The sequence below is a fragment of the Diadema antillarum genome, unplaced genomic scaffold (assembly GCF_040938485.1).
Source record: "Diadema antillarum isolate AM-2024a unplaced genomic scaffold, OU_Dant_1.0 seq00000693_RagTag, whole genome shotgun sequence".
NCBI classification, from domain to species: Eukaryota; Metazoa; Echinodermata; class Echinoidea; order Diadematoida; family Diadematidae; genus Diadema; species Diadema antillarum.
The window spans coordinates 3,023,364-3,167,500 of NW_027271598.1; the positions used below are offsets into that span (position 1 = coordinate 3,023,364).

Below are 144,137 nucleotides of genomic sequence, written 5' to 3' on the forward strand. Positions count from 1 at the left end.
TGCCATTTCTGCTTAAAAAAACAAACAAACAAACAAACAATCAAACAAACCGCTCGACAAAGACCCTCTCCTGTCACCCACCTTTTAGATGCGATGTGTGAAAATCACAAAGATATTTCACAGAAGTGCTGGCCTTTGTTCCCAATAGAACATGTATGGTTTAAGTTGCTTAAATAATGATTTGTCGCTAACACACAACATTAGATGAAAAGTGTCATGTATAATACACTGCGTTCAAATATTTTATTTTTTGACAAGAATATGGTTTCTATATTAAATAACTAAAAAAAGATCTTCGCCACTTTTCTGTACAGCTTTTTTTTTTTTCGAAGTGGCCAAATATGTTCCTAATTGGTAATTTTCCAATCTATCTGCATTAATGTGTTGATGTCGGGCGGGCGTCGGAACTGTTTTCGGGGTCATCCCAACGAGTTCGCAATTGAAAAAAGTCATACAGCCTGCGAGTTATACAGCCCATGAGTTCGACACTAGTTTACAACAGCCCAAGAGTTCGGCATTACAACACGAGGCTTAATGTATCGGTCTCGTGGGCATTGTTGCTCAGTGTCGAACTCATGCATGGACTGTATGACTCGTGAGCCGTATGACTCGTGGGTGTCGGTCTCGTACCGTGCACCCGTGTTTACTTTATACAGCTCTGGATTTGATCCATCATTTGCGGTACAGTTGTTTGAATTTATTGACTACATCGTAGTATAATTAACTGTTGACTGACTGCACCTTGATTTGAGGACTTTTGGTGTCTAAAGTGCAGCAACGCAGTTAAAAACGCACTACCTAGTTTGAGAATAAATGCAAGTAATTTGTCATGATCAAGACATGCAATGTTTCTGCAATTACCACTGAAAATAAAAACGAACATTGTTCCGAATGTGCAGATATTGATGCATATGAAGCTCTTCTTTGTTTGTTTGTTTGTTTATTTAACTTCACTTAATGTTAGAAAAGAGATTATCGGATGAAGCATTCAGGCTCGTAATGAAACTTTTTTTTTTCGTGCTTTTTTTCTCTTTTCAAAAAGATTTTTGAAATTTGAATATTTTGCAAATTTTGCAACACAGAAGAAAAACAATTGAAAGTGCTTACCTAAGCTGAAAGTGTCAAGGTCATCGCATTCGTTCTTTGTATTTTCGCTGAAACCGCATAAGATGTGATTCTACAAGGCATACCAACATTAATTAGATAAAATCAACGTAGACGAAGAGTATGGCAGAGATTTCATTAAAACAGAATTGAAAACGAGAAAGGTATGTCACGGTATGGAATGCTATTTGAGTTGCCCATGTTTTCACACATTAGTGGTAGTATATTACGCACACAACTTGGCAAAGGTGATATTAACATCACCTCGAATATCTCCAATTAATATTTTTGTTTTCTCTTGTTGCTTGTAATCAAAGCATGACATGTGTCCATCACATCGAATCAATGAAGTGGTATAGTTGCTTGTAATCATCATCACCACCACCAACAACAAAAATCAATAATTCATTTTCAATATTTTTGAGCAAAAAAAAGATGATTTTTTTTTCAAATGATGAAATAATCCCCTCCTTTAATTCAGATGCATAGTTGCTATTTATTTAATGATAAATGAAACTGAATGAATTCCATAACCTAACGATCTTATTTTAGATCCGATTTTGATCCGAAAACATTATAATGTACATGACTTGACATTGAAGTACACATCAGTTGAGGATCTCAATCATCAGAAATGCTGGGGCATGTCTTGCTTGAAGTATTTCAATACGCAGGACATTGAATAGAGTTGGCCGGCGCCAATCTCAGCGCGGGAATAATTAAAGGCTACACATTGCAGCCAGATGGGATTATACACACAATTCCAGGGATGCCAACTATAGACGCACCTAGAGGATCATCTCTACGTTCATGTCGACAAGGTGATGTTTTACAGCCCTGACATGAAAGAAAATATTCCTCGTCTGTGCCGATCCTTGTTTGTTTGCGCTGTCAGACTGGTGACATATCATATCATCACTGTTTTAATTAACAGAAGTGCCCATAGAGGCGCCTGGACGTTCCGGTTACTCGAATGCGTGTAACGTGATCTGACTTCTCTATTCCATCCACACAAAGTTAAAATATCAGCGACGGGATCTCAGCTGTTTTCATGTTTTTCACTCCGGATGTCATATGTTTTATTTACGTAGATCAACGCTTTATCTCCAATGCTTCTAGTAGGTTTTGTCACTCGATAGCAAAGAATGATTTTCTTTCTGCTCTCTTGATCAAGAATGTTCTTGCTCTCTCTCTCTCTCTATGTCCCCTTCTATCCTGCAATACATGGAATGTTGGGTAATCTTGGCCATTTCATTTTGTTATTCAGGTTTCCCCCGACTCTTGTTATGTGGCATTAAGGCAGACAATAATAATCCATAGTCACTACCAATTTTGTGTGATTGTATGTATCTTCGATAAGCATTTATTGGTATTATATATATATATATGTGTGTGTGTGTGTGTGTGTGTGTGTGTGTGTTTGTGTGTGTGTTGGGGGGCTTTTATCATAATAATGAAGTCTGTGTACTGTGTTAAAAATGAAAAGAAAATACAAGTTTACATTATATCATTTCTAATAAAAGACCGTAAATCAAAAGGATAAACAAAACAAACAAACAAAAATGATTCAGGAGTACAAAAATGAGTTGCTCACTGGAAGCTGCAGGCCACATTCTAGTTTGTAATATGGTAATCAGGCATTTTAATTCGGAAAAAAGGACAAGTCGGGAGAAAAATGGGATCCTCCACAAAGCGAAAGCATGAAAATATAAAGGTTAATGAAGACGACGTGAGTAGAAATACGGATTTCTGATGAAAAACTCGGCGATGAATAGAACTATGGCGCATGACTTAAAATAGACCGTATCTTAGCCTGGAGGCGGGAACCTGTTGATGAGCTCAACGCCCAGCGCTGGGTGATTGCTAGCTGAAGGGCTGAATTTCAGAGACGGAAGCTTCTCATCCGGATGGCGGAGGAATTGACTCTCCCCATCATAGTGAAACTATGGATATACACCATTTCTTTCTTTTGAAGGGTATCGCCAGGCATGAAAACTAATCCTCAGCAATATACGCAGATGCAGCATGAATTATAGAAGGAGCGAGAGAGAGAGAGAGAGGGGGGGGGGGGGGGAGGGGAGCAGAGAGGAAAGAGAGGGAGAGATGCCTTTAATTAAAATTAAGGGTTCCATGGCAGAAATATGAATCTCGTTTTACTTGCAACCGAGTAGATTCTACTGTGTCGCCTATACATATACACACAATAATTATGTGACCACCCAATCGTGTGTGCGCACGTGTGTGTGTGTCTGTTTAAACCCTTTCCACAAAAGTTTGATAACGTCGCCACATTTTGATTTTCCTTTTTTCTTCTAATTTTGTTACTCCATAATAAATTTTCAAGATTCTGAGCTTTGCACGAATCATGATTCACTTCCAACTAAAACCCGACCACAGTAACAGCAAGAAATTCGTTTTCCACAAAGTTTATATGCGGTCACGTATGAAAGTTAACATTAGTCATTAAGGACACATTCGGTCAAGTCAATACATTTCCTAGTACCACGGGTAAGGAAAACGAAACATTTACTTCTTCTAACATGATTAAGACTGTAATTATCTTTCAGAAAGTATAGCTAACATCTTAAATTTTCTATTTGAGCTAGTGAATGGTTCTTATGTAAGATTTTCAAAGATTTTATCCTTTCTTTTATTTCCGCGGTTTTAGTATATGTATAAATGTATAAGGAATGTCACGATAAAGGAATGCATTACTAGTAAATACCAATTGATATTTATCAAAAATCCAAATTTTCGGGGGCCTCTCCTTTGTCAGGACATTTCTTCTAATACTATTACTGCCAATAGGCGGATCAAATGACAAATAAATGAATATATATATATATATATATATATATATATATATATATATAAATGAAGGAAAGATATTATTCAGAGGGGTGAAAGTTCAGGTGCGAGTTTCTTCACTTTGTCTCCCTCTACAAATTTGATTTGTAGAGGGAGAAAAGTGAAGAAAATCGCACCTGATAATCCGTATATATACCTGAACCTTCACCCCTCTGAATAATATCTTTCTTTCCGCCTTGGACTACTTAACATAACAATGTCGGAATTTCGAAGCTTGGGTAATTGTTCCATGTTCATCTTGTCACTGCCGGCAACCAGGGACAGCCTGGTGGTAGCGTCGCTGCCCGGAAAGCAGTAGATGACAGGTTCGAGTCCCATTGGTTTCTTTTTTTCCGACATGTTTATTAATTTACAGATCAGCAGTTGCGATCTTAACAAATTTAATTTGTAGAGGGAGACAAAGTGAAGAAACTCGCACCTGAACCTTCACCCCTCTGAATAATATCTTTCTTTCATTTAATATGCCTTGTCCGTCTTGGACTACTTAACATAACAATGTCGGAATCTCGGAGCTTGGGTATTTGTTCCATGTTCATCGTGTCAAAGCCGGCAATCAGGGACAGCCTGGTCGTAGTGTCGCTGCCCGAAAAGCAGTAGATGACAGGTTCGAGTCCCATTGGTTCCTTTTTTTCCGACATGTTTGTTAATTTACAGATCAGCAGTTGCGATCATAACAAATTTAATTTGTTGAGGGAGACAAAGAGAATAAACTCGCACCTGATATATATATATATATATATATATATATATATATATATGTCTATATATGACATTAAAACCTAAAATGGCATTAACACGCTTTATCCTGGCGAGGAATGCCATTTTAGGTTTTAATCTCATATATAGACATATATATATATATATATATATATATATATATATATGTATCAGGTGCGAGTTTCTTCTCTTTGTCTCCCTCAACAAATTAAATTTGTTAAGATATATGTCTATATATATATATATATATATATATGTATGTATATATATATATATATATATATATATATATATATATATATATACATATATAGAGAGTAAGGAGGCGGTAGACGTTGCTTAATTGAATCCTCACAAGTGATTTTACTTCAAGCTTTCGGGCTTTCTGCCCTTTGTCAAGAGGTGTGAGATGCACATTTCACATTTGGCCCGGTTACATGCCGGCAGTCAATTTGCAGCCGGTTGCGGGGAACCGAAACATTTGTGGTGGTGGTTGGAGTTAGGCCTGCTAAGGTGTATATGTATATATGTATATATATATATATATATATATATATATATATATATATATATAGATATAGATATATATATACGTATATATATATATATATATATACATTATACTTATATGCATTATAAACACACATATAAACATTTACATGTACAATATATATTATAGAGTCTGTGAAATAGTATATCAACACATGGAGTAAATAAGCAGGAGAATACATTACAAAAAAAAAGAAATAATGTAGGCTTTTAAAGGTTTTCAGTGCTCATAAATGTATCAATTTTTCGATTCCTGAACAATTCGAAGCTTATTCGATATCATATTCATACATCTTGTAAAGTGTTCCTTCCTTTATATTTAAGTTCTAAATTTCTCCAAATTTTCTCCAAAAAGTCTCCAAATTTGCCTAAACCGCATCTCCTTATTGATATAAATGCTTGCTGATAGTACATAGAAGTGTGTTAAATGCTCCTTTCCAAATTTAGTTTAGTGATGTTGTTTGATTTAACGCAATCTCCATTATTATACAGCCATCACATAATTCATGAGGATGAAAAAGAAGATCATTGGTCTCAATATATAATTAGATGCAAAATGCAGTTTTCACATACAATTCAAAAACAGTTACACTAGCAAAAGATTTTCTGTATTCATGGTTAAAACCTTTGAAACAACTGTGGGATGACTACTTCTTAGTACGCCTATTAGCATTGTCAATACAATAATTGTGCAGAGCTAGACATAAGCTGTGGCCGACAGGCTCCGGGCCACTAAATATTGATTTAGGGACGCTCAATATCCAAAAAGCTTATATCTTTTGTTGGTCCGATTGGACAACAACGGATTGCTATGTTTCCTTGGTATGTATTTCGGGTCATCCAAATTTCAAATTTCAAGATCTTTTTAGTGGCCCGAACGGGCCATCAGAAAAAACAAAACAAAACAAATGGCGAACCCTGCATTATGTGATATTTATCTTTCAATGTTCACCTTTGATATACCATTACTGTTTTTTCTTTGTCGTTTTGCAAGACGAATTCTATCGGAATTAATCAACTGAAACGCGATTTCAACTAATATTTCATCCTCTTGAACGCAAACGTTGTCAAGGGTAATCTAAAAAAGCACCGATCCCCATCCCCACTAGCAATCCTTGCCCAAGTCGTGTTCCGATCAAGTTTTGAGGGCAAGTTTGCTAGTGTCGTAAGATTTGTTTGGCGGGAAGACAAAGAGCTGAGGAAGGAGAAGAGTGGTGTCTTGTGCAGCCAGCAAATTGGCAACACATCATTGATTCTCATCTCCCTACACAAATAATACATGTGCTAGCACGTAGGTCAGAAAATGCAAGTGAACAGCGTCAACATGAAAAGTTGAGAGGTCTTGGTTATTCCAGGATTTATACACCATAAGATGAAAACAAGTTGTAATCTAGCTTCCGAGGATTAAAACCAAGTATGGGAAGAAAGATATCACTGAGAAACCAAACAAATCGAGTAGAAGAGAAACCCTTGGGGGTTACTGATAGTCACCAATTGCCGTAAATATAGGTGACAAACACTGAACGGTTATAGGAAGCAAATAACACGTGAAAAAAAAAACACGATTTCGTACAATGTTTAATTTTTGTATTATCATGATTATTGTTTTACTTTAATGTGCAATCAGTGCATACAGCAATGAATCTATAATAAGATTGCATGTTACATTTGCTGAGTCGTCCAGCGCTCAGATCTTTAAAGATTGTTCTTTTCATCAACTTCAACTAACACGACACACCAGGCACACGCACACGCACACAGACAGACGGACAGACAGACAGAGAGACATGCACACACGCACACCCCCCCCCCATACACACACGCACACACACACACACATACCCAATCACAGAGTCTGCCCAGCATTTATGTGGGGCATGATAGTGCTCACAGGTTCGCGTGTTCAAAGCGAATCTCCGGATTGTATTGTATAATGATCTCGCGTTTTGTGGAAATGCAAAACGCGTTTAGTGTGCTGACGAATATGATAAAACCTTAATGGAGTCGCTGTATGCACAGCAGTTAAGGCGCCAGGAGTCTTGGTGCAATTTGACTTCAATTAGAGTTTGTAAAATGCTTTCTTTACGGTTGCTATTTCCGTGACTTGATATCACCAGCATTGTGAATTCATATTATCATGTACAAAAGTATATATGTCAGTTTCAATCATGGCAGGTAATTCAATCTTCGTGTATTGTTGCTTTTTGTTACCATTTTTTTTTGACTAAGGGATGACTTGACAATCGATTCATCATCTTCACTTGGTTAACGAACCGCATGGGATGTTACGGTGCCAAAATTGAAAAAAATAAGAAAAAAATGAAAGGAATATGGATCAAATTCCAGACGTGGAACTGGAACATGGAGCTTAATACATTCAAGAAGTAATATGAACGGTATACGAGCTTCATAGACGGAGAGAGAAATAGAGGGAGAGAGAAAGATTCATTCAGGCGTAATAATGAGATTCCATTTTTTTTTCTTGTTAAAGACACCCACCAAAAAATAACCTGCTCTCTCCTAAAATAGAAATAATGAAAACATTTCATGGACGTAATTTGGTTGTAAGTTGGAGACTATGTATAATCTAGGTCAGGGCAGAAACGCCCTATGGCTTTATATGTGCATCATTGGTTGGACAATTTAAAACTTTGGGAGAGTTTCACGTCTGACTTTTCCAATGTTATTTAAAAGAAAAAAAAATAACATATATATTATCTCTTCCTTCAAACTGCCAAAGTTCCAACTCATTGTTCCCTCCTTCTAAAACAGTTGATAAGATAAATAAATATGGAAGGCACAATTGTCGGCATGCAAGCCCATGCAGAAATAATTTGCTTCAAATGCATGAACAAAATTGAAAAAAAAAGTGAGACCCCTTTTTCCTCGTGGTTTCTTCCTCTTCTGATGCTGTGTGGCCTGCAGGAGTGTCTGTGACATTGCGCGGAAAATCGATGGGGCTTGAAAAGTGAAACCAAGGCAAAATCAATGTGGCTGACGAAAAATTCACGAAAACAACAATTTCTGCTTGCTCGAAACGGAATACCCAGCTTCTCCTGAAGCCGAATCCACCGCGAAGTTTGCACGACGTTTCCTGTTACGTTGATGTATCTGTGTATCGTTACTGTATACGTGCCTGGTAACAAACATCGATTTGCTCATGATGCGTACAGTTGTATTTTGTAAGGATAATACATGCCTAATGATTCCTGGAACGTCAGATATTGAAAGCTATACTGCCGTGATTAACCACGTCTTACATCATATTGAACGTCATGAAAGTTTACAACCTTTTAAATTGTATTTTCTCATGCTACAGGCCTTCCAGAACAGTTCAAGAACTCGGGGAAAGTGATATCTACGCAGTGCGACGTTTGACGCCAGGGTTCGGCTGGTGGCTATCGATTTGTACTGAGTTGAGGATGTCTATCATAATAGGTAATTCATGTCAGCAAAAAGAGGACACGATACAAAAGACGACGGGGGAAAGAGAGCGGAAGGTAGGGGAAAACTGTCGCATATCCATCGTTCGCTGACATCTTGACAAAATGTTTTAAATATCATAACGGAGTAATACGCCTGAAATTTGGCTGTTTTACGGGAACTTTAGTGTATAAATACCTATGCATGGATTATCACACACACACACACACACAGACACACGCGTATTCTTTTGCGAAAACTTCCTCAAAACAAAAAATGTTTCGTACTTAGTTTGTATGTATTTGTTTAAAAAAAAAATCATGCTGAAGTGAATAAATACCAAATATTTCGAAATGAAATAATCACTACATCGATAGACTTCAAAACTACAGACACAAGAACATTTCCTTTTTATACTCAGGAACACAATTTCAAATATTGATGGGAGCATACAGACTGTGTAGGACATCGCATCTCAATCTTTTTCAACCCAATGCCCATTTCGGCTCCTACAATTATTTTTTTGAGGCCCAGCTAGATCATGATAATCTTTTATTGTATCATTGGTCGACATCGCGGCCCACTGGTTGAGAAGCGCAGATGCAGAATCATCCTTCTTCCTATAAACATTGCAACGAATATTCTACAGTTTCTGATTTTTTTTTTTTGTTCTTTTTATATTGAACACTCCATCTAACTCTTCATCAGGGATTTAGATATTCTGAACACTTAATTTCACCAGGATCATGATCAGCGCACAAAATGTTTTCCTTTCACTACATTTTCCCACCCTACTAAACATGGAAGATCTTTTTTTTTTTCAATCTGAGATATGTAATGTTTAATCTAAATAATTATTGATCGGTGCAAGACATGGGAAAGCCATTTTAAACTATCCAGGGAATATGTTTCATAGGTTTTCGGTTATTCCAAAGGTTTCTTATTATGAAGGTTCGTTGTTCCGAAAATGACATAAGGTTCGTAATTCCCAAGGTTCGTTAGTACACACTACTTTTTCCTTTGTTTATACTTGTATAATGTTTTTTGATCAAGGAACCCTGATTCATTTTCGAATTAGATAACATCCATTAGTATGACGAATTTATGTGTTTAGGAATAAAGAACCTTCGGAATAACGAACCTAACCCGTTCCATAATGTATGCAAAGTGACGGTTTAATTCATAATCTTTTGATTTGAATTCTCGTATCTTCTTTATCAAAGTCTCTTTTGTTTTCTTTTTCAAAAAATAGATACATATGTATGTGTGTGTATGCAAACTACGCATATTACAGACTTACATAAAAAAGACCTGATCTAATTTTTTCATACTTTTTTAGGCATCTGGTATCACAATCATGATCATTAAAGCAAGGGAAGCGTCCTCGGAATTCGCTCAACATTGATCGGAGATGCGGGTATCGGGAACTAAACCACAATCACTTAAAGTTTAAAGTTTCCTGCAAATTTATGCTAATTCGTTGGATGGAGTATCTCTTGCGACCTGGATATATTCTGAATTGGGGAAGCCAGTGAACGGGAATCGATAAACAAACGTGTCGTTGCACAAGCAAAATGAAGGACTTAATGAGCGTCATGGCTGTTTTCTGTATCGCATCTGGGGCATATCACTACTCACATGCGCCCAAAAAAAGGGGCTTTTTTGAGCAATACTAAGAATTGCCGTTTGGAAGAGCGGAAGCCCTATTACAATGATTCACACACGGACGGATACACAGATACGACCAAAGGAGTGTTGCACCCATTTAAAGATAGGTATCATTATCTTCATAACATTTTAGATTGTCACAGATTGTGGTGACTTCGTCTCAGTTTCTCATAGCAGGTCGTGTGATATTTTTGGTATCTCAGTAATGAAAAACAAAGTTTTAAATTGTACACTTTTTTGTTTTCTTGAAGCAGACTATATGCATTTATGTATATATAGTGTTTATGGAAAATTATGGTGAATCTTATGATAATTTCACTATTGCTGTAAGGCAAAAACTAATTTGAGTTTTCAGCTAAATCAAGATGGATCGCTGAATCATATAGTGATACCAAATGTTTGATTTCAGAGGAGAACTACGGTGTGTATCAAAAATGTAATCCAACTTTAGAGGGCAACTGTTTTATAATTCTCAACCATGGAAAGTGCATTATTGGTTGTCAGAAAAGGAGAACTCTTCTTCTTTCCATTGGTGCCTGTTTCTGTTGACAAAATTGCACGTTTTCCAAGTTTCAGCATTATCATGAAGGAGCATTGAATGTCTCACTGATATGGATGAGATCTGTCAAAGAAAGTGGTCAAATAAACAGGCCAGCCTGCACACCTGTAGATTTGTGTTAAGATTAACTCCAGGGTTAATTCTTACCTTTTTCACTGTACGGTCCATAATCTTCAAAATGGCCACTTGTTCGATAACCTGGTCACTCTGACAAAGGCTGTTCCACATAATCCATTTTTTCTCTGTTCATATTCAACACAGCGACAGACCATGTCTTGAACATGAACAGTCAAAAATGAATTGTGTGGGTTGGCCTTTGATGAAGTAACCAGGGGGGTGTTTCATCAACGTTTGTCAGCGGTGACAATCTCAGCAAAATCCTTGGTTTTGATTGGCTGAGATGCTCTGGTCACTGACTGTTACTATGGTGATTCAAGTTGTCAGCGCTGACAAACGTTGATGAAACACCCCCCAGGTTATCCGACAGGTTGCCATTGTGAAGGTTATAGACCATCGAAGGTAAGAGGAAACCCTAAACACAAACCTGCAGTCGTGCAGGCTGGCCTGCATATTTGACCACTTTCATTGACAGATCTCATCCATTGCAGTGAGACTTACAAAAATGCAGCTTGTCATGGCTGTCTTTAAAGTTAATGTGCTCAGTCATGCATGATTTTGACTACGAAAGTAGATACCAATGGAAAGAAGAAGAGTATTCATTTCCTGGCAATCAATATTGCGTTCTCCATATGAAACAGTAGCCCCCTAAAGTTGGATTACCTTTTTTGATACGCAGTGTAGTTTCAGTTTTCTAGGTTTCAGTCATGGAAAATGCAGAGGTATTAAAATCTAACTGAGACTTAACCTGAACTGAAAGAGTAAACCACAATGCTGTGTGACCATAGATATGTGCAGTGGGCGCTCCCCACACACACACACACCATGTTCAAAGTTCCCTTATCCTTTAGACTTGGATATCAGATTTTCAAATAATTTGATGATTAAATGAGAAAATCACGCAACATTTACAGCATTTTGACCTTTTTTAGTTCGTTTTTTTGTTGTTTATAAATTACATTTTTTCTTATCCTATCATGATAATACACATTACATTATCGTGATATTTGTCACCACTCATTTCACTGCCGTTTAATTTGCCGTTTTTGCCGGTGAGTGCTATCCACCACCACAAACTTACCGACACAGTGAAGACACACACAAGACAAGAGGTGGCAGATACCACGATTTAATCATTCACATTGTCGCTAACTATTTATTTTTCCGTACTTTTTTGGATTGACAATTTTTAAAATATATTCCACCAACTTTAAGTGCACAGCAGCTCGTTGAATGTCATTACTAAGAAGACAAAAACTCTCATGTGGGAAGGGGTCAACTCCCACATTGTCGCCTTTATGTTTCTTGGAATACTGAACATAACAAATTCTTGCCCCTCCCCCCCCCCCCCGAAAAAAAAAATCTTACGTATAATGGATACGGTCGTAACACTGTTTTCAGAACCTTTCAAAACACATGGAAACACGTTGTGAAAAAGTACTTATAGAGAATAAATGATACAAACAATTCAGTGAAGATAAACAAACATCATATAATCATTAAATCATTCCTCAAACTACATCAATGAGTAAAAGCACTGATTCAAACTATTGATAGAAGATAAACCGGCAGCAAAGTCATTTACATGTATACATCGATTTGATTTTCTTTTTGTTTTACACAAGAACCGTGGCGGTAGAGTAGTAGAAGGCTTAACGGTGCACCACGTATTCTTTCTTGGGTATGTATGTGACCCTGATATAAAGGGCGTTTCCACTTCCGACGTTTCGGCAAGCAGGTTCTTGCCGTTTACACGAGAATGAGATTTGAGAATGAGTAGAAATTCAAGAGAATTCTCCTGAAAACGGCAAAAACATGCTTTTACCGAAACGTCGGGAGTGGGTAGGCCCTTTTAAGGGCCACATACATACCCAAGAAAGACTACATGGTGCACCTTTTAAGCCCTCTCTTCAATCAAAGAACTCTAATAACATTTCTACATAGGCGTCAATGAAATATTTCTTACAGAATTACCAGAATATCAGGCCTACTTTCTCTGGCAAAGCGTTCCTATAATCCTTGAAGGTTTATCTCCAAGTGGAATTTCCTGGCTCATGAACACGGATGAAATTGTCAACTTAACCATAACGTGTGGTCTTGATCTACCGGAGAACTAGTTACGAATAGTTGTTTGTTTCCATTTTCACTCTGCGTGCATGTCTACAGCCAGAAGAGAATGCTACTCTCAAATAGTGGGATTAGCTTTTTCCAGCCAACACAGACACATAAGGGACAATGTCTGCTTTCTGCACAAAGACGTCTTATCTATAGACGACTGGAATGTATGACCTTATTCTATTTATCTGTTCTCTTGCCTTGATCCTGTCTGATTGCATTCTCGCATTTCCCTCTTTTTTTTGAATTTTGTTTGTCTGCTCGTTCGTTTTGAGCTCTTTGTCTTTCCTAGAGATGGCAATACAATTTATAGCATCGTGACTGGCCGCTATTTTCAACGCTCCTTGGGAGAAAATTGACTTCAATTCATCTCTTTCGGGGTTTGAGTCGTCGAGACAAGTCGCAAGTCGTTGTTCCATTTTCTAAACCCAAGCTACAATTTAAAACAGCATCACGCCTTGTGTAGGCCCTACAAGTGGGTGATGAGCTTTTGTTTTAAAGATTTCTCTGACTTCTGGAAGCGGTCGGAATTCCAAGTAAATAATGATGTTAAGTAGTTGGCAGAGTACTAACAATTAACAAAAACAGTCCTTGTTCTCTGACATTTACTAGAAATAGAATAACATGCACCAGGGGTGGTATACATTTTTGAGATTAGATACATCACGAAAATTGGTAGATGAAATCAACACACAATGTAAAAATGTCGGTTCTTCCCTTTTGATAAACACTCTCAAAGAATTAGCACAACTTACATTTCAAACTGAATGAAAAAAAAAGTCATGACACAGAAAGCATGCATGCTCACTTTCGCAGACAAGCGAAAATTACAGCGAACAGTTACATTTCCGACAGAATTTTAGATAATCTTCTTCTGCATATCGTTTACTTACTCTTACATTCTCCCCTCCCACTTTCTCTTCTCTCACTGATGTGATGAATCTTCGTACCGGCACACGCTTCGTCAACTTTAATCCCTCTAAGGTTCCGTCCCCCAGTGCTCTTCTCTCGTTGACTCCAACTCCGATCTTCGATGGCAAGTGTCAAACAAATGATTTCGGGATACAGTTGAATTCCCATCAGCTTTGGAATGGGGATGCTTCCATTATACCTCCAGTGACTTAGGAATTGGGGTAATCATTGACTTCACGAACACGAGTGCCGTCAAGGGACCTGTCGGCACAAAAGCTCTCAATACAGCATCTTCCATTTAAGCTCCGCTGCTCATAGTGATACAAACGTATCCAAATGAATGAACTATGGCGCGGATGTAAAAAAGAATGGATTATTCATTCTTTTTCTTGTTTTGACTCAATATCGAATTAAGCCTTGAAATGTGTGCCCTTTTATTTCCCTAGAATAGAGTTACATGGTTAGATTTATAACATATGTAAAGCGTCCTAAAGAAAACCATTCAATATCGGGAAAATGATTTCTTGGTTTTTAGCAGATATGAATTCGTCAGATGCTAACCTTTACATATTTGATTTGCCCTGCTTCGTTACAAAGCAAATACTTAAAAAGACATAATGTTAGAAAACTATAAAGGTTACCGTTAAGTCAGCTGAGAGCACATTTTTCTTCAAGCTTTTATGATCTTCGACCACATTCGGGTAACGTATGACGCACCACATATCACAAATCGAGAGTTAGTCACGAAGTAGACAGGACAAGGGATCTGACATTCTCAATCAGTCTGTTTGAGTCTATTTTTTTTTCCAAAAGTAAAATGTAGAATGTAGTTTTGATTGGGAATATATTTTCTAGTGATGAATTTTACAACACCGTGGTATATCTCTGTCTCATCGAATCATACAGTTGTCCTTCAGGGAAATCACTGATCAGTTTTGTTTTGTTTCTATATAGTAACACATATGTTTTGTTCGCAGGTGCCGTTGTATTCTATTTGGACTATAGTTCGTTTTTTCTAAGATTCGTTATTCCGAAGGTTCGTAATTCCGAAAATGAAATAAGGTTCATTATTCCGATGGTTCGTTGTTCCGAAAATGAAATAAGTGTTGTTATTCATAAGGTTCTTTCATTCACAACAAAATAGGGTTCGTAATTCTAAAGTAAATTCTTTAAAACTCACCTTTTTTTTTCATTCTCGGATTAACGAACCTCTTTTCCTTTCCGGACTATCGAACCTTTTGACTAGCGAACCTTCGGAATAACGAACCTAAGTATTTTCATTTTTGGATTAATGAACCTTCGGAATAATGGCCCTTACTTCATGTCTGGACTGACGAACCTTTGTACTGAAGGACCTTCAGAATAACTCCACATTCGTTCGGATTAGCGAACTCTATTTTATTCATTCATTTTTTTTTTTTTTTTTTTGATGGGAGGGGGGGGGGGGATAACGAACATCTTGGTATAATGAAATTTATGTGTTTCCGAATACTGAACCTTCGGAGTAAAGAACCTTATTTCATTTTCAGATTAACAAACCGTCGGGATAATTAGCATCACTCATCGTTTGAATACAGATAAGTACTAGGTGTTACAAAAAACATTTCCCACTTTTGATGCTTAATAGCTCAAAAACTATACATCATATAAAACTGTTATTGGTATGAGTAATAGCTGAATAGTGTACAATTTAGTTGAAGGTGATTTGAATATGAAAACCTATCTCAGTTTCATGAAATCCGTGATTAAATTCAGGGTTAGGTTCCAGATTTTGGTCAAATCTTAACCCTCTGTACAAAACCTGAACTTTACACAGGAACTAATGATGTGTATGTGAGTGTGTACTTACAATAACCCTGAATAATGGACCTGGATACCACCTGTTCAGAGCTGTGCTCCGAAGCACATGAATGCTTTATTAATTATTCATGAAAGATTGCTCTGGACACTGCTAGTCTGAATTCCTAGCAAAGGGTGAAATGCATGCACATGAAAAGAGTAAGCACATGTTTCCATGTGATTGCATACACCACATTTCAGAATGAATAAAGACTAGCTGTGATAGTGGAATTCCCAAGAATAAATAATGGAGCATACAAATCCTGGCCATTGTTCAGGACCATTGTCTTGGTGTCGACTACACACTCCCATACACACCAATTGACTTCTGTGCAAAGTTAAAGTTTTGTACAGAGGGTTGAAAATAGAGCAAAATCTGAATCCTGACTGAAAAATCTTAATTATGCTGTCAATTCAAAATTGCCTCCAACAAAATTGTACACTATTCAGCGATTGCTCATATCAATGTCAGTGTTATCTGATATATATAGTTTTTGAACTATTAAGGATCAAAAGTGGGAAATGTTTTTTGTAACACCTAGTATTTGTATGCCTTTGATAACTTGAAATTAACATTTTAAATATGTAGACAGTGATAGAGATAATCGTCTCGGATTATTGCATGATTAAATTTGTGCTTGTTTTCTCTATTTTACTGTAATTCCATCATTATCTAATTTTCATCATTTTCTCATTAATTTCCAAGTTGTACCAAGATGTGAACTGAACATAGAAACCAAAATACTTTGGTTTCTCCCTAAACTGTGATGCGACTTGTCATTTCAGTCTATGAGAAAGTCCCTTTTTTCCTATCTGGTGTTCGTTTCATAATAGACCAGTTCGTAATTCCACTTTGCGCATGAGCAGAAAAAGGTCATTTAGTGTACCAACAGGCGTTTGGGTTTGTAAATTCACTGAGATTAGCATCTGTGATGCGATGATTATTCATGTGATCCTAATCTAAATGGTGCTTGCCAGCACATCCATCTGACAGTAAGAATGGTATTTCGCAATATAAAAGGAAATAAGCTGTTACTGCATTCAATACAAAACAATGAAATGGATGCCTGCTAAATTGTCAACTGATGGAGTATTCTGATCACCTGATCTCAACGCAAGACCAATTTTTGTTTGAAAATGAATTCCATAAATTGTTACGTCGGGCAAGCTGATGCATTATGCCGTTTTATAAAAGAGTGAAGTGCCTAACCAACTGAGAAAAAAGAAAGGTCATTTTTACCAATGTGTACATGAGCTAATTACGAACTAGCTTAATTCACTGCTCACTAACCTCACTGACCACTATATTCTAAAGCACACAAACCCTCTTTATATTCACTTTGACCCGATCACTTTGCATTACTGGACTATTCTTTTATTTCAAAACTATACAGCCATTCTATCAATATTGGTATTGTCCATTTTGACTCAAGAAGTAATAAACGAGAATATTCGGAGTTAGCTCATGGGCACACTGGTCCGAATGATCTTTCTTTTTTTCAGTCGGTTAGGGGCACTTCACTCATTTCTGAGCGACATAATGCGTAAATTTTACGTAACAAATATGATGGAATTCATTGAACCTGTCCAACCAAAGAATGAACTTGCGTAGACCAGATGACTAGAATTACACCTGGGAAAGCATCCATTTCATTATTTTGCATTAAATATATTGACAATCTCTTTCTATTGATATTGCCAAATACCACTTTTGCAGTCAGGTGGACGTGCTGGCAAGCAGCATTTATAAGGATTACGTGAATAATCATTACATCACAGATGCTTACCCCAGTGAATTCAAACCAACATTCTTGTTGGTACGAATGACCTTTCTTCTACTCATGCACAAGTGGAACTGCGGACTGGCTTATACAGCATGTGTTATGATCATGCACTTTGCCAAGGCCTAGATCAAGGACTGGCGTTGTATTTCGTCGTTGTTATTGTATGTGTGTGTGTGTGTGTGTGTGTGTGTGTGTGTGTGTGTGTGTGTGTGTAGGGGTGGGGCTATTCACAATGTTCTTTTTTTTCACTCGCCCAAGTGATGAACTCATGTTGTGCACTTTAATGGACCTATCCACCTTTAACAAGTTTAGAGGGAACTGCTTTGCGAACAAAGGCGAATGGTGGGGAAAATTAGGATTGCATAGGGGAATGGCTACGCATCAGATTTCCATTTTTCAAACTGCTGTCGAGACCAGTGGGTCGATTCGCGAAGGGAAAGGTGATACTCTAGAAATATTAGATGCAAGCACTTCCAGCCGGGAAACCTGCTTTTATCATGCCGTAAATCAGAGTATTAAAATATTCTGCAAGATTACACTGTAAAAGCGCCATCTGGGGAAAGAGAGTGTGTGCCGTAACAAACTACCATTTTCCTCTACCATGGCTTCCTCACACTTCTATAAAAACGACGACAACAACAACAAAACTCTAACTTCTTAACTCTAGCTTTACAGAGAACTTTTTGCATTACTGAGTCATTGCACTCATAGGTAATTACGTATAATACCTTTATGCAACTGCCTGGTTTGAGACAGATTCCGGGGTTTCGAGGCTTCGCACTCGAGAAGAAAAAGGTCATAAGTACCAAAAGGGCATGTTGGTTTTTACATTTGCTGTTTGAGCATCTAATGATCTAATGTTTGTTCATGTAAGTCTTATAAACGATGCTTGGCAGCACATCCACCTGACAACAAAAGTGGTATTTGGCAATATCAATAAAAGGAGACTGTTAATACATTCCATGCAAAATTATGCAATGGATACTTTCCAAGGTGTTAATTTACTGACCATTATAGTCACCTGGTTTTCGCTACGCAAGGTCATCTTTTGTTTGAAAAGGACTGATGAATTCCATAGTTGTTACGTCGGGTAGTCTTATGCTTTACGTCACTTTGAAAACGATTGAAGTGCCTAATCAACTGAGAAAAAAAAAGAAGACTAATTTTTTTTCTGAACCTATGTGCACATGAGCTAACTCCTAACTGGGTTATTAATTCACGTTGAAAATTAATTGGCATATTTTGAGGCGAATCAATTTCTTTACATTACGCAGTCTACAAAAGTCAACAAACGGTATATTCAAACACACAAAGAGCTCATACGTGCACACATACATTCAAACCTCCCACAGACATCTTCCAGATTATTTCATGCGATATTATGTCATGAGTACAGCTATCTGATTTTTCTCCTCCCTTTTTATTCAATCTTAATAGAAAAAATCTGACACTGCCCAATCTTTACTTTTTATTACAAGGTATATATATGTATATATATATACACACACACACACATATATATATATATATATATATATACACACACACACACACACACACACACACATATATATATATATATATATATATATATATATATATATATATATATAATCAATATCAAGTTGTTTATTCAAGCACGCCAATGCTTGGGGGGCGGTGGTGTTGGGAGTTTGAATAAACAAAATCTTTTTCAATCAGGCAACAATGAAAGAATCTATATAGTTTGGGATTTGTTGTTGTGTTCGGTGGTTGTTGTTTTGTCAACTTTGATATATAACCAATGTATCGTATTACTTTTTTTCATTGAAAGATAAAGATATATCGTCCAAATTGAGCACCAGATCGTTACATTTCACTTCTAAAAACGCAAAAGCTCCCTCGTGGAGGGGGGGGGGGAATACCCCCCTCCCTATTTCCTATTTTTAACCCCACATGAAAAAAGCCCTAGATACCTGCCTGGTTTAAATATGTGACTCTAGGAGACTTTAGGTTCATGACTTCTATGATGATTTCCAGCCCCATCTCAAGCATTCCACCTCGTAACGTCTTGGCGCCAAACTGCTTTCCAAAAATCGTTGAAAGGAATTGACTGACTGCGCCAAACTCATATTTTTTCCCTGTTCAGGTAGAAGTGTCCCTTGGTTCATTGACCGAGAGATAGTCGTTTGATGATGGTTCTTGAGACATGATCAGGGCAGTGATTTGGCTCAGTCGGTAGCGCGTCTGCCTCCAGATCCAAAGGACCCGGGTTCGATTCCCGAGTCTTAATGAGCAACGCTGTGTGTAATCATAACGTTGTGTGTAATCATATAGGCAAAACACTCTGCATGTCCCTCCGATAGGACATGAAATGGAGCTCATGTGTAAAACAGTCAAAACCCATGCCCGTAAAAGATCCCGCTCATTCATTTATCGTAAAGAGCAGTTTAAGTAACCCGGTGAAGTGTGCTACCTCACATTCAACTGGATCCCTTGGAAGACCAGCTAGTGCTGTTGAATATGGGTTATAAATGGAAAAATGAAGAAATGGTGGATAGCGAATGTAGTAACTGTTCATCGAAATATTTTTCATTTTTTTTTTTATTTGCACCAAATCATGCAGAATGAGAAGAGTAATGTAAAGCTTTTAGTTGTATTCTGTTACTTTGGCATTTGCCTCCGATGCACAAGACTATATTAGTGACGACACAGCTTCAAAGTAAAACATTGGATGGAACTGGCGCTAAACATTCAGAGAAAACAACAGAAAATTGAAAGAAGGACAATACATAGGCTTGCGTTGAAAAAAATACTTGCTGTTAAAGAGGAAAAACTCCTAACTATGAATTCCACCAAAGGGCATTAGAGGTCAGTCTGAGCATGGCCAGTTGGGGTGAAAGTGCGAGTGATATCGAGCACGCACGTACACCAGAGAAGGAGGGCACTTAAACCCTGGTCTTGTTTCTCCCGTCACTCCGCGTCCCCTGTCGGCGTGACGCCACGCAGACAAAAAGAAAAAGATAGAAAGATATTGAGAAAAAGAGATAGAGATAGATAGAGAGGAGAGAGGAGAGAGAGCGAGAGAGAAAGAGACAGAGAAAAAAAAACGATCAGTTGCGTGTCCTAATTGACAAACAGGTTTCGTGTTTTATTGTCGATCGAGATTTGGCATCGAGCATCGATGAAATTCTATGAAAAGGGAAAAAAGGACCAGACAATGAAGAAAATGTTCCGTTCAGATGGTCTATAATAGATGTATGAAAAGAATATTTGCACGTGACCTTTCATGTTAGAAAGACGATGTCGCAGAGAGTTATAAGGCACTAAACTTTTTTTCACCACATATTTGTGTCATATTCACCTTTTAGCGACAATCCCCTTACGCCATTAATGTGTGAAATCCTAGTTGGACATCTCAAACGATATTCTCGAGCAATTTCTCTTTCGGGGTGTTAAAGTTCACCTATTCTGTTTCCGCGAGCAATACCACTGTTCAGTGAAAACCTGAGAAAATCTAACATTCAGCTACTTTCGTTTCAATCTTCAAATTTCATTAATCTTCTACCATAATGTTCGGTCGATGCATTCCTTTTATCAAATTCATCTTGAACATTGAATGGCACTGTGTAATAGGTTAATGCATTTTTTCCCGACATATCATTAGAAAGGAAGCTTTGCTTACAACTTTCTGGTCAAACTTTGTTCCTGATAATATGCCTCCCCGCGCGAATGCGAAACAAATCCTTTGATGTTCGCAGCATCTTTTTAACCTATTTTTAAAAGCTTTTTAGGAACTTGAAAGCTTGTCCACATGCCAGTGATGAATGCGGTCTCTGACGGTAACCCAAGATATTCGTTTTAGATCGCCGACATATTTCACTTGGGGATGGCGATGTCACGGAATGGTGTTAAGATATGACATCAGTAGCTATTTATCCAATATCCAGGCGCCGCAAGCCTGGGTCAGTGGTCTACTAGTAGTTTTCTGCAATGTGCTCATGCTATTTAATGTGAATGACAATCATGCAAAGAATATAATCGTATTTGTGAGGTTTCAGCCTATTCGAATGGGCGTGTCTTGACTTGTGTCGACGAGATTAACCCATTTCTTCACTTCTTTGCAATCATCTTTGCCATAATGTATTCCATTCGTGCCATGTACCAGGTATTTTTCAGTGGAGCTCATATATCGGATAACAGATTATTTAGTTATAGGTTCCCGTTATAACTTCCCACAGAATGTTCTCTTACTGTCTCCCACGAAAATTTCAACAATATCGAAATAAAGGAATGTTCATCCGGGTTAAGGGGCTCAGTCATCCCCAGTGGCAGATCCTAGGGCGCCCCTTTATATATATATATATATATATATATATATATATATATATATGTATATATATATATTAAAGTATGCATGAAATTGTACAATGACCAACATAAATATGAAGAAATCTCCCTGCCGTGGGAGGGGAGACATCCCCCTTGTCATCAGCCGATTGAGGTGGCACCATTTTTTTTTTTTGCTTGCTTATCAGCTGATAAACCCAGAAGTGTTACCAGAAATATAAACTGCTCCCCCCCCCCAACTTTCAAAAACGCAGCGCCAGCCGTGGTTCGGGCTCGGTCCCTACTCTTCCTTGCTTTCGTCCCCCCCCCCCCCTCCCCCCCCCCTCTTTACGGAATTCTTGGATCCGCCCCTGCATCCTTGCATCACCCTCTGGACAGGAGATGCTTTTTTCTGTGGCCTTTCTCTCCTAACTATGGGAAAAACCATGCCAAATTTCCTGAGAGTTTCTGTTTGATAAAAATATCGTTAATCACAGCACTTATAGTCTGTATGAACTGAAATGTCAGGACTTAAGGAATTTAAGAAAATTTGAGAGAATTGTGTGGGTTGTTTCAGTGGGCATGGCCTTGAAATTTTATTTTCTTGAGAAGACGGGTGTCAAGATAATATACCAGAAGGTCCTAATTAGCTACATGATGAACTTCTGAGAACCACCTCAAGTGAATGATTATACCTAATTCATTTCATGGCCGAAATACAATTTGATCAAACGACTCTACCAATCAAGATATGAAATTGAGGAGAAGTCTTGCATTTCTTCTTTTTTAAAATATGATTATATAGCCCCATATCCAAGTCCTACATTTCTTTTTTAATATATGATTATATAGCCCCCTATGCAATCCCAAATCCCTTCCCTCACACCCATTCTCTCTGAGAGGCATGACGCCTCTTCCCTGGATGTGTGAAATTGGATCATCACATTCTGCCCTATTCCTCGTTTGCCTTCATTGAAAGAAAGAGGGGGAAAAAAGAAAGACGTTCCGGAATTGGGTCAGCCACTTTCAAAGTATTATCCAACCCATTGTGAAGCTCCTCTTCCCCGAGGCTCAAACGTCTAATCTCTATCAAATCTACAATAAGTCGTGTGTCCTCGATGCCCTCGTTTCATCTTTTTCCCCCTTCATTTTCACATTTATCCCAATGTATAAAGGAGAAGAGTTATCTCAAAAAGTTTGAATGAAGTCGGCGATATCAACGAAACAGATCAACGACAGTTTGAACTAAGTAGCAAACTCGCCCGCTGGATAAAACACTGCTACAGAACCCCTTCCCCCTCTTCCTCTCTCTAATTCTCTTAAACGGAACGAAACAGTTTCAAATGCACATACTGTATTGAAATGATTTAGCAGGATTCGGCAGTTATAGTGTGAAAGTTGGCTGGTTGCCTTGTGAATAGCGTGGTAGCGTGAGCTGATTTTGATATTGCTTCATTACTAAATAAAAGTTATGATTTCACGGTAGGGATTAAGGCCTGAATCGACAAAGATAGTTATAATTTTAGTCATTACTCGCAATTTTCTTAGAATGTTCCTGACATGCCAGCGGACATCCAATAACTGGGGAGCTGTGGCATAGTGGATAAGACTCCCGACTCCCAATCGGAAGACCCGAGTTCGAGTCCCGCCCAGTGCTTACGTCCTTGGACAAGACGTTTTTACCCACAATGTCCCTCTTGACCCAGGTGTATAAATGGGTACCTGGCAACGCTAGGGTAATAACAATAGCAGGGCCCTCTGGTAAAGCAGTGGCAACACTGAAGAGGCTACCCTGGATAAATAAGACCTTATTATATTATTATTATTAATAACGAACGCACAATGACACTCACATATGCAGAACAACCCTAATTTGACACTTAATCTTAGTCTTTTCAGTTTTATCTTTATTTTTTATAGCTTAAATGGTTTACACGAACAGTAACAGTTGATTAAATCCTAACTAGGCCGGACTAAAGTAAATTAGGTACTAGTAGATACTAGGTGCGAGGGAAGGGGCCGAGGGGGCTCCCCCCCCCCCCCCCGGTCTCAGGCGTCGACAATAAAATGTGACGAAAATCGGCACTCACACTTCCTACGACGTTATAAAAAAAATTGCAGAGTTGATTTACCCCCAAATATTTATGCTAATTAATGCTAATTGATGCATAATACATCATCAATGAAATCAGATTGTTTCGATCACTAGATAAAGATAAAAAAATCCATAGTTTTGTTGGACACAATTATTCTTTCAGTGTTCTCAGCAAAGTAAGTGAAAAAATTGTTCCATCAAATATAGTTTCTCAAGTATTTCATTGTTTCTTATGTATATTTCTGTTTTTCAACTTTTTGTTTTTTATTGTTTATTCGAAGAAATGTGTCAAAGACACTGTTTAGAGCATAAATGTATGGCATTAATTGATATTATGGAATAAAAGCAAAAATAATCATACTTTTATGAAATTTGATTGAAAGCAAAATTTGCATTGAAATTGTACATGAATTCACGTTTTTGAAAAATTTTGGTCCAACATGCCTGAACACATTTATGCGTAACTTTGTGACCTTGCTCCCGAATGTCACAAATTTGGTGTCAAAAGATGCGGGAGAATTCGTGAAACATTTCAGCGATAACTTTTTTTTTTTCAATGGCGACATACATGACATATTGCGCGGAATGTCGAGGGGCCGCTGAGCCGCCACCCCCAGCCTAGGTATAGGGTTAAATAGCCTTTTGTGAATGCAGGCCTTAATAGTGTTTCAATATTTCTGATGAATAAAATGGCATCAAGTCCTCAAACATTCGCTTATTATGTCAACTCATTTCCGATCTCAGTATGCTCAAATCATGTAAAACCAATACACTTTGTTCTTCATTGTACATGTTGATTGTACTGTTTGATTGCTGTGCTATCCACAATAAAAATTTAAAGAAACGTGTATCTATACTTACTCATAAAAAGATTCGTCTTGTTATGTTGTTTTTATGGGTGTGGGGCTGTATCTATATTTGAAAAAAAAAAGTTTACGCGCCAGTCACGAAGTGAATTGAAATTATTTATTATATATCAAGATGAAATATCTGACAGCAAAGAACAAAAATTGGTACAAAATTGTAAAACACAAATAAGCCTTCCTTGCAAATGACATTAAAATATACCAAGCCCCGTTTTTAACTCTAAGCATTGTTTTGCAATATCATCATCAACTCGAATCAGTGGTAAAATCAGAATTTAAAGTCAATCATCTTGAAGAAGTGTGGAAATACGAAACACTTTGCAGGTCCTGTTGATGTGCTCTCCTCGTAAAAGTTGAATCATTTATAGTGCAGTTAGTTGATGATCTATGACCACAGCTTGTGGGTGCTAATATTGTAGCACAGCTGTTGTGGGGGCTCATTTTATCGTGTTTGTCGCATGACAATCTGCTGTCTTTTCTTCTTCAGAATAATAACAACCACCATCGTTGTCCTCATTATTGTCAATGTCTGCATGACTCTGTACGAGAGTGTCACAAAAGATTTGTTGTTGTTGTTGTTGTTGGTGGTGGTGGTGGTTGTTTTGTTTTCGCTATTTGTAAGTTGTTGCTGTACTGGTGTTCTTTTTTTTCTTTTTTTTTCTTTTTAGGATGTTGCTGAATTGAATGCTGTTGTGACGCAAGTAGCTTGCGGGTGGCTGTGTGCCGTGGTTCGCTGTCATCGCCCGTCCATTTTCATGATCACTCAAGAGCCGTCGCTTCCCCGCCGGGAGCATAATCCCCAGTGCCCCACCCCTTGCACTTTTAGGAGTGCGTAGACCCATCCCTGCGCTCCCAGAAGCCGTCACCGGCTGCACAGCTTCAGTGAGATGGCTCGGTGGTTCAACTAAGTTATTTAAGTCATGAATACCAATAATATATTCTAGACAGGAGACAATGAATCTTCTTTACAAGGAAAATTTCAATTTGGTTCGAAGAAGATGACATTGAAGCACATTGAAATGAGAACTTTAAAACTTCTCTGAAGGGAACGTCGTTCATGACCTGTAGAGACATCAGCTATCTTGTTTCCATTTATCATGTTTATTTATAGATCTATTCAGCAAGAACTATTGCAAGTCGATATTTAATTCTGATTTGTTTGGCGTTGCTGCTAATTACAAAGCAGCGAATGCTCGAGAGCACGCATCCACTGGACTAAAGGGTTCATTCTGTGTTTTGTTTTTTACCATTTTGAGGGATCAGGCAGTGATAGGGGCTAGAGCCAGTGACCGTGTGATTCATGGTCCATGGTCCGCGTGTACATGTACGTCACGAGTTCAACTCCCACCAATCATATGGCCCACGAGTCATACGGCTCGTGGGTTCGACAGTAAGCAAACAAGGCCCACGAGACCGGCACATTAAGTCCCGTGTTGTAACGTCGTACTCTTAGACTGTTCTTACCTAGTGTCGAGCTCGTGGGCCTAATTTACCTAGTATCGAACCCATGGGCTGTGTGACTCTTGGATCTCTTTTCAATGTCGAACTCGTGGGCTGTATGACGTGTCGGTGTCGTGTAATGACAACCATGGTCCTATACGGCGAACAACAAAACTTCTTATGCAATCGCATAAGATGTTATTTGTACAAGTTCAAAAGCTGTGTACAGTTACAAGAGGACTAACTCGAAATATCGACAATAGCAATAAGCGCAATGAAGACACATTACAGCAAAAGCTGCATGATAACGAGCATGATTATATTCTTGGACAGAATTGGTGACAACCACATTTTGTATATTATTATCATCTGGTAGATGGGTTAATATCTCCGAACGAATAGATTTCGAAAATACACTTTTCTTAATTGATGTCAGGTAATAAAGGTAAAGAATGACCATGCGAGTATACTTTACATTAAACTTATGTATTGAATCATGGTCCAAGGACTGTCTGAAACGGCGAGTATTTTGGGGTGGGCAAGGGAGACGGGGGGGGGGGGGGGCATGGCCACCTTCCAGAACAGTGAACTTGAAACATCCTTTGAGTGGATGACAATTGCTTTCCATTATGTTCTTGACATTCACCACTGTCCGGTTGTTTTAAAGTGCTCGAACCGAGGTCAGTTTGGGGACTTTTTTTCCGTCTGTTCAGTTTCCCCTGCATGGTTCGATCAATGCTCGCCTTTTCTTTCTTTTGTCATGTAAAAGTGTACTCGAAACAGAGCGTCATCATGTTTTCTATGATTGATTGACTAAAGGAGGAGGGGGGAGGGTCATGTTAACATGTTTCTATACCTATTGTTGTTGTTGTTGTTGTTGTTGTTGTTATTATTGTTGTTTCATTGGAACGGACTGGCCATAGTCTTTCCAATATGACTCATCGAATCTTCATCAGCGACAGTTTCGAGATGATGATTTGCATTCATTCTTGCACCTGCTCAAGAATGTCCCCGTGAAAGCCCAACGGTTAATATTGTGCATTCTCCTCCTGAAAAAAAAAGAACCCCCACTTTCTTTGATCTTTGATTTTGATAAGGTGATTCCTTTGTTGTTATTGCTGTTTCATTTTTTAAAATAATTTGTAGATACAGGTTGTGGTCGCATAAACTAACAATTCTATCAAGCTGGGAGACGTCTTTAATCAGAATTATCGTAGAAATTGCCTGTTATCATGCCGACATCTGTATGATTTTATGCGGAGCAAGAAGGATGTTTGCCATCGCATCCACTAGTGTAAAGTAAGGGGAAAAAAGAAGAAAAGAAAGATAATAAAGAAAAAAAACGGTGGATGAAACGCAACCCTGAGGAGTACCATTCAGGGTTGCAATTATTGGGACCAAAGATTTCCGGTTTTGACTGATTGGACACAAACACTAGGGACCGTTAAACATACGGACCTTGGACGTACTTCCATATCATAAATTCCGAAAGGAGTACGATCGTACTATTCATATCAATCTAAATGTCTGTGAAAGCGTGATCAGATGTTCAAAAGACATCGTGGGCAATGTGTTTATCTACAGACAAGCACGGGCAATATTTTCGACTCTTCTGTTTGGAAGTTCTACACCTGATTGGCATCTAACGAATCATTAGCCGCTTTGGAAATCTAAATGAGGAACTATCTTAGTATTCTCGTAACATTGGATGTCAATGATTGAATTAGTTACGTAAGACTTCTCTCTGGCATTATTGATTCGCGATATATTGTGTCGATTTCTTTCTGTGATGTCACAGGTAGAAAGATCTAAGCATTCGACGTTTCCATTTGAAAATCATCCTCAGGGGTTTGCATCCCCTGGGCGTGGTTCGGTTGTTGGTGTTTGCCACAGCCTGGCAAAATTAAGACACATTTCGCAACAACAGATTCAGCTTAAAGGGATGGTAAAGTATTTGTTGAGGTGAGGATTCAGCTTCAAACTTTTTGCAAGATACTTGAAAACACTTTATGAAATGTTAACAAGCATACGATTCTAAGAATTCAATGTCTATGTGATGGAAATCAGGTCTGAAATGGCTGAGATATCTAAAAACAGAGTAAAACAAAGCATTTTAATTAAAGGTGGATCTTACCTTTGTTTTGGGTATCTCAGCCATTTCAAAACCGATTTTTATTAGCAAATTTTGAAATCCTCTTAGAATTATAACGTTCTTTTATATTTCATAAGAGGTTTCTCATTATCTCACGAAATCATCACTCAGACGTTAAGAATCTCAACCCCATCTCAAAATCGAAACTGTAGCATGCCTTTAAGGGCAAAGTAAGTTTAAGATGAAAGATTAAAATTTGATATGTAAAACAGTCAAGATTGGATCAAAATCGGATCAAAATGATTGAACATATGACATTGTAAAGTTTTGTCACCACAGTTATCGAACAGTTAATATGAGTATGCAAATGAGTGAGCTGAGTGAGTGACAATTTTCCATGGATTGTTTGATGTACATAAGAAAAAAACTGACGTAAAATTCAATATTGTTCCGCTATAAAAGTGTACAAAAATAATGATATTCCTGGCTGAATAACTCCAAAACAATGATCAACCAGCTATGATTTGGGACTGGGGCATGATTTAAGTTTGAACAAAAAAAGAAGGAAATTTCAAGGATTTGTGTACAAGCTATATGACAAGCTGTGAGGCAATGACATCTTTGAGACACTCATTCGCAATTTTCATACTGACTGTTCAAGAAATGTTTTGTGAAAATTAGTTTCCCCAGCTTGGTATGTGCGCTTAGATATTAGATTTTCAAATAATTTAATCAATGGATGATAAAAATAACTCAACACTTGGGCTAGATAATTCAGTTTGTTGGGGGAGTTTTCTTGCAACTTTAATGGGTAACCAAACAATCGTCTTATCTTTTGGGCTGAAAATTTCACAAATATTCCGCTAAAAGTACGCATCACTACGTTAAATTTCAATTCTAATAAATGTAAAAGTCCCCTCGCGTGGGAGAGGGAATACCCTCTCCCGCAAACTTGATCTCCCCGCTCTGTTATTGCCGCACCTCCTCGCTAACATATTCATGCACCCCTTCCCCTCCCCCTCCCCATAACACCATTCCTGCATAATGCCCTGCTTGAACTCGACTAACGTCACTTGCACTCCATCACATTCACTAACCTGAAAGTGTTCAACCTGAAAGAGGTGGTTGACATCTTCAGCAACACAAATCCGTGAAGGATGACGCTGAACTGAGGCGCTAAACTTGTTACAGCTAGGTTACAATATAGTATCAGCACGAACATAAGAATAACGATTTTTTTTTTCATTTTCGGATTATCAATCTCAGGAACAGCGAGCCTTTGGAATAACGAACCTTTCGAACAATAACGAATCTTCGGAATAACGAACTGTAACCGAAGTCCTAATCACGGGCCTTGTACATACAAACCAGTTTTATATTCAATAATTTTTCTTTAGCCTTTCTGACATTGCCGACAGTAGACTAAACTTCGCTCAAAGTGAGTATGTAGTAATCTATCTGAGGCAAACACTATGGCCCAAATTCACAAAGGTGGTACAAATGAAACCATGGTTTAAACCATGGACAAAAACCATTGAGCGCCAAGTGTCGCATGGAATATTTCGTTACGAAATCAGTCATTTCGTCGGTGAAATGATTATTTTGTAACGAAATAACAACATTTTGTAACTAAATGAACATTTCGTCCACGAAATGATAATTTCGTTAACGAAACGGTCATTTTGTCGACGAAATGACCAATTTCGTAACGAAATATTCCGTGCGATACTTGGCACTCCATGGTTTTTGTCCATAGTTTAGACCATGGTTACATTTGTACCACCTTCGTGAATTCGGGCCTTTAAGCCTAGATTTTTTTAATAACGTCTGCTTTGACACATCATGCTAGTTTGTTAAAGAACGCGTCACCACATTGCATATATTCGTCAGCCATAAAGAAATTATTCCAGCTTGAAATCGGAGGGAGCAATGACATGCAAGGAATCGTCTTAATGTCTAACATAAGTTTTTGTTTTTTTGTATGAAACATCGCGGACGACATCAAGGAGGTGAAAAAGCCTAAGTACCTCAATGCTGTCTGTCTGTCTGTCTGTCTGTCTCCCTCTCTTTTCTTATTACTTCTCTCAAGATCCTTTTCCCACTCTTCTATATTATTCTCGCGCATACACACACACACACACACACACACACACACACATAAACACACATTTATCTTTTTTTTTTCCATTTCTGCAGAATGTCATCCACATTCTAGGGTTTTCAGTTTCCCTTTTTTGTTTGTTTTGTTTTGTTTTTGTCGGGGTTTTTTCTTGGCGGGGGGGGGGGGGGGGGCAAGGTTTACCGCAACTCATTTCCTGAAGTAACTCTTGTACATTTCCAACCATTTTACGAATCGATAGAGAACCTGTCTTTGCTCTGTTTCTCACAGTCTCTTCATCTCCTCACTTTTTAGATTCACACCTAATATAACCACGTACACGAATACCCGTCGATGCAATACACGTCCCCCCCCCCCGTCTCTCATATACATCCTTTTTCTCTTACCTTCTGTCGCTTTCTTAATGTACTAGTAGCTCCTGCGGTTTTGTTCTCGTCAAATCAATATACTTTATAGACGAGCGGGGAAAAACCACATATTCTAATAAGGGTTTCATATATAATCTGTAGGTTGATAAAAAGATTATTCAGAGAATGCAACTGACTACGTGGAAGTTATGTTTGAATGCAAAGTAATTTCCTGTAATCTTTCCGTCAACGCACTACGGAAAGTTAACCGTTTTTAAAAGAACACAGAATGTCAGAAACACGGGTGGAGGTTCGAATGTGTGCATATCGCGATATAATCTGATATAGAAAATGATGGACTTTGCTGTGATATGACGGAATGAAACAATGATGTGCCTGGTAATATATGATACGACATAATAACGTAGTTGGCCGATGTAAACAAAACTAATGATGTAAAAACTGCGATACAATGTGTTATATCATAAAGCCATAATATGCAAGAAAAAAAAAACCCGCATTATGATCTAGTGTCGTTTAAGGGTACAAAGGCACTACTACAAAATTGTACTCATGCCTATACATTATTTGATGCTCTGCTGTGTTCCAGCCCATGATAAACTGCGAGTCTTCCCTACAATTTCACACAAAGGAGGGTGTTAATGTAATCAGGAAATATCATAGTGTTGAGCAAATAGGTATACAGGCTCAGGAAAAGAATCAATGAAGAATTAATCCGTATAAGACAGAATAATGTTTGATTGATATTTTCTGAAATAAAAGTAACCGATCAGCAAGAGCTTTTAAACAAAAAAAAAAATCTAAAACGCAAGATCCTACAGAGATTAGTGAGTCTTCAACGATTCTATCTAGTATGACTTACAAGACCACTCTAGTCAAGTAATGATGCCACCGCATTATTGAAGGATTGCTTTCACGAAAATACAGAGTATTTCTACCAAAAATAATCACCATTCATGATTCGGAAATGTGTTTAAATAGGTAGCCTTGGCGCGAACTATAGGTACATGGCATACATACAGCGTCACTTTGTGCAAATACATACGAAGATCTCTTACGAGTACACGAGAGTGACGTCCGAGTTACATGAATAACGTTCCAGGGGGACTGTTCGGACATCATGATTGATCTCTAACTTTCACGATGTTATCATCATTGATGTAACAAGTAGTGATGCATTACTATAATTATAACAATAACTGCTAATACTTTTATTAGTATCAGCCAGACCGCGCAAACTGCTTGCCGAAATAGAAGTTGGTCAAAGAGCAAGTGAATGGTGCGCGCGATTAAATGTTGATAGTCTAAGTCATGTGGTGTGTGAGTGATTCAACATTAACAGGAAGTGTAAACACGAGATCAGAACAGAAATGGAATGTTGATTATTTCTTTTATCTTCATTGTCTTTTAAATAGCATAAATCATTCTGATTATCTTTTACTTGAATGCCAAACTTAAGGCTGATAGATTAATTTTTCTTTCTTATTAAGATGCGAGAATGATGAATTAAGGTGGGAAAAAAACGGAACAGGGAGGAAAGCAACACCATTTTATCGTAAAGCTGTATTTTTTTAAAGGGATCCAAACCTATGGATTCAAATCGAATTGTTTTTGTTTGTTTGCATTGAGTTTTGTTTTGTTCGTTTCATATGGCAAATGGTTAAGTTTAACGGATCACTCTGCGGAGTTTGAGAGAAGACATTTCTCCTCAGAATGTCATGACATAAGTGAAATCTTGCAAGAGCAACAAGCAAATGTCTCATATTTCATGTTTTTTCGCAAACCTTTTTGTGTGTGTTTTTCTATAGCATGTGGAGAATTCTTCGGACAAAAAATCAACAAAGGAAGGGAACGAGAATGCTGCAAACAGCCAGAGGGGGAACAGCGCCCCCGGGCATTCAATGTTATATTGTTTGCTTTTCGTCTGCTCATCACGGATATTACACGGTTGGCGCGACAATATAAAAGATGTAAGCCTATACTTTTTACAGGTGTTACTCAAAAAAACTGCAAAGGCAAAATCAAATTCGCAAAAATTTCGATGAAAACGTCTGGCACTGCACGTTTGAAATACCGTTTGATAAACACCCAACAACGATAGACAAACACACAAAAAGACATGAAGAAAGTGATAAAATTCGGTTTATTTCAGAGGAGAGCAAGACGTCGGGAGAATAACTTGTAAAAGCCAGGAGCATTTATGATGAAAAAATAAAGATAAAGAAGGGATAATGTCAATGACTCACAGCTCACCTCCGATCGTTAAAAAGTTTGGGATGAGTTGACATTCTATCTCACCCCTTCATGCCGATAACCGAATTCAAATTGGGTTTCTGTCAACTTTGTCAGCTACAATTTGATTTACCGAATCATCTGAATTCGCGCCCATAGCAGGGTTATCTGAAAGTCATTTTGAGGGCACGTTTTAAAGTATGATTTTCAAGTCTTACCAACAAAAGGATGGAATACCCGCAGGATCAAATCGAGTGAAATGTAATTACAATCTAAAGTGACCTTAAAATCAACTAGGCAATGAGAAAGAACATCTGGTCTTTATCCACATCGTTTTTGTTCTTTTACCCCTCTAGAAAAGCAATTCGCCTTTGTCGTCGGTGCAGGTTTGTTTACTCCTTATCCTTCGAGGGAAGACCCTAGGATTGTCGATCACATCACATGCAATTTCGTTACTTCTGAGGAGAGTGTTGTTTAGCAAACTTTGATTGCCCAAACTGAGCAGACGATGTCCTAATTCCAAAAAAAAAAAAAAAAGCAAAAAAGAAGGAGAAGAAAAAACCCCAAACTGTACAAACGTGAAAATGTTTGGGCATTGTATTTATATTCGCACTGTTAGGCCCCGATTTGGTCAATGCTAATCAAATTTTCACTGTCCTGTCGTCACAGATAATTTAATGATAAGGAAGACGATACGTCCTGGCTGAAAAAACAGAGGTCAGAGAAAATCGCCCGTAGAAGATGTTATAAATACTATCGTCTATAAAAGAGTATTTACAAGCAAATCGATATATTCAAGAGAAATGTAAAACAATTCACTAAACGACCCACAGCGCAGTGATATTAAAGGTGACTGTTATAATCGATTCATACGATATATATATATACACACACAAACACACACACGAGCACGTCCGCACACACACAAACGAAAACAAGACTGCTGCATTCGAAAAGTGATAACGTTTGTTCTCTCCATGCTTTAAATAAATTGCGAGTAAATTGAACTGATGAGAGAGAAAAAAAAATCGTTAGCAATACTTCAGGTAGTTTTGTGCATGTGAGCGTACACGTGTGCGCACTCCATACCCAGAGGCCTTATTCGTATTTACATCTAGTGTCAAGTTCCCGTCTTTTACAGCTCTCGCACAAGACTCGACGATTTTTTTTTTTCTCGTAGGCCTATTGATAGCGAGTTGACATTTGTCACATCGATGTTACTTTTATCATAAACACGAAAAGATTGTCTCAGTATATATGGTTACCACGCCAGCGGTCATTGAAGCCTTATTATCGCTTTAGTATTTCCAACAACCCTCGGTAGATGCGAGTTTCACGCTTCTATAAGACTACGAAACAAACAAAATACCCCCCCCCAAAAAAAAAAAAAAAAAAAAAAAAAACCAAAAAAAAAACCCCCAAAAAACAAGGCAAGTGCCGTAATGTGTCTCGCCCACAAACGTACAACACCTTTTTTTTTTATTTTGTTCGCAAATGGACCTATGGATCAAAAGTTAGGAGTCATAATCAAATGCACAGTACATTAGGCATTAAAAGTTCATTGACCCCCGCCTGTGACCTTTGACCTTGTGGTGACCATCAACTCCCCAAGGTACATCTACCATCCAAGTTTGGTCACAAATAGACTTACGGATTAAAAGTTATGACCCATAATCAAAACGCGTCCTAAAAACTTAACATTTGGCCCTTAAAGTTCAGTGACCCCTGTCTGTGACCTTTGACCTTGTGGTGACCATCAACTCCCCAAGGTACATCTACCATCCAAGTTTGGTTACAAATTGACTTACGGATCAAAAGTTATGGTCCATAATCGAAACGCGCCCTAAAAACTGAACATTGGGCCCTAAAAGTTCATTGACCCCTGCCTGTGACCTTTGACCTTGAGGTGACCATCAACTCCCCGAGGGACATCTACCACCTAAGTTTAGTCACAAACGAACTTATGGATCAAAAGTTATGACCCATAATCGAAACCCGCTCTGAAAAATTAACATTGGGCCCTAATAGTTCATTGACCCCTGCCTGTGACCTCTGACCTTGTGGTGACCATCAACTTCCCAAGGTACATCTACCATCCAAGTTTGGTGACAAATACACTTACGGATCAAATGTTATGGCCCATAATCGAAACGCGCCCTAAAAACTTAAATTGGGCCCTAAAAGTTAATTGACCCCTGCCTGTGACCTTTGACCTTGAGGTGACCTTCATACTTGGTAAAAGGTAAAACTTTGTATGACCACTCTTCCCTCCAAGTTTGATTCAAATTGAAGCCCAGAGTACAGAGTTATTCGAGTTTGTATAGCGTTACGGACAGACGACGGACGGACGGACGACGGACGGACAGACGCCGCAGGCGATCCCTTAGTCTCCCCTCACCTCCGGTGGGCTCGACAAAAAAAAAAAGGGGGGGGGGGCTAACTTGAGCATGGTGTGTTTGTGTGATTTCACACTCGATAAACTAAAAAAAGGAGCACATGTTATTACCAAGAACAAAAAAAAAAAGTGCTGTACATTTTGATTCGATCATCTTTCTCATTCTATGACTGTATGATGTATTTCGTTGTTTCGTTATTTCGTTCGAATCTTGAAATTGTATATTTGAAAAGCCTGCTTCCAAAACGCGCTAAATCCATTGAAAAATGATGGATTTAGTGCCATTTAGAAGCAAGCTCTTCATTTGTACTCACCATTTTTGAATTTGTTTGTTATATTTGATTAAGTTCCCCTTCAAATTCTTGTCTTGTATTGTTGACTATTTGCTATTTCACGATGTTCTATTCGTGCACGGACAAGTTGAAAAACAGCCTTTGGCCGATTCTTTTTGCCGTACTTAAATAAACGAACAAAACGAAACGAATCATTTACCTGATTCCAAGTATTTCCTCTGTTAGATTCAACTACAATGTATTTCTCAATAACTTTTTTCATGAAAACGGAACGCAGAAATTAAATCAAATACAAAATAAACAATGTTCGTATCTCCCATTTAAGTAATAAGATGAATGTGTAGGAAAGCAAATTTCCCTCTACATAAATCAATGGGACTATTGAGACTATATAATGTTCGTTTTCTTCATCAAAACAGGCATACATGTACATTTATTCCTACTTTAATTCTATTGCATTTTGCTTTTGCTTTTTCTTTAATTTTGATAATCACTTCGTTCATTACTCATTCATCATGTGCTTTTAGACAAAACTGGGGGGCATTTCATGAAGCATTTTGTTCGACAAAGTTGTCTGATAAATTTGCTCTCAGCCAATCAGAAGCAAGGATTTCAGTAGCTTTTAACACTTTGTCAGAAAAATATCTGACAAAATGCTTCATGAAATGCCCACCTGAAGTGTTTGCATAACGACATGAAAAAGTTGATCACACAGATTTTACTGATGTATTGTACGTACAGGTGTATACAGATATGCTCAAACACAAACACACACGCACACACACACACACACACACACACAGAGAAGCATATCTACTAAAGGTACATATTTGTAACAAGATGAGCATGAATCTGCAAAACATACTGAAGGTAAACACACCCACACGAAATCTCTGTCTCTCTCAATCTACATCAAAACCTTGCTTCCTATCTGTATCTTTCTAACTCTAATATAAACATACATGTATCATTTAGAATATTGTATTTCTCTACAGAGTGTATCACTTCTGGTCCCATTTCTCTTTCTCTCTCAAAACAAGGCAAGTGCCAAATTGTGTCTCGCCCATTCGCATACAAGAAATTAATATTTTTCTAACTCCCAGAAGTTCATTGACCCGCCTATGACCTTTGACCTTGTGGTGACCTTCAACTCCCCAAGGGACATTTACCATTCAAATTTGGTCACAAACGGACAAAGGGATCAAAAGTTGAGTCATAATCGAAACACGCCATAAAAACTTAACAATGGGCCCTAAAATTTGTTGTCCCCTTTCTGTGACCTTTGACCTTGTGATGACCTTTAATTCCCCAAGGTACATCTACCGTCCAAGTTTGGTCACAAACGGACCTAGGGATCAAAAGTTGTGAGCCACAATCGAAACGCACCCTAAAAACTTAACATCGGGCCCTAAAAGTTCAGTGACCCCTGTCTGTGACCTTTGACCTTGTGATGACCTTCAACTCCACAAGGGACATCTACCATCCAAGTTTGGTCACAAACGGACAAAGGGATCAAAAGTTATGAGCCATAACCAAAACGCGCCATAAAAACTTAACATTGGGCCCTTAAAGTTTGTTGACCCCTGTATGTGACCTTTGACCTTGTGATGACCTTCACCTCCCCAATGGACATCTACCATCCAAGTTTGGTCACAAACGGACAAAGGGATAAAAAATTATGAGCCATAATCAAAACGCGCCCTAAAAACTTAACATTGGGCCCTAAAAGTTTGTTGACCGCTGTATGTGACCTTTGACTTTGTGATGACCTTCAACTTCCCAAGGGACATCTACCATCTAAGTTTGGTCACAAACAGACAGATACATCAAAAGTTACAAGCCATAAACGAAACGCGCCCTAAAAACTTAACATTGGGCCCCAAAGTTCATTGACCTCTGCCTGTGACCTTTGACCTTGAGGTGCCCTCCATGTTTAGTAAAATGTGTAACTTTGTATAACCACTCTTCCCTCCAAGTTTGATTGAAATTGAAATCCTCAGTAGAGAGTTATTCAAGTTTTTGTAGCGTTACGGACAGACGACGGACAGACGTCGCAGGCGATCCCTTAGTCTCCCCACACCTCTGGTGGGCTCGACAAAAACAGCGACTACTCCTACTTTATACAAAAAAAAAAAAAAAAAAAAAAAACTCCAGCAAATGACGTGGGCATATAATAATGTGTACACATGCAGCTGGCAACAAGGTCAGATTTCAGATTCTTTCAGCAACTTAAGTGGTCATTCAATGATACATGTATTACAGTACAGGTGTACATACCAGGTAGTTATGTCTACACTCAAGATATATACATGTACAATGTGTACGTGCATGTATGTACATACATGTATTACAAGAAATGGAATGCCGTACTGTATTCAAGACATTTTCAAAATTCCCAGAAAAAGCAGCAATAATACACTGTATTTTCAATTTTAGTAATCTTCATTTATACGTGAACCCAGTTTCCTGCAGGCAAGGAAGTAAATGGAGAAAAAAAAAATGTGCATCACACAGAGACTCCAACCCCAAGCACCTTCTGATCTGGAGATTCTCCCGCCCAAAACCCCTAGCAAACGGGAGATTCGAAGTTGATGTGTGCGAACCGCGGAGTTCCTAGGTTCTAGATGTTCTGTGGTGCTATCCAAGGCTAATTTTTTTCAACATACGATAGCAATAAGTAAGAAATCCTTTCCACCGGGAGACACAGAGCCAGGGCGGGAGAAATCAAATCTTCAGCGGGAGAACGGGAGATTCTGCAAAAATGGGCTTTCGGCGGGAGATCTCCCGTCAAAAACGGGAGAATTGGAGTCTCTGATCACACCTGTCCTTGTGAGTTTGTCGTACAGTGGACGACTTGTTATCATGAAGTAAAAATTCATGTTCCAAAATCATCATCTACGTATCTTTATATACTTAACTGTTCAGCTATAATAAAATTTCGCTACAACCAACACAAACTGCTGGGCCCAAGGACTTCATTCTTACAGGAGTCTCCTGTAAATGCTCAAACAAGTTTGTACCTTTGAGAGTTAGTTTCTAAATAAACATGTAGTGACACATAACAGATAACTCCTGACAGGTTTAGATTCACATGTGAAAACTTTCCAAAAGCATTTATTTCAAATTCTTGTTATCTCCTCAACAAGCATTCAAAGACAAGAGAAGACATGGCAGGTAAGATTGCTCTCCGGGGCTGAACCACATACATTGGAATATCCAACATTGTGGAAATCTGTGACATTCACTACTGTCAGTTCTGTTTGTAAATTCAGATTCGATCAAATACTGCCTGATCTCTACAATCCTTGACGAAAAATTTGATGACAAAATGCCTTGTATACTTCGTGGACTGATTAAAATGCAAGCACACCATGTGGACCAGTATGCTGTGCAAATAATATGCTTGGAACAAAAACATTTCCCGGTAACAGAAACTAGAGCGGCAGAATATTTCTATTTTTGCACTTGCTCCTTCTCTCGGCTCTGCCAGACCACTTCTTATTTACATCAATAATTCAATCTGAACCAAGATACAATATATAATTTATCATTGTCCTCTATGTCCTCACTGAGGCGCAAACTCTCAATAGTCCACGTTTCCACGGTGACAATCCTCCAAGATGACGACATGGCATGGTAGAAAGTCTGAGGACACACAGCACTGTGGACAGGGAGGACGATTCGGGTAATGAGTGCATCAGAGGACTGTGGTTATTCGTCAGCAGCAAAGTCTGCCAGGTCCTTCCTTTTCGACTTGGCGTTTTCGCTCATGCCCCAGGAGTAGATGAGATATGCAAGAACAAAAGCTGCCAAGATGGGGAGAGAGATGGAAAGAATGTAATGCGCTGAGCCATGCAGTAATGGTCAGTCACTTGCTATGTATTGCAGTCAAGCAGGACGGATGGACTACAAATAAACTTGATGCTAACCAAATGTTTCAACTGAGAGCAACAAGAATGCCCATGCTTTGACAAGTTACAACTTTCCCCCTTTTAATCCTTCTCAAATGATAACAGTATGTTCAGATGCAACACAGTCGCCTATCACAAGGGTGGAAAATTCCCCCAAACAACTACACATTCTTGAGACTATCTATTTCCAGCCGAATGAGAATGACATATATCTTAACCTGTTGAGGACGGGCCAATTTTACTACAACACACATTTCCCATGGACACTTGCCTGAGTATACTCAGGACTCGTCCTAAACGATTTTGATGAACTTTTACCCTCCTACAAGTTATCCAGATTGAAAGAAATGACTGCATGGACTTTTCCCAGCAAATTTGTTTAAACAGTGAAACTGAAGCAAGTTTTTTTTTTTTTTTCTTTGCAATACTTAGGCGCCCACTTTGAATAGCTTTAAGAGATTGTACAATTTCAGTTGAGATGGGGCTACAGGATTCTAACGATTGTAATGATTTTTTTTTTTTGTATAATGAGAAACCTCTTATGAAATATGAAGAGCATATAACTCTAAGACTAATTCAAAGTTTATTTGATGAAAATTGGTTTTAAAATGGCTGAGAAAATCACAACAAAGCAATTCTAATTAAAGATGGGACCTGCCTTTTGTGAGGAAAACTTTGATTTACTTTGATTTTGGATATCTCAACCATTTCAAAACTGATTTTCATCAAATGAACTTTGAATTCCAATTACAATATCGTATGTTCTTTTCATAAAGTGGTTTCTAAGTATCTTGCAAAAAGTTAAAGGCTTAATCATCATCTCAACAAATACTAACCATCCCTTTAACATGCAAAGATGCCAAAACATCATATGAACATATAATTTGTTGACTTCAATTATGCTCATTTGAAACTTTCTTAATCAGGATGGCAAAATATTTATATTGATTCAGCACAATTTTGCCAATAGATATTGACATGAAATAAAAATGGAACAGCTGGGATACTCACGTGGCGTGACGATGAAGACTTTTGCTCTGAATCTCCTGAAGAGGTTTGGGATGCCTTTGCTGAAAGCCCCCGCAAATGCCTTTTGTTCATGGGGTGAAAGGGTGTAGGTGATCACTCCCCTGAACTTGGCCAAATTTCCAAACTTGTGACCCATGGTTGCTTTTCTCTGACAGCTGACAGTTACCTGCAAATATTCTTTTAACAAAAGAAAGTAGAGAGAGCGTGCAGATATTAGTATTCCCTTAAAAATGGAACCACAACCTACAAACACCACAACGCTTGTACAAACTCTAACACAGCACCACACAATAAAGTGAATCTCTAAATGGGCAATTCCGCAGTTAGGTGGACATGACATGGATAAAAGAAATGTGCCTCTTTATCTTACTCTTTAATCTAGGTATCAACTAATGCCATGGATGTTCACCAATCATTAAGGTCTTTCAAATTCAGTAGATTTTATCTTTCGTATTTATTGATTTCGCGAGATCTAAAACCATCATTTAAAATGTACATGTGGGACTGGGGATGCTGAAATTCACTTAAATGCAAATTACAGTGGGTTCCTTTGAAATTTTTTCCTCAAAGTTTTGCTAAAGGGTAAAAGATAAATACATTTAAATACTCTAGAAGTCATGTGACATTTTGTCAATTACAAAAGGGTGAAATGACCTGCGGAATTACTCTGGACAAATGTAACGTTACAGTAACCGTAACGTTACTAACCATGCTTTTGGGGGTCTAGCTAAGAAATTATTGGTCAAACTGCTAAAAAGCATTGTGTGAACATTTGTCATGATGCAATAATTGAAATTAATGCAACACTTTGTTTGAAGTAACTTGAATTTTTGCACACTTTTTGTTACAAGACTTTGATTTTTTTGTCATGTCCTTTTTTCGTAACGTTACTAACCAGCCCTTTAAGTTGCCATAGCAGTGCTATTATTTCTTGGATTGTATTCATTCTTTTCTGTATCATAAACCTGGGAATGATGAACATGTTTTTGACATAATTTTGGCTTGAAATGAATAAATGGTAATTTAGTAGTAAAAACAAATATCTAAATTTGTTCAAATGTAACGTTACTAACCGCGGAATTGCCCAAATGAATAAAATTCTATCGTCTTGGGGCAAGTCTGTGGTGAGCACACCGAGCTAGGCACAATTTGATCTTAAACTGAACTAGTGTACACGTACAACATTGCACGGATGTAGGTTTTGTGTGTAAAATTGTTTCATTAGCCATAATTAGACCAAAACATAATTTTCAGATACAGGTTGGAATTGGTGAAATTCTTTGTGCAACTCTTTATCAAATCCTGTGATGTGAATCCACATGTGGTACTCGGAATGTATTCACAGCACATAAACATTGAAGAGTCACTGGATCAAACTGTACTTGAACTTAGCCCAAGTTTTTTTCATAAGTGAGGTATAGGTGTGTGTGTGTGTGTGTGTGTGTGTGTGTGTGTGTGTGTGTTTGTGTGTTTTTATCATAGGTTATGGGGAAGGAATCTATAATAGTCAGCATTGGCTTGAAACAACAATAGCAATTTTCTTTAAAAGAGACATTATTATACATGAAACAGTACACTACATGTGTACATGGCAACTGACATACAATGTATGAAGTCTGTAATGCACAATTAAATACATTTCAAACAATAGTGCCATGGGTTTTGAATATACTGTACCTACATAAATCTGTCATGTGATATACTGTTTAGATAAGAGTGTTCTAGTGTATTCAAAGGTTGACCTTTGCCGAAGAGAAATAGAAAAGTACTGAAAAAAGATTGGTATAACTTGTTTTTACTTCCAAATATTTTAGATGCACTAATAGGATTAATAAAGGGGTGAAACACAGTAGCGGCAACTGACAAAAGCAACTGTTGTCTAGAAATGGATTAGACAATATTCACCATAATTTTCAAACAAGCCTTTTTATTTCTTCAAGACATTTTGAAGTAAAACACTGTCACAGTGAAAAACAAAAATTGTTTTTCAAATATTATTTTATTATTTCTGTAGCATCAGTTTGTGATGACACCTCATTAGATTTCCCTACAATCCCATCATGCCAACAGCTATAGTATCAAAGAATCAAGTAATCAATTCCTATGTGCCATCGTCATTTACACTGTACATCAAAAGGAATGTTTATCTCTCATTGTCAAATACAATGTACATAATAGAAATTGAACTTGAAATTGAAAGGGTATTTTTATTGAATAATGTCCATTGCAGCCCGCAGGCTGGATTGCAGACATTTTACAGAAATAAGCATGAATACCATACAATATGTACAAGATTGTATAAATACTTAGAATGAAAAAAAATATCAAACATATTCGTTACACAATATTAACATTCAAAACGATTACTTTGAAAATACCTGTAAATTCAACTTCTTTCTAATTTTCCTGTTTTCCTTTTTCTCTTCTTTTTGTGTTCTTCTTATTCTTCATTTTCTCTCTCCTTTTTTTAACTTTACATTAATATCCAGCTTTCACTTTTTTTACTTCAACCTAGAGATTATATTGAACTTTTTTTACTTCAAAATAGAGATTATATTGAATCACTTGGGACATACAATGTGCAAGCACATACACACACATATAAAAGGAATACACACAAACACACACGCGCGTGCAAAAACAGATTAGACAGAAAGACAAATAGGGCCTTCATGTATCAAGGTCACATTTTGAGACTGCACCACTACATGGCAAGGCAGCACGAGGAAAAACAAAATTGCAAGAAAGCCACCATACCATTGCACATGTATGAATTGCACTGCAAGCACTGACTTCAGCATGCAAAAGCAAAGTACAGTCAACCTCGCCTAAGTCGACCTCGCACAAGTCGAAAACTCGGCCATGTCGAAGCTCCAGAAAAGTCCCAATGTTCTCTTTACTTATTTCTTTAAAATAATCTTTCAAAAGTTGAAGTTTTACGAGTTGAATCTCGTTAGTAGTTGCAATCAAATTTGTAAACAATAGCATCAAATTCCCAGACAGTTTTCACTGTCGTAAACAGTTTTTCTTGTCGCAAAGAAAATTTGAACATGTTCAAAATGTCTTTGCGACAAGAAAAACTGTTTACAACAGTGAAAACTGTCTGGGAATTTGATTGCAACTGTTAATGAACCCTGGCGGAAAATAAAATTCCCTAGAATTTGCTACGCTCACAAACATTTGCCTCTTAGTGAGATACCCCTGTAAATAATTGCAATCATGTTGCAAACAGTTTTCATTGTCATAACCAGTTTTTCTTGTCATGTTTAAAATTCCTTTGTGACAAAAACAGCAGTTTACGACAGTGAAAACTGTTTGCAAATTTGATTGCAACTGTTAACGAACCCTGGCAAAACCTAAAATTCCCTAGAATTCATTACGTTAGCAAACATTCGCCACTCAGTGATACAACCCCATTTTAGGACTGATTTTGTGGAGCACTTAAACAATTTGCGAAGGATGCGAATGGCAAACTCCAATATTCCGAAAAGTTTTTATGTAAATGTATTCTGACAATAAAGCTGAAAAAAAAATTCCTGCGCAGTTTGTGCCAAGTTCTCACAATGCATGTGCGAATGTCATGTGCACCATTGCCAAAGTACGTGTACAGTCAGTTAGGACCTCCATACAGGAAAAACACACGACATAATGCAAACAATGCAAATTTTTAAATGATTATCGGAGAAATGTTTCCAAGGAGATCAATAGCTATCTTAAGGTGGAGTTTTTCTCTTTCTTGTATTTCTTTCTTTCCCTTTCATTTCTCTGTTGTGTGTGTGTGTGCCAACAGTTTTGATGACCAACACTAACAAGCATTTGTTGAAAATGTAGTGCTTTAGTTTAAGTTTAAAGAGGTCATACATACAGGGTGTGGATTTGCCCCCAAACATGCACCAAACGTCCTTGAAAATGTCTCAAAAGGTACATGTGTAGGCGCGAACAGTTAATATTGCGGTTATGTTTTAACATGATCAGAACAACTTGGGAGATTTCACGAAACATACGTGAGACATTTTCCAAAATTTCGGGGGCTGTTTGGGGTTTCACAAAGATTTTGCGAACATCACACATATCTTGTGAAGATCTTGCGCACATAATGAGGGTTTAAGAAATTTTTTGAGAACAAATCATTTGACTTGTGGAACAAAATCATCGCCTTGCGCCTTGTAGTTTAATGAAATGTTAAATTTTACTCTAGCTCGACTAGGATCTAGACCTCTACTCTGTTTCTACTGCTCTTCTCCTTGAGACATAAAATATAAAGTTTAGACCTAGAGTAACTGCGTCAGTAAGCGGCCGTGCAGCCGTTCGCGGCAGGTACAACATACACGGTAATATACAGCTAAACACAGCATTGCACTGTTACATGCACACTACACATATACTAACACACTAGCAATCAACAAAAACCAAACGATAAAATGGGCACGATCTCTGACGAAAGTGAAATTTTCTCACCTACACTGTAAATGACAACATATCGCATCCAAAATGAAATTTTCGGTACTTCTTAACATAACAATTAAGAAACAATGGTCCAAGAAACTGGATTTTTTATAGTTTTCTTGATGTTCATGGATTTTGAAAACATATCCTCACATAAAATAGAATTTTCGCGAGCCGATGTGGGCCGCCATTTTTTTCGGAAAGTGGATGTTACCATCGAAAAAAAATGAGAAAAACACGAGAAAGACATCAACAACACCGCCAGAATTGCGATCTTGTTTGCGGCCAATGCATGTGCGCACGCTATTTTCACGTGCTTTCGCAATGGGAATTGGGGCTTACACAATGTTCGCGAGACATGTGAAGGCGTTCAGCTAAAGATCGCGGAGCACGCGCGTATTGCATAGGGATTGTACATCGTGCCGCAAGCAGAAATACTACGTCGCATATCGCCCTTATCGGCGAAAATTGTGCCGGGTTTTGCCCTCGTAAATCATGAAAACTGCGTTGGTCAATGGTAAATTTCTTTCATGAAAACCATTGCGTTAATGAATAATCTTGTCTATGATATAGGAAATGGTTGAAAATAATTTGCCTGATTTGTTTACAAGTTGGAAAAACTGTACTACAATGCTTAAACTGCCGCAAACGGGATATTTTACTCTAGTCCGTCTACACGAGATTTGTTATAGATCTAATATACTACAGTCTCTAACTTCTTAGCTGGAACTCTTAGATTCTATCATGATGACCGCCATCATCATGTCCCTTGTAATGGGATAATGAATAGAATCTATCGACCTTGCCTTGGGCTTGTCTTTGATGTCCCTTGTAATGGGATAATGTCAGTAATGAATAGAATCTATCGACCTTGCCTTGGGCTTGGCATTGCCTTTAATACGACCGAAGTCAAAGACAAACGCTAAAATAAGTATATGGGACTACCGTCAAACCATGCCAGTCGTCAATTGTCAAAGCACAAGAAATGCCCTAAAATATTATGAAAAGAATATCAAAGGGAACCAATCCGATACGTCAAGATAGAATAGAGAATATCAACATATATTCCTCAACATTAAATCTGTCAAAAGGCAAAATATAAGGCAGTATTCTCAAAAATACATCACTTACGCAAGAGGTTCACTCTAGAAAGCCAGGGAGACTGTCCGACAATCAAACGCAACGAAGTAGGCCCAGATTTCTGAAGACGGTCCAGACCGGTGCCAATTTGAAGAGGACATATGATGATAATTACCATACAGTACTACTAGTAACTGTTTTGTAGTGCGCGCATGCAGCCGCTGATCTTGATTAGTGGTCTTTGATAGTTACAAAGAGACCAGTGGCTCTCCAAGGAGTTACAATACCAGGCTCGCCTAGTACAGAGCTACCAAGTCTCACGCTGTCCGTTTGAGACTCAAGCATTTAGGGGTCATCTCACGATCTCACGCAACTCTGCAACTTGGGCCTATCATAATGAGCATAGCTCAAAAGATTAAAATGATAGTTGCAAATGAAGGTATATTTCCCTTTTGTCTTTCTAAATAAATAAAAAATAGTCACTTAAGTATGCACCTGATCGCACCATTAAGAGCTAAAAATTGACAAAGCTCCCTACCGTGGGAGGCCACAGGGGGAAAAAACCCCTCCCACACCCTCGCTCGAGCGCACATTCGCATGCCAAGATGCCGAGTCATGAAAATCTCACTCATAATTTTTTTTTTTTTTAACTTGGCATCCCTGCTAGTACCTCCTACCACAAATAATCTCATCGCATGACACATGTAGCCCTGTGCAAGTCATTTTCAACAACAGTCGATCATTGCACTGCAGTGTATAGGCCTAGAGCTTACTTAGTTTGGCCCCTTTAGCAGGCTACATCGAGCTCCATCCAAACTTAATAATAATAATAATAAGGTCTTATTTATCCAGGGTAGCCTCTTCAGTGTTGCCACTGGTCTACCAGAGGGCCCTGCCATTATTATTACCCTGGCGTTGCCAGGTACCCATTTATACACCTGGGTCGAGAGGAACATTGTGGGTAAAACATCTTGTCCAAGGACGTCAGCACTGGGCGGGATTCGAACTCGGGTCCTCCGATTGGGAGTTGAGAGTCTTATCCACTATGCCACAGCGCCCCACATAAACTTATGTGGATCAATTCATTTTTTAAAATTCAATTCAATTTCAATTTATTTTCTTAAACCATTCACATGAAACACAAACCCCTTGTGGGGACAAGTACATTGTTTTGTATAGTTACAAAAAATGAACTATGGGTCGATGCTTACATGGAATGTTGCATGGGGCCTTGAGAAAGCACAGCTTGTTGTAAGGTCCCTTCAAATAAAAAAAAAAATATTACATGTATAATAGATGAGTGGAAGTGATATACAGTGTATTGCAAAATAGATAAAGGGCTGACGTGAGAAACAAAAGAAAAACACATGAGGGAGATGGGGAAGGGAGAGAAGAAAAGAAATAAAAACGGAGAGAGTAGTAACATACGGCAGTACAAGTATAGGCGTAAATACACACGTTGGTCATTATAATCAAGGTCATAATCATCAATCAACATAAGATGCAAGGAGGTGTTTCTTAAATCTTTGCTTGAATACAGATAAACTGGGGGCAGATTTAACATCAATTGGCAAATTGTTCCATAGCTTAGGACCAGAATGAATAACAAAGTTTTGTGCAAAGCCGGAAAGGTGGTGCGCGTACGAGGTAATGGAATAAGTTTTGCTGACGAGTAGAGTAATTATGAATTTGACTATATAAACTGTAAATTTGACACAATTAAATTTCATTAGGCCCCTTGTGAAATTTAAAAAGATACCAGATACTTCCACATTCTGAGCATATTCCCCCAAATTTATAAGCAAATTTCGTTGAAATCATCTGGCGTGTGTATTATGTGTATGTATACTTCTACAAACTGCAGGTTTTGTTATGCAATTGCAAAAGGTTTCTGAAAGAGAAGAAAACATAATCCCCCATTATTATTTTGTTTGATAATATGCCGTACCAACAAGGAGGTGTTATAGATGGAGTGACAATTACCTTTAGACTTTGTAATCCGTCATGTTTGGGTTCTATAAAAGCATACAATGGGATGTCTAATTTTCCTCTTCGCTTTGAAGCCATGGTCGCCGCCGGTCTAGCTCCACGACGATCGAAATTCGAAAAGAATTAAGCACACTCCGTTTTACTCTCTAAAAAATCGAGTGAAAATATTCACTCTTGAAGGAGTGAATAACAGAAAAAGGTGAATTTAGAGTGAAATTGGAGTGAATTTTGAGTAGAAATGTTCATTTTCACTCATTTTGGAGTGACCTCAGGGATCACTCGAAGATTTTGAAGTGATCCCTGCACTGAGGTCACTCTAAAACGTACACGTTCTCTCGATTTTTTGTTAGAGAGTACATTATGAATTACAAGCTATGTAGGCCTTTCAACAGTATAGAATTCATTGAGAAAAGTTTAGTAAAGAGTTCAAAGTTATTAACTTTTACTCCTCGTATAATGCGCAAATCGAGATGAAAGTAAACTTTAATGAAAATTAGGTCCTCTCAATTGATGAGCACATTGGCGCATGCATGTTAGTTTTCTACCTAAAGGCCCTAATCTTGCTTAGTGTCTGCAGCTGTATCAAGTATCATAAGCCTACTAGTAGTTAATACTTTACTATAGCGTGTTCCATGTGTTTCTGCTATTAAAAGTGTTTTTGTTTTTGTTTTTATCAGGGCAATTTGATTTGCTGCTCCAATTCAAAGTATACACATATTCATTGTTGCTACATCGAGAGATGAGCGAACTGCAGGGGGGGGGGGTAATTTTCTGCTGTGAGGGCGCTAGTCCTGATTACTGAACGTTCTCAATTGCCAAGCACTTGGTATACAACCAGGGAGGGGCCTCTCACCTCCCTGGTACAACCTGTAGTTATAAGTGCATAACTTATTGATGGTGCCGAGCATGACTTCTATAGGAGAGCAGTTAGTTCTCAATTCTCCGTCTGTAACACCTCCCTAGTACCGACGTGGGAAGTTTTACTCTCAATGGCAGGTGTTAATCAATTGCTTGGACAAAAGAGATCACTTCTGTTTAAGCATGCATTATTTTGAATAACAAACCTGGTGAATTTTCACAATTTGCGAAGAGATTCTTCTCCCTTTAAAACATGCCCTAATTCATATTTTGAGGGAAAGCTCTTCCATCATGCTTGGTTCAGGCATATTTTGTTTCTGATAACTGGAAGTTGCTCAAGTTAACGATCAATTCCAGTGTGTTAAAAATGACTTTTTCCTGCACTGTGTGTCCCACCATGAAAAAAAAAATGAAAAAATAAAAATAGAAATGTGATACTCCGTGGGGGGAAACGGGTAACTGGGATCGCCCTTTGCTTACCACCTGTTGCTGAACATGACTGTTTGGACCAGGCCAGTTTACTATAAAACGCCTATACTAATATGCAATTTTTTGAGGTTTACACTCAGTAGACCTTACAGGTAACAACCGTTTCCATCCATCTGCGCAAATTCGAATATTTCGCGAGGTTTTTATTTTCGCGAATTTCGCGAGTCAGGTGCTATTCGCGAAATTAAAGACACGCGAAAATATTGACTCTGATCGCAATGTGGATGTGACGTACGCGTGTACATTTCTCTGTTCAGTACAAGACTCCACGATCGCGAATTTAACCACTCGCGAAATCGTCGGGAATTCCCGATTCGTGAAAATTTAGACTCGCGAAATATATGGCGTATATACAGTAGAACATTTCAATGCGTCGCGACGTGAAGTGCTATAAATGACTAGACAGTATACTAGTACTTTATTATAAAATGATGAAGCAGATTTTGTGTATGGTCAACGTTGGTTGAGAGCATACACGTGACCAAGATTTTGCTTATTAATAACACGTAATTTTGCTTATGACCGGTCATTAATGAATTAAAATAATGACCGGTTGATAGCACTTTCACTAGCTGCTTTCACATCGCGACGAAGACCGGGCAAGATTTCAAATGACAAGTATCTGCTTCATCATTCATAGGCTAAAGGAAATAATACACATCATCTTGTTTCGGCATTTGCATATCAGTGATATATACCCACACATTTAAGTTATTGGTAATTACTATCGAAACCAATCCGAACTGGCGCTCTGCATGACCAGTACTCGCCTCGAGCTTGTTAGATTGTGTGACGTAATAATAAGTCAGAGTGCTGGGCACGGGTAAGGGAAGGTGGATGGATGGCGGGTTTTAAACACCGAATTTTAAATGTATGAATAACAGAAATTATGTGGATGCGATATGTCTGTTGGATCTCCCTGAAGGTATTTTCAAATTTATGTGTGTGTATGTTTTTTTCCTTGTTTAATACATTATTCTTGTATCCGTGTATCTGCATATTTTTATGAAATATTTTATTGTATTATGTGCTTTGTATGAAGCGAATAAAGAGTATAAAGATAATAATAATAATGATAAGTGATGGATACCATAGAGTTATCCAACTCTATGGTGGATATTCATTGTACTGATGTCCCAAGGAGACAAATCTCTTTGTGATGTCCTCACCGACGTCATTAACGTCACCAGTGATTTGTATGTTTTTTTTTAATCAAAATCACACGGTATGCAAAATAGATACTAGTACTTGTCACGTGTTCGCTCTTAACAGATCATGTGATTATGATCTTCTTCATTATTTTTAAAGTGTTTTCAAAATGCGCCAATTGCACCTGTACAGATATCACCCCGTAGCCTTTTCAAATTGGCAACAGATGTTCATCGTAATCAAAATTATGGTCTACTTTTCAAATGACCCAGGCGTACAGAAAATTTTACTTGCTCGTTTTTTCACACATGAGTCACAAAAGATATGAATAAAAGTTCAACAATATTTTATTAAGAAAAAAAATTGCAACCTTATTTTTTGAGATCATCTGTGATCTATCTGAATGTTTTGTAGCAAGTTTTGCACGAAATATATTGACCTTATGGTAGTTTTGGTGAACGAGCCTTCATAAGCTTTACAGGGAAAAATGTAAACACCTTAATCGTCCCTCACATCGAGGAAACTTTCTCATCATGAGAAGTAGAAGTAACTCTGGTGTCCGTTTGGACTACTATTATCGTTTGGTATCAAAAACTATTCTTGCCTATCAGGTAGGTATCTCATACCCATTTTGATGACATGTATGCGATAGTATCAGACAAGCTCCGGCGCGAGATCTCGCAAGAGCTACGTGTGGAGATATTATGGGTGTGCATACACACAGAGTATGTAGGTCAACCCTGCTCTTTAGTGCCTCTGGGCTCTGGCCTAGCCCCGGAGACCGCGCCGCCAGGCGCGGTCCTGGCGGCTTCCCCGCAGTTTCGCTAATGTGAGAATAACGAATAGCTCCCCTATTCTGTGTGCTTGTGCAAGTGATTGTGAATTCTGTGAACATCGGTGAGCTGCTTATAAGACATCATTTTGTGCATCACAAGCAATGAAATGCCTCAAACAGTCGCCGATGATAGTCATTTAGATTTCATCGACCCATGTAAGTATTCCTAGTAGTTTCTGTAGAAAAATTAAGGAAATATAGCGCCGCAAAGGCACCCGTTTGTTCAACATGAAGATCTGAAAGAAATGGGAGCACGGCGCAGCCGCCACACGCAGTGTGCATGCAGTGTGGCGGCTGTCGCAGTTAGGCTCTGGCCCTGCGGCTGCGGTCACATTTGGAAGCCTGGGTAGGCCTGACAGAAAGATCCGTCTGTCCGGAGGACTCTTTTATATTTTGCCATTAACGCTGTCCTCCGTATACGGAGGGGATCCGTGACGCCAGACGCAGTCTCCGCGGAACATTCCCCGACGGACAGATACAGACCGATCTTTCGGTCAAGGGTAGATCTAGGCCTAACGTTAGATGTAAAAATGTTTATGTGGTTAGGCTGTGGGATCCATAGGACCTAGGCTAGCTGGAGCTGTCTAGGTAACCAGTAGAAATTGTCTGCCAATGAAGCAGGTTATGTTTTCATCGGCGTGCGTTTGTTTGTTTGTTTGTGACGTGTGTTTTGTCTGTCTGTGTTTATAATTCAGTCCGGGAAACCCGCTCATGAGGACTGTCCCTCCTCATGAGGACTGTCCCTCATGAGGACCTCCCCCCGCCTCATGAGGCCCCCTGGGGAACGCCTCATGAGGCCCCCCATTCACTTCTTATTCATCTCACATCTGACGTATAAATTGTCGCAACTTTGCACGGTGATTTTTTGTTACCTACTCATGTCCACTATCCATGATGAAAAGAAGAAAAAATTCTGTCTGTTTTTTTTTCAAAAATCGAGTTTTAATCAACCGATGCAGAGCGCCCATCAAAACACGGGCGCCAGCGCGTTCGCACAATGCAAGACTGCCGCACCTAGCGGCCTGATCCGACTAAATATTTTCGATGCTTTTTTCTGCGGCTCTCACCTCTCCGCGCACGAATCAGCCTCGTGAAGCTGAAGTCTGACATCTTTTTACACAAATTCGTAACGAGAAAAATTAAATCAGTACTAACCTGATCTTGTCCATATATTCCAAATTACTATTCCACACTGATAGAGTAGGTGGGTAGATGACATTCTCCAGTTTGTTAGCAAAATAATCACTTTGTAGGTATGACGAGTTCACTTTCTTCGTCAATTCCGCCCACGATTCCGCCGCCCGCTTACCGTTTGGGCGCTTTTTCTGGAATCATCCCGCGACGCGACGTACGTCGCATCACATCACGCATCCAGCACATACCAGTCTGGTATGTGCTGGATGCGTGATGTGATGCGACGTACGTCGCGTCGCGGGATGATTCCAGAAAAAGCGCCCGCTTACCGTTTGGGCGCTTTTTCTGGAATCATCCCGCGACGCGACGTACGTCGCATCACATCACGCATCCAGCACATACCAGACTGGTATGTGCTGGATGCGTGATGTGATGCGACGTACGTCGCGTCGCGGGATGATTCCAGAAAAAGCGCCCAAACGGTAAGCGGGCGGCGGAATCGTGGGCGGAATTGACGAAGAAAGTGAACTCGTCATACCTACAAAGTGATTATTTTGCTAACAAACTGGAGAATGTCATCTACCCACCTACTCTATCAGTGTGGAATAGTAATTTGGAATATATGGACAAGATCAGGTTAGTACTGATTTAATTTTTCTCGTTACAAATTTGTGTAAAAAGATGTCAGACTTCAGCTTCACGAGGCTGATTCGTGCACGGAGAGGTGAGAGCCGCAGAAAAAAGCATCGAAAATATTTAGTCGGATCAGGCCGCTAGGTGCAGCAGTCTTGCATTGTGCGAACGCGCTGGCGCCCGTGTTTTGATGGGCGCTCTGCATCGGTTGATTAAAACTCGAATTTTGAAAAAAAAAACAGACAGGATTTTTTCTTCTTTTCATCATGGATAGTGGACATGTGTGTGTAACAAAAAATCACCGTGCAAAGTTGCGACAATTTATACGTCAGATGTGAGATGAATAAGAAGTGAATGGGGGGCCTCATGAGGCATTCCCCGGGGGGCCTCATGAGGCCTCATGAGGCGGGGGGGAGGTCCTCATGAGGAGGGACAGTCCTCATGAGCAGGTTTCCCGGACTGTAATTATAACATTAAAAGTACGGATTTGGACACAAGGAACAGTCACTTGCTGCACTAGTGTAGATGCAGTAAATTAAAGCAAGCCGCCCGTAATTTGACCATCCATAGCACCATCCAAAATTCAACCACAGGCTAAAAATTGTACATGTCAGTCCAGGAAATCGGCTCATGAGGGGGGCTCTGTCCACTCTTCCCCTCACATGGGCACTTATGGGGTACTCAAGAGCAGAGCCAGAGGCTCCCTCCCCACCCCGCACTGGGCCGCAGTGCTCATGAGGTCATTTCTCATCGATCATCCGACTCACATCTGATATATAAAATCTAAATGGTCGCAAGTTCGCTCTGTGATTTTTTGTTACACACACATGTCCACTTTCCATTGCCATGATGATCTATTTGTTTTGATTAAAACTGTAGGTGTGTCTGAAAAACAAAAGTGTATTATGGGTTCTTGTTAAATGCTAGCAGCTACATACCGGTACTGTATGCATCTGGTTGAGCTGCCAAAAATACACCCCAACAACAAAAACAACAAACAAAAACTCATGCTCTACTATAATCCTGGGGCGCTCCTTGTACACAGTTATACTGTGGGAGCGCCCTGAGTCAAAAGAGTGCTGCCACTGTACATTAAAAAAGAAAAACAAATTTTCGCGCCAATACAAGTTTCGTATTTTACCAGCACAAGGCTTACTTTTATAGAATACATACCGGTACTTTCTTACCTTACTAATACGATACGTTCACTTGTTAATTTCCCCATCGCATTGATACCATGTAGTCTTGAAAAGACGTTTTTCTGAGAGTTCATCTCCATCCCTCCCGTTCAGTCTTTGGCTTTCGATGCAACCTTTGCGTGGCACTTTGCGCGTTGGCGAAATGAATACGCATGAGAATCGCGATGAATACGCATGAGAGTCATGATGATTTTAGTCTTTGAACAAGGCCCTTTCATTGCGTGTTGTGTAGCTAGTGGCGAGCGAAAGGGTTTGAGTGAAGGTGCCCACACCAGCGGAGAGTCATTGATTTGGACAGAAATGGACTATCTGCAGACTATTACGTTCCGCATATCCTCTTGTCGATAATTGGAATACATCGGGAAGTATTCAAATTGACGCATTTTGTAGTATTAAAGGTGAAATTTAACCGCGATACTAGGCCTTCCCAGCTCCAAAATCCTACAATGCGCAGCCCCAATGCAAAGCATTGGGGCTGGTCGCAGTTGGCTCTACTCTAATTGTTTATGTATAAATTTGTGTATTAAGTCATTTTTTTTACTCTGTCCATACAGAATCCAATCACAGGCCTGCTGCAAGCCACTGCAGATCAGAAGCACGCCTGGGTGAGGGACAATGTGTACGGCATCATGTCTGTCTGGGGCCTGGCCCTGGCCTACCGCAAGCAGGCTGATCTGGATGAGGACAGAGCCAAGGCCTATGAGCTGGAGCAGGTCAGGTCAAAGTTCAGTCTTGAATGATGCATCTAATCTGTTTCTGTGGATAAATTGTGTATAGATGTTCTATTCAAAAGCAGAAAAAGATCATTTTGTTTACACAGAAATTGATGCATTTAAAGGACATTATATGGAATGTATTAGAGTAGAGTACCTTGTCACCAGTTTGATGGGATTTCTACTGTATTTATGGGATGATTTAGAGCTCTCCTTAGATTTGGTGTCGAAATGATATAACTAACATTGTTTAATTGTGATAATGGAGAATCTCCTTGTCAGGTAACAGAAGAGTTGGTATTCTTGATATTCTAGCTTGAGAGAAGGATTCTTTTTCTTCCACCAAATTTACTCAAAGTGAAGAGAGAGTACCAATACTGTTTTTTTCGCGAGGGTTTAATTTTCGTGAATTTCGCGAATCACAGTTGGATCGCGAATTTAACAACACACGAAAATGTCTCCGTGCGCTTTTTTAATAGAGCATTAACGTAAGCGTCGGCGTCGATTCACGAAAACAACATCTCGCGAAAATGTCTTTGACCTCATCATTCGCGAAAATATCTGTACGCAAAAATAACAGCGTATACAGTATACAGCAGGGCTGTGAGAGATCAGATTTAATCTGATTTCAGACTTATTTGCTCTTCCCCAAATAACCCATTTTCAGATTTTTTTTTGCAGTTCAGATGCACTGAAATATTTATAGTTTAAGGTATTTCAGACTTTTCCCCCGTAAGTTTCAGATTCTTTTCAGACTTTCTTTTTCTGCAAGTACTCTCACACCCCTGATACAGGTGTACAATTATAAGCATTATTTCTTCCAATGCTGTAGACTTATGTGCAAGGAATGTTGTCATTTAACGTTAGATTTCATTCATTGTACTCGACAGACAGTTCCTGGTACATAACAGACATAAAGAAGAAATTTACACAACATAGGATTGTGTACCCTAGTAATTTTATACTGTATGTGAATTTGTGTGAAAAGTGATTACTTTCTTTTTTTCTCGCTTACAATGGCATCATTAACGTACCTTTGCTCCTGTTGCCATGGCAGCAAGTGGTAAAGCTAATGCGGGGCCTCCTAACCAGCATGATGAAGCAGGTAGCCAAGGTGGAGGCCTTCAAGCTCTCCCAGAGCCGCCTGGACTCCCTGCACGCCAAGTACGACAGTGAGACGGGCGACCCATGCGTCAAAGACACCGAGTGGGGCCACCTCCAGATTGATGCTACCTCCCTCTACCTCCTCATGCTCTCACAGATGACTGTCTCAGGTTTTTATCTTTCATGCCTTTGTGTGTGTGTGTGTGTGTGTGTCTGTCTGTCTGTCTGTCTGTCTGTCTGTCTGTGTGTCTGTTTGTACAATGTATGTCTAGATGTCTGTTTTCGAGACTCATAATTTTATAAACATTTTCAGAGATAAAAGTACTTGAGGAAATTGATTTTAGGTTAAAAAAGAAGTGGCATAGAAGGCTAAAGACACATGAGTAAGATCTTGTCAGATGTGAAGTTATTGCATCTTGTTGAAAATCACACCCAATGTCCATGCCAGTGTCATTTAACATTGTTTGTACTTCATAAAGAAGATTTATGAAGCTACAGAGAAAGCTCAAGTGAAAGAAAGGATATTCATGTATTACCACCATGTGTTCTTTCTTGTACCATTCTTCTCCTGTTATCGCAGGTTTGCAAATAATCTTTACATTGGATGAGGTTGCGTTTGTACAGAATCTCATCTTTTATATTGAGGAGGCATATCGCATTGGGGTAAGTACTGTCTGTCATTAGCTGCAATATTCATTGCAAGTCATTACTGTTTTAATCAACAGTGTACCATGTATGCTGCTGCCAAGTTGATAAGCATTCATGGTTCACAAAGTTTGTCTTAGGGTGGGGTTGGGGTTCTGATACCTCAAGTCTGAGGGTCAAGTGGTTTTAGATCTCTGACCAGAAGGAATATATATTTGTTTGTATTGTTTGGCAAACACTCTACACATGTTTAAAACTATACAGATAACTGTAGTCATGATGTCAAGACCATGGTTTACATGGTACATGTGAAATACATTAGTTTGTTTACACTATTAAAGATAGACTATGTTCACATTCCTACATAGTGTGTAGGTATGGTTTGTGAAATTTATATCAGTTTTCTCTTTCGCATCCACAGGATTATGGAATCTGGGAGAGGGGTGACAAGACCAACCAAGGCTTGCCGGAGCTTAACTCAACTTCCATTGGCATGGCCAAGGTACTAGAATAGATAGAGCATTACCTTGAAAGACAGATGCGTCTCGACCATGAAGATATTATGATACGCAATGCAGAAAAACAAGTTGTACATCTTTGTTAAAGTTGTCTATGTTCCGAGGAGAACTCACTAATGATGCCATGAAAGTTACGAGTCACTGAAGAGGCACGATTACATTGATTTTAACTTACTCATTGTGCATGCAATAACTGCTCTAGAACAGCATGATTTTAGAAGTGTTTCGAGAGCATAAGAACAGGTTTGAACAAATGACAGAGGTATTATGATAAAGTTTCCTCTGCCAGGTGTTTCCCATTAATTCCAAGGATGCCATATTTTTCTCACTGGTTTGGAATTCAGCGGATACTTTGATTCATCACATGCATTTCATCCTTGTCACAAGTTGGGTATTTTCACAGACTTTCTGCTGTGGAGATTTGCAGTTTGTCTCTGCTTTTTCAAGGTTCCAGTAAGCTAGTCTGTGTCTAAATCCTGTGTGTTAATTTTAGGCTGCAATGGAGGCCATCAATGACCTAGATCTGTTTGGAGCAAGAGGCGGCCCCAGATCGATGATCCATGTTCACTCAGACAAGATTGCCCAGTGCCAAGCCATCTTACACTCAATGCTGCCCAGAGAATCTAGCTCAAAGGTAAAGAGGAAATCCAGAAAATGTGTTGTGGAGGAAGGCATTTGCTTTTTGTTTGTTTTGATTTGGAAAAAGCCTAGCAAGACAATATGCATACAATTGTGATTATCGCCAGCCAGACAGCATTATCAGATGGTTTTCACATAGCATCGATAGTATTATTGAGATTAGCCCTTTATGTGCCAAGTTCATGTTTTCTACTTTGCATTGGAGTGCCAGTTACATGTGTGCTGGCTTACAGTGTGGTATTATTATATGTATTGTTAACCCGTTGAGGACGGTTTGATTTTGCTACAACACGCATTTTCCATAGACACCTGCCCGAGTATACTCGGGACTCGTCCTCAACGGGTTAAGTGACTGATTCCATTACTTAGTAGAAACAGATCATCACAGTTTTGCTTGTTTGCCCATTTGTGATTCTCTCCCTGTAGTCAACTTTTGTTATCTATTTAAAGGCAGCCGATCGCCATCCCTAATGGTACGTAAACTCCGAACGACCGAAGTTTGTGCATGCAATTGCGCAATACCAGATCGGTGCTATATCCATAAACGTGTGGGACAATGCTACCACTGAGACAAGTGTGTATGTGTGCGTGTGTGTGTACGCATCATACACAAACACTGTCACCGCGAGCTGCGGTGATTGGAGGAGAGAGGCCAGAAGACGCTGCAGCGTGTGTGTGTGTGTGTGTGTGTGTGAGTACGCATCATACACAAATATTGTCACCGCGAGCTGCGGTGATTGGAGGAGAGAGGCCAGAAAACGCGTGGCTCTTTTGGCCTCTCTTCATGCGCATGCGCACTGAGAGTGTGCGTCCATTCGGAAGCTCTCGTGGCTCGCTGGGACGGCCATTTTGGGTTAGGAGATAAGCACAGGGAGCTCTCTTGTAGCCTACCGTATTTTCGCTGACCCATTGAGCCAGCGCTATTCTCATTCGGGGGTCACTACATTTGATACAGAATGGGGGAGGCAGCGTGTTGCGTTCGTCTCCGTGCCGCACAAACCACTCGCCACGACTGAGTGTCTTTAAAGTCTTCATATAAATCTGGTACTTACTTAATACTCGATAGCCACATTTGGTATTACTCTGTTGAGCCAGAAGATTAGGTACAATCGTCTCTGATACAGTCTGTGCGTAAATAAAGAAAACAAAGAATCCAGAATTGACAGCGCTTTCCTTTCATGACAGTACCACCAAGTTAATGGCCAGTTCCAGTGTACAAAAGTCACTGTAATCATTTCGTACCTACTGATAATTTTGTCTCATGAAGTCTTGTTTGTGTAATATAACTCATAGGAAATTGATGCAGGTCTGCTGAGCATCATTAGTTACCCTGCCTTCGCAGTGGACGACGAATCCATCGTGAGCCTGACACGGCAGCAGATAGTAGACAAACTGCAGGGACGATACGGGTGCAAGAGGTTTCTGAGGGATGGGCACAAGACCGCAAAGGAGGTACAGTGTGCAACATTTTCAAGACAATGACAAAACTAAAAGAGTGTGGCAAATCAAGTGCTCCATTTTGGCCCAGAAATTAGTGCTAAGTCACTGCTATAGGATGTATAAGCACAGCACCTAAGATGTCTTTGTAAAGCAATACTGACTCCATGTTTAGATTTAGATTGATTTGCATGCAAGAATTGCTGTGCACATAGGTGAATGACTCAGTTTTGAAAGTCAAGTTGATCACTCGCATCATTTAAATAAAAAAGACATCAGATGCTGTTTCTAGGTTTTATGTGCATGCTTGTACTGCCATAGTAATGATATTTGGAAGACAGCTTTTGTATCATGTTTACTTGCTGCAGAACGTGCTTACAAAAGAATTGATTGTTTGTCAAAATGTTAGTATCAGTCAGATGCCATCTTCAAAGGTCATACATCTATCTTTAATCCATTGAGGATGAGCTGATTTTGCTGTAAGTCTAAATTCCCATAGACACCTGCCCAAGTATACTTGGGACTAGTCGTCATTAGGTTAAGGTGTTTGAATATGGGTTCTGGTAATACCAGTCTTTGGTGCTTCGATAGGCGTTGTCTCATTTGGATGTGCAGCTTGGTGGGATAGTATCTGCTTGTGGTGTATGGCTGCCCACATGGTATGTGATTCATGTTTCCTAAAGACAGTGCTCTGCTGAATTTTTGATATACCAGTGTTGCTCCCTGCACTTTTATCCCTGTACAAGGCAATGGTATATATGCATGAAATGACTTCTACTATTGTGTGCTTGTGTCTACATTCTTATCATGTTCCCAACAAGGTGCTTCTTCCTGCTGTTCATTTGTAGTGAGATCACCATCACATCAGCCTTTCATAAGAAGAACTAATCATTGTTGCAGTGCATGTTACATGTGGCATCTGTAGTTGGCTTATCGTCTTGATGCATTCTTTCTCCAGGATCCCAACAGGTTATACTACGAGCCGGCCGAGCTGAAGATCTTTGAGAACATAGAGTGTGAGTGGCCCCTCTTCTGGACCTACCTGGTGATGGACGGGTCTTTCGGGGGTGCAAGGAGCAGGCAGATGAGTACGCAGAGGCCCTGGAGGAAATCATGGTCCGGAATAGCGATGGAACTAAGATTGTGCCTGAACTCTACTACGTGCCCTCAGACAAGGTTTGTGTACTCTGGGGCATGCACAATAGAAACTCTTTGTACTGTAGCACTGACCAATAGCTAAGTCTTGTGCAAAAGACCTAGGAAGCTGTATTTATAAGTGTATGTTGCAGTGATAACTCCCGAAGATGGATATTGATTATTCTTTCACACATGCCTATAATGAATCAGAGCGGTAAACGTATGTGGGATTCCACTCAGTAGAGTGCTCAAAGCGCATAAATACTAGTATCATTACCCCGGTCTCTGGATACGTTATTTTCCACCAGCACTGAAGGTGCTCACACTCTCTACTCCCTGGGGAGCATTCCAGACAGTTGCTATTTTACAGGCGCGCATATGCTGATCAACCAACATAAACATTCTCATATCCTACCGGGTACCCATTTATACTCCTTGGCGGAGAGCAGCAATATGGATTAAGTGCCTTGCTGAAAGGCAAACATGTTGGGCTGCGTGGGGCTTGAACCCACAAACCTAAATCACGCTCATGTGATTCAGAGACGTGCGCTCTTATCCACTCGGCCACAACACCTCCACTTCAGATAGAAGGAAGCTATGGGTAACCTCTGATTTTGTGTCATGAGTTTAATGGCAACATTAAGATTTTGAAAAAGTAGCATCTGCAGTCTGATAGTAAGTGTTTGTCAATTTCAGAAAGTATACGTCCACATGTCCCCCCTTGTGTCCTTCCAACATCAGGTGGAACTGGAGTACAAGAACCCCCACAGTCAAGACCGGCTTCCCGGAGGGAAAATCCCCCAGCTGTGGGGACAGTCCCTCTACATCCTGGGCTCCCTCCTTAGGGAGGGATTCATAGCCCCCGGAGAGATTGACCCCCTCAACAGGAGGCTCTCCACGGAGCAGAAGCCAGACCTCGTTGTGCAAGGTGGGTCTGGGCTTGGATTGGACATTGTACAGTTGAAACTGCCCCACTGCAGCACATATGCTGATGAAGTCCACAGAGGTTATGATATTCTGACATTGCTGTTACGAAGGACATGTGGCTGTATGGTGTTTACCTTGTGGAGTTCGCTAGCAATGTGCTAAATGCAGAGCCCACAGATTATACATTGATAAACAAAGTTGCAAAGTTGCAAGATCTCTCAATTCTTTTAGGATGTGAATAGAGCATCAAAGTTAACTTAATTCAACTTCATTGCCTATGATTGAAGTCAAAAGCAAAGGTCTCAAAAACAAAAATCAAAACAGTAATCAAAACATTATCGAGGGGGAAAATGTTGGTGGAATGAACAATTGAATTTACCTCATGTTATCAGTATTCATGTGTATGCACATACAATTTTCAAATTTATGTAGCAGGTACAGCCACTTGAGTTATCACACCCTGTGCGCATTACACGTCAAGCAACCCCCCCCCCCCCCCCCCCCCCAGTTAGTGAATATTTGCTTTACTCTGCCATGCTATTCAAATTTTTTCCAGTTGCCTTGCTGGCTCAAGACAACTACATCCTGGACAAGATGCGAGAGCATGGCTTCCAGATTCAGACTGTGGCAGAGGTTGCCCCTCTCCAGATCCGACCAGCGAGGGCGCTATCCAGCATATCAAGACTTATGGGTAAATCTTATATGAGAGGTTGAAATTAGATAATGTAGTTGAAACATGGCTCTTTTTTTGATAAAAGTTTCAGTAGTTGTATGAAAAGTTTTGACAGCTTGGTATCTAAAGGCTATGCAAATTCGCAGCATGAAAGTTTTCATTCAGAGATTTTTTCTAAAGTTTTATTTGAAGAGCTCATCATACTGTGATTGTGAATTCTTCTATTCTTGCTGATTAGATTGTGTGGACCTTTGAAAGGTAAACAAGATTACATTAGTTTGTTGCGGGAGCATATAATCTTAACAACAACAACAATAAATACAATTTGGAATCAAGGGATCAGATAAATGGGCTTTTCATTATTTTATCATTCAATACACTTAAAGCAAGATTTGGTCTCATTTTTATAGGAAATGTTGTCTCTCAACCTCAATATCACATTTGTTTAGTTTCTCTATTCATTTTCTCTATCACATGAATTTGAAATAAAGCTGCTACTTTGCAATGCTGTGTTGTGTTGTCTTTAGGGTTTCTACCAAGTTGATGCCCAGAGCATCACATAATGTTATGTCTAATTGTAAACTGGTTTGCCATGTGTGAATACATATCAAAGATTATCATCTATGTAGGACGTTTTAGCAGCGCATTAAAAACGTGTATTGTTGTCCGCTCAATTTTTACCGTTCAATATCAGAGCATATTGAACGAAACGCATAGGCCAACGTATTAATTCCTCATAGGCTGCCATTGTTACTTGCCGTTCAAGATCATACCATATTTAATTCTGTCTCGCCTGTTGCGCGAGCGCTTGCTGAATGCTCAAACGCTTGCTACTAGTGCGCGTCATTTTGTTACAATTCACAAGTGCGCAAACATCTTGCTAGTTGCTTGTTTCATATGCAGTTTTAGGGGCTTCTCCTTTTCAGTGACTGCCGACTGCCGTGTCAACTTCAAAGACGAGTAGAAGCTCGGTAATTTTGTGCAGTTTATGCTTGCTCTACTGATTGTATAGACAGGGCTCGACACTAAAAGTGGCCCGGTGGCCCGGGGCCACCAAAAACGCATGTTGGGCCACCAAAATTTCAGAAATGAAGAATTTGATGGCCTGATTGGGCCACCAAAAAAGGTCAGATGTTTCCCTTTGGGCCACCAAAAATAAAAGTTAGTGTGGAGCCCTGGTATAGATGATAATGATTATATTGGATGGCCTTGATTCATGGAATACCAGGGAATATTGCACTCGTTAGGGTTAATATTGCACTCATCTTCGATTCGTGCAATATTGGCTCTAACTCGTGCAATATTTCCTGGTATCCCATTCAAATATAAATATTGACAAATTCTTTATCAAAAGAGTGAGTGGATATTGTGGTTTTACACTCATCATATTGCCACTTTGATGCACCCAGGCCTGTCCCAGTATATTCAAAGTATGGTGAGCTACAAATTACGGTAGCCCTCATACCACCTGGTTCTCAACAGATGCTAGCATTTGGTCACTTATTTTGCTTCTACCTTTGCTGCTATTTAGCTCTTTATGTGCCATGTTTGCACGACCAACTTAGTTGACGCCGCGCCAAGTTCGCATATTCTGCTCAAATGCACAAACCTGCCCAAACATGATAAATCGCCAAATGCCACAGTGCAGTGAAAGTCTTTATGCCGCATCCATTCTTGTCACATGTAGCTTGCAATTTTTTAACGTGGTGATTGACTATCAAGCAGTGTGCCATCAGTTCTCTCATTGTTTTGTGTGCAAAAGTATCTTTACATTAATGTTGTTACTGGTCAATTGAAAGAAGAGCAGACATAGCTTTGTTAATTTTCACATCAAAGCAGAGCTTGGCATTTTCTCAACAACTTTTCTCATTGCATGTCCAAGGTAACGCAAATCTATTTAAAGTTACACAGATTTGAAAAACAGAATGTCTTCCCAAAGCAAGACTACATTGCTCTCTCAAAATAATGTGGCACACAACAGGTTTACACCATGACACATAAAGAGCTAACATGCTCTTTTGAGCTCTGCTGAGATTCTTTGAAGTGACGTAATTGAGACATGGATGTTTCATGAAACCCCTGGGAATCTATTCTCCGTAGAAACTATTACACATTTATTTTCTGAAGGTCACAATGAAAAGCTTGGTCTGACTGGGAACGTCAACAAGGAAGTGGGGCTGCTGAGTACCAGCAAACTCTACGCACTGCACGGGACGGTATTGGCCTTCCTGCCCCAGGTAATCCAAGCCCCAAGTGGATCCCTTATACTGAAACTTGACACCCATGTTTGTACCAAGACATCCAATCCGCAAAGTTGCTCTTCACCACGGGACACAAGGAAGAAAAGTGGGATGATTCTGTGATGACTTAAGTGTTGGGTTATATATCTGTAGATATGATCCCTATTCTATAAAGCTAGGACAATGATGTGTCTTCATATATTATTGGCACTACTACAATGTAGGAAAGGCACTGCAAGTTCTTGGTATTATTTTTGTCATTGCATAGATCAATATCATGTGTCATTTATGTTTTGCTTTTGATGGACATGACTGCTTATGTCTATGCGAATGACTCCTATCAAATGTATGCAACAGACAGTACTTGTTCCCATATTTCAAGAAGCAAAATATTTATTTTATTACTTTGATTGCTCTTCATTCTTTGAGATTAAGTCTGTTGAAGTTCTTGTGGATTGTTAGAAACATGAGCAAACCTCGTTTGCAATATGGCATGAGAGTTGCACATCTTTTCTTCACAAAGTCATCATTTTAATGACTTTCAATCATATCCATATAGTCACAAAAGTTATCCGTTCATGAGCTTTGATAAAATTGATAAAAATGTGTGGGCTGGTCTTTTCAGCACCAGCCAGGCCAGTATCATTGTCTTCAATTTTGTTTTAGTTCCCCCCCCCCCCCTTTTCACTTTTCTTTGCAAGGGACCAGTCACAAAACTAAATGTGCATCACTGTGTCAATAAAAATGTAAGGATGTGTATTCAGGCTTAAAACCAGTGATTATCACCAGTATTTAATCATTTGTTGAGCTGACCTGTTTCGCCTTTCTCTGCTGACGCTCTAGTTCATGGACCACCACCAGTTCTACCTTGCCCTGGACAACAGCCTCCTGGCAAGCATCTCCATGAATGATGTCTCCTACCTGAGGTACAACTGGCGGGAGCTAGGCCGACCCACCATCTGCATTGAAGTCAGGCCAAGCATGATGGGTAAATAGTCTCAACAGTTTTGATAGGTATCATGTCACTTTCAACACTGGAAGATTTATGGTGTCAGTATCGGTACTGTACTGGTACTGTTACGGTGTCAGTATCGGTACTGTATCGGTACTGTTACGGTGTCAGTATCAGTACTGTTTGGGTTCAAATGTGTGTTAGTAAACTACATACAGTGCACTCCCGTAGTAACGAAATTCCGGTAAGTAAGTAAAAGGAAGTTAAAAAAAAAAGAAGGAAGTAAAATTCAGGCCGCAAAATCATCCGCTCTTTGTTCTTTGTTGTTTATTTGTTCGGTTATAGCGAAATTTCGATATAACGAAAGAAAATTGCCAGTCCCGAGGACTTCATTATAAATGGAGTCCATTGTACATACATGTAATTGTTGATGTATCTAGTTATATAATTTTGTAAGTTGGAGTATAAGAGAGAGTTTGTGTGTGTGTGATTGTGCTTATGTTTGTTTCGTGTTTGTGCCGTTGTGTGTTTCTGTCGGTGTGTAAACCGTCCTGCTCTATATTTGACTCTGTCCATGATTGATAGCTTTACAGTCTGTGATTTTTCCTACCAGGAATGGGATGCAACTCATATCAGGCATTGTCACTGGTGTATGCTTCACACATCAAATCAAGCAGTGTAATCTGTATGCATTTAAAAGCATTTGGAGCCTTCATTTTATTTCATTTCATTTATTTATTGTCCATAAAATGGAAACTCTTCATGAATCAAGTGGCATACATAATTACACATATATACCGTATGTCCCCCCAAAAAATTACAATGGGACCGTCCGCAACAATAACTTTAAAAATAGTGAATCAATCCAAATACAAAGGGTATGAAAATATAACTTATTACCCACATCTTACCAAAAAAAAAACCCATCCGATTTGCTTCAGTGGTCAAAGAGAAATAAGGATCTTTGTAGAGCATGTCGGGAATCCCTTCCCTCCAAGTTTTGTCCATTGTGTTCACAGTTCCAAGAGCATCAAGTACTAAACTTGGAAGGAACAGGCCCATGACATGCTTAACAACAATCCACATTTCTCTGTGACCACTTAAACAAATTGAATGGGGTTTTCTGCAAAGTGTAGGTAAGAAGTTCTAGTTTCATTCCCCGAAATAGCATTTAGATTGTTCAATTATTTTGAAAGTTATCAATGCGAAAATTGATTGTAATTTTTGGGGGGACATACTGTAGAGCACACATTTCAAAATGAAACACAAAAGATGATAAAAAAGTCCCACACATTTCATTAATTCATTGTATAAATAACACAGAAATCTTGACACCCAATAGCAAAAAGATACATCCACAACATTAAATATTGCACCTGTTTCTTCTGAATAAAACCCACACTTGGGGATAATGATGACTTTCATTTGTAGTGCTGTCCTGAGGGGATCATTCTCATATACCTTGCTCTGTAATTTTTCTAATCATGATTGGAATGACCAGAGGAGGATGAGCTGCACACCTCCATGCTGAACCTCTTCAGGAAGTTCCAGTCAGGCTATGTGAACGGGGTCCAGGTTCAGATGAGGAACCTTTCGGACCTCATCAGCACGTCGTGTGTGGAGAAACTGAGCTACCTCGAGAGCAGCCACCATCCAGGTAAATTGGAGGCGGGATGAATTGGGACCGCTGAGATGCGCTTTGTAGCAATGCTGTAAAACATGATATATTCGCGGCATGAAATTTTCGCGAATTGGAGCCACGGCCTTTTTCGCGGCATGAAATTTTTATGAATTGCCATTGGCATTCAATGCATACAGTTTAGACAAGAACTTTTGTGTGCATTTTAATTTCAAGAATCTTGGCGCTCACGAAATTTGCGAAATTAAAATGCACGTGAACATTCCTCATTTTACAGTAGTCTTATTGCATGTTTGGACGAAGCCGGTCCGTCTTGACGGGTGAAACGCACCAATAGTATATCAAAAAATGTGCACTCTGCCAATTTCCTGTCTCTCACAGCATTATGTTTAAATGTCTCATGTGAATTGGGCAAATAACATGAACATTTAAATGTCCACTGCACTTCTTCACGTTCAGAAGTCATGTCTCAGTGACTTTGCAACAATGTATGTGTAGTGTGGTCCTTTTAATGTCAGAACATTATACTGTAGAAGTAATATTAGCAAGTAAAGTCAATTCAGTTACTATGAAAGGATGATAATACTGTAAACATTGAAATGTTTGTGGGACATTAATTTTCGCATATTTCGTGCTAATTTTGGCTAGCCAAATTCTAAAACCTGCAAAGATATCTTTGTGATTGTCTTTGCAAATTTTGAACTTATTGAATCGCGTGCATCGATCACACAGTGCGAATTCAAGAACTTGAAAAAAAATAATAAGTTGTGCAAAAATATTGATGTCTACAGTATACATGGGTAATAACACTTACTGGATGCTGGTTGAGGTATATATAAAGTAAAAATATTGATGTTGAGATTGACAGTGATGAACATTCCACCATTTCTCCTCTGTGTACACACAAGGCCTAGAGATTTCCCAGTTCCTGGAACCGTCCAACCATGTATCTGAGCCCAGCCTGCGAGGCGCTGTACATCACCACCCACCCCACCACCACGACCAGGACTTAGACGTGGCCCTGGTGACGTCCACGCCGATTGACATCAGGGGCCCCCAGGCTGGGGCAAAGTCGGAGCACGGCGTCAAGCGGCGCTCTTCCTTCCACGGCAGCATTCAGAGGACGCGCTCCATCCATATTGAGGACAGCTCAGCACACCAAGGTAATATATTTTTTCCCAGAGAGTTTTCACCTCTCACCTGTCAGCTACAATCAAAGAAGGCATTAAAGCTATTTAAATGTTCATGAAAATCGATGTTGCATGCATGACTATCCAAAATGACGGCAGCCAGAGGTAATCCACTTAAAGGTAATTTTTCCCTTAATGTAGGAAGACCTTCTTTTCCACATATTTATTTTCATTTTCTGTTTGTTTGTTTTTTAAATATATATTCTGTGTTCACTGCAAGATAGTCACATGGTTTGTCAATGAGGAATGAAATGTTTGTGAATGTTTCTTTATTCTCATTTATGACTGCTTATAAAAGTTTTTCTTTTATTCAGCTCTTGACACAATTGAAAGTATCAAATTTCATGAGTATTTTTTTTTCCGGGATGACCCATTCAAAATGAAGGATCACCCCATTCTCTTTGAGGTGCAAATGGCATCAAAAATGGTTCATCATGGACCAAATGGCATCATTTATATGATAAAAAAAGTCCTCAAAACCTATGTGTTTTTTTTCTGCCAAGAGGAATGACTTTTTTATAACTCAGAATAATGGAATGTCATTGACTCTTTTACTGCCGAAAGTAGATAGCATTTAGCCATGCAAGTAACTGCTGTGTAAGTATATTATGTACCTGCAGCTTGTTTGTAGACATTTTCCTAAGCGACATGAAAGTATATGTACAATTTTAGTTTATATATGACTGCATTGTGTGAAGGTGTGTAGGATCTATGTTATGCTGTAAATTTTGTTCAGGGAGGCACACAATGGCTTAGGGTATTCAATTGTTGCATCTACATGTAACTCTTTTGCCCAGCTGTTTATAGTTGTGGCGTGGTAGCTTCTTCATTTATATGTTAACTTATGATATTTAGTTTTAAAAAGAAATCACAAATGAGCAGATGCTACCCATGTCAGTCAAATACGACTTTGAAGCCAGCTAAGAAGGATTATCCAGCTCAAAAGCATGTAGTAAAGGCTTAAGGTACATGTGGCTGCTGTGTAAGAAATTTGTTTGGCTCCACGTGAATGGTGCCATTTTTTTTCTCTCTTTCCATGTAGTTCCCCAATGCATGCTTAAAGGGATCATACAGTTTTGGTTGAGACCTAATTTCAGGTTTCTAACATTTTTTTGGTGAGATAATGTAATGAGTAACCTCTTGTGAAATATGAAAGAGCATGTAATTCTATGAGGAATTCAACTTTTATTTGATGAAAATTGGTTTTGAAATGGCAGAGATATCCAAAAAAGAGTGATTCTAATAAAGTGTGGGACCCACACTTTATTACGATCGCTTTGTTTTACTTTGTTTTTGGATGATTCAGTCATTCCAAACCCGATTTTCATCAAAAAAACTTTGAATTCCTCTTAACCCTATTTTAACTGGGCTATTTGAGACCAAGTTTTTACTGGGGGGTCAATTTGACCCCTCCTTCAGATCTCGGCCGCTGATCGCGCAATCGCCGCAAAATTTTGCCTGCACATAGAGCCAGATGTCAACTACAAGATTATATGGTCATACAATAGAAAAATTTGATTTTATATTTTTTTATAGATTAATTATGCAAATTTACGCATGAATCATATTTTCACCTATAACTCCATTAAAAAGACTGAAGGACTGCTAAATTTTTGTGTCAGAGTTCCTCAAGACACATCAAAAAATTTTTTTGTAAAAAAATAGCGCAATCAAAATCAGTTTCTTTTGTTTTTTATTGTTTTGTTAGTTTATGTATTTTGTTGTTTTTCCGACCTTTTGTTTTCTATTTTTTTTTTGCCAGAATTTGTTGCATGCACTTTTTCAAGCTTATCTACATTAGAATTGATAAATTCAGTGGTTAAAAGTTGAAATAATCTAATTTATATCAATTAAACAAAAAAACACAATTTGCATTGGATTTGCACACGAAATCATGAATTTGAGCTGTTTTCAGGTTGACATGCATATGCAAAACATTGCGTAACTCAGAAGGGTGTACCCGGACGTCGCAAATTTGGTCTCAAAATATACGGGAGACTTCAATGGAAAAAGGCAATGACACGGCGCTGCAAAATGGAGGCGCGTTGCGGAATCGTGGCGCGAAATGTCGAGGGGGGGTCAATTTGACCCCCCCCCCCCCAGTTAAAATAGGGTTAAAATGGTATGCTCTGTACTATATCATAAGTGTTTTCTTGGTATCTCGCAAAAAGTTAAAAGCCCAATTCTTATCTCCACCAGTACTGTACCACCCCTTTAATCTCTCCACACCCTAAATTATAATGCAAGATGCAGCATGAGTGCATTTATTTCTTATTACAAATTTTCATACATTTAGACAGATGTGCACTCTAGATAGTTTGTGTATCACAGTCCACTTTATGTGATAATGATGTTTATGAGTGCTAAACATGATTGGGATTGTTGACTTGGTAATTATGCATTTTGGGTATAATTTGTCAATATTTTGATGTTTGCACTCACTTCTTTGTCTGTTGTGTTATGACCTGTCTTTTTGTTGTCGTCTTGTCTATGGGAGCTTAGCCTCTGTACCAGGCTTTTCTATAATTTCCTCCTCTGGTAAGACGCTGAGTTTCTATTCACTTGTGTGATGCACTCATTGCAAAGAAAGCAAGTGCTAGAGCCTGCACAGTCACATCATCAGAGATGCCAACTTTTAATTTTTTGCAGTATTTTTTTCTTCAGGTTTTTGTTTATTTTTCATTTTTTTCCAAATATACTGCAGTTGTTGTTGTTGTTTTTTTTTCAATGGAAAATCTTGTTTTTTCCAAATTGTAATACCGGAACTACATAAATGTCTATTGCAGAAAAGGTCAAAATGCTGTTTTTCCACCAAATGTATACTCATTTTCTGCCCTCAGAATACTGCAGTGTTGTTTACAAGGTTGGCATCCCTGCCTCATAATCAGCAAATGAACAAATTTCAATCTTTTAATGTGCATGCAGCATTGTAGTGCATGGATCCATTAGTGAAAAAAAAAAGTCATACAAATGGAATTAGATTAGAAGGAAACAGACAAATAAACGTGCATTGTACAGAATGTCCTCTTCATTTTTGCAAAGCTACAAAAAAAAAAAAAAACCAACAACAAACAAAAAAAAAACCTATCAAAATATTCTCTGTTGCATACATATACATGTATATATGTATAAATTAAGAGGGTGAAAGGATACAAACCCTAAATTTAAGTTTTTTTGTGACATTGCTATGATAGTTTTCATAGAGACTAGGTGGAATTTGTGTGTATGTGTGTGTTGTTGTTGTTGTTTGTGAATGACATGTTAAATCTTTATCTAACCTTGATTTCCACACACATCACACACACACAAATATGGTGTACAACACCTCACTCCCCTTTAGCATGTTGGCATTCTGTATTTCATGGATCATGTTTCTTGATTGTACTGACTAATGAAGAGGAAAATGCATGTATTATATTATCTTGGGAAAGCAAGGCAGTTAGACCCTTGGTTTTCCACTCTAAATTGGTCAGAGTTGGTTACTGTGACTGAAAGATGTTTTTTTTTTTTTATTTTGTTTGCAATCACTGGGATGATTCAGTCACTCCTGTATACGTACATTTAAGCAACCACTACTTATCCTCTGCTTCTGCTCTGTATGATATGGCTAAAACTTTCCATATAAAGTTGTAGGTTGTTCCCTACCATCTGCCGTTGCTGTTGCTACTCCTGTTGCTCCAGTTACTTCTTTTATTGTTGCTACTCCTATTTCCCCACTACCTTTTATAACCGTCACAATGTTGCCAGTTACTGTACTTCCTGTCTTTCTGCACCTTCTCGATACTTCTAATGATTTCACATACACTTAGCTGATTTACACCTGGGCCCCATTTCATAAAACTTGTTATCAGTGACAACTGCCACATTTCTATGACAAATGTGCTCTCAGCCAATCAAATGCAAGGATTTCAGTAGCTTGTAACAACTTGTCAACAATAACAAGTTTTATGAAATGGGGCCCTGATGTATGTATTTACTTACGCGTCCAATTCTACTTGAGTATGTCAGCGTATATCCTGACATTACACCATCACTATTGATGTAGTGTAAAGTTTGTCCGTCAGCACTCTCTCTGATATTCATTGTGTCTATTACATTACATAACTGTCCTGCTCTTGATCCTCTTCAATCATCCATATCCTCTACTGCTACTCCTCTGTCCTTTCCCGACTTGCCATCCATTTTCCTGTTTTCCTTTTCGTCCATTGCTTGTCCTCCTTCAAATACCCAATCCGTCGTCTCCCGACTCTGTCCCCGCCCGTGCCGTGGAAGACACTCGGCCTCAGATGCACCTGTTGAAGCGCAAGGCCTCCATTCACTTTAACATGCCTTCCATACGACACGTGGAGTCCCCCACCCACCACCAGCGCTCTCTCCAAGACCCCTTGGGCGGCGGCCAGCGGGGTCGATCCGCCCCGATGAGGATCCCGCGGCAGAACGCCCTCGAAGGTAACGTGATCGAGGAAGACCCTGACGAGGCGTTTGGCTCTCCCTCCCCCAAGTTGGCACAAGAGCGCCATAACATGAGCAGCAGTGGTATGAAAAAAAGAAAAAAAAATTCCCCCCCCCCCCTACAAATTGACCCTCCTTATAATACAAATCCCCTTGAACTGTTTTGCCTGCTGTTTGCTCATCAGTGACTCGACATGTTTGGACTCCAGTCTTTGCATCATGCCTCATGGGTTATTTCCTGGTTTTATTGAGTCAAGCACATGTATGAGCCCTGTAGAGTACCTGTGCATTGATTGGTTGATTTGTTAGTTACTTGGTTCTTTTTTCTTTTCATTTTATCATTTTCATTGTTTTGGATCATGTGAAGGGATAGATGGATCTGACTTTAATACCTAGTTTTGTCTTTGGTAACTGACATGCCGTTATGGGGGTTGCTGTGTGAATAGGTTTCATGCCAAAACTCATTCCGATTGCATTGAAAACATGGATGAAAGTTGCAGAAAATAATTTTGCCGGTCTATTTAGCAGTTATATCTCTTTGATGCTAGTGCTTGTCGTCATTAAGCACCGATCCTACTATTAACATGTAGGACATTTCATTATAAATGGGGGATTTGCCTTTGATAGTAAGCTTTGAGGTATCCACTTCTTAAAGTAAAAGTTTGTTTGGACTGGAAAATGTCATTCTTCAAGCATACATTTTGAGCAATATGCATGGAAACTTATAATCAGTTCATCAAATTTTAAGATAGCATGCTCATGCTTGTCAGATACACATTTTAAGCAAAACTTCTTGGATTTTTTTCGCCCTCTCCAATGCATGTACTTTCCATGCTATTGTTGGAAAAAAAAAATCAGGAGAACGTTGGGACGTAGATTGGTGATTAATATGACTCTTTCCTGAGATTTGCATTTGACATGCTTGCCCTTCCAGAAAAGCATGCTCTGTAGTCACACAGACCGTCAGAAACTCTTCACCACTAGCAGCTGGTATTTCCGTCCCATCATCACATACCATCACTTATTTATTCAGTCAGCCAAGGTTTTTAGACAGAGCCATCCATGTTAGCGGGAACGGTAGGCACTGACAAGCATGCATGAGACAGTAGCAGAGAGCCTGTTCGTTTACTACAAATAACTTTTAGTATTTCTGCTTCACTCCATGGTTTCTGTTATTTTAGTTTTATATTGATCATCACCATTGCAACAGACATTTCAGCACAATAAAATACGGGGTATTTTAGACTCTCTGATCAAGTCCTTTGTATGATAGTAGTATTTACTTCATTAATTTTTGATAGTTGGTTTTTTTTTTTGGGGGGGGGGGTTGGTCTTACTTGCTTTGGACAGTTGGCCCCTTATAAAGCCTTGTGCACTTTTTGTTGCTCTTTTAAAGCACCAGTTTTGGTTCCATTAATTGATTCTCAGTGAAGTTAACTCAGAAGAATGTCCAAAGGAATTTATAAATGCATCTAGATACTATTGAAAAATTGTTTAGTATAGCTTGATTGAGGTGTGTGTAATTTTGAATATAATGCCCCTTGCTCACTATTCAGTCATATTTTTGAGAGATGTTTCATTGGCTTCACTTCGAAATCTGTAACAAGACAGGTGCTTTGCCGTGCTCTAATCAAGATGTTTTTATCCAATATTGGCTCTTGGTCTAACCATATGATTGTCTAATGTTGGCCCCTTTCGTTTGGGTGAACTACACCTCATGCCGACTTCCTGTAACAGGTAAATATGAATTGGTTCAATCAGCCAAAAGTCTTTGAGAGTCATTACTAATAATACCTGCTGGTACCCCTGTATTCTTCGGTAGCACATTTGTCATAGCAATAGTGCTTTCTCGTGTCCTGTGATTTTCCTGTCAAATGAGCTGTAGCTAGTAGATTTTGTAATACAGCTGATCTGACTCTTCTCCTCTTCAAAGTCTGTCACCCAAGGAAAGATGATAGGACGCTTTAAATTCACTTGTCGGCTGGATTGGGGCAATCTGTTTTTAACCGTAGGGCAAGTCAACTACAAAAATTCATGCTGTAAAAATGCACATGCAATTACAATAGAGTTGGCAAAGCAAATAGAGTGTTGATGGTTTTTAATGTGGCATCAAGAACTAATAACAGACACAGATTGAGCAGCGTGCAATTCTTGGCCTTATTTTTGTTTGTTTGTTGCTGTTTTCAGGATTTTTTTTTTTTAAATTTAGGCAGCCAGATTTTATCCACTTGCCCATGATGTGACCATGTCAGGAGAATGGATATGGTCAATAGTAGTGTTTTTTTTTATTTCTTTTATTCTTTCTTTTTTGAACTCATAAACTATGGGGATTTTCTTCTGAAATCTAGATGCATTCAGGTTTAGATTAAGTTTTAAGAGATTAGATAGTGTGTGATACAGAAGCTAAACATTCTACAGGTTTTCATTATTCATGATTCAGAGTGGTCAAGAAGATAGAAATACAAAGATTTATTTGCTGTCTTTTTTTTTTCTACTTTGATGAAAATGCCATATTCTAGACTACATGTATCTTGTAACACTACATGCTGGTTACTTAAATTTTCTGAATGATACTTTGTCTGAAAGGCTACTCACGTAATAATGATGAGCAGTAAATAATGAATAAGGATCTAACATTGTGTGTAGATTATATGAATAATGTCCACAGTTTTAAAGTCTCTTTCGTAGAGATTTTCCTTAGAATTTTCTGTAGAGATATGTAAAAAAAAAAAAAAAAATAGATAGAAGCCATACATCTGAGATCTGTAAGTTATGGGATTCAACTGCAGCTACTTTCACTGCAATTTGCTGAGTTTTCACCACTTGCTAAGCATTAAACGTGCTACTGCAATGTGTGCCTTTATACACTTTTCTCCTCTTTTTTCCCCCTTTTTTTTTTCTTAGTGATAGTCAATCTGCTGTAAAATTTTCTCAAATCATGTTTGTGTTCTCCCTGTATACAATTGCAGATAGGGCTCTATGTAAGACCTGTTTATATAACTTCTCCCTTATTCCACTAAACCAGTTTGTGTCGGTGGTCATAAGTAGATTATGATTTGTATAGTATTTTACATCTCTCTGTCTCCAAATGTGCTGTGAGAAACTAACTCATGTTGTCAATTCCACTGAATATTTTTTTTTTTTTTTTTTTTGCCTCCTGCATTCTATCCTGTCCCCTTCTGGTGAGACAATTTTTCAAGCAAGTGTTTGACAATGTGGGCCTACAAGAACTGCTTAAATCACTCCTCATACTTAAGGCATGCTTCTATACCTTGTACTTAATGCATACTTCTAAACCTTGTATTCAAGTAGAGAAAGGGTAACTCTATGTATTATAAGCAAACGTCTTAAACCCAAAACCAGCCAAGCTAGCCCAGGATGTCATTTTGGGACCTGACATGATATGAACACCTGTGATTTTGTATGGGTTTCCTGATGCAGGTTCAGAAATTATTGAAGAGGAAATCCATTAAAAAAAATAATAATGTGACCAGCTACAACAAAAAGGTCCTAAAGTCGCGCACGGTCGAAGCCGTGAAAATCGAGTTTGAAGTCAGAGCATTAAAATTGGTCAAAACTTACGATTTTCTGATTTTGATATATTATTGGAGTCTAACATGTCTTCTATCATCTGTCGAAATTTTGAAGCAAAATGATCAAAGGAAAGACCAAAAAATAGCGTTTTTCTGAGCCATGTTTTTTGGCGTTTCAACAAAGCAGAAACTGGTTCGAAAATTTGGATTGAGCGCCACAGATAGGTTCCGCCCCTAACAACGACCAGAGTGATCTCATTGGTCAGTTTGCTGCTTGCTGCTAACCGAAGCGTGAAGCTCGCACACTGCCCAGTCGACTGGTGCGTGCGAGCGGGGTGCGCTATGCTCAGCCGCTTCTCACATCCTGGTCACTGATTGGTTAGTGAGGAGACCGCCGACGCTGATGTGCTTGAATGAACTCTTCGGGGGTTGCTACAAATGTAGGCCTTACCTTCTATTGTCCAGAGGTGAAAACTGACTTGCATGTCCCTTGATCGCGATTGCGTCGAAAGGAAGACTTTCAGGGCGCTTTTCTCGAAACAGTGATTTTCCAGACGTCTCGACATGCTCTCTTTTAAACATCGATATCTCCGCAGCCGATTATTTTTATAAAATGTGTTATATATCAATTTAAAGCAGAAAGATTAGGGGATTATATCATGCAATTTTCAAATAATCGACCTCGCGCGACTTTAGGATCATTTTGTTGTAGCGGGTCACTAATGATTAACTGTTAAAGAGAGAGAGAAAAAAAAAATCCCTACAGAACATAGCAAAAAATAACAAAAATCGGACGAAAAATAAGGAGGACATGACATTTTGAAATTTCACATTTCTTCGGAAAACGTTTCTTGACCAGTCCTTATGAATATTCAAATGAGCTAGTTGATGATGTCATGCCCTCACCATTTTTCATGTATGTTATGCATAAAATTAAGAAAATTGTTATTTTTAGCTAATACAAATAAAAGCATATTCCCATACAAAATATATCAGAGTTAACATTATGATGTTCGTTTTTATTTTCGATGGTTTTAAGGCAAGTTTTAAATTCACTAAGCTGAAATATGAGATTTTTGTCATTTTCGTAAATAAAATGATTAAGAAATTGTGAGAGCATGATAGCACAACTTTGCTGATTTGAATATACCTAACAACTGGTCAAGAAGTGTTTTCCCAAATTTTTGACATTTAAAAATGTCATAATTCCTTATTTCTAATTATTAATTGATACAATTTTGGAGTAGATTTCTTCTTTAAAGATACATCACATGATGTAATTGAAAGCTGTGGTAATGGTAGGCGATGTTATGTTTATGTCTGTAGAAAAAAAAATATATCAGTGCCAAAATGTCTCAGACATTTTCTCCTTTAATACATCATATGTCTAGATGTAGTGCAAAAGAAAAGAAAGTGTTCATGCCTGTGTGGTTAATAGAATAGAGTTATGTGTCAAGCTTTTTCATTATAGCTCATCATCTCAACAAAAATATAGTTCTTAAAGTTATGTGTAAGTTTGCATATGTCTATTAAGTTGAACCTCGTTAAAAAAAAGATCAAAGAATGAGGAAGCTGTGGTAGATAATGTAAATGATGAGATGAATAATTGTTGATTATAAAGATAGATGACTGGTGATTATAATGCCGAGATTCAATGAATTGGCACGTAATGATCTTAAGAAGGGGAATTGTATTCAAAGTTTTATTGTGGAGTGAGAGTTTCCAGAAGCGTTTCTGGGTTGAAATATTATGCACAAAAGAAAAAAATTACTCTGTTGCGACTTGTACGTGTAATGTGTGCTAAGTTCTTTCATAGAGTATTAAAGTAGAATGGTAATGTGAGTACTTATTATTACCCATTGAGGACAGGCTGATTTTGCTGCAACAGGCATTTCCCACAGACATCTGCCTGAGTATACCTGGGACTCATCTCCAACGGGTTAAATGTAGGATTTAGGTTGTCAACAGATTTCTGTTCTGCACATTGATATTAGTCGGGAAGGAGTATATTAAAAAGGCAGCTACTGTTAGAAGTTTGAGGTTTTTTTTACCATCTCTTGATGCATTTCTCCCTCTGATATCCACTATCATGAATTCCTTCCTCTTTTCCCATGCTTTGAAACTATTGTCATTTTATTCGTCCTTGTCATTTATTGTGGTTACATGTGTAAAAGTCACAGGATTGTTTTTTTTTTTTCATTGTTCATGTGTCAGTTGTGCTTGTGCATGCTCAATAGTCCATTCTCAAAAGTCAGCAGTCAACTTGATGCAATAGTTGGTCTAGTATTTTTTTCGGGTCTTCTTCTGCATGCATGGCAGTTGTCATTTTGAATGCAATGTGCCTTGTGTCACTCTTGAACGTAGTGATGTTTTGTGCTCATCTCACAAGTTGTTCTATCTTTCTGTCTCAGTTTATAGCTGACCCTGACATTTCCCTATTTTGATTTCCAGATCAAGTGCATGGGATGTGCTGTGATTTGTTCTTTGCGAAAAAGTTGTGCTGCATTTGTTTTGTACCATTGCATATTTATTCAATTGTAATTTATGTGCATCGGAGTGATTTACCATTGAATTATCCCACTCAAGCATTCATTTTTTGCCATACCAGAAAAAACAAAAGTGATTGCAGTGGTTCCATGGAAGTTACATGAGACTCAACTGCAAATACAGGTTTTCCACACAGAGTGTTGGGCTTTTTTTGTGCCCAATATCACATTATTTGCACATGTAACAGTGCAAAGTTTGCGTGTGCAAGCATTAAATCACTGGATATCAAACAGCCTGGCAAACTCACCACTGAACCAGGCTGTACTGGTACTCGCTTCTTTCTCCCTTTTTTCTTTTTTTTTTTTAGCAGAAGCTCACCATCAGCCATTTTCATGGTCACATGGACACATGTTTCACACTTTTATTTGAACGTGAAAAGTGTGTGGTGGCACCACGGGAACATAATATGTCATGTCTTCTTTCTGAAAAAAAACCAAACAAACAGCAAAACAAAGCAAAAAAAAACAACAACAGAAAGTGTGTGTGTTTGCATGTGTGCCAGCAAGGTCTTGGCCTGTCACTATACACTCTTCACGTTCCACTGGACTGTGATTGACTAACATTTCTGCCGAATATACGTTGTACAGCATCTCATTTTACCAGGTACATTCACTCTTGCCAACCAGTGTCTGCCCTGCAGTTGGCTTACCTGATTTTTGTCTTTTTGAATCATTTGAATTTGCATTGTTTCTTCCCACTTTTCTCCCAGAGATGTGATGAAATACTGTATACTTCATATATTTTGACAATAACGAGTCTAATTTTCAGTGAACAGTTTCATGAGTGATTAAATTTGGGATTTTGGAATACCGTATTTTTCAAGGAGAAATGTACATGTATGCATGCGCGTCACATTCATGTCGGGATCAAGTTGATATTTGTGTGTGTTTTTAATTCTGGTCTGACTCCCGTAATTTGTGAAAATAAGAACCTCACAGAATATATGGCGTATACAGTAGTTTGTCTCACAAATCATGCTCCATGGCCTGCATTTACTAATTGCATCATATTGTCTTTGTTTTTTCAATAAAAATGAAGTTTCAGAACACAAGCATTCAGAGTTTAAAGCACTCTTTATTAATTAAAGACACACTCCCCTCTTAAAAAAAAAGAAAAGAGAAATAGGTGAAGAAAAGGAAGTCAAGGTGTAACACACTCCATTGCATTCTGCAACAGAGATTCTTCTTGTACACAAAACATTTCTTTTCTTCAGACAATACCTGTCCATTGTTTCACTTCGTATTTCCATTGAATTTTCATTTGGTATGTATTTTGTGCATGAATTAGAGTGCTGAAGGTGTAATGTGAGGACAAAATGTGGCAAATAAAATCTTTCCACAAATAATGGGCATGTTGTTATATGTAGCTCCATGTGGAAATCAGATTAAGTACTCATTGATTACATGATACAGTGGCCCCTTTTCAGAAATATTCCATGCATGAATATCAACCCAAATGGCAAAACTGTTACTAAGAAGCATTTAAATAATATATAAAACCTGTTTGATAGTTCATGTAAAGTACACTATCAAAATGGACTCTCTGAAATATCTGCCATGTCTGGACTTTCAGAGACATTTTTCTCAGACATGCAGATCTGAGATCCATATTCATGTCATCCTCACTTACATTTGAGTACAACGACTTCTCCCGGTGTAGATGATGAGGATGATGCCAAAGATGAGGATGCAACTGATTCAAGGGAAATTCTCTACACCGCTGGCAGGGGAATCCCCATCTCTTCATCACCGGGCAAGTTCCACCTGAGGCCCGATTCAGACAGCTCTGTTGGTTCGCCCGTGAAGAGAATACCATCGTGGTATGAGTATAAAGAGGTAAATGATTGTGAGAAAAAAATGCATAAAATGTTAGTTAGAGGAGGCTTCTTGTTATTAAAGTGCTCTTGATAGTGATGTGGCTTAGTTACATTTTGTAGGAGTCCGTGTCTGCCTTGCAATCAAATACATAGCTCTGGTTCAGTGCCTGTGGTATCCAGCTGAGCATCCTTGTGTGTACTCTCTCTTTGACAACATTGGTGCAAAATCAGTGTGAAAAGTAGCTGAGAACTTCAGAGCATTCAATATCCTGTCTGAAAGCCATGTGATTCTGCAGTAGATTGAATATATTTATGTAAGGCAGGAGATTCCAACATTAGGAGAGACGGGGACGTTCAGAGGGAAAAAAACATGTTCTGATCATGCACAGAAACGCGCATCAAGTTGATCTATTTATAGCTCGCATCATCTGAGTTTTTCACTACGCGTTCTGGGCCATTTTTACGTCTGCTCAATTTACGACGTAGAGAGCTACTTCAAGCACCGATCATATGGGGGCACCATTTTATTTTTTATGGGTTGCATCCTAGCGCGCGCAAGCGTAATCTAAAGCTACTTTTCAGCACGACGCAGGGAGAGAGGAGAACGTCCATCGCACTCGTCTCAAATGTCCGCGCCCCAAACGTAAAGCTCCCTATTATCTCTCTGGTTCCTATATAATACAGCTGCAAGAGATTTACCGTGGCCACGAGGCAGCTGACCTGGTGCTGCAACTTCAGGACTCGGACGCGCTGGACGAACAGGCAGACATCGTCCACTACCTCTTCGAGACAAAGTGAGTTCAGCCATGCCACTTGGGGACAGTGAACCTCGTGAAAATAAAACAAAACCAAATAAGACTTTATACCTCTGCACTACTGCTCTGCCTTTCATGGTAGAGTGTGGAAGGGAACACGTTGTCTTGGCTTTGCTCTCCAAATATTTTGAATGAGAGATTGAACAGAATTGGACATATTTTTATGAAAAATAGATGTAGCAGCCAGCTCTTTGAAGAAGATCTGCCTAGCCATAATATTGTAAAAATTTCCCACTAGCATAATCACATCTTCCTCAACTTGTAATGATTGTGAATTCTGTTATCTGATTGGTCAATTTACCATGCAATATATCCTGTATTTGCATGAAAGAGGTCATTGCCCTTGTATTTCATGTTTCACATTGTTCATGTTGTTCATCTACATGCATCACCCTTGCATGCACTTGAATTGTTACAATTTACTACTAGCTACACTGTAGCAGCACCGTGTACTGCAGCAGTTAGTTTATATGTGAAAGACAAGGAGGCACAAGTGGTTGGTACAGCTGTAGACCAAAGTTTCTGAAATATGAATTAGGGTCAATATGCTTTCATAGAATATTTCCTAATGAGATTGAAGTATGATATAGAATGGCTGCTCCCCTACTTACTTGTTCTTTAGGGGAGAAGATTCAGCTTCATGACATACAGTATGGCACCAACCATAAATATTTCCCGTATTACGTGAACAAGCAGGGGTAATTGATAGTATCTAGAAAATCACGGGTTTTCAGGAGAGCATAAGTTTTCTTTAAAAAAAATATGTATGCTGTGTTTCTATGATTGAGAAATAAGCCCTCATAAATCATCACTTTCTCTATGATGTGTCTAGGGGCATGGACTGGGACACGAGGATGAACGGCAAACCAGGTGTGACCGTCAAAACACTCATGGAAGAACTCTACTACAAGGTAAGCTGGAAGTAGTGACAGTTGTCTAGTGTGTATCAGGGCAATTAACCATCAGAGGGCAATCAAACCCCCCCCCCCCCCCACCCCAGCTAGATATTGCTTAGTGATAAGGTAAGAGTAAAGATCAGGGTTAGGGCTAGGGTTAGAGTTTGGGTTAGGGTTAGGATTAGGTTCAGGATGAGGGTTAGGGTCAGGGGAAGGTTCCGGGTTAATCGCCCAGGGGGTAATTGCCCTAGACTCGTCTAGAGAATGACAAGTCCTTCTCTTCAAGCAGTGCCAATGCAACATATCAGTATACTGTAACCTCGTAGAAAGGTCTGATATAACAAGACCCTCTTGCAACAAGGTGCTTTTGCAGATTTCAACTCTCTATATGTTTCTGTGTTTTGTTTTAATCCTGATACAGTGAGAAACTTAATATAGCAAGGTACATATAATTGTCACGGTTTGTGGGTCCTTGTTGTAATGGGGTTCCCCTGTGCAAGCAAGCAGAACAGAAACAAAACAAGCAGCAATACATCAAAATGCAGCCCGAGTAAATACTGAGTATACTTCACTTCTTTGATTCCTCTTGGCAGAGTGCCCACCACAAGACTTGGTCCCTGGTGCGACACACGGCAGGCATCTTGCGGAAGAGGGTGGAGCACCTGGCCAAGGCCGTGACAGACCTCCTGGTGCGGCAGAAACAGGTGTCCGTCGGTCTTCCCCCGGAGCCCCGGGAGGTCATCATCACTGCACCCCTCCCGCCGGAGGAGCTGGAGGCAGTCATCTACAAGGCCTGCGGGGAGGATCGCAGCTCGGCCGTCCTGACTCAAGTAAGGGAGATTGTCCAGCATCTCTGATGATGTTCTTTAACCCGTTGAGGACGAGTCCCGAGTATACTCGGGCAGGTGTCTATGGGAAATGCGTGTTGTAGCAAAATCAGTCTGTCCTCAACAGGTTAAAGACCCAGTAGCGTGGGGGAATACTATGGAGTGGAAAGGTTGGCCCAGCTGACTTGTATCTGAGAATCCCCATAGCGAAGCCCATACAGCTTTATAACTGATCTCTATGTATTAAAGTACATATGTACACCAGTGGCGGATCCAGAGGGAGGTGCACCGGGCGTGCCCCCCCCTTTTTTTAATTTTGTAAAGGCGCTTCCCCTTTACAGAATTCCTTGATCTGCCCCGTACACAGCCAAAGAATCTCTTCTGGAGTCAGCTGTTTCTGATGAGTGTATGCTTTGAAGCATACATTTGCTGAAGGTTGCTATTCACAGAGACTCCAACTCTCCCGTTTTCGACGGGAGATCTCCCGCCGAAAGCCCATTTTTGCAAAATCTCCCGTTCTCCCGCTTGAGATTCAATTTCTGCCGCCCTGGCTCTGTGTCTCCCGCTTGAAATGATTTCTTACTTAGTATCATCGTATGTTGAAAACTAAGCCTTAGATAGCACGAGAGAGCATCTGGAACCCTTGAGCTTCCAGGGCCCTTAAGCGGGCCCTGGACCCCGGCCGCAAGGAACTTCGCACTCGTATATATGCGCTTTGCGCATATCAAGTTGGAGTCTCCCGTTTGCTAGGGGTTTCAGGCGGGAGAATCTCCAGATCAGAAGGTGCTTAGGGTTGGAGTCTCTGTATTCATAGTTTTCAAATGTACCCTGGCGGGCAGTGAATAAAGATTGATTCAATCGGTCCAACCATGATTCCCCACGCTACTGAGCCTTTAACCCTTTCTGTGTCAATGAGCCAAATGTGCACAACTCTCAGGCACAAAACTATGGACAGGTAATATAATGTGTCATGCAGAGGGTTAATGATACCCCTCAATTTTAATAGAATCACTGGCATTGTTCCATTTGAAATATGAAGACCTCTGCTCATTTGCAAATTCCACTTGTGTTGACAAAACCATTCATTTGGCATTACAATAACTTTTGGCAAATATCATATTTGATTTTCTTCATGACTGACAAGGAAGAACATACAGTCAATTTCATTTCACTAACCACTTGACAGACACAGCATCTTCTGTTTACCATGTATGATCCCTTGAAATATGTGAAATTTAGGTAAAAATTATGTTTATAAATTAAACAATTTCGTGTGTGTGTACATGGGCATTTATCAGGTACGTCAGTATAGTACCTGATTGTATTGCATATTGAAATTCACCAGTATCATCAAATCCTACTGATGACAGTAGAAAAGTTCGACATCATCAGTCACTTTGAGAGCTCATGTAACAAATAGAATGCAGAGACTCCAACTCTCCCGTTTTCGACTGGAGATCTCCCACCGAAAACCCATTTTTGCAAAATCTCCCGTTCTCCCGCTTTTGATTTAATTTCTCCCGCCCTGGTTCTGTGTCTCCCGTTGGAAAGGATTTCTTACTTTTTGCTATCGTATGTTGAAAAAATAAGCCTTATATAGCACCAGAGAGCATCTAGAACCCTGGGAATTTCGCGCTTTGCACACATCAACTTGGAGTCTCCCGCTTGCTAGGGGTTTCCGGCAGGAGAATCTCCAGATCAGAAGGTGCTTTGGGTTGGAGTCTCTGAGAATGCAATTATTTATAATGATAATGGGAGATGTTGCTTATTATTCATTTCAACGAATGTAAGAGGAATTCTGTAATTCTCACCTAATTGTCCCCTCTCTTGACTTCTTGTTTCCCTCAAATTAGCCCGACATGTATGCATTTGTCTCTTCATGTTGAAACAAGCGAGCATGCAGCAATATCACTCCATCACATGCCATCAGTTAACAGCCTATGGCACACAGTCTGAATCGAGTCTGAAAAATGCAAGAGATATTTGTTTTATCACACACGGTGTTAACATTAGTATGTGGTGTTAAACACCCATGTGTTTCAGAAAACAAATACCTTTCCAGCTGTTATTGGGGTGTTCACATATTGACAATGGAATTTTACCAACACATATGCGTGCATGTTTCCTTGTCCTCTTGTGTAACCATAGGAACTTCTCATCTACTTGTCAATGTTCATCTGCACTGAGCCAAACCTCTTCACCGAGATGCTGAGACTGAGGGTGGGGCTGATCATCCAGGTCATGACTTCTGAACTTGCGAGAGCCATAGAGTGTGAGGGTAAGTCTCATTTTTGTGTTTACTGTTTATTTGTGTGTGCACAACAATTTAATATTCTGTTCATATGTTCGTTTTGCTCTCTGTATAATAAAGGACTTAAGTTTCAGTGCCTTTCTGAATTCATGTCCAGTTCTGTGTATTTTTCCATCTTCATGATTCTTATCAATTATGGTTTATGAAAGGCAGGTGTAACATTGTTCTATGGCCTTTCTACTTTTGATAGCTTAACTTAACTGAAGACATGACAGACAAAACATACAATGCAGATGTACTTGTGTTAATCATTTCAGTGTTGCCTTTCTTTTTTGGTCAAAGAAATTATTTACAAAAAAAAAAGTCATGTCATGTAGATGTACAAAGTGTTAAGTCATTTTACGCTTTCAGGTATTCTGAATAACAGTTGTGACATTTTATTTGCTTCCTGAATACATCCTTCTAGTGGATGATGCATACGAGCAGCTGGTGACACTGAGTCCGTTTGAGATCAAAGATCTTCTCCATCACATTCTCAGCAGCAGGGAGTTCATGGTCAATGCAGGCAAGTCAACCGCCCCCCCCCCCCTTCCAACTCTGACTCTTGTTCAGGTGTATGTCACGCTAGCTGTGGTCACACTACACAAAACTATGCATAGCATGCTCCCTGATAACTCTCATAAGTTTGAGCATGCAGTCACACCACAAACAAAACCGCACATAGTTTTAGTGATACAAAACTGCCAGTTGTTAAGGCTTCTAACACGCATGCTATTCATGGGCAAAAACCGCATGCCCTCCTTGAATATTACGAAAATGAAAATGCGCATCAGTGTACAATCTAATGCACTATTGCGTTAACAACATGAATGAATCTATTATCATGTCACAGACGTTCAGCAGTCATACTGCACAAAACTACATATAGTTTCGCGAGAAGTGAGAAACTTCCCGAGTGCATGCAGAAAGTTTCGCTGGAAACTTCTTAAAAAGCTTGTGGTTACGTTGCCCAAACTACGCGAAGCAAAATAACCTGGTAGTGAAACTACGCATATTTGTATGTTGCTTCCTGATACTCCCAGAAGTTTGAGCATTCGGTCACACTGAACAAAACTATGCGTAGATTTATTGATACAACACTACCAGTAGTTAAGGCCTCTAACACGCATGCTATTCAATGGCAAAAACCGCATGCCCTCCTTGAATATTAAAAAGATTAAAATGCACAACAGCATACAATAGAATGCACAATGTGCATGAACAATATGAATGGTTCTGTTATCAAGTCACAGACGTCTCAAGAGTTTCAGCGGTCACACTGCACAAAACTGTGTAGTTTTGCGAGAAGTGAGAAGCTCTCCAAGTGCATGCAGAAAGTTTCGCTGGTAACTTCTTGAGGAGTTTACGGTCACGCTGCCCTAACTACGCAAAACAAAATGCCTGGTAGTGAAACTACACATAGTTTCGCGTAGTGTGACTGCGCCTAATGTGTCTTCACCCAATCTCTTGAGCTCTAGAGGATACTTGGCACTAAGTGTTTTTAGAGGGAAATAGAGATATTAAGCACGTAAATATATGTACTTGACTTCAGAAAGGCATAATTAAATATGGAAACCCCAGTAAAAATACAGCCAGTGACAATAGATTATCACAGTGAGAAAAATCAATCTTGCAAAAGTTTCCATTCTATTCAGTATATTAATTTTGTAATGCACTTTCCATCGCTTGACTAAATCGACCATAGATGTGTAATCATAGAACATCAAGTCTGTGTTGGCATATTCTGAACATTGATAGTTTTCAAAGATGGGCCCAGGGTGGAGTGCTTCACCTCTTTGTATGAAAGTCCATACTGAGTGGAAAAAAAAAGCTGGTGATAAGGGAATACTGCTGAGCAATCATATGTATTACATTTGATGTTTCCTTTCCATCATGGATATCAAAAATTACTGAAAGGTAAAATCCCTAGTCATAATGCTTCTTTTCTTGTTGGTTTGTAGTTTTTTCTCAAGGACAAACAATGGGTATCACTGAATTGTAGCTTGTGACATTTTCTCTACTGCCTGTCATTACTAATGTCACATGTTGATACATCCTTCTGTAAAGTGTGCACAGTGAGATATTTTGTTGTATTTGTTGATGATAGTTATGTATACTATGGTACGTGTATAGTTCCTGATTTCGTTAAAATTATGTGTGGTAGCAGAAAGTGGTCTTTAATCATGCAAAGTCTCACCCATCTGTCTCTGTGTGCAGTGAGCCATGGTTCTGGTGCAATGGAACGGCAGCTGTCCATCGTCAGTGCGCCCTCAAGCAAAGTCCACGGGTTATCCTTCTTGAAGAAGCAGTTATCTGCAGTAAGTTCCTGTGCATCTTTTGTTTTGCATTGTTTCATCTTCTTGCATTGGGTGTCCCTTTGCCATGGAACTAGAAAATCTGATGTGTGGCAATGGATATTTCTGGGTTTTCGTGGAAGTGGGTTGAATTGATTCAAACTTCTTGCAATTGTTGTGTGGTTTTGTCAGTGTTTCATGTACTTGGTGACCTGTTACATACAGGAACCTGGTTGGCCTGGTGGTCTATGGGGATTTCAGAATTCAGTATCAAATGGGTTTGAGATAGCCACTTTCTCTTCATATATTAGGAAGGCACGCTCAGGGCCTCATTTTTCTTGGTGTGGCCATGGAATTTCCCCTCATCGTCTTTAAATTTTCCATTCCCTGGCGTACCATTAAAGTGGAATTTTTTGCAGTGTTGAAATTTTCACGCATTTCACGCAACCAAGAAACTAGAGCGAATATTTTTGCTTGCTATATGTTCTAGTAGTTCATGTCTTTATTCTGCGGAGTTAGAAACATGAGAAACTCATCTTGCCTGGCAGAGCGCAAAAAATTACTCTTGCGAAGATATCCACTTTTACAGTACCCAACAAATCATTCATTTTAACCTGCCAGCAATAAAGCATTTAATTTACATTGTACAAAATGATTCATAAGTCATTCACTGTAGTTGTTGTCCTGTTCTAAGAGTCGACAATCACTGTAGTCATCATATGTATACGTTATCCCTACTGGATGTCCCAGTCAAGCTTTTCATAGCGTATGATGATCCACACAAAATGTATGATAACATATTTCATGTACAAACTATGTGCATATTTGTGAATAATGTATGTATATGCATTTTGTGAATACATCAAATCGAATCAAATCAAATCAAAGCAAAATCCCTCTTTAATCTGTCCATACCCTGTAGGGATCTTCTGAGAAGCAGTTCAGTCAGCTGTCTTCTTTCACCCGTGAAGACTTAATGGACGAGGAGCTGACCGAGAGGCAGGGCCAATGGCTGCGGAGACGGAGACTGGACGGCGCCCTCAACAGGGCACCACCCGACTTCTACTACAAAGTCTGGAAGATTCTGGAAAAGGTAGGGAATCTCGCTCTGTCAGAATACCTGAATCTGTTGCTCTAGGTACTTCTAGACTACTTAATTAGTTGTCATGCGTAATGATCTCAGTTGCCCTGTTAAAGGTTGCTGACATTTTTTGTCCAAATATCTGGACCTGCCTCTTGTGAGCAGAAGCAATGCCACAACTTTTGTGGTTGTTTCCTTCTCTTTTGTCTGTTGATATAATTTGAAAGCATACCTGCTCTAGGATTCTATTTCACGTACCATTACTTGACAGAAGTAAAATCAGAATTGTGTCTGTGACATGCACCTTGTGAATTGAGGGTACTGTAAACACTCACATAAAAGGGGCACTCATGTATAAGGTGCACCCCAACTTTGGAAATAGGGCGGGGGGGAAAAAAAAACACCCATGGACACATGTTGTGAAAACAAAAGGGGAAGACGGTACAAAGGTTTTGCCATATGGCAATCTATGCATCCAGTTCATTGAAATGTGCTCATTCATGCACATTGTATTTATACCAGTCAGGTACTTCAGGTATTAAGTGTGTGTGGCTGAGTGGTGGTACATGTACCGTACACTACATACAGTGTACCATAAGGGGGTAGTGTCGTCCCGCATCAATCGCAGATCCCACACATGCTGTAAGCATACCGGCAGTGAGTTGAGATACGATTTATATCTGCTCAGAATTCAGTATTAGAGATTTGCTCTTGATTTCTTTCTACTGAAGTAAAAACTGAAGACCCTTTTACTTTCTTATTCTTTTTTTTTTTTTTTTTTTTTTGTTATGGTAGCTTAGCGGCACAATTGAGTCTTTTGAGTCACAAGTTGTAGCGGTTTGTCTTTGATGATGTGTCTCCCTCCAGTGTCAAGGCCTCCAGATAGTCAACCACTTCTTGCCCCAGCACATGACGAGAGAGATGACAGCCCACGAGTTCAAGTTTGCCATCAGGGTGGAGGAGGTCCTCAACAGGTTGGTTGGAAAAAGTGTCACAGATCTCTGAAGCAAGTGTCAATCCGCACAGCCTTGTGCCATTTCCAATACATCGTCCTGTCTTACTTTAGAACATGGACCACATCAGAACCAATGATATCCAGATTGATGATTAAGAGTGTACTGTAGAGACAGCCTTGAACATGAATCATTCAATTACTTCATTTCAAGGCATGCCAAAATACATTTATTGTACTACAGTATATATGTCTTCAATGATGGAATCATAAAAACACACAAGAGGGAATGGGAAGGATCCCGTGCTAACATTATTGCAATTCAACAAGAGCAATTATCAAACAAATTCACAAGAATCTCTAGTAATGATATAAGATCTATAGAAGGTCATGAGAAAAGAAGAGATTGTAGAGGAAACATTGCTTACCCATACACATAAATTTTAGTCCATTTCATGAAAAAGGAATGTATGGTAAAGTCTTTTGAATCGACAAGTGTTTAACTGCTTTCATTGATATGAGAAAGGTATTCAGAAGAACAGAGCTTTTGTGAAATATGGGATATTGTGTTTTTCAAATTCAGTTAAAATGAAATATGAACATCTTGAGCATTTGTAGTGTTATTATTGTGAATTGAACAATTCAGAGTAAAATGAGCATGAAAAAGTTCAGGAAAAATGTTACAAGGAGGTCTTTGGTTCAAATCCCAATGGGATCCCACCTTCTTTGTTCAGTTTTTCACTTAAAAGTCAAAACATGGCAGAAAAAAAAATGCTGCTGAATTTATCCCATAGTGGCAAGCTAGTGGAGTGAAATGGAGTTGTAAGGGGCCTGAGCTTTCAATCCATCCAGAGTCTTCATCGGAAGCAAAATGACAATCATAAAATTTAAACATGAAAATCACACTCTCAGAGGAACATTAAATAAGATCTTAAATGGGTAGAATATTCATTAAAAAAAAACAGTAACAAATAAAATGTTATGGAAAATGTGCTTGTTATCAGTATAAATAATGCATGGTAAGAAACATAGGAACCTTTGGCAGACTACAAAGTGTCATTTTCACTCATAGGATTCCCGAGCAAGAGTATCGCCAGCTCATGGTGGAATGTCTGATGGTCATCTCGCTGGTTGTCGAGAACGAGTGGCTGCCCAGCCTGGGTGGCGTCATAGCAACGGACAAGCTGGTAGCCGATGCCAACGAGCTCTTCCTGCAAGACCAGGTAAGCCCACTCCAAAGCTTCCTGTCCGCGGCGCAAGAGTGGCGGGCGCGATGCCTGGGCAGGATTGAATTTTATGCTGTGACATTGCTCATTCAGGACATTGTCTTTGTCTGAATTATGCACATTTCCAAATATTTTCAGACATTGGCACTGATTAGTCTTCAATAGCGAATTCATACCTATCGTGTGACATGGTGGAAATGGACATGAGGTAGACTGATGGCAGTTGTGAGTCATACTTTGCAAGCCCGCTAGGTTTCTGGCTCGTTTTGATGGAAGGTTGCATAATCACGGCACCGAAGGATAGTGGTGGTGGCAACTGATTTGACAAGATATTAATTTCAAGGGAGAAAAAGGGTAGTGAGTTGTACGATTTGGCAGTGAGAAATGTCCTCTTCGCTGAATTTCCTCTTATCTTGTTATAAATTTGTGGGCATTTAACCTTCAATGGGGTGGGGGGGGGGGGACAATGTCTGTGATGACATGCATTGCAATAGTATTGAAGAAATAAACCCATTCGATCTTCAACGCAGTGGCCATTTACAGAAAAAGGGGGTGGGGTAGATTTCTTGACTACCTTGAATAAGTTTATATGAAGACATGCACTTGTGATTCCAAGAAATGTCATTACCATTCCATATTCAGTATCCATTCTAGTAACATTAAGTGTCCTGTGTCTGCAGTCAACTTGCAGAACAAAAAGAGATAAGAAATAGATTTTAAAATGAGTAATAAAAATAAAAAAAAATAAAAAATTGCATGACGGCACATTCCCCAGAAGATCAACCGTCCCTTACGTAAATCATTTGTAAATCATTCTTCCTCATATAATGACTTCTTAAACCATGACTGCATGTGTTTCTGAATGTAACTGTCTTGTACAACATACATTTGTAATAGTAAATATCACTGAAACGATTCATTCATGAGTAAAAAAAAATGTGCATGTATTGGTTTTTTTTTTTTTAAAATCACTCATTACTAGGTCAGTCATAGAAGATCACATATAAGGTTGAAAGCGTAGTGCTACAGATATCAATGTCAAGCACCACTTGGCTTTTTTCAAAATTTAGTAGGAAAAGACTGTGATGGAAACTGTTGCAAAGAGCAAAACACTTCAATTACCATTGATATTAAAAGTGAAATTGGATTGAAAGTTGATTTATGAAGATTTTTGTGTTTTGTGGTCTTCTCTCTTTGTGTAGAAGTAAACTGAAAGCAACTCGGTTCTGAACACGTGTAAAGCCGGATGAAACTGGTATCAAATGACTGATAGGTATTTATTTTACACAAAGCAAGTACAAATCTGACTGGCCCAAACACACAATTTGTTTGCACGTGTAAACTTGTGGCTGTGGCACTCAGATCTGTAACATGATTCAAAGTGATGACTGAATAACTTGTAGCTGTTATTTTACTGAGGGTTTAAATTTCGAGAATTTTATGAATCACTGTTAGGCTGTATTAAACTGTTGACAAGATGCAAAAATAATTGCGAATAGATGTAGGCATTAGTGCACTTATGATAAGCATCAATGTCACATTGAGAAAACAACATCACACCAAAATGTCTGTGACCTCCTCCTTTGCGAAAATATATGTTCGCAAAAATACCAGCTCTTACGGTGTCACAAAACAACAAACCATTATCGCACGTGATCTTGACACACCTGCTAACCATTCTTAAGAAGAACATTTTTTTTTTCTTTTAGTACCCTTTAATCCTAGTCTTGTGCACATTTCTTACAATATTGATAATTGGAAATGAATAAAAAAAATAGTTTATACTCATTTGTTCCTATTTGTTTAGCTTTAGGGTAGGAAGGTTTGCATTACAAAAGTTATTGACACAGTCCATGCCTAATTGATGTGTTTAAATCTCATGACTTGTGTATGTTGTTTGCTATTTGTAATGTCAACACATGGTGAACAAAGAGAGTACATTTCAGTGGTTATTGGGAATTCTTATCTCTAGTATAGAAATTCTGGCAGAGAGGGTAATATTTTGCCCTTCTTCAGTCCAGTTTGCAACTTACTAGCCCAGTTATGCATTATGTGTGCGCGGTGTGTATGACCTTTCACAGCCCTGTCCCACTTCCTATGACCGTGACCCACTCAGTCTTTGGTGTAAACAACATGGCAGCAATATAAGGGCACTTCTCTCAAGAGGTAGCTTCTTCCAACTGTACAGTATATACGTGTAGTATTTATGTATAGTCCATATCATAATGACACTGAAAGGCACACTACCCCTGTTCTCCGTATGGCTAGGTGTCCATTTTCCTCCTCTGGTGCTGTGGAATTAAAGATCGACCTTTTCAACATCAGTTTTTACAGAGGTGGCAATTGTTAGTTTTTGCAGTAATTTCCTACTGGTAAAAAAAAAAAAAGGAAGAAAAAAATGTATAAAAGATTGTCATGAAACCTGTTTCATGGTTTGATGGAAAATACAACTGATTTTCCCAATTTTGTAATACTATCTCTTGCTGGAAAGGTAAAAATCCTGTTTTCCACCCAAATTGCATTTATATCCCTCAGAGTACTGCAAGAGTGCAATGTTGTTTTATACAAGGAGGACATTCCTGGTCTTATGTATCAAGTTGTCTGCTGCCCTTGAAATGCAGTTTATATATATATATATATATATATATATATATATATATATATATATATATACAGTGATTAAGTGTGCATTTTTTCCTTCCTTAAAAGGGCATCTGCACATTAGTACATCTGCTGTGTAGACAACGTTAGGAGTGATCTGTAGTTTGGCATCTCTTGTCTTTTGTTGCTGTTTTTTAATGGAGTCCTAATAAAAACTCTTCAAATCTATCCCAGGTGAACAGAAAGCACTGACATGAGTAGGATTGGTGGTAGCAAGTTTTCTAATTCAGGAAAAAATGCAATTCCTAGGCTCAACTTCTAAAAGCATAACAGGTATATATGTCAGAAGAAAATGGCTCTATGACTTTTATATACTGTATCGTGCAAGGTCAGTCACAGTTTCAAATGGATTTTTCTCAAAGTTTTTGAGGTTTGCCAGATTTTTCATCAACAAGAATGTTATTTCAGGCTCTCACAAGTGGTCTGTAAGAAAATACTTCAGCCATGGCATGCAGAACTGATTTTCTTACATGTTGAGTGCTTGTGAAAGATATAACTAAAAGTATTTTTCAGTGGTTGCTTGGTAAAAGTATTTGTGATACAAATGCATTACAGAACAATACAGACAAAAAGTGAGGATAGTTGTAGCCACAACAATAAAGATAGGAATTTGTGAAATTAAAATGATAGAAATAAATATTTCATTCACATGCATACTCATGATATACACAAATTGGAAAAAAAAAACTCATAAAAATTTTGAGAAATGTGCATGTGCTTATAATGTTTTCATGGCTGTGTTCCAGAAAATCTTGACTGTCTCGTAAACAAAGTCTACTGAGGTGTCATGAGAAACATATCTGTTGACAGAGGGGAAGAAAAAGAACACTAGAATTGATTTCAGCCCCACGTGACTGTCTATGTGGCTCCTATGAGTTGATGTACACGTATTGTATGTAATACCAGATGACTGTATCAAATTCCCATGCTACGATGTATTATACAACCAGTGAGATTGTCATTTTTTCTCTTGAATGCAGACAGAGGAATATGTGCTCTCAAAACAGATCAACAACTCCCTCTCCACTTTTTGGCAGATTTCCGTCATTTCTTTTTCTGATTTTTTTATGCTGATTACTTTGAGTAAATTAATCTAATTGATTTTTTTTTCTTCTTCTTTTTTGGGGGTGGGGGATGGGGGGACCTTGGTTGGCAGAGAGATTTGTCCCCTCTTCAGTGGATATGGTATAAAGTGATAATCTGGGTTTTATGAAGTGTATGATTTTTTTTTTTCAATTTTATGTGACCACTGTTTGACAAGCTACCACAAGGTCAATGGCTTTTACATCCCCTTCAACAGATGAGGCAATGAGAATTTAGAGTAAAACCAGAAACATTCAAGGCGTGAAACTTTCATGAATTGCAACCCATGAAAAAATTATGAGTATACTGCATAAACTGGACTGTGTAGACAAAAATGTTAGCGTGCATTCTGTTTTTGTGAATCGCGACTCCTCGCAATATTCATGAGAGTTTCTTGCATGCAAAAATGGTTTTGGAGTAGTGCCTTACCTTGGTGCACAACCACTGCTGTAAGGAGACTTGCACTAGAGACCTCACAATAGACCAGTTTGCATGACCTTGCTCATGACAACCCTGTATCACATTATGTTGTTACTCTCACTTGACCTTTATCTGCTTAAGAGCGGAATGTAACTTTGAATTGGCTTATTGGCAGCCTGTGGTCTTATCCTCCTGAGCCACAATAAATGTCTCCTCTAAAGTGGATATCTCATTGGCTTGGAGACTAGGACCTCGTTTACTCTAGAGTAATTGTGGTACCAAAGGTGGGGCCGGCCCAAGACCACCTCCATGTGGTAGTCTCAGGCCAGCCTGAGCCCCACCATTTGTTGATGTAAATGCAAGCAGACCCAAATGCGTGGCCAAACCCACTCGGCTGTACTGTAGAAATCACTGGAAAACAAACAATGTTTACATGTATGAAGAGCACCACTACAACGAAAAAAAGGAACATGCGAAAGGAACTTCATTCGCTTGGTGCAGCTCGACATGGTAGTATAAACACACAGAAATGCCGAGCTGCGTGCCGTAATGTAGGCGGGTCTTTGGCCGGCCCGCTGGCCATTTTGTAAGCGGGGTCTAGATGGCAAAGTGGTGGTGAATTGAGTGTTGCTGGTCATGAAGACTACGCTAGTCTCCTGTACCGGCTGCACAGAAACGCTGTTAGTGAGAGGTTTGTTAGCGCTATCAAGTCACTAATAAACAAATCAGCCACTAACAGCACGCGTGCACGGGCAAAATGACCGCACAGAAAGCGCTGTTAGAGTGCTGTTAGACATGTGCGCTGTTAGGGTGCTGTCAGTGGATTTGAGCCATAGAGTTAGGCAAAATCTATGCGATTTGTGCGTAATGATCTATTTATAGATTGATGCATCTTGTTGATGCAGAGGCAGCACAACGCAGTGCATTGTTGTCCTCTTGAGTGATGTGTATTCATATCTTTAAACAGTTCGATATTATCCGTACATTGTCGCCTTCGTGAGAGCATGGCCGGTGCCACGTTTTCAAAAGTTTCTGGGTTTTCATGAGCTAACAAAAACAAAACAAAGCAAAACAAAACAAAAAGGACTTCGGCGCAACATTGGGTGCCACTTCCGAGTTTCTTCAGCTGACAAGCAAGCAAATAAATAAATAAATAAGTAAATAATAATAATTATAAAAATATAGGTCTTCAGCACATCTTTCTCATTCCACATTTGGGTTTCTTCTGCTGAAAGGCAGGAAAAAAAAACTAAAACAAAACATTAAAAGAAGGAAAGGAAGAAAAAAGGTCTTCAGGGCAAAAACAAACCCCTTACCGCGCTCAAAGGTTTCATTCCTTTTTTTCTTTTTCCAGCGTCATTTCCTGCGGGGTGACCGGGGCCCAAAGTAGTGACACCCTATGTCGGCCCTACTCCTATGTAGTCCTACGGGTGCAAAAAAGCCAGGCAACCAGTCCCCATAGCAGTATTTCTAGTGACATATTATGTATACAATAGTTGTAATGATAAAGTTCATCATCATTGACTTTAATGGGTATGTAGCCTATTTCACTATTAGAGGACCAGTCCACCTACAAATGTGGATTTAGTGAATACAGCAATGTTAGTAGAACACATTGATATGATAGGTTTTTGAATAAGTTTTTGAAGTCACTGTTGGCTGAGAAGACTGCTGCAGTGTATGATTTTCACGAAAAATTTTTTCTCAGCAAAATCTAAGTTGCCCACTACCCGCCACATTCTTAATTAGGTCTAGGTCGATCTATTTTGAAGTATGTCCACATCGTATAAAAAAGGAGACAACTGAAGTTACAGCGCACGCAAGAAATTATTCACTAACATTGTCACTATCGGTGCCCCTGGCACTGTTAGTGAGTTGTTAAAACAGCATTGTTTCCACTTTTGATTATTGAAATTAATCAATTCTAATGTAGATAAGCTCGAAAAAGTGCTTGCGACAAAATTTGGTCAAAAAGCAATAGAAAACAAAAGGTTGAAAAAACAATGAAATACATAAGAAATTAACAAAACTATAAAAACAAAAGAAATTGATCTTGATTTCGCTATTTTTTTTTACAAGAAAATTGTTCGATGTGTCTTAAGGAATTCTGACGCAAAAATTTAGCAATCCTTCAGTCTTTTTAATGCAGTTACAGTAGTTTCAAATTCCGTGCATAAATTTACATTATTAATTTACTAAAAATAGAAAATCAATGATTTTCTATTGTATGACCATGTAGTATTGTAGTTGACAACCGGGTGTATGTTCAGGCAAAATTTTGCAGCGATTGCACCATCGGCGCCCGAGATCTGAAGGCTCCCCCCCCCCCCCAACACTTGGATTCAAATAGCCCAGTTAGAATACAAAGGGTTAAAGCTACTTTAAACATCGCGTAAGATTACACTTTTGGATTCCATTTGTCATGTGATTCATCCTGTGACCTGTGTACATAGTTAACGCCCCTCATCTTTTCCTCAGAGTGACATAATTGCTTGACAGTTGATAAGATGAAGCTTTGTTTTCATTTGCGCAACAGAGAAGTCTGACATTCCAGGAGGGTATTTGCTGTTTGCGAACCATAATGACCATTTTAATCGTTCATATGATGCGTGAACAAAATTGTAATTACATATCACTACCGTTATGTTTACGCTTGCTTGAATAACATCCACTGGCAAACTCTGTCAGAGTGATGTGACATTGTGCTCTGCAGTGAAGGAATCTCTTGCAGATGGCTTTTCAGGCAACTTCAAAACTAGAATGTAGAATGAAGCAGTAGCTCTTTCATACAATCGTGCTTTTGCTGCATGTGATATTTGTTACTGCTATCAACTCAAGACTACATCCCCAAATTTGATCGAGACATCCAGATGTCGTTCGTTTAATTACTATTCATAAGTGTCACTTCTTGTCTTCTTCTTTTGCATGTAAGTTCAGTAAAGAAGGAAGTAGGATTTGCTTTCGTTAATTCAGGTAGCGTTGTCTCGAAATGCGCAGCAGGTAGCATTTGTTTGGATACCAGGGTGCTTTAAATCTCTTCAGGTGTAGAATGATTGAGGTGTTCACTCTCGGTGTTGCGTGCTAGACAAACAGTTTTATCACCTGACTCAATGGAGCTACCTGTGCTACCGAATGATCATGACATCCTTCCTCTGTGTGTCTTCAACTTCCTCTTCTCTCCGTCTTCCTGCTTGACGGTCTGGAGGATTGGGAATCCACTCCAGAGACTGATGAGGCTGAGAAGCCAGTGTATTAGCCTCGCCTCCAGCTCCACAGCCTGTTCGTGAAATCTGGCAGACGCAGATCGCACGAGGCGTGCCGTCACTTTTGGTGTAACAGCGACACCACGATTCAGTTTCATGTATCACCTGCTTTCAAGTGTAGCTCATTTTGGCGCCAAAACAGTTAGGGTTGCATATATGGTTGCCTGTGGTTGCCTAGAAACCCCAGAAAATACAAATACATATTTGTTTGTTTTGGCATTGAACGAGTGAATTAGGGTTGGGTTTTGTTTTTTTAATCATTTTCTATTAGGTTTTTTTTTTCTTTCTTTCATTCTGTGCTCATCCTGTTCCTCCTCTTGTGTAAATATGAAATGTGATCTTCATTTTATGAAGTGTTATCTTCTTTTTTTATGAAATGTTATCTTCTTTTTTATCTTCACTCGCTGTTTCCTGCTGTTATGAAGAGCTCTTTCAGGGGTATTAGATTTGTTTATTTGTTATTGCTGGAAGGCCAAAGAACCTTGAAATGATTAGATGTCTCTTTGGTAAGATGTATAAGATCAAATAAAGAGAGGGCTTTTTTCATTGGGATCACCTACTTTGTTTACACTGCAGCTCCATGCATGCCCTGAAGAAAGTGTCACTGTAAAGTGGAGTCTTGGTTTCTTGTTTGTTTTGAGTTTTTTTTTTGTCTTCTCCTTCTTTTTTTTTTGAAAAATGACCTTAATGTTTGTTTCTTCTGTCAGCATCAGATCAGAGATTTCACTCATGGCCCTGGAATATCTGTCAATCACCGGAGGCATGAGTATGCTGTTGTTCTTTTTTTTTGATAATGTTCCTCTCTTGCAGATGATACAGTATTAAAGCCACTATTTATCATTTGCAGCAACAACAACAACCCAGCTTTAGTGCTTCAAAATCGTTCTTAAATGGGAGTTAGGGAGAGAAACAACCAACATAAAAATGTTAATCAGTATAATCAATGTTAAGTATTGTTAAATGTACAAAATATGAACAGTAGTTATTTTAGAATCATTTCTAGAATAAACTATCCACAGTTATGGTTTATCGAGAAAATTAGTGATATCTCCTTATGTTTGCAGCTTTATTGCCAAATATGTATATGGAAGCATGTTTTGTGATACAACTGAACTATAAAAATGCATCAAAAGTGATAATTCGAACAGTTTTTATGCCTCCGCCACGAAGTGGTGCCGGAGGCATTATGTTTTCGGGTTGTCCGTCCGTCCGTCCGTCCTTCCGTCCGTCCGTAATAAATTTTGTGGACAGGGTAACTATTAAATCCTTTTTATCCTAATGAAACTTGGCATGTATGTGTATTAGGGGGTGAAGTTGTGCCTATCAACTTTTGGGTGCACATTGTCAAGGTCAAAGGTCAAAAGGTCAATGTCAAATACGTGAAATTTCACTATTTCCTCCATATCTATGCAATGCCTGAAGATATTTTCTTGAAACTTAGTGTATACATATATTACCCAATTAAGATTCTCTGGTGAAAGTTTTGGGTAATGAGGTCAAAGGTCAAAGGTCAAAAGGTCAAGTTAGAATATTAAAACTTCGCTTTTTTCTCCGTACCTTGGAAATTGTTCAAGGTATCTTCATGGAACATAGTATATATACACGTACTGACTGGCAGTTATTATCTAGAGAATCCAGGGTTCATAGGTCAAAGGTCAGGGGTCAAAGGTCAAGTGCAACACTTCAAATTTTTACTATTTCCCTCATACATAATGCCAGCAATTTTTTTTTTTACACTTGTGTATGCATGTATAACCTAGATTATCTGGAAATTTTCTTTTTCTCTTTTTTTTTTGGGGGGGGGGAGCAGGGGTTTGCCTCAAAGGTCAAAAGGTCAAAGATCAAGGGAAAGTGCTGAACTAACTTTTTCCTCCATATCTCAGAAGTTGCTCAAGTTATCTTGAAACTTACTACATATTTATGCATGTTCTGCTTACCAGTGATTATCCTATGAATTTTAGGGTCAAAGGCCAAAAGAAAATGGTAATACAGTGTACTTTTCAATACAGAAATTACACTTTTTCTCCATACCTTGAAAATTACAGTATTCATACACTTATGAATGGGTCAAAGTCAAGTTAAAGTCCTTGAATCCCCAAATACATGCTCTCCTATTCATCTAATTAAACCTAGGTAAAGGAAGGTGAACATTCAACACATTTGTGACAAACATGTAATTTCAATATTTTGCCAATATTGTGAAAATGTAATTATACATTGTCCACATGTACTATAGACCTATTAGGAGAATCATGCATTATGGCGGAGGCATAGCAGTCGCCTTAGCGACATTTCTAGTTTTTTTTTAAATCACTGCTCCCAACGGTAAACAGTGGCTTTAATTTGGGTCAACTTGCTCAGCTTACTTTAACCTATCAGCACCTGCCAAGTGGCTTCCAAAACAAGAGATCGAAGTTTGTACCAAATTGGGGTAGCTCAGTGGAGAGGGGGGAGAAAAAAAAAACACCCAGATAGAAAGTGACAATCTCATAAATTGAATATGTAGGCCGCTCATATTACCTGGTTGTGACGTCATTCGAAATTCTTGGGTAATTGACTCTGGCCCACAGTGTACCGCAAACCACAGCTGGGCTATCACTTTTCAGCTCATCTCAACGTAGCCGAGATTACCTGCACAACCTTTTTGGTGGACAGGGAAATGACTTCTTTTTCTACCCCCTTTTTTTTTGGGGGGGGGGGGGGGGGGTGGGAGGGGGTTACAGCAAGATTGATCTTATTGGTAGCCTTTGCCACAAATAGTAAACATCTTGTGAATAACGTCATTCGTCTACCTATAGATGACTATATCCGGCATAATGGAAAAATGTTTCCTGACATTGCACCGTCTCAGTGCTTTTTGCAGCATCTATGGCTGAGATATGATTAAGTATTGCTTCATGCTTGCCTGTTTTGCAGTGATTTAACTTACTTTGCTTACTGACCAACAGATTCCAATTTAAGTCTATGTTTATTTAATATTTATTTATGTATTTATGTATTTATTCATTCATTCATTATTCATTAATTCATTAATTGTTCATTTTATTTATTTATTCATTTATCTATTCATTCATTTATTAATTTATTCCATTCATTCATTCATTCATTCATTCATTCATTCATTCATTCATTCATTCATTCATGCATTCATGCATTCATTCATTCATTATAACGAATAATGTGTTGGTGATTGCACAAATTAGAGATCTGTGATAAGTAGATATATCCCTACTCTTTCCAGCCTCTTTTCTCGCTGATATCTTTTCTGATACCCACATTTTAGGAATTTCTAGAATCTAAAGCCCACCGCACACTACACGATTTTGCCCCGATTCACCGGTCTTAAGACCTTAAGACTAGAAGTGTGACGTCACAGTCTTGCCATTTTCTAGTCGTACGACTGGGTCTTAGCGCCAGTCGTAGAGATTTGACATGTTGAATTTCTACGACTGGTCGTAGCCTTTCAGCCACTCACAATGCAGTAAAATGCAGCGCACTCAGTGCGCACTGCGCGCGCTTTACAGTCGGGTCGTATAGTGTGCGGTTTCCGGTCGTACGACTGGTCTTAAGACCCAGCTTGGCTTAAGACTTTAAGACCAGTCTGATCGTGTAGTGTGCGGTGGCCTTAAGACATTTTGTGACGTGCAAAATTATGTTTGCCATCATTATTGACATCATACTGAATTAAGTGTGGTATACTTGGCCCCAAAATAGGCCATGTCCAAGCCTCAAGATACTCTTCAACTGGTTTTGAAATTGTGCTGTGATGAACCATGCCTGATATCATTCTCACAAGAAAAGATTTTTTTTTAAAGTCTCCAGCTTGGTAATGTGTTGTCATGTGATTTGGGAGAAGTCATGTGTTAAATGATATCCTAAGACTTTGTTTGAAGTGGGTGTTTCATAAAAGTCACCTTTTACATGTCAATTTCTCACATCAAAAGGTTTTCTTTCTTTCTTTTTTTTCTGTTGTTTTCTGTGTGTAATTTGAGCACTGATGTCGTATAACTGCCGTATAACTGCCGTATAACTGCGCTTGTCTGTTCACTTTTTTTTCTGTTTTATGTTTATTAGACTGCAGTACATGTATGTAAGCTAGACTAAAACTGTGATGGGGGGGGGGGCAGTTTTTGTGGAAGGGTCTGATTGCTTTTAGGTGCATTGAGAAATTTGCAACTCATATGAGTATATACTCGAACAGTAATTTTCACCATGCCTCTACACATCTCTGCCTAGACTTCAGCTTCTCTCAGTAAGGTCGGCAACATTGTTTTAGCAGTCTTGAAGCAAGAAAAAGAAAGAATGATCATGCTATGCGAGGGTACTAGGTATATGATTTTGTCAGCAGATATTATTATCATTGTGGAAGTAAGATAAACACGTGCTTTTTGCCAAATGACATTTGCAGTGAAACAAACAAAAACAAGATAAAACTTGAAACCGATCATTGTCGCGTAGTGGCAGCATGGCAGGCAGCCGCTTGTTATTTCATTACTCTGTCCGCATGCTTGTGTGGATGGTCTCAACAGGTTTTGGGTTTCCATGTCGCCCTGGGGAAATATAGGTCATGAAAATTTACATTTTCATCAGGGCATGCCTGTGTGTTTACACAAGGGTTGAAAAGAAAAGTTTCAATAGAGGGTTTCTGTTTCATTCTTCTACATGTTTTTTTTTTGTTTTGTTTTTTGTTTGTTTGTTGTTTTTTTACTTTAGAAACCATATTTGGCTTGATTAAAGTGGGTTCAATCAGGGTGGTTCAAGAGATAAATGATGGCTATCAGTATGGATATTGTGATAAGAATGTGAGAATGAGAGGCAGCAAAAGTATGTCATGATATAAAAGCAGCGTTTTTATGATTTCCTTTCAAATAAGAAAAAATGATCTATAGGAATGGACACATAGCAAAGTATATTGTGCAGCAAAAAGAAAAAAGAAAGAATGAATTAGTTGATAGCCACAAGAATGAATTGTAGTCTGTTGATCTCAGTATATTTTTAGTAAGAAAGTGACATGTTCACATTCAAATCAGTAGGGAAAAGTGTGCAATTATACATGCTTTTGTTTGCATGTAGTCAAAATATTTCAGTGTGGATAGCAGACTGTACTAGAGAAAGAGCTTGTACATTTTGACATGATGGTACCATGGGTGTATGCAAGGGGGGGTCGGGAGGGTCGTACGACCCCCCCCCCCCCCAAATTTTCAAGAGGTCCACTTTTTGTAAAAGACATTTTTTTTTGAGGGCTTTTTACTCTATATAGGCCTACAACAGGAAAAAAAAAAGTGACCAGGTGGTGTTCCAGCAAATTGTCAAAAACCTCGTAAATTTTGTAACTTAGTTTTAGTATGCCATAATTTACCTTATTTCTAAGCTGCACTGCCATGCCGAAAAAGTCACTTTTGTATGCACCAAATTGCCCCATTTTAAGATATAGAATTCAAAAACTCCCTACCGTGGAAGGGGGGACACCCCCCTCCCACACCCTCCCCCCGCTCGGTCGCTCCGCTCCCTCGCAAAGGTAAAGGTCCAAAAATTTTGGTTACGACCCCCCCAGAAAAAATCCTGGATACACCCCTGGGTACATACCTACTATGAAGCGACATTTGTATCGGATTAGATTCAGCCCAAAGCTGATTTGATGAGATTGTTGAAACTCCATGATGTACACCTTTCTAGAGATGATGTCTCTTGAATCAGCTTCCTACTAAAGGCCAAAACGTTACCTCCTTTCAAACATTTATAAGAGGGTCATACATATCTCTTTAACAATAGAATAGGTCAACTGGATATCCCTTTATAGTATAAGGATATCACCCTCTTTTTCATTATACTGTAATGAATGTTGTTTTTTTTTTTAATCATCATAGACTGATAGTTTGCATTTGAATATTTACACACAATATTGCCATGGTTTTGTCTATTGCTACGTGTACAACTGGATGTCCTTGATTTGTTTCTTTGTGTATTTCAAAGTGATTGTTACTTTGTTATTTTGTCGCAGGGCCTCAAGAATAACCGTGAATAAGCAACTTACGGGGCTACCCTGGGTAAAGAATGATGAATAACTGACTAAATAGAACAATTAGAGGATAACAAATCAGGAAATACAGCAAAAGGGCTTAATTTCAAATATTGGCTTACATTTCAGAAGTGATTTTATGTTTTGGCTACTTCCTGTTTCAATCTGATATTCTACCTGATGTCAAATCACTGAGAGGGAGCAGAAATCAGTGTGAAAACTTCCTGAGTGTAATAGATGCCGAGATGTGATTGAAGTGAGCAGTCGTGATGACTCTGCCACTCGCATTGTCGTCGCTGGACCGATGGTGGGCTTTTCATTCATTACCCAGCCCGGCTATCATCTAACCCCCTAATCATTTTAGCAGCACGGATGATGTCGCCATGACGATGACACGTCACTGTGAAGGAATGTGTTTTTGTTTTTGATTTTGTTTTTATTTTTATTTTTTTAGATTGGTGCCTACGAGTTGCCTTCTCATTGAACTTCACTGGACGTGGGAGTCATTTGTTATGGTCTAGGGGCACTCTCTCTCTCTCTCTCTCTCTCTCTTCCCCCCCCCCCCCCCCCCCCAACATTTCCCTGCTAGGTTAATCTCTATTTAAGTTCACGGGGAGGCTAATGCATATTTTCCAAATTTAATTGCTTCAGTTGGATAGACCCTAAATTTTGATGGATTTATTGTGATCCTCTTTCTGAGTGGATTCTAATTTGTCTCAAAAGAATTTCTCTTTTATTTCCTAAACTTTGCTATTAATATATTTTTTATATTATCATGACTTAATCTTGTATTAATAGAATCTTTAGTTATGCTGTATTTGTAGTCAGTAATGCCTCAAATGTGCTTGAAATTTCATACCATCTCATTATGGGAGGGGATAGGCTTTTAATTGCATGGCCTGTGTACGCAGATACATATACCGGAGGAGCATTTAATTGCATTACTGTAGAATAATGTGCATATTTGCATTAGTCTGAATTTCTGTCACAGATATGCTTACTTTCAGTTTGTGGTTTCTTCTCGTTGTTTGTGTGTGTGTGTGTGTGTGTGTGTGTGTGTGTGTGTGTGTGTGTGTGTGTGTTTTGGGGGGGTGGAGATTGAAGATTAAAGGAGACATTGCAGTTGCTGTATTGCTTTGGCAAAATACTTGTCAGCTAAATTTAGTTTCAGACCCAAATCTGGAATCAACTATCCAGCTAGCTTTTCGACAAGCGATGTCTGTCTGTATGCATGGCGCTCTGTCGATATGCAGCAAACAGCTTGCACTGGCCATCTTTATAGATTGCCACAGTTGCCAATGCCACAAAAAGCTACACCTGTAGACTTTTCCTGAAATGCAGCAGATGCGAGTGGAACATTTGGCGGGGCAGATCGATGTTGGACGAGCAAGAGGCCGAAAGTGTTGGGATGACAAATGACCATCTAAAGACAGCCATCATCAAACTGGCCAGCTGGTAGCCAAGGGTGATTTAGGAGTCATGGGAAGACTGTCATATCTGCTTTTTTAATGTGCACTCCAGATGTGCCTCTTCCTAGCAAATGGAATATTCTTCAGCCATGTTCACACAATATCTTACCATCGATGATGGCTAATATCCACGATGGGTGAAGTCGCTCTTTTTGTAACTGCAAGCTCTTTCACATGGTGTGTGTTGGTGTTATTACTCTAAAAGCTGTTAATTTTGCAAACGTTTGATTTTCAAGAATTTTGCAAGCATATCATGCTCTAATGGAGTAAATGGACAGGCATTGGTGCACTTACAAGCCTTGGTGTCAATGCGTGGAAACAGCAGCTCGCGAAAATGTTTGAGGCCTCCTCATTCCCAAAAATATTCTGTACATGAAAATAAGAGCTTTTACAGTAAGTCTTGTAATGTTAAACCATGGTTAAACCGACCAGCTTTTAATGTCGTTTTGTCTAAATTCTAACCTTTTTTTTTTGTTACAACATGAATGGCACATGCAGCACCGCATAAGTTCTAGATTCTCCAGAGTTTTAGGTTTGCTGTCTTATCATATCTATAGACAAGTTAGAAAGTGATTGGCAGAGAGAGAAGGTGTGAGATGAGAGAGAGAAAGGGAAAGAGAAAGGGCCTGGCTGTCGGCCAGAAAATGATGGCTGGTTTCAAGAAGGTCATTGCTAGGATTTCAGCTCCACAGACTGGGATGATGTTAACCTCACTTCAACCTTCTATGTCCTTGTGCCAAAAGCATCATCCTTCTTCTGCACTTTGATGATGGTGGCGTTTTACAGCTGTCATTCTCCTTGCATGTGCTTCCTCGCAGACACATAGATGCTTATCTTTGATTTCTTACATTTTTTTTTCTTCCTTTTTAAGCATTTCTCCCTTATTCGTGTGATGCAAACATATCAACACTCTGAAGTTACATGGGAATCAAAATGCGAATGTGGTGTAGCCGTTTCTTGCCGCACAAACAACAATTGTATGTGGTATGTCACTTTTGATGTCACTGGTAATGTTATTATGTAATGTGGTGTTGATTTCTCTGATATACCATTCATTCCAGTTAGTGTTGTACTAATGCTGATTGAGACCACTTCCTTCACATGAATGTGCAATTTGTGCCAGTGTGTACATTCAGCCAGATAGAGCAGTAGTGTATGTGTGTCGGTGTGACCGAATTGGCATACATATAGATGTTGGCACTGTTGTTAATACAAACATTGCCGACATACATATGAGGGCATTGTATGTTAATTCTAATAGCTTTCACACACTGAATAATTTGTAAAGTTCAAATTCTGGGCTGAGTATTTCACACCTCCACTCCGTCCACGGCAAGAGTTTAATGGGTTCCACCGAAAATGGGCCAAAGGTTTGATGAATTACCTGCATTATTTCTCGCAAGTTGATGCGACCGACACCTACGTGGTGCGACCATGGCAGGGGAATCCATCAAAATCGAGGTATCTTCCAATTCCAGGGGCAAAATGATCTCTGCGTTGGAAAGATGATACCCATTCCCAAGGACTTCCTGTTGTCAGTGAGTAATGTTTTAATCGGGTCAGGTGACTGAACGCTGATCACGATTTCTGCCCCGCCTTCCACCACCCAGTAAACTGGTCACGTCCGTCGAAAGCCAACGCCGGGCTGCCTGGACGGCGGCCAAGTCAGCCTTTCTGATGACAGTGAGACTGAAGTGGTCGGCATCATTAGCTCGGACAAGTGCTGGAGATCATTTGATAAATATTTGTCTTTCTGTCGGAGAAACGGTGTCGGTTGATGGCTGACTGTGTGTAACCTTTCGTTCTCCGCATCTCCGCCCCATTTGCACATTTTTGAGGTTAAAGTGACCGAAAGATGTATCTGTTTCTGTTGATGTTTAGGGAGGTTCTGGCGCCAACTGGCCAAGCCCGCCATCCTGGTGCAGTATATTGCCACTTTCGTAATGCAAAAAGTGACATAAAATCACCATGCCATTCCTAATTTTTTATCTCACAGATACATTATGACCCTGTGTAACATCATTTATCATGTACTTACAGTAAGGGAGTTCTGTGTTGTTTTTCTGACAAGTAGATGTTTCTTTTTTTAGATCTTGGTATTTTGCAATTTCTGCACCAGCTTATTGTCTGGATCCCGAGTCTGAATTAATTCACATTCATTTGTAAGTTGTCGGTATTAAAGTGGGACGAGGATGGACAAATGTTTTTGTCTTCAAAGAGAATGTTTTTGTTTTAGTGATGTGCCTTGCATTTGAATATATTTTGAAAGCTTTTAATTGTACCATACCGCTTTCATGCTATGGAAAGATTCTGGAGCACTCAGGAGCAGAACAGATGGAAATCTAATCTAGGTCTTTTCATGCTTTTGGAAGCAATTCCTGGCAATTCATGATAATATTTTAACCCGTTGAGGACGGGCTGATTTTGCTAAAACACGCATTTCCCATAGACACCTGCCCGAGTATACTCGGGACTTGTCCTCAATGGGTTAGTGGCAGGTTTCAGTTGCTGTGGTTAACCGTTATCACTCTCACACACGTGGCTTGCAAAGGTTCAACATAGTTAAGTTGAAATGCCGTTTGCACACATAAAAAAAGTGGAATTACGCGTATGAGATATGATAAGTGCTTCATACAGTGAAAGGCAGCTTTAAAAAAAAAAAATCATGCCTATAACATATTAGATTATATACCAGCACAAGGTTGACAAAATATTTCAAGGTCATCACAAACTTGATATTGCTGTTGTTTTTTAATCTGCTCTAATCGTCATGCAGCATTCATGCCTTTACGAAGCGGAAAAGGTTAGTGTGGATGCGTGCACCATCAGAGATCTTGTGAAGACCATTCTAAATGAAACTGTCTTATTGGCTATAAAGTTTCTTGTCATTATGACCATACTTGATATGAGAGTTTCAGTTTTGTTTGCACTTTCCCCCCGGAAGTTTGTGCATTTCCCATATACATCTCTTTTAGAAAACAAAACTCCAATCTCCCGCGTCTTTTTCTCCATCTCTGTACATTGTATGTGTTGTTTTGCTCTTCTGGCACACAACTGACCCCTGTCCGGGACAAGTCAGTGACCATGGGGAGACGAAAGCACGTGTGAACGCTTTTTCCTCCTGCGCAGGATGGAGGCACGGTGATGTCGTTAGATGAACACCCCCCTCCCCCCCCCCCCCACGACTGACTGTCCAGTGGTTAACTCATTAAAATCTGACTGCTAGTAGAAGGTGATGGAGGTTAATGCGAATGCCAAGCAAATCATCTGTGTTAAGAAATGATGGGCATGCAGAGTCATCCTTAAATGGCGAAAAATTTTTCTCCCGTAATTGGACGAGTGTTTGGTATATCAGATCTTGGTTTTGATCGTTTGGAGTGGAGATACCAAAGAGATACCAATACATCTGATGTGTTACGCAATTACTCAGCAAGTATACATTGCATGTATAATTACAGTGCCTTTTAAGGTCATAGGTCATAATGAAATATATACTTGTTTGTTGTAAAGACTACTGGAAGACACACATAAGGACTCTATGGAAATAGAGTCCTTTATGTTGAAGTAAAGAAAGTAAAAAAAAGAATAGACATCTACACTCAGATGCAAATAGAACCCCCGCCCCCCACACACACACACAAAGTAATGAATATCTTCTTTGCAGATAATTTCATTTTTCAGTTGTGCTACAATATGCTCTTCTATAAGCAACTCCCAATTAAACAAAGTCCTTAGGATCCTCAGTTTTGATTTGTTACCTTAAAATTTCATTAAAGGTCCTGTTTACCTTTGGGAACAGTGATCTAAAAAAAATCAAGATACGACATTTAATGCATGTATGTAGGTCTGTTGTACCACAAAAATCCTATCATATAAAATTTTCACGATAAAGCCTAAAATATAAGGAGATGTCTGTATTTTTCTCAGTAAACCGTAACTGTAGACGGTTTAGTCTGGAATTTTTTTTTTTAATTTTAACTATTGTTCACATTTTGTATATCTAACAATATTTAACATTGATTTTACCTATTCAAATTTCTTCAGTGGTTGTTTCTATCTCTAACTCACATTTTAGAACTATTTAAAAGCAGTAATGCTGGGTTTTTGTTTCATGTGCAGATGGTAAATTATGCCTTTAAAGCCAGGCAAATAAAGAACACATTATGTAAAGATATACAGATAATAATTTTGGGACCCGGATTTTTACTTTGTTGAAACGAAACTGCGTCATAATCATGCTCGTTATAACAGGAGTGCACAGTACATACACACATACACAATGCACTTGTATGAAACCAAAGTTTGTTGGGGTGGGGTGGAGGGAGGATTGAATGCGTGCAGAGTGTGGGTGCTAGCATTCATCCGCTGAATCTGCTAGTCATCTTGTTCATTCTTACATATCCTGTTGACTAGCAGTGCTTCTTTTGCATGAATATTGAATGAATATAATCACTCATCCTTGCTATAGCTTGTACTTGACCAACATTTCAAATCTTTCCACATACAAAAATCTTCTTTCCACACACAAAAATTTCCATTACACATACAAAACTCTTTTTTTTTTTTCTTCTGGCCAGCCTGGGATAGAATGAAAGGAGTTTCTATCAAAGCCAGAAGAGGAAAAAAATTAAACATCTTTCAAAGCTGTAATCCATTCCTCATGATATATGTTTCCTGTCTCTGAAGTTTTTTTTTTTTCTTTTAAAGTGTTTCAGTTTCTGCTCTCTTTCTAATCTATTAGCCAGGACAGTGACATGTTTCCTGTGATCATCTGCTAGTCCCTTCATATTTATTTTCACGTCTGCAACCATGTTGAGACAAGGCTATCTGTGTGTTCGCCCAAGAAATGACGAGTCTACCTCATGTTCGTCGAAGCTAATCTCGGCCCAAATGTTGTCGGGAAGCGCACGCCCTATTTTTCTCCTACAGTCTTAGCCTTGGACATGTTTCCAAGTATCACCTTCTGGAAATGTGTCCATTTTTTAATTAAGGGGGATGTTAATTAGATTAGCTTACTTGTTTTAATTTTTGAAATATGATAGTAAAGGGAAAAGTATGTGCAAATACATGTGCATCATGCCCTTTGGATCATTTGTACTTGTAACAGAGGAGCTACAACTTGTAAGTTCCGCATTACGGCTTTTTCCTGATATTAATTTGCTACGTAGGGTAAAGCCCATCCATATTCTCTCACAGTATTCATGTGAGGATAGATACACCTGTACAAGGGCAACATTTCCGTAGGGCAAGAAAGTGAGAAAGATTTTTGTATGAATGACCAGTGGGGAAGAAGGGAAGGTATCTTATCACTCACAATTGTGTACTTTGAATAATGTAAATTGCTCTGTCCTTTTCTGCAAGACCACACAGATATTAAAGGATGCTACATGTATCTCTTTACCCTGTTCTGTATTTTCTTGCCTGCTCTTGCTGGCTGTAAAGGGATCATTCTATGTCGTTAGCATTTGTGCCTTTACAAATACGGATTGAAACACCCTGGGTGTGAAAGGAAAGTGGATGAGCTTATCAATTTTCAAAGGATACTAGTCCTGCAGCCAACATACAAACCCAGGTGCTGCCTGTTTTAGGTCCACTTTGCAAACCACTAAACCATGTTAACCTTCAAGTGATTTACATTGTGGTGTCACGTCGATGTGCAATGAGGCATTTAACGTGTTGAGGACGAGTCCCGAGTATACTCGGGCAAGTGTCTATGGGAAATGCATGTTGTAGCAAAATCAGCCCGTCCTCAACGGGTTAAGATTATTGTAATTCTAAACGACTGAATTGGAATGAGGTCTTTGACTTGTCATTCAGCTATTGAAAGACACTTAAATCACTTCAGGTTTGTTTGTTTGTTGTTGTTTTTCTTTTCAAGGTCACTTCCTCATCATAGTCTTTTTCTCTCAGTCCTTAAGATTTTAGTGCCCTCATTTCTTCCATGTTTGTTTGTTTTTTGTTTTACCACAGTAAATAATCTGCCCAGAGTTGAACAGCTGTTTTTCAGCAAGGCCATGCAGTGCATGATGGTATCAGATGGTATCAGATATAATGAAAACAACAAAGTAACAGCATGTCTGCCCACCTCAAATTCCCTCATGCTTTAGAGCTTACCCATTTAAAATATGTGTGAAAGTGGACTTTCATCTTGGCCTACTTTTGTGTGTTTTGAGCTGGACAGTCACATATACCAAAATATGCAACAAATTAGCAAAATGAAATAAAAGAACAAAAAAAGGACTGAGTGTGTGTTTGTGTGTGTGTGTGTTTATGTGATAATGTGATTTCAGCGTGAGGGCTTACTAAACTGCACAATATCCAAAATAAGATTAGATTTATCTTCCCATTTGACCCCTGAAACTCCAGGTGACCTTTGATGGTGATGCCACCCTGTGCTGCGCGACGCAGGACAGACACGCCCGCGGCCGCTCCCCCCACCAACCCCTCTCCTGCGGGGGCATCGCGGGCATCTGCCTGCACTTCTACGACACCGCGCCCAGCGGCCACTACGGGACGATGACCTACCTGGCGCGGGCCGTGGCGGGCCAGCTCAACCTGACGCAGCACTTTGGCCAGGATGCCAAGGTAGAATGTAAAGTCAGCTGATTTCCGCACCTGCCATTCTTGAAGGTGCAGGAAAATGGAAACATAAACAAAACAAAAACAAATGTGTTTGTTCATATTTTGGGGCAATCTATGTACTCTGTTTTCTACCCGATTTGGTATGTGTGTAAGTTCTCAAGGTACAGAAAATTATGTGTTTGGATAAAGATAGATAAACATATATAGAGAGAGAGGGAGAGAAAGGCAAAAGGAAATGTGACAGACAGATATAAACAAAGTTGCTGTGTTTGAAATTCAGAATTGTGATAATTGCTTTTTATTAAGATGGGTAAAATGAGAGAGAGAGAGAGAGATAGGTAGAGAGTGATGCAGCCGGATGATAGGATGAGTGTGAGATCAAGAGATAGTGTATGGATAGACAGATGGGCAGATGGATTCAGAAAGAGATGAAAAGGATGGAACAGTGTTTAAAATATGAAGGGGATAAAATAGAAATAGGATTAGGAGTTTTGTCATCGCAACGTAATATGAGCTTTCAGCAGAAATTGGTGCAAAGGTGATCTACGTGTTTCACATAGGAGAGTTGGCCATAATGTACTCGTTGAAATGTGTGTTCTTACATCAGCCATCAAGAGCAGGCACAAGTAGTTTTATCATGGACAGCAGCACTTTAAAAAGTACACTGCATATTTATTGTTGTATTTAACAAACAGACAAAATTATGAAGGTTTTTAGTAGCTTTTGGCATAGTCTTTGCTCATGTACTGATATCTTGGCTGGGTTGTGTTTCATGAAATCGCATTGAAAGAATGTGCAGTCATGCACGCTTTGATATCTTACCTCATTTTGATTCTTGTGGAGATTTAACACAGATTTATTTGGTTGAATTTTTTTTTTACTTTTTGAACAATAATTATGATGTTTTTAACAATACAGCTAACAAAACATTTCTGTTTTCGACCATTTGCTTACAAGACTTGTCTGCGTTGTCCAGGCATCTGGAAGAAGGACAGTATGAAAATTTGTTATGATTTGAAATATACCCAGCCTGTATATTAAGATGAACTGAAATGCTATAGTCGGCTGTTAATGTTGCATGTTGAGAAGATGTTTTTCATTTTACTGGCTGTGTTAACTTTTCGTGGCACAACTCCTGTGTTGCTTTTTGAAAATGTGTGCATTTTGCTTGTTGCAGGGTTAGAAGAATGCTGTTGTGTGAGAGAAAAGAAATGCTGCAAGTACGTACATGTATTTACCAGTTACAGAATAGTTTTAAGCCTCCACGTACATTGACGTTAGCCTTGCCTATTCCACAGCAGACATATTATTGTACATGGTCTAAAATTAAGCAATAATGACAGTAGTTGGATTGTAGCCCAAAGTTAATACTATTCACGTCCAGATAATTGGATATTACTATTTTTATTTTAATAAACTCAGTCCTACTATATGTTCATAAGTACTCATTCTGCACATTCATGTGTCTTTGAGTGTGACATTTTATCAAATATAGAGAAGTATTATATTACAAAACGTTTGACTTACATTTTTCTAACTTGTTATGTAGAACAGAAAAAAGGTCATTAATGTTACTTCAACAGGCTCTGGTGTGTCACATTTGGGTACATATAAAAGTATTATCTTTATCTTATTGTTTTATGCTGTACAAACTTATCATGCATCAAATCAAATGCCTCTCAATTGGCAGCTGGTATACTAATTTAGATAGATCCATAGTTCGCTTCATTACATGCATTAGTATGTTGTGACAGTAAACATAACAGGGGATTATGATGAGCAATGCCACAAAATCGTGAATACCAAATGTTAATGTAAACATTGGGGGGAAATGGTTGCCGTGGAAGAAAGGGTGTCACATTTCATGTCTCGAGAAGATTTTACAGTTAGTCAGTACCCTTTACTTGTGTGCTATGTGAAGAACTGTGTATGTGTGTGTGTGTCTGTGTGTGTGTGCCATATTAACTCATTGCCTACTATGTAACTCTATGGAGATTTCAAATATTTGTAGTGAAGGGGTGACTACATGTATGAGCAGTATTAAAAGGGACCCCCTAAGTTGCTGAAAATTTTGCCAAAGTATTCTTGTGTTGCATGACCACTATGACTGTGCACTTCACGTGGTTTAGGAAGGAATTTAGCACATGGCACACAACTCTTCATCTTCTCTCTGTAGTCAAGAATCAACAGGGGAGTGCTCTAAAAGTTTAATATGTGTTCTTGTTATATCATACCAACATCATTAGTTTCAGAGCGGGTCATGCGCACAACTAACTCACATGAAGAGCATGACAATGTCATTTAGTAGAAGACTGTAAATACATTGTAGTTAAGTTTTACTTGTACTCTTTCATTTTTGTTAGTTTGTGAAATATGGTTTCAAATGAATCATTATTAGTACCTGTACAAATATTCAAGATGCAAGGGATCACCTTTCTTAGAACTTTATGCTTAATACTTGGTATCTTGCTAAAACATACGCTTTGTAGAGTACTCGTTACATTTCACGAGCTTCTGGGATCATAAACCCAGAGCGAACAGTACTTTGACATTCAAAAGAAAAAGAGGAAAAGCATACCAAGAGCACAATATGTCCATGACTAAACGTTTGTTTTCCCTCTGCTTCACCTTGTACGGACACCACGAGGTTCGCCAAATCACAATATTCGATACGCGGCAAAGTGCATGTAACCGCTTAGTCCGGTACCACCCAGTATCAAATACTTTTGGCAGCATTTCAAGGTACATATACTGCCTATAGTTCTTCGATATTTCTGACTGTTTCATTATAATAGTTTATATTATGATTCTCATGTGTGGAGCCTGCCGTTATGTTTATTCTGCTCTAACTTGTTAACCTCATCACAGATACAAATGATCAAATTCTTATCATAGACAAATTTGTCTGCAGACAGTAGGCTACCTATAAAGTCGTAAGTTATTCTGGAAGAAGACACACAACATTCTATCTGTCTTCACATAGTACAAAGTATTTTTTATATTCTTAGAAAACAAGAGTACAGTATATGTATGATATTGTAATTCACTGTTCAGTGCAAGTTTTTACGTCAGTCCAGCCTACAGCTGTCAGGGGGTTACCATACAAGCAGTACCAGACATTAGTTTGTTTCATCTATGAATGAATATCTTATCCAAGGAACCCATTGCCAATCAGCATGGAATGTAGAAGTTATTCCAACGAAATGCAGAGATGCCAATTAATACTTGTTCTTTGCAGTATTTAGTAATGTTTCTTCTTCTTCTTCTTTTTTTTTTTTGCCAAAAAAACCCCAAAACAAAACAAAAGGTTTCAGGGAAATTTCTGTTTTTCCAAAATTGTTTCACACACATATATGTTTATTGCAGAGAAGGTAAAAATACTGTTTTTCTACAAAAAATATGCCATTTCACCCTTCAGAACACCTTGGGTAGTGCATTACAGCTTTCAAGGTTGGAATCCCTGTAACTCAATTTTGGGAGGTTATGTAGAAAGCAAGGAGAGGAAAGAAAGAGAGAGAGAGAGAGAGAGAGAGAGAGAGAGGGAGAAAGGATGACACAGAAAGAAGAAAAAAAAAACCCAGAAAACCAGAAAATTAATGAAAAACCTGTATAGGGCTTGTGGTGCTAATATAATACGTGTTTGTCATAAAAAATCAGATCATATACATGCATGTTAGAGCATGAAGGAATTGCATTTTAAGCAATGTTTATAATGGTGCATTGAATATTGTTTCCTAGGTGTGTGTTGTTTTTAATTCATTTTATTATTTATTTTTTTGCTTCCGTTAAAAGAATTGCTGTGTTTGAAATATATGTAGCAGCTGATTTTAGTGAAGAATACAAGTAGATGCACATAAGTAAATGAAAGAGTAGGAAGATTTAATAATTTGACTAAATTAGCCATTTTCATAGAGCTTTATGGAAGTAAAATTCTTTGTTTTTTTTTTTTAAATTGAGATCCATTTAAATCAGCTGAACCACTCATCCTTGCATACAGTCTTTTGGTTCCCATGGCAACACTTCAGGAATGATATACTATGTACACCCTACATTACATGATATCCAACCAGACCGCAAGAATTGCAAATCCCTGATTAATGTAATTTGTATGTCACATTAAAATAGATAGAACAAAAAAAAAACATTTAAAAGAGTGCAGATGAACAGAACTGAAATATATTCATAATTTCTCCCTCTCTTCTGACAATGCCTTATCTGGGGCCTCCTGTGCAACCTGAGAACACTTTATAGCACTCTTCATTTGATATCATTTCTGTGTTGTACACGAAACTCATATTAAAGCGGCTTGTTTGCCATGGGACATTTTCTCAGCTTTCCGATAACTTTAAAGGTCCTGTTTACCTTTGGAAGCAGTGATTTTAAAAAATGTTCAGGATATCACTTTTGATGCATATGTGTAGGTCAATTGTATCACAAAACATCCTACCATATAAGATTTATGCAATAAAGCCTAAAAGATAAGAAGATACCACTATTTTTCTCATTAAACCATAACTGCAGACGGTTTAGTCTGGAAACATTTTTATTATAACTATTGCTCACATTCTTAATATTTAACAATACTTAACATCGATTATACTGGTTCAAATTTTTACATTGGTTGTTTCTATCCCTAACTCACATTTTAGAACTATTTTGAAGCACTAATCCTGGATTTTTGTTTCATCTGCAAATGGTAAATTATGCCTTTAAAGGTATATTGTGGAAAACAAGGAGACTTTGGAGGACAATGCATTTCAATGAGTAGACTCATGTGATCACAGTTAAGTCTCAGGAATACTACTCTGTATTCTTTAGTATCTTGATAATGCACTCACAGAGCGTGGCTCTGTCCAAGTTGATAGGTATACAGTAGGTAGAAAACTCCATTATTGATTTGGGGCTGTAGTGTCACTCTGCATTGTGTTTTTTGCTATGAATTCACTATTGTAATCATATATTTTTTGCCTTTTTATTTCTATTTAAGTTATTCACAAAGTTGCCTTATATGGCGACACGTGAAGTGAACGAGAATTTGATAGCAGTGTAATTTGAAGAAGAATTTTTAATGTCTGCTTGCTATTGAGTTGTGAATGTGTGTGCTTCCGATCAAAGTACTGATATTGCATGCCTAACATTTGTTGTACAGCTGTAAAGTTTGAATTTATTCTTAATGTTCATCCCTTTGCCAATGTGAATCAATCATGTGTGTAGAAAGTGTATATTGATATGATATTATATGTATATTGAAACTTTTATCTCTGGATGATCTCCGTCTAAACTGATGTGATTGCTGTATAAAACAATGTGACATATCGTGTGTCTCAAAAGATATCATGGGGCATCTTATACTATTCATTTACAATCTTCAGTGTTTGAAAAAAAAATTACTGGTGCGTATGATTCGAAAACAGTAAGTAGGGTGTAGAAATGTGACTAAAACCTTGAATACAAACACAACTTTTACCCATGTTATGAATGAAACTGTTTCCTTAAGGTCTTTATAAAGAGAGTCATGGGATGCATAAAAAAACAACAACAACAACCTGCTACAGTATTATGAAAGGTATACCAAAACCACCTCAGCTGTGGGAGAGGCATATTGTTATATGCAGGAAATCCAACATTAGATGATGAAAAGGTTTTACAGTTTATATTATTGCTCAGGTTTGGAGAAAGAAACCAAACATTTGAATGATATTGTCAGTTCTAGGCACTTAAAAGACAGCTTCAGTAGAATCACATGTGTTGTCTCTAGATTTATGAATAGCAACCATCAAGAGAGTCACATTTTAATAGGCAAGTATGATGATGGTGATGATGATGATGAAACAGCATTTATATAGCGCCATTTATCTGTAGAAACATTCAAAAGGGCCATGAAAACAAAAGGTTTCGGGTTTCCTCTGAGGATAAAGATTAAAGGATGATTAAGGATTAAAGTGTCTTGCCTGCAGGAAACTACTGGAACTTGAAGTAGAGCCCTCATTACTTTGGAGTTCATGGTGGTATCATTTTAGCCACAACACACACACACACACACACACACACACACACAAAACCCGCGTTAAATATGAAACACCGAGCTGGTGTTAAATTTCCGGTGCTCATTTGTGGTGTTAGATTAACACCTCTGGGTGTCCTTCAAAATATACAACTGTTTTTCGAATTACTTAGTTACTGTTGTTCTTGTTGATTTTAAACTTCAACAAGACGATGGAGAACTTTCCGGTAAAGTACTTGATTTAAAATTAAAAAAAAAAAATTTGTGAACACATTTACACCACAGTAACACCAATTGGTGTGGTCTCCTATTGACAATGGGCGGGTGTTATACCATTGACACCAGCAATATCAAATCAACACCATATGGTGTTATTGTTGAATCAACACCAGCGCAGTGTCAAAAATATCACCTGCTACAGTGTCAAATTGACACCATGAAGTGTTAGGTGAACACTTTTCAACACCGTCACAACATACTTTCTATACCTGTCAGTGTGGTCATTCACACTTTATTGGTGTTAGATTGAACACCCATGGTGTTCAATCTAACACCGATTTTTTTACAGTGCAGCTACTCACCTCCAAAGACATTCACTGTGTTTTGAATCTTGAAATGTAAAGTATGGAACATACAATGAAGAATTTGGATAATGGACGTTCAGTTATATAGATGCACCGGAAAAAGAAGAGATCTGCACTTCGCAATATCTATTAAGCAAGTGTCATTGATCAGTGGGGAAAAAGTTGCCAACCGGATAAAAATTATTGGCAAGTTGCAAAAAAAAAAATCTTGACAGTTTGATCTTGAATTGGGCAAAATGCATCTACTTGACAGGACTACGCTGTCAGTTGAATGATAATATCACTTCGCAATTGTTGTACATGTACATAATTTATGAAGTTCCTTATGCTGAATTCAAAGCGATACAAAACAAGACATTGGCCTATTTATGGAACAGAACAAAATAAAAGTATTTTCATCTTCAAGCAGAAGAGAGAAGTGCAGATCTCGGCCACTGGAGCATTGGTGACGGACCATGATCAAATTTTGTTGGTTGGAGGTTTTGTTGCAAACGGGTTCATGCATTTTTTACCAAAAAAAGGCTGACGCTTTGTTTTTTTGTTTGTTTGTTTGTTTATAAATGATAGTAACAAATATGTCACGATTTTAATTGCCACGTAGATCTTCACGCCTGGTTTGTATGATATCATTTTTGTCAAATAACGATGCCCTATACATTCACTGAAAGAGAAACAACACTGCAAAAAGTCCGGTGTTAAATAGTGAACACCGAGATTTTCGGTGCTCATTTATGGTGTTAAATTAACACCTCCGGGTGTCATTTCCAAATATAAAACTGTTTTTTGAAGAGTTTCTAGGTAACTGCACTTCTTGTTGATTTTTTATTTAAACAAGACGATCAAGAATTTTACATTAAAATACTAGATTTTTGAAAAAAATGTGAAAATAAATTTACACCACAGTAACACCAGCTGGTGTGGTCTCTTATTGAAGCTGGACGGGTGTTAAACCATTGATATTAACACCAACAAATATCAAATCAACACCATGTGGTGTCATTTTTGAATTAACACCAGTACAGTGTCAAAATAACACCAGGTACAGTGTCAAATTAACACCACGAAGTGTCAGGTGAACACTTTTCAACACCATCACAGTGCATTTTCTACACCTTTGGGTGTGGTCCTCTATTGAAGTTTGATCGGTGTTAGATTTAACACCCATGGTGTTAAATCTAACACCGATGTTTTTACAGTGAATGATAGAGAAAGTAAAGATTGCTCAAATTCAGTTATGCTTAATGTACATGATTTGTGTAATTACAGCATAGCTGTATCATTATCGTGTAATTTCATAATTTCGTAGGAATGTCAGAATGTAGGATTGTTTTTGAAGGTTTTATTTTCGATTCTATTGGGGTTTTTTTTCCTGTTTTTCCTGAAATACAAAATTTGTTGTAATCATCAAGTTTTGCTGTTGGACTTCTTACTTAGAGCGATGTGTGATATGCTGCATGAATGGTTAAAGTGATGCCTTTGACCTTCCCAGTTTTATTTACTTAAGATCGTCTGGCTAATACCCGCTGAAAACCTATATCATGCCAAGCGATGTGATTTCTTTCATCCTGTTCGATTTTCCTTTTCTTCCCGTAATATTTCCCACGTCAGCATACAGAAGCAAAACCTTGAGCGGCGTACTGATATGAAGGAAGAAATATTGTACTGGCAGCCACGAAATCTGGACCTATGCAGTCGAGTGCTTCACGTGTTCGTGATACACGTGTTTCTTTTTCTGTGGCCGATTCTATATCTTGTTCTTACTTACAGGAGATTAGAAAAATGATTGACTATATTCTACACAATTCATTTTCTCCTTAAAATCTACTAAATCGAAGATATATCGTTACTGTTGAATTTGTGGATTGATGATTCCCATGTGGACTTGTAAAATACTGTTTGTATGGCCGCAAATGTCGTGGTTGTCTTGCGAGATCGCGTTTCTGTCTTTGTGCAGGGTACTAGTATTAAGGTTTTACGATCGCTGATGATTTCATCGAAAATCACACAGTAAAGAAAAAACCCACAACAAACACTACACAGGAAAATAAACGACAAATGTGTGTTTTTTAATTATTATTATTGTTTGCAGATAAATTGATGGTGCCAGGTATTAATGTTACCCACAGTCAGAAAGACATTGTCACTTTACGTATCATTTCCATTTCCTTACCGGTACTCTAGACAGAATGAGACGATCAGTTCTTTTAAATGTCCTTCAAACTCTACTCAATCCGCTAATACTAGTACCCGAATTACGCGCTCAAAACAAACAAACAAACAAACCACACACTTACACAAAACAAGACAAACCACACACACACACACACACACACACACACACACACACACACACACACACACACACACATTAAACCAAATAAACAACACACACAAAACAAAACAAACTACATACACAAAACAAATAAACAAACTACACACACGGAACAAACCAAATAAACAAACCATAGACAAAACAAAAACAAACAAACAAACAAACTCACGAATTAATTAAATGTTCAGCAGAACAAACGCCTGGATCAGATCGTTTTTGCACTTCGTCCTAGGTACCATCTTGTCATTAAAAGTTCCGGGTAGTGCGTTGAGTATTATGAGACATTGATACGAGATGAAAATGACGCCAATATTCGGTTGCCAGTGTATTTGTAAAGAGGGTGACGTTTCGCCCTGCCTTTGGTGATCTCGCTCTGAAATGGCTACCTACAATTATCTGCTATAATTCACAAAACACGTGTGGCTTCATGGAAAGACATATCAGGAGCCACGGAACGTGTTAATTTGTTTGTCTGTTTGTTTGTTTTGTGTGTATGTGCGCGCGCGTGTGTGTGTGGGGGGGGGTCGCTACGGGTTGGAAAAAAGGGGGGCCAAGATTAGTGCTGGTGTTTATGTCAAAAGTACCTCCCACATCAATTAAATTAAATTAAATTAAATTTATTTCATTCTCATTTTTCTTCCAACAAAACATAAAGTAAATCAAGAATAGAATTCTATCACAAATATATATACATTACAAAGCAGGAAAAATAAACGATGGTCAACAAACTACAATAAAGATATGCATACATATCAGAAAATACTATAGTTATGTTTAGGGGGGAAGAGAACTCGAAGATCCACTAAAAAACAATGCTTGTAGATAGGGGGACCACTTCGACGGGAACCATCTCCGGGCGAAACCCTAGTCCAAAAGTCGTGGGGGTTTTGAGGGGTTTTTTTTTCCCCCGTGGTTTACTTGTCTTTTTTCGATTTTTTTTCCCAAATACTCAAATGTGTGGGGTTAGCACCCCACCCCCACGTTCCGCGGCCCCTGACTTATACATGAGTGTTATTATCAAGTACAATTTCGTCAAAGTGACTATGGGTGATAAAATCTTTGAAGGTTTCCGTGGCGGTAGAACGATAGAAGGAGACTTCACGGTGCACCGCGTATTCTTTCTTGGGCATGTAGGGCCTATGTGGCCTCGAAAAGAGGCCTACCCACTCCCGACATTTCGGCAAGCATATTCTTGCCGACTTCAAGAGAAAAATAATGTTTTCTTTTGAAAACCCGCCTTCTAGGACCCAAGGGCCCGAATTCACGAAGGTGGTACAATCTTTGTCCATGGTTTGATACAGGGCCTTGACAAAAGGCCAGAAAAGATGGCGATGGCGAGGAATTATCTCGTACACCCTCATCTTCGTGGTGGAAAACTGACAGGCTTCCGTAACCAGCAGGGCGCCACCACGCAGCCACACACCTCCACTGACTTGATCGCGTGAATATCCATCGCTTATGATTAGTTAGATTGCTAAATCTGTAGATTCCGGTCATGCTCGTTTGTTGGGTGCCTCCGTGGTCGAGTTTCACATTCCAGATGAATAACTGTACCGTCTTGCTCGACTTCGCCATCTTGATCTTCGATAACTCGATTCACTGAGTTTATACGCACCAAAACTCATATTGCAAGTCTCCACACAAACATTTGATTATTTGGTGGCCCGACAATGAAATTTGGTTGCCCGAAAAAAAAGAAAACCATTGAAAAATCAAATCATTCAATAAAAATCTAAGATGATGAAATTAATGATGGCGATCATGTGAAAATTAGTGGGGTGTTAAAGCCCTTCAGATACTACATAGGGGCCTGCACTATGTTTAAGAAGTCAGAAAGAAAGCATTAGAAAATTAACATAAAAGTCATTATAAACCATGATAATTATGTGAAAATGACCAAGTATGATAAAGGGTTTCAAATATCACATACCATTACTAAGTTAACTATACTCAATATTGTATAGGCCTATTATTGAGGCGTAAACATGATTTTCCATGACACCACATATTATTCATGAAAAATGACTCGTGTAACATACGGGTTTACGAAGTTCTATCAAATGGATACATAACATTCTATTGATCGTGAAATGAAGTTGTATTGTAGGATTAAAAAAAAAATGACAGAATTTAGCCGTAAAATAGACGAGTTTGACCATGAAAAAAGCGGCAAACTGGCAACCCTGGTCGCGGCAGCTGCATGTATATTACAGCTGAAGTACGTGCAGGTATCAAACACTTTTCCGCAATTTCATTCTCCCCTATGGTCTGGATGAGAAAAACACTTAAAAACAATGTACACACTCAGAAACTTTGGTGGACTGATGTCTTTTTTGGGTGCCCTGGGTCACTGATAATGTCGAGCCCTTTACAAATATATATATATATATATATATATATATATATATATATATATATATATATATATATATGTGTGTGTGTGTGTGTATATATATATATATGTATATATATATATATATATATATATATATATATATATATATATATATATGTATATATTTAATATACAGAGATATTAATAATTGCAGTTTCAGCATGATCATGAGTGATTTAATTCTCTTGATGTCGATATTGCCTCGTTTTAGGCCCAGTGTATCAAAAGCTTAACATCTGCCACAACAACATGTTCACCGGCAATTTTCATGGTATGTTTCTCCCAAAATCTTGGTTAACAGAAAAATAAATTAAAAAAAAAATGGCAAGAAAATTGTCTGAACTATTTCTCTGACTTCTCTTTCAAGACTCTTCTCGTTTTCTGGTTTCTTCATCATCTTAACGAGTTTTGGTGGATGAAATTTGTTATTATCTGTTTCCTCGCATCATCCATCACTTCAATAGATATCATTGTCTATTTTGCGACAACAGGAACTGAGCCAAGGGTGATATATTCGGTAAATGAGAGAACCATTCTATTTCAGGCACATAGTCCCTGGAAAGAGAAAAAGATAGAGAGAAAGAAAGAGGGGAGGGGTGGGGGGAGGGACGGTGTCTTCACGCGTCGGTCATTGACCCCTACTGACTGTAATACCGCCCTCTCCGAACACCATGCGCCGATGCGTATCGAGGTGTGATCTAATGAAGATGGTGACATGTCTGCTCATTAGTGCCACGGTTACCCTCCCTCGTTAGCTTGTTGAAATTAAGGTCACAGTTAGCTTGTTTCTAGCTTGAAAATTTCATGAAGGCCTTGCCTTACACATACGCACACACACACACACACACACACATACACACACACGCTCGCGCACACACACGCTCACAGTGACACATAATATTATACAATGTGAAGCGGCGCAACAGAATTAGGTAGATATCCTGTTGTCCAGAAAAAAAATGGTCTCTGATACATGATGTGGTCTGCTTTATTTTTACCCTGCGTTACATTCTTACTACTGTTACTACTAACACAATTCAAAAAGATGGATATACAATGCAAGGGTCTCTTGAGTACGTGAAAGTTGCATTTTTAATGCTTGTTTCCCATTCGGGCGTCCGAATAAGAACTTTTTTTTTTAGTTGTGGCCCGACATCAATTCTTAATGGCCCCGGGCCACCAGACCACCGGGCCACCGGGCAACCGCTGTCGAGCCCTGCATAGGGGTACAGTAACCAGCAGACAATGTGCGAGAGAGTCTACAACAGAAAGCACGCATAGCCGTTTTAGAAATATATTCACACCTAGGCAAAGGCAAGAGCACAGTCCTTACTTGGAAGTCACCAACATCAAAATGATCCGTAGGTCAGTCTGCTAATGTTGTAAAGATGTCAATTTTGTTTTCCGTTATCTTTCTACTGAATAAATTGCGGCAATCTCCATTTTTTTCTCCTAATTTGATACGTTTTCACCGTCAAATAAGGTTGATTTCCAATCGCGATCCCGCAACTGAAGCCTCTTTGAAAACACTCGAGCACAACTACCCTTTTAACAACGTCACCACACACACACTCACACACACAGACACACACAGACACACACCCGCACACACACACACACACACACACACACACACACACACACACACACACACACACACACACACACACACAGAATTAGGTCAAGTGATAGCGCCTGCCTTTCATATCGTTTGATGTTAGATATTTGTTTTGAATTGAACCCCAGCAATATCAACAAAAAATGCCCCCAAATAAATAAATAGATAAATGAAAATATTACTTAAAGCACGTGTGTCCTCTTACGTAGTCCCGGATGCGCATAGTATGGCATGATATTTGTTATTTGTACGCTTGAATGAAAATGATAGCAAATCCAGGAAATAATGTGCTGAGAAGATCGTTATTACGATAATATCATACACATGCACACATTTTGTTATTTATCTAATCTTCCCAGTTTCAATTGTTCAAGTGTTACGACTTTCAGATTCTCTCTCTCCTTCCCGCTCTTTCGATTGATCTATGTTTACCAGTCTATCTAGTTCCTTCTCTAATAGAGAGAGCACTCAAGTGAAGACGTTGTTCTCTTTATGTAAAGCTGCTATGGAATACCATATTTTTAACCCAACAGCCTGGTATCTAAAGCCAGTAATTAACAAGGAAGGAAATTGTTGTGTTCTTCAAAAGTGTTTGTTCTTTCGCACAGCCCATCATTTTTTTCAAGGTACTTCCTAGTTTTCCGCATGATATCATTATAATCGGGAAATTTCTCTCTTGTCCACGTTTTTTTTTTTACTTTTTACTTTGTACTTTTTCCTCAGCTCAGGTTTGTTAGGTTTTTTTTTCACTTTTTCGTCAAATGCAAGTTTTGGAGGTACTGTGTATTGGTTTTCAACAGAAAACTGTTTCTTTGGGTCTTTACCTATATCATATTATCAAATAGACTATCATATAGACCCTCGTGTACTCCAATTTTTTCTTTTGTCAAATCTTTGCAAATAAGGGTTCATACCGTCACTTTAATCATTCTCAACGAAAACGTCTATAATCTTATCTCAGCTGTCCTGATGATAATGACGAGGTGTTCTTTATCCAGGGAAGCCGATTTAGTGTTGCCACTGCTCTACCAGAGGTCCCTGCCATGTCATTACCCCAGCATTGCCAGGTACCCATTTACACACCTGGGTCGGGAGGGACATTCTGGGTAAAACATCTTGTCCAAGGACGTAAGCACTGGGACGGAATTGAACCCGGGGTCCTCCAAATGGAAGTCGGGCGTCTTATCCACTATGCCGCAGCGCCCCCATAATCCTTTCAGCATCGTATCAAGAAGGCGATGTGGAATTGCCTGCCTACTAGTTTGAATGTTACAAGGCTCTGTGGCACCACAGTATGTGTTGTCTGTCTACGTGTATGAATAAAGTTACGTTTAAGGAGTTACTACTATTATACACGTGTCTTTAGTGGAGCGACATCAGATAACTATTCAGGAACGATGTGAAGTACATGTATGTCTTTTTTTTATTACAGAAACGAACAAGTTGAGATTTACAAATTAGACAATTGCTGCAGATTGTATGACAGTTTTCGGAACAGATAAATGTAGCGATGTCTTAGATACATGTTGATAATCATGTCAAAGTCACCCTGTTTATCTTGGCTGTTTTATGAGCGAGACCAAAAAGATGTGTTCGACTTTATTTTCAGATTAAAAAAGAGATAGCTACAGTGTATTTTTAATGGCTTAAAATAAGCCGCTGTCGAGAATTTTGTATTCCGGTGAAGTCTGAAACGGCTAACATACTGAATAGAAGGGAAAGACGGTTCAAGCAACTCTGTCTGTATGTGTGTTGAATGTGTGTGTGTGTGTGTGTGTGTGTGTGTGTGTGTGTGTGTGTGTGTGTGTGTGTGTGTGTGTGTGTGTGTGTGTGTGTGTGTGTGTGTGTGTGTGTGTGTGTGTGCGTGCTGCGTGTGTGTACATGCTGAGTGTATGGTATTTGAATTTTGATGAATGAATATTTAAAACACCCCACCCCATCCCCCTTTCTCCCATGATCCCATAGTCGGTGATAGTATACTCATATCCTTTTAATTTGTGTGCTATTCTTCTCCTTAACTCTCTCCCTCACTCTCCTCCTCCTCCTCCTCCTCCTCTTCCTCCCCACCCCCCCTCCTCCTCCTCTTCCTCTTCCTCCTGCAATAGATAGTCATCATCATTCCAGCGTCACTGTCATGGCATGCGCGTTTCGGTAAACCAATATTTCCGGATCAAATTGGCCCCACCGATAAACAGACATTGTGTCCTACAGCCTGTGCCTTGCTACACTTTCATTAACGATGGTAGGAGTGCCATTAGCGATTTATTACCTTCCGCATTGCCTTCCACCCGTTTTTAGATGCCTCAGAAGATAAACGCCATTTCCATTTGAATTATGAGGTTTGAGAAAGGATATGAGAAGAAGAGAATGATCGAAACCAATCAAAAGACGCTATACTTTTTGAGTGAAAATTATCGAATGAAATCTAGAACAAAATTCCTATCGCGTCGTATAAATCAAATGAAAATTAAAAAAAATCGATCAATGATTTGAAACGTATGACTATTTTGAGTGTCACTTTAATATTATCATCTAATAACATAATCAATAGACTGCTTAAAACACTTTAACGTTCTGAAATCGCTACCTCTATCTCTATCTCTGAAGACTCTACAATATATTACATATAGATCGAATGTATGGGGATTTGTTCAGGGTTTTTGTTTCGGATTAGTTAGGTTAGTTATAGGTCTTTTTGTCTTAGTTTCTTTGTTTCATCCATTTTCAATGTATATCAATCAATCGATCATACAATTTCTTGTATTACGTGTGGGGGGAATGCACCCTACAAGCCTAGCTGTTTAGCATTCCTCCCCATTTCCAACATTTTCGTATACTTTTTTAATTTTTCTGTAAACTTATCCTTTATTTTGTATTATGATGAAATCTATGTACTTGTATTCAATTTCTGTAATACATGTATATGTTTCTGTTGGAAATGAAAAATGAATGAATGAGTGAATGAATGAACGAATGAATGAATGAATGAATGAATGAATGAATGAATGAATGAATGAATGAATGAATGAATGAAAGGATGGATGAATGAATGTGACTAACTACCTGGAGTTGCAAGGATGCGAGATTTTTATAGATTATTGGTTACAGGCGCAGAGACATTTGATACAGGACGCCAAGTACAAGAAGTACATTGTATCTTCTGCCGAGGTGTCACTCCGTGGGAAAGCCAACCTTGTTAAGGTAAGGATTTCTGTCCAGTGTTTGATGTTAGCAGAACGGCAAAATGTTTGATGATAATGAATAATATAACAGGATTAACGAATAAGATACATGAGTATGTCGTGACTGGATGAGAAGATGATAAACGAGGGTCGCAGAGGAGGAAGAGGAAGAATCCAAATAATAGTTGTGGTAATGATGACTTGCGAATGCCACCAATATAATTTCTAATCACCGTAATGCCTGAAGCATCGTGTTTGGCACCGATATAGAAGGAACGGCATTGTCACTTCGTTCTATTTGCAAGATGTGTAAAGCCAAAGGACAAGATGTTCTGTGACTGAGATCGAAGTTCCGCAAGCTTCTCAAATGACGTGGCTAATGGTCGTGAAATACTTTCCGGATGCAATGCGATGGTATGTTGAGAGGGACGCTGAAAGCTTTTCTCGTCAGTCAGTGATGCGGTGTACAGACTCTGACATAATTAGGTGGACGAAAAGGGTGGGGCTGTGGAGAGGGGGGGGGGAGGAGGAGGGGGAGTGGGGGAAGGGAAGGGGTTGTGTCGTTATACGGACAAGGGATGCGCTTGTACCATCATTGCCCTTGTTAAAGCGCTATGCTCTCGTGTCACGCGTCACTTTCATTAATTGTGACGTCAGAGAGAAGTTTAGAAATATGAAAGAGAATACAATTCTAAAATGAATTATAAGTTTATTTGATGAAAATTGGTTTTGAAATGACTGAGGTATCCAAAAACAGGGTAGAACAAAGTGGTCCTGATAAAAGGTGGGTCCCACCCTTCATGAAGAACATTTTGTATTTTGATATCTCAGCCATTTCAAACCAATTATCATCAAAAGACAAATTGAAATTGTATGCTCTTTCATGTTTTATAAAAGGTTTCTCATTTTCTCACTACAAAGTTGGATTCTTGAAGCCCCATCTCTACCAAAATCATGCCATTCTTTTAAAGCTGCTAACACCGAACTCTAACCTAGAACCTCAAATCTTGAAGTCTACACTCGATTTTTTTAGAGAGTACGGCCGTGGGTGAAGACCTTCAACAGCTCCTTTGAAAGACAATTGAAAACTGTTGCTTAAATCAGGGCACGGTACAGGCGATTGTTCGACTGCTGCGTGTATAAACGTTGAGTCTTTAATATCCGGCCAAATTTCTTACCAGGATGAGCGCCAGTCCCGACATGTTCGGTTAGGAGAGGTAGGACTGTAAAATACTTTTTTTTTCTATTTTAAGAATGAAGAAGAAAAAGAAGAAGAAGAAGAAGGAGGAGAAGAAGAAGAAGAAGAAGAAGAAGAAGAAGAAGAAGAAGAAGAAGAAGAAAGAATCAACCTGCCAAATCGAACAGAGGAAGCAGACAAAATGTTGTAAAGAGCGCCACCATTGTGCAAAACGGATTCAATACGCGACAAGGGGGGGGGGGGGGGGGGGAATAGTGTGCCTTGTGTGATGGGCATTTTGACACAGTTAGTTCTTCGGCATAATTGGTATCGATGAGCAAGAGTTAACAGTTTTCCTCGGTGTCTTGCTACAAGACGCGTAAATCCTAGGAAACACAAGTTACCCCTCGCATTAAAGTAGCTTCTAGAATAGGAGAGATTTCTACCTAAAAACTTGTTCACCTACCTATCTTTACATTTAATTCAATTGTTTGTGATGGAAATGTACTTAATCAAATTATTTTTTTCTGTGTTTTTACCGAGGACTTAGGATAAGGGTTAAGGTCATGGTAGGGTTTTAAATTTAGTTTGATGTAAGGGTTAGAATTAGGATTTGGTTTATGTTTCTGTATAGAATTTATGTTTGGCTCAGTGTGCAGATATTTGGTGGAAGGAAATGTCACGGGACCGTTTTAGATACAATACTTAAGTCATGTAGTTTCAAAAGCTTCACCTGCGTTCATGAAATGATATAAAGGGATAGTATAGTATTGGTGGAGATGAGAAAAGGGCTTTTAACTTTCTGGTAGATGCCGAGAAACCACTTATGAAATAATACAGAGCATAACATTCTAAGAGGAAATCAAAGTTTATTAGATGAAAATCGGTTTTGGAATGGCTGAGAAATCCAAAAGCAAAGTAAAACAAAGCCATCCTAAATAAAGGTGGGTCCTACCTTTTATTAGAATTACTCTGTTTTGGATATCTCAGCCATTTCAAAACCAGTTTTCCTCAAATAAACGTTGAATCCCTTTTGGAATCACAAGCTCTTTCATATTTCATAAGGATTTGTCATTATCTCAACAAAAATGTTATAAACTTGAAGTTAGGTCTCTAACCAAAACTATACGATCCCTTTAATCATTTAATACCAGTCACGTGACATAAGACACGACATGCCACCCGTATATGCGATTTGATATCACGTTTCTTTGGCTGCGATCTGTGACGAGGATCGTTCGTCCTGCTCGTCAGTAGACTCCGTTGCAGGAATGGGAATAGCGGCTTAACTAATGAATGCCATTAATCTCCCTCACACAACCATACTCAATAATATACTTAATGAATAAATGAATACTTACATAATGCATACATCATGCCAATTTATCTATCTAATAATTCATTCATGACAATTCATGTATGTATGCATGCATATGCGTGGGTATCAATAAAAACAGAAAACGTTGAACAGGAGATTAACAACGAACTGAACATGCGTCCTAGGAAAGACACGTGAAATCTGGCATAATATATGAATTTCATTGACTGTTTAAACGATAAGCCTTTAAGAAACTTCTCAAGAAGGAGTGTACAGGAGTGTGCCTATCTGTTCATTTATTCATGAAAATTTATGTATGTATGCATGCATGTTCATGGGTATCAATAAAAAAAAAAACCAGTTGAACAGGAGATGCCTCTTGATAGGAAAGGGACGTGAAAACTGGCATATGAATTTGATTGACTGTTTGAATATAAGCTTGTAAGAAACTTCTCCAGAAGGAGTGTACACTATATCCACTCCGTTTCGTGGAGACACTGCTACGTCGACTCCGAAGTAGGCTACAGTACACTGCGGAAGGAGGTAATAAACACCGGCATGATAATGTTACGATCAGATGGGGAGCCGAAGATTATTATGTCGCTGATGACTAGTCCAGCTCCTCCTCAACTTACAAACGAGGTAACGGTCATTTTTCATCTCCGATCGGTGAGCCCCGGGCAAATAATAGAACCTTATTTATTTGTTATTCCTCTTCTCCCCCAACCTCATTTACCCCTTCTTCTTCTACTGTTTCTCACTCTCTTGAACACACACACACACACACACGCACACACACACACACACACACACACACACACACACACACACATAAGCACGCACAGTCACGCCCTTCCCCTCCCTAACTCCTCCCTCTCCCCCTTTTTCTTCTTGAGCCTTTCTCTTTCCCTTGCTCTCGGCCTCAATTTCAGGCCGCCTCTCTCTGCCTCGGGTTGACTTTATAGCAAACAACATTTTTGATGAACTTAACATTCGCCCGAGGACTTGGGTCAAATTGTTTTCAAAGAACTGATGGAGTGAAATTCAAAAGGACACAGTAAGGTCGGAAACAACCGCAAATTCGGATTGCAAGGTGCGGCATAGGTCATTCAAATCATCTTGTACAGAGGTTGATTTCAAGCGGAGATAATCATGACCGGACAGGCTCAACTTTAAAGGATGTTAAAACTAAAGAAAAAAAAAGAAGAAAAGTATACACATTTCGGAGAAAAACGGAAGACTTAATTTCTTCTAACTCACACCGATTATGAGTCCTTCATTCCACCCCTCCCCCCCCCCCTTCCTTCACTTTCCATCTGGGATAAACTTGAGCTGGTTGAATTGAATTGAATTGAATTGAATTGAATTGATTTGATCTCTCACTTTTCGAAAGTTGGTTCGTGCGGGTGAAGAGCCTTCACCTTGTGATTATCGAAGGACAATGGTATTGTTTTCATTTTATTCTAATCGGTTGAGGCGAACAACATTCATTTAAATGTTGCTGTTATTATTCTGTTACAGATCACCTGATGATTTATCCATAAGTGCCGAATATTGCCAGCTTTGAACTTTACATGAAGTGCAGTACCGTTATTTCTGCACCCCCATGGATTAGTAGGCGAAAAAACAAAACGTATTCAATGATGATGTCAGAGACAATAACAATTGGCTGATTGTTTTCTGATAACATGCACGTGACTCATCTGGTCGGAAAGTCACATAAGCGCTATCCCTGGCATGAATGAAAGTCAGTATAGTTAATGACCTCGCGAAATTGAAAGACCCCGTGCGAACCCGCTGGTTTCACCTGTTGATATTTCCTGCCGTTTGTGTATCTATAGTTCAATTGCTTTTCCGATCTGCCATAGGTTTCGGAACATGTGACTATAGATGTAACGATTCTTCCGTCAAGTTCAGTCGTTCGCGGAACACGTATCATAATTAGAGATGATGACTTGGTTGGGGTGACATACAGAATGACTCAACCCCTCCAAAGGGCTTGAATGGTAATGATGGAGATTTAAGCAAAATGACTTAGAGCCCATACCATTTCAAACCCCTAATGTTTGAACATTCTGTACAATCTGTACATCCATGACAACAAGCTTGAGAACTTTAAAAGTGATAACACAAAAAATACAGCTTGCACGAGTCGTGCTCATTTACATTTTGCGTATAAGTTAAGGCATATGTTCTTTTATTCAAAACAGAAATTCGCAAGTACAGCTTTCTTGGAGTTGTTTAAAGGACAAGTCCACATTCATATATATTTGGTTTGAATGAATGCAACAATATTAGTAGAACACATCAGTGAAAGTTTGGGCAAAATCGGACAATCCGTTCAAAAGTTATGAATTTTTAAAGTATCTGTGCAGTCACTGCTGGATGAGAAGACTACTACAGTGTTTGATGTCAAATGCGTACAACGATATAAAGAAAATAAAAAGAGAATTCCACAAAACTGTACTTTTTGAATAAAGTGCACATTTCTTCGACTTGTTACTAACGTATGTTAAAGGTAATATTCCCCCTGTCTTTTGAAAGAGAGAAGTCGAGTATTCTTTTGTTATGCGAGAAGAGTGAAAATATGTTGAATTTTCTTTATTCTTTCTTTTTATCTTTGTATACATGTGACATCACAAGCTATATAGTAGTCTTCTCATCCAGCCGTGACTGAGCAGAAACTTCAAAAATTCATAACTTTTGAACGGATTGTCCAATTTTCCTCAAACTCTCACTGATGTGTTCTACTAATATTGCTGCATTCTCTCAATCCACATGTCTATGAAGGTGAACTTGTCCTTTAATCATTCGAAAATAAGACAATATAGACTGCAACCAAGTCTGTCTCACGATATTGTTAGCCCCCCCCCCCCACAAATAAAAAAATCAAATGTCACACATAAAGGTCATTAAACGTTTATCACACGCAAAGTCTGAACATCATCATTATATCGGATGGTGAGGCAGACAGTATTTAAGGGGATGCGGTTTATAGAAATCTTTTGTTGACTAGCCACTGTAACTGTGACAAAAGTGGCGTTTGTCAATGAAAAGAATGTGTGTTCACGAGAGGGAATGCGAGATGTTATTCACCCATGACACACACTGTCCTATCGATTGTTGCATGGAGTCACCAAGGTGAGAGAGGGAGAGAAAGAGAAGAGGGGGGGGGGGGTGGTCCTTTCTCGCAAGCATAAAACTAGAAACACCTTATCACAATTTCGCCTGACGAGAGAAGATCTCGCGCTTACCGGCGCCATGTCTTAGCCCGTGACAGCTATCGCACCCTATTCACCTATCAACTTTCATTTCGCGTTCACTCAGCGGTCACGCCTTAGTCCCGTAGGAATATGATAGATGACCGGTACTGTTGGCGTACAGACATAGTTGGTCATCGCTGCGTCAGTTACACTCAGTCAATCTAGATATCTTTCGACCAAAAAAAAAAAGAACAAAGAAGCTTCATCTTATATTTCAGAGGTTATTGCTTGTTCTTTCAAGAGTTTTAGTCAATGGGTGTACTACATTTTGTAAACCAGATGTGTGTTGAGTGAAAATGCTCCCATGCAGTGTGTTGTTTAATAACTATCTGCAAATTGCCATAAAACATCATATAGTCTCTTCTGAAATATCCAAACACCACCATTTACTGATTTATATATGTAAAAGCGTCGTGCGAAACAACCATGAAATTAAATAAACGGAAAAAAAAGATAACCAGATGTATGAATCTTGGACAGCGTATTATGAGTGCGGTGATATTTTTGGTATGACATTGACATTTTCACTTAAGTTACATGCTTCAGTGGTACATCTGTGCACTAATTTTGCGAATATTTCCCTCTTCAATCTGATTTAGGAGGATGAAATTGACCTTTTCTTTTGATGTCGTTTTGATGGATGTTTGCTTAAATTGTGAAATATATCACTTTCTAATTGAATTATCATCGCATACTACTTCTTGAGCACAAAATGTGGGGCAAGGTTGTTTGTGCGTTTGTGGTTGGCACTAGTTTGTTTCAGTATGTACATACGTTACTGCGATATTGTTTATTCTCGTTTGAAGGCCTCAAATAACATCAAAGATGTGTGCAATCAATTACTAATGTATTACCAAAACATGATTCGGGGGCTCTGAGATTCTTTAATTGAAAACACATTTGTGTCACCTGATATCAGGTAGCCGCCTGTCCTTTTCATCAGGCCGGCTGAGTCAGTCCTTTGACTCACCATTCGCTCCACACTTTCTGTCGGCTATTGAAAGCTATAGTACACCCAACTGGACGTATCGCCCAAGCGGGACTGCCGAAATGACGCCGTGACTGTGCAGTTGCCATGGAAACGAGCTATGAACCGTCCCTGGACGCGAAAAATGAAGAGAAAAAACAGCAGCAGCAGCACCAGAAGAAGAAGAAGAAGAAGAAGAAGAAGAAGAAGAAGAAGAAGAAAAAGGTTTACTTTCTACCTGTCTGAAATCGAGAAGGGGAAATTCCCAACTGAATACCAAGAAGGCCTTCTGCCTCTGACCATGATTAATGTACCAGACATTCAAATACGAAACGTGCCCTACCAGCATTGACCAGGCCAGACTATTGTATTCTTTAAAGGGACTGTACAGTATCGGTTGAGGTGGGGATTCAGATTTATAACATTCCTAAGTGAGATAATGAGAAACCTCTTAAGAAACATGCAAGGGCATGTAATTTTAAGAAGGATTCAACGTTTATTTGATGAAAATTGGTTTTCAAATGGCTGAGACATAAAAAAAGGTGATAATAGTAAAAGGCGACAGGCCACGCCTTTTATTAGGATCTCTTTGTTTCACCTTGTTTTTGGATTTCTCAGACATTTAAAAAAAAATCATTTGGAATTTCATCAAATAAACTTTTGATACCCTTTAGAATTGCATGCTCTTTGACATCTCACAGAGTGGTTTCTTAATATCTCGCAAAACGTTAAAAGCTAAATCCTCACCTCACCCAGAACTGTACAGTCCCTTTAAAGGGATGATATAGTATTGGTTGAGATGAAGATTCAGCTTTTAACTTTTTGCGAGAGTCTAAGAAACCACATTGTCAAATGTTAAAGAGCGTACAATTCTAAGAGGAATTCAAAGTTTATTTGATATCCAAAAACAAAGCGATCCTAATAGGAGGTGGGTACCACCTTTTATTAGGATCACTTTGTTTTGGACATCTCAGCCATTTCAAAACTAATGTTCATCAAATAAACTTTGAATTCCTCTTAGAATTATACTTTATGCTCTTTCATATTTCATTAGAGGTTTCTCATTATCTCAAAAAATCATCATCACAAACCGCTGGAAACCTGAAGCACCATCTCAACAGAAACTATACCATCCTTTTAATATCTCTTGGACTCTTCTCGTGTTATAGGTCGTCTCCATAGAGGTAACTGCGTTATCCCTGCTCTTTTTATGTATACTGGAAAGCAAGTAGTCGAGACACATCGCCCCACTTGATATCTCGTATTAACAGAGCCACCATATCACAAATAATTTGATACATTTCGTCACATAATAATAATAATAATAATAATTGCATTTATATGGCGCTTCATACTGACGTTTCTAAGCGCACTTTTGCTACTCATACAAATAGACTAAAAAGCACCATAACATTAACAAAATCAGCGTTAACAGTAACAGAAGAAGAAGAAAGAAAAGAAAAGAAAAGAAAAATACATGTGATACAATGGTACAATAATTGATAACTGTGTGCGCCTCCAGAAACCCCCCCCCCCAAAAAAAAAAAAAAAAAACATGACTTGGCGTCTTAAAGAAAATGTTTACCATCGGGAGCAGTGATTTTAAAAATGTTTGAGTTATCACATTTGATGCATGTGTATAGGTAAGTTGTACCACAAAACATCCTACCATATGAAAATCTCCCAACAAAGCCAAAAACCGGCTACAATATGGTTTAATGAGAAAAATAGTGATATCTCCTTGCATTTTAGGCTTTATTGCAAAAATTTTATATGGTAGGATGTTTTGTGATACAACTGACTTACACATATGAATCAAATGTGATATCTTCAACATTTTTCAAATCACTGCTCCCAAAGGTAAGCAGGACCTGTAAGCTGACATCAAACCGTTTCTTTTTGCCCAAGAAGTAACTGTGTACTCTCATACTTCTTGCTTCAATACCTGAACAAATACACACCAACTTATCGACACACGAATGGCAAGCAGACGTATTCATATTGCTTTGGTGAATACATAAAGAAACGTTTATACAAACACATGCGATCGAATAAACAACACATTTCTCTTGACAATGTTGCTTGAGAACACGTTTCGTGGCTGAACCGGTCTGATTCACTTTTACCTTAATCATATACTAACTATCCAAGTTGAACCTGAAACCACTCAGGTTTAGACACATTATTGTGTTTACATTTGAGCGCAATAGTTCTACTCTCAGGAAGGGTGACCGGCCAATAATTCAATATTATTGTTTGCACTGCATGTAGCAGAACATTGGTTACACAAACATTGCCATCATAGAAAGAAATATGATACATCTATCTAGTATCGTTTCTTACATTATTAAAGCGTTTGAAGGTATTTAAACACATGTAATTAATTTTGCCTGTTACATTATCTGAGACCTACTGGAGAATTTAATGTGCATATCAGAATGACTGTCATGGTTTTGATGGCTACACAGAGATTAATCAATAATAATCACCTCAAATATACATGAAGATTATTTGAATGGAGGAATATTAGCATATAATATATACGCATAAGTGAACGTTTAGGTAAATCGCGCATTTCGTTCAATTATAGTTATGAGTTTTTAGTCTGCATAAGAAGACTATACAACCATTCGTGATTAATCAATAATTAACTCATTTTATTCATTGACGAAACTATCATCAGCCAGAGGCCGATTTTAGCCAGTCTGTGCCATAAAAATGCAACATACATGCAAGATACAAAATGACACAGTAGACAGATATGCCAGCGTAGCTACAGGCGTGAGATTTTGTGGCGCATTATAGAGCGGGTGTAGAAAGTGGTGTCCCTAAGCCCCTCCCACGGTACTCATTATAATGTCTTTACTCACTGTGATTACAAATATGTTATCCCAATAGTAACAACCTCAAAGTCAACAAATGAAAAAAAAAAAAGGAACATAGGGAGCCAAAAACAATGCTGGCAGTCTGTTATAGGCGCTCAACTCCACTCGTTATGTTATGTATTTGTTTACTTGTTTACATTCTGATATATTCCTTGACAGGAAATATTATGTTGCGAGTGCATATATATATATATATATATATATATATATATATGCATATATACATATATATATATATATATATATATATATGCATATATACGTTTTTTTTTTTGTTTTTTTTTTTTTTTGGAGGTGGTATATGGGGACAGGAGAGTTTCTGTTTCGTATATTCATTTTGTTTTCATTTTTGCACACATTCCAGCAGAATGTAGAGCAACAATTGTAATAGAAATAAACCAAAATTTGGAGGAAAAAGAGAAATAAATACCTAACGGTACGTGTAGACAATGAATAATCAAGGTATTATATCATTAACCTAGATTGTCATTGTTGGTGGTATCTCTACTTTATATACTTTGATTTATTTTGTTTCTTTGTTTTCATTGTTTTTTGTTTTTTGTTTTTGTTTTTGTTTTTGCTTTTCATGCCAATTAGGGACAGGGGCGATATATATTTAGTTTGTTCTAAGGTAAGTCCCTGGATGTTTTCCAATATCAGCAAGTTCCAATCATGCCGATGGGTATCAAAGGGCATTTCCATGTCATGTAATTTACTGACAAGGAAAACAAGAGAGCGCATCTCAGGCATGTCAAGGTAAACGACCGCGAACTTGTGAGAATCAGTGCCAAGTAATCTGAGTACTATGTAGTCATCATCAAGAGTATATGTGCCTTTGTTACGAGTGTTGTCTATGCTCTCATATAATCTCATATTACATAAACCAGGTTTCATCGCAGCTTCCCTCTTTGCACGAAGGGTCTGTTAGAAGAGTCATAAACAGCGTAATTAATGTCTGAAACACGGATGATTAAACTTCAGGTTATCAGCCTCAACTACACACGAATACAGACAGATTAAAGGATGAAAAATGAATGACATCTGTTATTAACAGATATATATATATATATATATATATATATATATATATATATATATATATATATATACAGGGCTCGACACTAACGGTGGCCCGGTGGCCCGGGGCCACCAAAAATGAAAGTCGGGCCACCAAATTTCAGAAAAGGGCAAATTTGGTGGCCCACCTCGGGCCACCAAAATTTTTTGAAAAGTGTGTCAATAAATTCGTAACTTTTTGCGCCGGAAATGCATAAATGCATGCAGAGAGTGTGCGACTTATTCAAAAAAAAAATGGACTTTTATCAATTTTTTTTTTCGGGCCACCAAATTTTTCTCTCGGGCCACCAAAAATTTGTAATTGATGATTTTGGTGGCCCCATCGGGCCACCGAAAAATAAAGTTAGTGTCGAGCCCTGATATGTATATATATATATATATATATATATATATATATATATACAATACGATAGATAGATAGATAGATAGATAAATATACATATGAATAATTGTTAGTAAAAAAAAAGCACCAGGCCAAAACGAAACTTCAGAAAAGTTCGAGGGGTAATTCTTTATCCCACAGCCATAGGAGGCATGGCCTATAATATGCTAGAAATATCATACCAACGTGCGTGTAATGCAGAGCTACTAGCTGGACATCACAGTTTACACACACAAAGACAGAAACAGGCACACACACAAACAAACAAGATAATGAAACACTAAACCTGTGGGAAAGAAATGAATATTATTTTGTGTACAAACAGTGAGTTCAAAAACCTCATTATTCAACAAAGATATACCAATCGGTGAAGAATATTTCTCTTTTTTTTCAGCGTCTTATATTTTACGTTCGTTGTTTTTTACCACTGTGTTCAGAACGTCCAGATATTACCCGTCGGTACCAATAGTTCATTTGAGTCACCGCTGAAAGTGATCGGAACCACAAAAGGGAGAACTATGTATGATATGTACAACTTGTATTCATTAAGAAATGAATACCTAACCTATCAATACAGGGAGGCTCGGTTCATCAAGAACTAAAAAAAAAACAAAAAAAAAAACGTGGTATATATGTCTTAACTTTTCCTTCTTTTTAACAGAACAGACGCACGAGCGCAATGTAAAAATGTAATATATATAGTATATATATATATATATATATATATATATATATATATATATATATATATTCATCATTATCATTATTATTGCCATTCAATATTATTAATCAAAAACACAGAAAAAAATAGGGTGAGATGATCATCATGTAAATTATGCTTGAATAAAGTTTATCTCTTTTTTTTCTTTCCTATTGTTCATTTTACAAACTGCCAAAGCCTGCGATGATTAGTCAAAGAAGAGAATTAAGAGAAGTGGATCATAACCATTTTGTTCCAGCAACATTCATAGTACGCACTTCCGACTACTCATTGTCTGACGAGAATTCCTGTCCATAGATTCAGATCGGCATGGATTAAGGTCTAACAGGTGGTCCGTCATGATCTAATCTTCCCGTCATTGTTACGCTTGAGGCAGCCACATAGCATTAGCTCGACCTAATAACAGCCAGAGAGAATATAATAGATCTAGACGTGCACAAATCTCAACAAGGGTGGAAGGATATACCGCACTAACCTATCCCATGTTCTCACCATCTGATTCAGAATTTGTCGATGGCATAACTGCTTCTGCACGAGGCCTGATGTAGGCCATTCATTGGAACTAGTCCAAATAGGGGTGTAGGAAGGGGGATCGATTTAATTAATACATGCCATGTGCTATTGCTTCGCGGATATGCTGATTTGGACACCCCATGTTTTTCGGTTAGAGTGACGTCATCCGCATCTCAGTCATTTCATGTCACATCTGGTTCTTTAGCAGTTTTCCCACCTAACGCTATCTATACCTAAGGGTATACACACAGGGTACGAATTCATAATCAAGATTCAAGATTCAAGATTCAAATTTATTTTCACTTCCATCAAATAAACAAAGAAATTATATACATTGCATGTGTACAGGATATTTGTAATAATTGCAGAATGTGATTTGACAAAGTACATACGAAAATGAGAAGCAGATGAAAAAAACCCAATTATGTCTTTGTTAATATATACATAAACCGTATAATACAAGTCAACTAATGGTGAGGATGGAATTGGAGGGTCCCACTAAGAAGCATAGCTTGTACGATATGGGACCCTCAGAAAATACACAAGACAGCAATATAAAACAAAATAAAACGAACCGATGTCAACTGACATCAAAATAATTGGAAAGGGAAAAAGAAAGAAAAAAAAAGAAAAAAGGGGAATCGTGATTAAATCAAGGGAACTTTGGGAAGAAAGCAGTGACTAATTGTTAGGAGAAACAAAAACAAATTTGTTTCAGTGCAGCGACAGAGAACTTTGCATTGTATGTAATCATCAGACAGTGGTATATGCATGAGTAAGGCAATTAGAAACATCCTGGTTTTTTATGCTGAATAATATCATCCCATTAACTTTTTATCATTCTTTTTTTTCTTTTTCTTCTTTTTTTGGTGGTATTTCTTTTCTTTATTCTCAGCATTGCAGTTATTTTACACACGGTTCCGAAAGAAAGCATAATAACAGAACTTCAAAGTGATATATCAAAGGGAACGATGACAGCGAAAAATCCAATATCTTTCACATCATTAGACATCGCCGACCGAAACAACCGTAGAAAGAAAGGAGCCGTTCTGCCGGACAAGCGCCAATTACGATTTCCTCCACCAATTTTGTCCACGCATGGCGAGTATATCAGGCTACAAGTAAAAAGGAAAATATTAGGATACTTGTGTGCTTGAACTTGACATCTCACATCGAAATGTTTATGCACTGATAAACAAATAAAGACCGTTTATATTTCAGCTTGGGGAGATATCACTCGCCTCCACGCTTGTCCCCCAAAACTAGGTAAGCGCGACAGCCAGTTTGAACTCCAGTAGCCTACAGCGTATGTTTTGTGGTCAGATGATTAATACAATCTGTAACCGATGCGTAATAATCGTGACCTGTCATAATCGTGGCACCCCTTGAAAAAAATCTGACGTCAATGCGAATAGAAACTGTAATTGTATCACTATTTCAGTAGTCTTGTAAAATCAATACGTAACTCTATATTATTATTATTATTAGTTGTTGTTGGAGCGGTACACATACTGTAATTTTCCATTTTCTCCCCTTTTCCTTTTCCCCCTACCACTTTCCATCTCTCTCTCTCTCTCTCTCTCTCTCTCTCTCTATCCCCTATTCTATCCAGAGTAGCTAAGTATAGAGTCTCCATACCGTCAAGCCTCGGCTTATTTTGGAGACCCTTCTGTTTAAGTTCCTCAAGCTGTTTGTATTTGTTTTGTATAATTGTACTAAAAACTATGTGTCGATATACTGTTTGTCATAAATGACTTAATAAATGACATAAATGACATAATTATATCTGATGTCACGGAATTAAGCAGAAATAAATCAAATCAAATTAAATTATTATCATTACTATTATTATCATTATTATTATTATCATTATTATTATTATTATTATTATTATTATTATTATTATTATTATTATCGTTATCATCATTATTAATTCATTCGGCATTTCAGACATGTGCACATGTACATGGGTAAATACAAAACACATTTATCATGTGGTTGAAATTAAAGCAGGCCATGGTCATCACCACATATCTCTCCCCATCTATTTGTAAATGAATGATAACATCATCAAGATTGATCTAACAAGTTCTTGAACGGTGATTTGAAGCGAAGAATGCATGGTATTCTTTCTTTTTATTGATGAGATTTCGTGTCAAAGTAAGGAAATACAGTTATGACAGTAAAGAGGTGTGTGAGTACACGTGTAGGTCAATAGCAGACTGGAACCATGTCGTCCTCGCCACATCTGATTTGCATAATGTGCTTGACACACATATATATCACTATTTCGTGAGAGACGCATGGAACTGTCAAATTCTTCAAAATAACTTACTGCATAATAGGTCTAATTTCGATTTCGATGAAAAGTTATATCATACAGTTTGCCTCATGTGGCTCTGTTCAATGCAGCCAACCTGGATTTGGTATAGAAGTGCAGTAGGATCCCCCCTTGGTTTGTGACTGGGGAACCCTGAAGAACTTTTGCAGAACAGAAAAAAAAAACTATATGCTACTTACGTGTCCGATAAAAAGTTTCTCAGTTGATTACATTTCATTTCATTTCATTTTGTTTCATTTCCGACGAAAGTATACAATATGACATTTGCATATTATCAAAGTTAAGTACAATGTGACTTTTGCATATTCAAATGAGATTTAAATGCACGCCATTTGTTTACAATAAGACAAAACATTCTTCAGATGAAGAAATGCTTGGACAGACTGTAACTAAATCGTAACAAAGAAAAACATCATGGAGGTATTATACCTCCTTGATGAAAATAAGATAGTGTGCACCCAAACACTCGGGAAAGGTGGATTAACCTGAAAAAGTAAAAGTATACTGTTTTTTCCAGTACATTATGCGCTTGACATATTATACACAAATGATTAAACAGAATCATTCTGAGTTTTATAATTAATGAAGCATACCTCATAACAGGGAAGTAAGGTCGAAGTCCAGATCAAGAAGAAACTCTGGTGACTGCAATAGCTGTCACTCTCAAAAGTGTGATATGATGAATTGTGTGATTTCACTGTTCATTTTTTTTCCTTCTATACT

The 144,137-nt window shown here is 38.6% G+C and overlaps 2 protein-coding genes across 2 annotated transcripts; one reads left to right on the forward strand and one right to left on the reverse strand.

The window, feature by feature from the left end:
• Positions 1 to 38,949: 38,949 nt before the first annotated feature.
• LOC139737489 (cytochrome b-c1 complex subunit 8-like) lies at positions 38,950 to 40,998 on the reverse strand. Its single transcript, XM_071648163.1, has 2 exons — positions 40,786 to 40,998; positions 38,950 to 39,669 (listed from the first exon to the last, which is right to left on the reverse strand). Exons 1-2 carry the CDS (start codon positions 40,937 to 40,939, stop codon positions 39,575 to 39,577), a joined length of 249 nt encoding a protein of 82 aa, XP_071504264.1. The 5' UTR covers positions 40,940 to 40,998; the 3' UTR covers positions 38,950 to 39,574.
• A 10,325-nt stretch (positions 40,999 to 51,323) lies between these two features.
• LOC139737462 (probable phosphorylase b kinase regulatory subunit alpha) lies at positions 51,324 to 112,981 on the forward strand. The gene is given in 27 exon segments (XM_071648137.1): positions 51,324 to 51,425; positions 55,170 to 55,328; positions 56,386 to 56,602; positions 57,013 to 57,095; positions 57,499 to 57,579; positions 58,089 to 58,229; positions 59,528 to 59,686; positions 60,630 to 60,726; positions 60,729 to 60,847; positions 61,550 to 61,736; positions 62,292 to 62,426; positions 64,536 to 64,645; positions 65,492 to 65,636; positions 67,102 to 67,257; positions 68,148 to 68,480; positions 72,510 to 72,930; positions 80,598 to 80,796; positions 81,462 to 81,571; positions 82,425 to 82,503; positions 83,082 to 83,318; positions 85,464 to 85,593; positions 86,033 to 86,131; positions 87,823 to 87,923; positions 88,822 to 88,992; positions 89,848 to 89,954; positions 91,005 to 91,155; positions 112,440 to 112,981. Coding segments are annotated over 27 exon segments (4,245 nt in total). The 5' UTR covers positions 51,324 to 51,347; the 3' UTR covers positions 112,680 to 112,981.
• Positions 112,982 to 144,137: the final 31,156 nt, after the last annotated feature.

Excerpts from the sequence above, each read along its gene's own strand:
- LOC139737489 (XM_071648163.1), bottom strand. The coding sequence starts at position 40,939 with ATGGGTCACAAGTTTGGAAATTTGGCCAAGTTCAGGGGAGTGATCACC. Across the intron at positions 39,670-40,785 it reads AGTCTTCATCGTCACGCCAC|CTTTTGTTCTTGCATATCTC; the intron begins GTGAGTATCCCA and ends CCATCTTGGCAG.